This window comes from Coccinella septempunctata, chromosome 1 (assembly GCF_907165205.1).
Source record: "Coccinella septempunctata chromosome 1, icCocSept1.1, whole genome shotgun sequence".
Classification (NCBI taxonomy): Eukaryota; Metazoa; Arthropoda; class Insecta; order Coleoptera; family Coccinellidae; genus Coccinella; species Coccinella septempunctata.
In genome coordinates, this window is record NC_058189.1 from 37,866,080 (window position 1) to 37,974,536 (window position 108,457).

General features: G+C 35.6%; 2 protein-coding genes across 2 annotated transcripts; one reads left to right on the forward strand and one right to left on the reverse strand.

Annotated features, from left to right (window-relative positions):
• Positions 1 to 1,357: 1,357 nt before the first annotated feature.
• LOC123322829 (laminin subunit alpha) lies at positions 1,358 to 107,952 on the reverse strand. The gene is made up of 44 exons (XM_044910858.1): positions 107,575 to 107,952; positions 96,631 to 96,777; positions 81,830 to 82,066; positions 77,553 to 77,723; positions 77,277 to 77,490; positions 74,042 to 74,251; positions 73,402 to 73,674; positions 73,203 to 73,340; positions 71,822 to 72,094; positions 71,558 to 71,692; positions 66,924 to 67,247; positions 65,811 to 66,067; positions 61,952 to 62,227; positions 61,280 to 61,492; positions 60,920 to 61,228; positions 59,436 to 59,757; positions 59,195 to 59,352; positions 58,981 to 59,137; positions 48,074 to 48,470; positions 45,285 to 45,808; positions 40,007 to 40,244; positions 39,702 to 39,948; positions 36,724 to 36,851; positions 36,537 to 36,661; positions 30,714 to 30,887; positions 30,376 to 30,657; positions 28,257 to 28,483; positions 27,973 to 28,140; positions 25,539 to 25,701; positions 25,190 to 25,478; positions 23,021 to 23,762; positions 21,433 to 21,849; positions 20,945 to 21,075; positions 17,924 to 18,208; positions 17,518 to 17,728; positions 13,659 to 13,991; positions 13,231 to 13,544; positions 10,325 to 10,572; positions 9,325 to 9,408; positions 6,538 to 6,882; positions 5,681 to 5,853; positions 5,380 to 5,616; positions 4,875 to 5,256; positions 1,358 to 1,703 (listed from the first exon to the last, which is right to left on the reverse strand). The coding sequence occupies exons 1-44, from the start codon at positions 107,806 to 107,808 to the stop codon at positions 1,429 to 1,431; spliced, it is 11,187 nt and encodes a 3,728-aa protein (XP_044766793.1). The 5' UTR covers positions 107,809 to 107,952; the 3' UTR covers positions 1,358 to 1,428.
• LOC123322830 (growth arrest and DNA damage-inducible proteins-interacting protein 1) lies at positions 70,416 to 71,448 on the forward strand. The gene has a single exon (XM_044910859.1). It carries the CDS (start codon positions 70,501 to 70,503, stop codon positions 71,311 to 71,313), a length of 813 nt encoding a protein of 270 aa, XP_044766794.1. The 5' UTR covers positions 70,416 to 70,500; the 3' UTR covers positions 71,314 to 71,448.
• Positions 107,953 to 108,457: the final 505 nt, after the last annotated feature.

Consider the following 108,457-nt stretch of genomic DNA (forward strand, 5'->3'; position numbering starts at 1 on the left):
TACGAAGTTGAATGCAAATCCAAATCCAAGTTGACTGCATTGAAAATTTTTGCAGCACCGTAAGAGAATGACCTCTGAAACCTGGCCGTCCGATGAGACGGAATCGTCAGCAAGTTCGCGCCACGTATATGACGATCATGAATGGCACATCTCGGTATCAACCTGAGCCTCAGATCGTGCACCGACGGCGCCTTCATCAATGATGAACACGAAGCAACCCAAGTGCAATTTAGCCCGATTATCCATGCGTAGCCAATTCAGCTCATTTATTCTACCAGAAATTCCTCTGTCAAATTTCCTGAGCCCATAAATGAACCTTACGCACCAATTTTGGATACTCTGAATGCGATTCCGGGAAAAATGATTGACACACGAACCATACACAACGTCACAGTAATTGAATCTCGATAGAATCAATGTTTCACACAGCATTTTCTTGATCTCAATCGTCAAATACCTCCGTGCGGAGTAAATCAATTTAAGCTTGAAAAAAGCTGATCTCGTAATCTGGGATACATGGTCCGAAAAATTGAGCTCTCTATCAATCAATAGACCCAGATCTCTAGCACTGTCATACGCCTTCAGCTTTACTCCCTCTACACATATGTTCAAACTGTTCACAATATTCTCATAATCTCTCTTGCCCGTAAAGACCAACATTTTACTTTTATCTGGGTTTATGTTCAGATTATGGTGCAGTGAAATATTCCTTAAAACCTCCAAGTCCGAATTTATTCTGTCGGAAGACAGCAATATGTCCTCCGGCAAGAACCTGAATAACAAGTGCGCATCATCAGCAAATAGTTCGACCATGCAAAATTTCAACCTAGAAAAAACATCGGCTGTGTAGATGATGTACATCAGAGGACCAAGAATAGATCCCTGTGGAACTCCAGCCAAAACATCCCTCCTGCTAGAAAGCCTATCACCAACCCTTATAGTCTGCGTACGGAGTGCCAGAAATGAAGATATCAAAGAAAGCGAAGAGAAAGAGAAACCATAGTATTTCAGCTTCGCACACAACAACTTATGATTGATAGTGTCGAAGGCTTTGCTGAAATCCAGCAGAACGAGTACATCAATGAATCCCCGATCAAGATCACGGAAAATAGCATCAGTCACCGACAGGAGACATGTAGCCGTGCTACATCCCTTCCGAAAGCCAGACTGATAGGAAGGTAACAACTCTTTTGCTTCAAAGTAACAGCTCATCTGCTGGTAAAGTACCCTTTCCAGCACCTTCGATAGAACAGGTAAAATACTAATAATTCGTAAATCCGACAATATTTTTATTCAAGCATACAATATTTTGATTACTATGATAAAGCGAACTTATAGGGTATATAAAATAAACTGATTAATTTCATTCTTTATTTCTCACAAACATAATATCAATCAAGAAAGGGCACTGATTTCATCCGTCAAACATCAATTAGTCCTACAAGAACCAACTATGACATTTCCATGCGCCATGGCTGGTGTTATTGGGACGAAATCGTCATTAAGATGAACGTTCTTTATGCACCCAACATACGCTTGGTTCGACGACAACCCTCTGAGCCTCTTAACATTACTAAGGAATCTGTGACCACCCAAGAATAAGGTCCCTCCAGTGCTTGTCGATATGGCCCTGTGGTCTCCGAGGTGTGGGTCTGTGAATATGTTATCCACAGAGAGGGTGACTACGTTCTTGGATTTCACCGCTGAAAAAGTATATCAGATAAATTAATTCGCCAATCCAGCTGATAATACCCGAAAGCAGCTCGTTGTAAGAAGCATGCGAGCAAAGAAGAGTTCAAGCAAAACGAAGAATCTGACTCATCAAGTGTGATACAAAAAGAGCCGAATAAAGAATATGCTACATCGCCTCAGGGGTTCTCCGACAGGAAACATCTTGTGAGATAAGGTTAAGCAGAAAATAACCAATATAGATTCTCTAAGAAGGAAAAAACACCACTCAGTATCCAGTTAGCGACCAGGTGACCAGTAACATATCTGTTATGTTTTCTTCGGAGATCGGAGGGAACTTTGTTATGCGTTATTTTCCTGTAACCATTACGTATCTTAATACGACATTTGGGATATGCCCGTGCTGTATGCGAATCATATCCATATTTCTTGAATGGCATGTTCCCGCTCCATGATTTCCACGTAACATATTTGTAACTGTTCTATATTTGCCATATGTATCAGTTTAAGATCATGGGAAGAGCATGACACCATTAACCGTCGAGGGCGCTTCAAGGCAAGACGAAAACAAATATGGAGGATTGTGAGAAATGCTATTGACACCGTTGTTTTTATTAGTGGACTTGTATTAATTATCATTTAGTTTTTTGAGTTATATAGACATTTTTTCAGTTGAATAGTTGATTACGAAAAGAGAAGTGCAGATATTGAACGATTAATTAGTTATTCGTGTCACAGGGATGTTTCATTGAAATTGTGAACATTGAAAAGGAAGTGCTATGGATGTATAACTGTAGGTGAATATACCATTTCTTGTGTTTTCATAGTAGTCCTATGAGACATAATAGGCTTTGATTCTATTATATATGCAGCATATAAACATTATATTTCAATATATTATGAGCTGCTTGTTGCAGATAAGATAGCTTATTTCTCCACACGCTTCTTGTAATTTGTAAAAATAAATGAATAAATCATATCATTCGGATTTTCTAATTTTTTTTTAGAGAACATCAGTTATAAACCCATCATAATGTGATATGTATATTCTTTCTAGTGCTATTACTTTGTGCACTAATCTTTGGTCATCAATTTTGTTATCTGAAATTTATGAAAAGGTAGGTAGTTTTTGACATGAGCGTTTACATACTTCACCGAACTAATGTGGAATATTTTGGAATTATCTTTTTAACAATGATTGTTAAAAACACACCAATTGAAAACACAAAAATTTCCGAGAAAATTTCTAGTCCAAAAGCTTATAGCAATATTTTATATTAATTTCCATAATTTGATTTGTTTCTCAAGAACAATTTTTTTCATATCGCATTAATATAGGTATTATATATAAATCTTATTATATATATATATATATATAGTAGTATACAATTAACGGTCGTAGTATTCAGTAAAATAGGTTAAGGGATGTCGACATCCCTTAACCTATTTTACTATATATATATATATATATATATATATATATAGATCTCATTTGGAACAAATATTTGTATGCTCCATATTTGAACTATTCATGCTCTCTTCAGAAAGGAGATGTTTGAGGCGGATATAGGAGCATAGCTGCTATATAACTATTCTATATTCGTGCCTTGAATGCTATATTTAGGTTGCAAAACAAGGAATACTGAATATATTTCTTCTCTGTAAAGTGGTAATCTGGGAGAATACCTCGATTCAAGGGGTCAAAGGTGTGGTCAATAGCAGACCTACTCTGAAATTGCTATGAATGTTCTGGAAATTATCATTACCCCCTTTAGATTTAAGGAAGAAGAGTTAAATGCTTGTTTATATAACTTCCAGTTCGGTACCAAATATTTCAGTTCACCACGCTCCTAAAGATGCTACTGCGTAGCTACAAGTACTTTGGTTTAACAACTCACTCAAATCAAATGATCTGTTTATGGTGAAATTATAAATTTTCTTAAAGCATCGACCGCATCAATTCAATACTGCACTTTATTTTGATCTACGTTGAAATTATTGGCAGTTCTACAGCATTTTTTATTTAGTGTTGTGATATCCAAAAAATACTGTGAATGTTCCATCTTAATGAATAATTTCAATGTATAATAAAGTCAATAAAAGTCGAAAATCATACTATTCGTATAAAAGCCTAGCTGGATTTCATCTCCTTCAAAAGTGCCAAAAAAGCGTTAAAAAGGGTTTTCATTGTTTTCAAGCACAATTAGTTTTGGAAAATTTGTAAAGGGCCCCTCAACAGGTTTCATCAGATGGTCCCGGTCCGGGCCTGATCATGAAACTGGAGGAAGTGAAGGTAATCATTTCTATTTGAGAAAATAAATTTTACTTTACAATTCAGAGCTATTTCGAAATTTATTGCGTGTCGAACGATGGTATGGGCGTATTAGCTTTTGACAGCTTCAACTATTGACAATTACGACATAAGAATATTTATCCTCATTTGTGACGTACAATCACAACGTCATACCTCAGGACAACGTCATATCCTTAGCGTACTGAATTTCAAGCCTGTTGCCGAGTATAATGATTTTCAAACAATCTACTGATTTTTCTAATATCCATCATTTAAGAGAAAAGTTGAGATTTGTTTTTGATGACCTTAATTAACGGCAGGAGCATATATATAAAATAATTTTTGATTTAGGGAAAAAAAGAGTGCTGAGCTCTCTGTTTCCCAGAACCTTTATTGAAAGCTTATCGAAGAAAAGAAAGTGCTGGGCTGATTCTTTTTCCAATTTCGCGATTTCATAAAAAATTTTACATGTAATAATAAAAACAAAATATCTGAAAATGCAATTGTCAGAAACACATTCATGTTTTTCATTCAATTATCATCCTCCCCCCAGAAATTTAGCCTTTTAGTCCCCCCTCTAAAAATTTAGCGTTTTTACCCCCCCCCCTCAAAAATTCAGCGATTTTGACAGCGTAGCCCGAACGCTGTATAATCTTTAGATACCCAACTAACACAATAGCTGATGCTTGAGGGAAAACTAGAGGAAAGAAAAGCTTTTTACAGAGCTGACAGAATAAATAGCTACAACTTTGGGGCGGCTGAGGCAGCTCAAGAAGAAACCGGGCACAGTAGACCATGAAGACACATTATCATCTGCACTATCATTCATCAAATCACGAAGAATTCTATTCACTCATTCATACATCGAACAAAAATAAAAAGTAACGCTCACCTTGAATGTTGTGCCAATTACCATCACAGAAATAGTAAGGTGTTTTGGGCTCGAAAATGGTAGTAATGGGACCGAGACCATTCTCAGCCGTCAGTTTCATGGAACCATTCACCATCTCCAGTATGAAATAGTCCTTTTTACCATGAACCGACATCAAAATACCCGTGTCGAGCCTTGGCTTTATATCAAGCTTAACGTTGAATGTCTGTCCAACGTGGAATTTGTCCTTGAGCTTGACGAAACTTGATTTTGTGCCATAGAAGAACGTTCCGAATTCTACGTTATCAGAACAGGGTACGACGCCATGTTTCTTTGGATTGGTCATGAGTTTTCCATTCATATGGAAATTTCTTATGCAACCTTTGAACTGCGCTGTAGTGTTCTGAAAATGAAACAGTTTGATCATTTGCTTGCAGTATGTTTTCAGAGTTGGGAGATAAATGAATAATTGGTCATAAAACATATAAAAAGAACTGGTAAATAACTGATCGAAAAATTCACTCACCAAATTGCCATACACAACGTTATAATCTGATGGCTCGAGTCCTCCAATGTAAAATGGCAGTGATAATTCAAGTTTTTCTGCCTGGGATTTTCCAGACGTTTTATATTTCCTGTCAACTACTAACTTTCCATTAGAACCTTCTCTGCTGAATTCAACTAAATGCCAATTGTCATCGTTGCATCTTTCAGGAGATCTTATCAGTGCAGGTCCGGAACCATTCGTGTAGGTGAATACCAGCTGAAAATGATCGAATGTAGAGATGCGAGTTAAACGTATCGATGTGTTTATTATTGCAACTTACATAACCGTCCTCTAGGAAAAGAGACATGTAGGAATCGTGAGAAGGAGACCGGTCTGATATGTAGAAAATGATGCCATTACTTTCTCCCGTCTTGAACTCCAAATGGTAGTCGGAAGATTTCTTGAATCTTCCCCTTGGCGTGTTATATTCCAGTCTACCATCTTTTTGTGTTCCTGAAAAGTATTTAATGAGAATCTCAAACCTCTTCATCTTTCTGCCTATCTTCTAAGCCGAAATATGTGTAAGTGACAGAGGCATGGAAATAAACTTAAAAAGAAATGCGACATGTCCAAACATTCTCAAGCTGCGATCACAGTACTGATCCCCATGGTGATCGCTTTTAAGATGGTAGGGGAGTGCCGAAGAAAATTTAACAAAAATGAAACAAGGTCTCTGTTCAATAAATAAAATATGGCTTTTTGAATTCTGAAAACTGATTCAGAATTTTGATATTTGAAAGATATTCCGCTATTCTGAGTACTGTCCTGATAATCTCGATATTGTAGATATAGAAAATTCAGATCTGAAGAAAGCACCTTGCATCTGCGAAACTAATATCGTAATGATTTTAACGCCGGCATCATTTCTGCCGTTATCTGAACGTGTTCCCCGACTTCTCAATTCGTTACACGCATGTTGTTCGCAATAAGCGAATCGGCGTACTCAATTAGAGAAAATATGGGACAGATGCTATTGTCTCCGTCTCAAGTATCAAACTATACAAAGTTCTGATAAAAATGAGTGAAAGTTGAATTTGATATTATTCACAAGCAGAACAAATTCGCCATAGAGCTATAGAAAATTCTCGTCATATTGTATGGAATATATAAAGAAATTCCAGTAGCTTTAAGACATACCAAATCTGAAGGAGTTGGGATCCAAGCTGCTATCTTCAGCCTTTGGGTTCAACTGTAGGGCACATCCTGCTTTCGGTGCTGGTGTGGTCTTTGGTCGCAGGGTACCAACTGGACCACGCGGGTACGAAGTCGCCTCCTTCTCGGGTTCTATGGTTTGAATTGGGGCAGAAGTGGTAGTTGTAGTTGTCGTGGTGGTGGTAGTGGTCGTCGTCGTTGTTGGGGTCGTTGTCGTCGTTGGCAACGTAGTTGTGGTAGTTGTTGGTACTGTCGTAGAAGGCTCGACTTCGTCAGGTTCCACCGCCTCTACAGGTACTTCATATCCTCCATCACCTCTTATTGTGGTACCTGAATCAGGATAACAAATTGTTGATTACCTTATTTTCGAATCGGAATGGAAAATAGGGTAGTTTCGGTACAAAACTAGTAAACATGTTTCAGCTTGTTTCCGAAACCGAAACTTCATTATTTCAAAAAACATGTCTTCAGCCCCCAAAATTTGAAACCCTACTAAGACCCCTTAATCTTAGGGTAAACAAAATTTTACATTTCGGTACAAAACTAGTACAAAACTAGTATAAAAAATTTGCAATTTCAAAAGTGGGGGGTGAGCATGTCTATTGTTACCCCGAACTGAACTCCGTATTTTCTTCATTTTAATTAGGGTACAAAACTTTTTCTCCACGGTACATTTCGGTACAAAACTAGTACAAAACTTTGAGATATAAAAAATTTGCAATTTCAAAAGTGGGGGGTGAGCATGTCTACGGCCTCCCAAACTGAAAACCGTATTTCCATCATTTTAATTAGGGGTACAAAACTTTTTTCCAACGGTACATTTCGGTACAAAACTAATACAAAACTTTAGCATCAAAAAAAGGTGAAAATTCAAATTTGGGGGGGCTGGAGACATGGACCTCGCTCTCACCATCCGTATTAGTTTTAAGGGGATAAAGACTTCAAGAATATGGGATGTTAGGGGAACACTTGATCAATGAGTAGAAGTTACAAATTACCATGGTTCTCACTTTCGTCGAAAAGATGGCAGCACTTTACGAACGTCTTTTTTCAATTTCTGCAGGTTTCGAATTGTAGCCAATGACGAGACTTCTCGAGAAATTTTTTATGTGGAAATTCCTTGAAAAAAGGCATTTCACCTCGGAAAGTGAATGGCATGAACGAACATTTTCCTATTTTTGATATATGATGTTTTTTGTGTCCATTAGTATGGCACCACAAATTCATTTTTGTGCGAATGGTTTAAAGCCGATACCCCAATTGAAAGATTACTTGTTCCTCTACATGAATACCATGGTTTGCAAATTTTTATTGTTTCCTTGTAATAATTAATAGTAGTTGACAATTTGAAAACTTGCCAGGCCAATTATGTCTCGACTAGGATGTTTTCAAAGAAAAAACAGGTCAATTTTTAAAGGGAGGGGGACATATTTTGTGCAAAATTGTAAGCCGAAATCTTCTCAAACCCAGGTGTAGGTTTCCTATCACCCCTAAGTTCTTCATAGGGAATAGAGGGTGAGCTAGACCTCAATTGGAAGACAATATGTCCCTCTACATAATACTATTGTCTTCCAATTGAAGTATAGCTCACCCTCTATTCCCTATTAAGAATTTAGGGGTGACAATCCCTACACCTAAGATTGAGGAGATTATAGCTTACAATTCTGCTAGAAACATGCCCCCCGCCGAATAAAAATTGATCAGTTCCGGCATTTTCTCTGAAAACATCCTTGTCGAGACATAATTGGCCTGGCAAGTATTCCAATTGTCAGCCCCTGTAACCACTTCAAGGACTCAATAAAAATTTGCAAACCATAGTATTCCTATAGAGGGTCAAGTGATCTTTCACTTTCACCCCCTATTCCCTATTGAGAATTTAGGGGTTATAGCTCCTACACCTAGGGTTGAGGAGATCTCGGCTTACAATTCTGCTCAAAATATGTCCCCCTACGAATAGAAATTGACCTGTTCCGGCATTTTCTCTGAAATCATCCTTGTCGTGACATAATTGGACTGGCAAGTTTTCAAATTGTCACCCTGTATAGTCAATTATTCCTCTGCGATTCCATCGGTATTTTCGAAGAGGACTATACGTGTGTGAGGTAGACCTCATCGAAAATACCTGAATGGAATCGACGCAACCAATAATCTTAATTGGCTGTTGCAGTATTAAAACCATTCACACTTTAAATCGCGTCGCATTTTAGCCTTCATCAAGGAAAATTGTAGAACGTACCGCATCTTCTTTTGTTTACATTCTCAACTCCCTGTAAATTACAATTGAATAGACCAAACAAAAAACAGTAAGAGAGTTGTTCAAGTTCGGAATGTCACCTTTCCTACAAGCATAGATATGAAATTGTTCGATAGATACATCACTACAGCTATCTACCAAAAAAAGTGTATTTAAATATTTATTTTTGTAGTATCTACTTTGGAACATCATTGAGACTATGAATTTTTTGGCATATGTTTTGGTCATTACTGAATGCCTGACCGACGCCATTTTTGATGAAGAAGGAAATGAAATTTCGAACCATTCCAGGAAGGTTGAAATTTCAACAATAAATCATTTGGATATCAAAGAATAAAACATGGAATTGGCAGATATTATTTCGGCTGCTAAAAGAAGGCAGACATTGAACACTTGTTAATCTAACAATAAAATTTCATCTGAGATCACGTAATTCAGTATTAGTGAACAATTCTGTGCACACGGCTATTAATAATCAATTACATAATAAATGATAATTGTATTTATTCAGTACTTACTTTGAAGACGATTCGTATCAATAGTTTGTTCTGTTGTGGTTGTTGTTTCTTTATCTAAATCTTCTAGCGGCGGGAGAATTGGCACTGTAAAATAAGATGATTGCATGAAATTCTCTTGCCAAAATTTCTATTCAAAATTCTTCATCTTTGAAATGAAATCCATTGAGTACGCCATCAGATTACATGTATTGAAATAATTTTTTCACGAAATATTGTTCCAAATGATAAACCAATTTATCCCTTCCCAAAATCACTATACTTGTTCAAATGAGCGTTTTTCCATATATAATTTCTTCGAACGCAATTGGGCTCAGTTTGAAACGGCCCTCATACTCTAACATATATCGATTTTCATGGGTATAGCACAAACACCTTCGAAAATATTACATTTTTCTTTTTTAAATTTTCAACCCTCAAATTTACTCAAGACGAGAGCTTGGAAGACTTTTTTCAGACGGCAGTCTACTTTTGTACCATAATATTTCATTCGAATACCTTCAGCAGTTTCTGAGTTAAATAGGCAAGAGGCTTCAAAGTTAAGTCCGAAAGTTTTGCGAGATTTTTTTCCGGGATTTTTTAATTTTCTTTAAAACGACCTCCACAAATTCGATTCATATAGGACAGTGCTGCCAATAACTCCAGAACAATCGAGCAGATTTTTTGTCAATTGAGATATTATGTATACTGAGAAAATCGTCGATCTGTCTTCCGCCATCCAGGATTTTCCTCATAAACTATTGAGGGCTTCAAAAATTAAGTACCTAGACTTCCAACCATGAAGGGTTGCTTCTCATAAAATGCAATAAGAAATTTGTCTGATTCAATGAGACATAACTACTTCCATGACTCACAGATTTCAATTTTGGTCTAGAATGGTTAGATTTGAAATATTCACAGAATATTTTCGTGAAAAAAACGAGGAAATAAATCACCTATCACTCTGGTGCTCGATGAAATTATTCCTGTTCTTACTTATCATTGTCTAAAGCTTAAAACTTACCATTATGAACATCAGGGTTTTCCTCCCAATGAACGATATCTAAAACACATTTTCCAAGTATTTCGTTCTTCTTATCCTTGCTGTTAGCAAAATTGATAACATTTCCATTGACTGTCACATCAGCTATACAACCAACAAAAGGTTCTGTTGATCCTACCATTCCCATTCCCACAGTGTATGACATTGGCAAGCCACCAATGAACAGATCTCCATAAAGGATATGCAGTGGTGTTGGAGGGAAGTCGGGACTGAAAGAAAAGCATTCCAGTGAGGTGGTAGATTCGGTATGTTGGACAACGTAAAATAAATTAAAAGAAAAGTTAGGTGATATTTGAGAAAAATCACCTTCGTTCCTATTTCATCTCGAAAAGTAAAAACTCTAAAGGTAAACCAAGGCCGTGTAAGTAATCGAAATATGGAATTATGAAATACTTTGAATAATTCGGAAAGGTTATCGTTTGTTTCATAAGGAAATATGATACTTTAGAACACACAAGACAGGAAGGTATTCTAACGTTTGAATGATAATAGCTGAAGGAGTAATTCATGTTACTCATTCGCAAAGTTTATTCGGAACAGCAGAGTCTGGTGCTTTGCACCTTATATCGGATAACCATAAATGGATCACGCCTTCACAATAGGGCAGGTGAATAATAAACGAAATTAATCCAGATGCATAACATCCGCCGATAATAAAATCAACAAATGTTAGGATCTGAATCAAACTAACATCACTCAAAGTATTAACAGAAATTCCATTTCGTCTACCATGATTTCGGTCTCATTTGATCGTCAGAGCAACATAACTCCTTCGTCAAACAAAACTGGAATGAATTACCGGCTCCTTTTATTTTATTCGATGTCAGTAGCCGATATGATCCTGTATAAATACACCATAGCCAAATCTGACAGGTACCAACCCAATTCATATGCATAAATTCCCATATTGCAAATATCGTATAATAAGATAATTAATCAAGGGAAAAAGAGCGGAAAGGTTCGAATCATGGCAACCGATCTGCCCCAGACAAAGAAATTATAAATGGATCATATCTTAACCATTAGCGCAATTATTATTGTAATGATATTACAAATTGATGAGAATTTAGGCAGTATCCATCAACTCAAAAAAATAAAATCAATAAAGGCAAGTGCTTGAAGAACAGAAAAAAAAAATCAACCATCACATCCTGTCATCCACGGCGAAGCCAGTAGTCATCGCTATTCTTGAGAGAATATATACCAACACTTACCCCACTATGGCTGAAGGTAGAACGCTTCACGCACCAAACACACGATTGGACAAAAAATGTTGTCTCTGTACTGTTTTAAAGTTTTCTTGTTTGAGCTTGAACGAATGACCACGTAAACCATCGTCCGAATTGATTGTAAACGAGTTGCAGAGAGTAACTCCAAAGAGTATCAACAAGAGGTATCACTTTGCCGATTTACAAGGGAAGATTGAATGAATGGAATTTTAACCTTGAAGTGAGAAGACGCTGCACGCCAGCAATACTGCGCTCAGATTCAATCTTGTCAGGCTTGGCGCAAATAGAAAGGTTGGTGAGGTGACGCATCTAGTATCTGCGTCAAGTCACCATCACGTTTTTTTTGCGAGGGCATTGAAACACAACTGGACAAAATGATACGGTGAATCCTCTTGTCGATACTGTTTGGTAACACGAAAAAGTTAGCAGACCGCGAAAGGTGATGATAAAGTCGCCATAAGTCCTTCGATCCTCAAACGTAGTTAATTATTGAGACTCGTTGTAGGAAGGGCACGAAACAGAAAGGTAGATGAGTTGCGTGACGCTGAAGACCCTCGAGCGGCGACAAATCACGACCTAGAACCGGACTATAAATATATATAATATATAAACCGGCGGAATCAAGGATAAGGCGCATGTTGAAGAGACACACCTGCCAAAGGCTTTCTGAATAAAAAATAATGACCTCTCGGCTTTATTGGAGGATATGATCCGACAAACTCAGGTTGTCCGTAATGATCACCTCTAGATCACAGTGACTGCTTGAAACTGGATCTGGACTTCCGTTAAGGTAGTACGGTCGACACGGATTGTGGGCTCACATAAGAAGAACGACGCACTTATCATTGTTGAGAGATAACTGCCATTGTGTGATAAACTTCAGGTCATCCTGAAGGGTATTGGCACTAGCGGGATGACCGAACATGCGACTGCAAGTCTGAGATACAGCACGGGACCCAGCACTGATCCCTGAGGAACTCCACTAGCAACAGATTTAGGTGCAGACAGAGAACCCACAACACGAACCTGAAAAGTACGGTCCGAAAGAAAAGCCTCAATGCAAGATAGAAGGCTACCACGAATGCCAAGATGCTTTATTAGTTTGTGTATGGGGCGCTTGTGGGGCACACAGTCAAATGCACGATAAAAGTCGAGATAAATAACATCGACTGTTAGGCCCTTGTCAAGGAAGATTGACCGTGAGTTGAGATATTCAAGGAGATTTGTAATGACCGAACGGCCTGGGAGAAAACAATGTTGGCACTGTGGGATTACATCCAGTAAAATCTTTCCACAAATCTTCGCTTCTATCGGCACTATACTGGGCGATAGTTATCAGCGTGCCGCTTATCTCCCTTTTTGAAAATAGGCTTAACACAAGCAGCAGTTCGCCAACAGGAAGGGAGAGAAGAAATTTCAAATGAATTTGAAAAAATCACAGAAAGAGGGACTAACCCAACCTCACCTAGCAGATAAACCGTCCAGCACCAGACGAAGAGCGAGCCATTAGAACGGAAAGATGAGTCTCAACAATGGAAGGACACAAAATTCATCAGTAAAGGATGCAGCAAAAGATTCAGACAAAAAGTTAACAGCTTTGACTTTGAAATTTATCACTTTGTATCATCAGAAACTTACGCAATGAAATCGTAATCGTCGAAAACTATTCTCAATTCCTGGTTGGTGTGCATAATAGAAATAACATGCCAATTACTGTCGTTGAAAAGATCCTTCGATATGTGTTCGGTCTTTTGACTGATCAGAATCAAGTGTCCATCCTTCATCGATAGCGATATTCCGTCAGTTTGATCCCTGTTGGTTCCGTAGAATATCAGCCCATCGCTCTCCGAAGTTTTGAAGTTCAAATTCATTTTGAAGAGGTTCGAAACTGAAAGATCCGTATTTCTTACGTATCCAGGGTTGTTCTTGGAGAAGGAAACCAATCTTGACACCTACAAAAGCGGAAGAAATGCAGTTTAAGTTTCAGAAGAGTATAAAGAAAAACAATAAAGCCATTATTTAATTCGTGTACCCCGAATATTGTTCGGAATCAATTGAATTATCACCTTCTCTGGGCATCCAGTAGTAACGTCGAAAGCCTTAATATTCTGCTTGAAATCAATCGAATTGCCCATTACAACTGCATTGTCGATGCATCCATCGAATTTGACGTTGGTAACATCTGAATGATTGTGTTTACCAGGATAACCACCGAAAGATATTACTTCAACTGGCTGCATAACTTTACCCTCAATGGTTTTGGTACGATCTGGTACATTCTCGCTGTCTACAGTCAATTGTCCCCTTGGGCCCTCTCTTGTTGCGCTTACAGTGTGCCACTGGCCGTCGTTGTAAGTCTTGGAGGAATGCCATAATTTTGTGGTGTGACCTAAGTTATACTGAAAAAATAATATTTCAATTGGACTAGATTTATAAAATTCATATCCTAATCCAAACTGATGGGAACTCAAATTTAATGTAAGAATATAATGAAGAATATACCCATAAGTGATAGTAGGTTGTTTTTTTTATTTTTGCAGTGGCGGGGCTATTCCAAATTTTCACTGCGAACAAAAGTAAAAGCACAAACTACTGTGGAACAAACACATTGAGATTCAGTCGTGCAAGGCTAATGTAATTTTTTGGTCTACTCGAAGAGTACTTGGTAAGGAATGGGGCTTCAAACCACACATTATGCACTGGTTGTACACTGAAGTGATGAGGCATCTCTGGTGTGGTGGGGAAGAACTGTAGACGCAACCATTACGACTAGATGTTAGAGGAACGCATATCTAACAATTACATTCGCTCTGAGATCCACCCCTACGGCAGCCATAGAGTGTCTGTTGGGTTTTCCTCCTTTACACCTTGTAGTTACAGATGTGGCTATGAAGACAGCTCTTAGAATTTGGGAACAGGAACAATGGCGTGATGACTGTTCAGGGGTCACGCGAGGACTCTCAAGATGGATGTCAACGCATCCCTTCTCCATAGAGGGGACCGCGCGAGCACCAGTTTCTACTTCGCAAAACCCTACAGGGTAATTGTTCCTGACAGAGACCTATTGTCTACACCAAACAGGCTTCTTGTGCCTGAAGGTCCCACTTAGTTCACCGATGGCTCTGTGATGCCCATAGGGACTGGAGAGGAAATTGGGACCTCATTTCAGCCTATCCATCCTCCTAGAGAAGGATTGTTCCATAGTGCAGGCTGAACTGTATGCAGTTCTGGCCTGCACTTTGGAAAATATCCGCAGAGGGTACTCCTGTAAACACATCTGAATTTGTTGTGACAGTACCCTGAAATCCCTTTCTGAGGAAAGTGTTACCTTACACTCAGTAGAGAAATGCAGAGAGGCTCTGCGAGAGATGGGATCTGGCAATATTGTGAAAGTTATCTGGTGTCCGGCGCACGCGGGGATTCCGGGAAACGAGAAGACAGACATACTTGCTAAAAGGGGAGACCGCTAAGCTTTTGCTGGTCCTGGACCGGCGCTGTCCATCTGTCGCACATCTGTCAAAAACTTCTTCAATAGATGTCTAAACAGGAAACTTTCCTCTGAATAGAGTACGAAAAGTGGTCGAGGCCTGTCATTGAGAAACCGTTCTCTGTGACTGAGGTCAAAAAACCCCTGGCTCTTGAGAGGAAACAGCTGAGTCTCGTTACTGGAGCAATGACTGGCCATCTGGTTATTACACACTCAAATTGAATGGGACTGACCGGCTGTTCCCCGTGTCGCTGGTGCAATAGCACTGATGAAACGGTTGGACATATTCTGTTCATCTGCAGCAACCTTGAAGAGTTAAGGATGATACACCTAGGAAACCCAACACCCACTATGGTGAGAGGGACTCATCTCTGTCAATTTGTAGCGTTTTTGTAGGCGTGTCTCAGGGTTTGAGCCTATCCAACTACAAGCGGATGAACAATTGATCACTAGGCCTCAGTTCAGCCCAGAGGGGCACCGCACGTAGAAGAAAAATGTAAAACCGGGGAGAAACTTCAGGTGAACGGAACGCAAACGGTGGGGATCATAAAGTAAGTCAAGTGGGTGTGTTCTGTGGTGGGGATAAACTGGACTGGGAACCCCGCGTGGTTACTGTTGACAAAGGGGAACCTTCCGCTTTGATATATTGAGTCGTACTTATCGTGAATGCTGTCTAGTCTGAGAATTAGACGCTACAATTTAGACGAGATGTTCATCTACAATTCGTTATTGGAAGTTCTTGTATCTGTTCGGGACTGAATTAGGAATAAAGTTATGCACTTGTTACTTTTTTACTATCACCACAAATTCCTTGGAAATTCTGTGACGAAAGCCTTCCTCGCCCTGATCACAGATTATTAAGTATTCAGTATTTGACCGGCTTATATCCTCGAGCCTCTTTTTGAATATACAATCAGTTGTCAGGTCCCTCTGACTACCCATGAATATCGACGAGCCACCACGGTCCCAAGTGTCTATCTACCCCGAATATCTTCGTTCAGTATGCTCGGCCAATCAACTCCGCATCTCAAGGTGGGGAATCAAGTTCCAGACAATCAGTTCAACGTTAATTGGTTTCATACAATTTGCAACTTATTCGGTTATATCCCAAGAAGATCCAGGAATTCCTCCACATCGAACATCAAGATCATGTGCGACGAAGGTTGGTGATAGTGAAAAAAATATAGTGCTTAATGATCCTCATCTAAAAAGAGGAATACAAAAAGTATTCAATTAAAAAAATTGAATTGAATGCTTTTTGGGACACGCTTGCACGTTGGGATTGACTCAAATTTTTATTTCAAATCTGCGTTACAGCCGGATGAAACGACGTAGTTGTGGACCGATCTATTCCAACAAGATCGACAACAGGGTGGCGGCGGAAGCGGGTATGTAGTGGAATCAGTGGAATCTTTATCTTGCTGCTGCGCTTCGGTCTGGCAAAAAGGAAGCAGAACGGCGATAGTTATAATGACAGTTTAACATTTTATAGCACAATCCCTCTAAAATCCTTGTCTTCAAGAGACGTTATTTGGAACTCATATCTCAGGAAAGCCGATCACATAATGTCATCCATCCGTCTGTTCCGATATTCCTGAACAGTACTGTCAGTATTTCAGAGACGATGCCTATTGGCCCAGTCGTTCGAGTTCTATTGTTATTCGATTGCGGGCCAGTAAAACCAGCAATATCGGAACAGGCCCCATACCTTATATTTCTTCCAAAAGTTTTTTGTTCATGCACGAACATGGGTGTCACACAATAGGGAAATATTCAAGCTAGGACCTAACCAAGGAAATACAATGATGTTGGTGTGTTCTAATTGAATGTAAATTTCTCGTTTTCAACCCTTCCTAAAAGTTCTTTTTTTGGTTATCATGATGAAGAGATGCATTTTGAGACGTAGGTCCTAAATTTTCACTATGTTGCCGATGTTTACATTTGAGGGGTTCAGAGCTGAAGTGAACCAAGTCCATTCAGCCTAGTTTTGAGATGAATGGCTTAAAAGTTGTTTATCACCCATTAATTCAAAAGTGACTTCTTTAGATTTTAAAAGGTTAGAATGTAAGCATAAGGTACCGAAATACACACGAAAAGTGTGTCCCATTGAGAGGGAAGATGTAGAGCAACCAATCTCTTTCTAATGGTTCGGCAACCAATCCAACAACCGAATCAGAAGTCGTAGCACTTGAACGCCCCGGGTGTTTTGATTACAATGTTATAACCCAATTGACAGAACCCAGAGAGAGATTGACTGCTCTACATCTTCCCTTTCAGTCTTCCTCAGTTTGTCTGCATCTAGATGCCGTTCCAGTTCTTTTAGAGTTCAATGCATTTATCCCATTCATTTTGTTTTTTGCGTTAGAAATTCGAAATTCAGAAGAAAGTAGATGGATTAATTAAGATTTGTAATTTGTGAATTGAAAATTATTCCTTACCTGGTATAATATTTTGCCATTTCTCAACTCGAGTGACAGGAAAGTGTTATCCTTCTCAGCCAAGAACAGCAATCCATCAGGAGCGAATGTTTTGAACTTCAACTGAATATCGGAACGAAGTCTGAGATTGTAAGATCTTGCATTAAATACAGCGTACCCATTACCATTAAATCTAAATCCAGTAGCTGGTTGTAAGTCTAATAATTTATCCCTGCAAATAAAGATTGATTATAACCATAAATATAGATTTCTTCTGAATAAGTGCCAAATGTTGAATGGAAAGCTGACAAGCGAGCATTATTCTACAAAATAGTAAATACCGATGATATGAATTTTGTGCGTAACTTTTTACTCACTCTGTTTTATGTGAAATTAAAATTGTTTTTAAATCCATGAAAGCACTCACCTTCGAACACATCCGTGATTATTTTCATAACCATTATTGAAATTCCACAAAGATATTGGGGTGTCTCCTATAACTAAATCTTCTACTTCTCCATCGAAAGAGTTGACATCGATGGCTTCTTGAATATTGTAATTGACTGGTATGCCTCCAACGAATAACTTCGATTTGTTTCGGTCCAGATTGAAGATCGAGAAGGGACCTTCAAGAATTGCCTCCTTTGTGGTCTCAAGCTCCTGTCCATCGGGTAATTGCTCACGAATGATCAATTTTGCGTTGCTTCCAGTTCTATAGAATGAAATGAATTTGGTTTTATTCGGTCAGAAGTGGAGGAATTCATATCCAAAAAAAATCATGTGGAAGAATAAATAAATGAACGCAGGGGGGGATAATGATAATATTTATTTGTTCCTTATCGACGAATTATCTTTTCTCCGAAGATCTTTTCTACCTGTTCTAATCTTCGAGCATTTCGAAAGAATTCCTGAATATGGTAAAATGTGGGGTCTTTGAACTCGACAACAATCCTTTAAAAAATATCTCCCGCAGGCGTATGAGCTCTGCTCAACGAACGGTAGATCGTTTTGAGACATGATTTCTGTTGAGAGTGATGGAATATTCATCAGTAAATGAGAGTAAAATAAGATATGAAAAAAATTAAGTAAGAAATGTCTGAAAATCGAACTTTTTATTGAAAACTTGATAAGGTGTAGGTACGTATTTTTACATATAATATTATATATGGGGAGCTAAATCGGGATTTACTCGAGATACCCAACGAGATAGAGGAAAATGCATGGCACATTACGGTCGTCTTTTTTCGAGAAACTAATAATGCCATCAACTGCCTTACTCTATCTTTCAACTTTGGTCATTATCTTCGTTTCTGTTTAAGCTAGGATGTTGAAATGAAAATATTATACAGACACTTTTTTTTAAAGCAATCCAGTGCCGTACTATGATTTTTTTCCAACATTTGCTGAGCTATAACATGAAGATGTATTTTTTCTTATGAAAACAGTAGTTTGAAATGGCTTTGAAAGACTGTGGGTGATGTATAATATATTTCTGAAACGGTAAAAAAAATTACCATTCTTTCTATGTCATTTCGAACTAGATACTGTTCTCATAAGAAAACATACAACTTTATGTTATGGCTCAGCAAATAAACCTGTAGGAAAAAATCATAGTACGCCACCAGATTGCTATCAAAAAAGTGTCTGTATCGTGTCTTCATTTCAATATCCTAGCACAAACAGAAACGGAGATAATGACCAAAATTTGAAATCGCTCAAATTTAAATTTTGGCATATAACTCAAAAACAAAAGAAGATAGAGGAATGCAGTTGATGGCAATATTAGATTCTCGAAAAAAGACGACATCTCTATCTCGTTGGGTTAAAAAGTTGTAGTTCAGGTAACACCAATTTTGCCCACCCTTTACATACTCGAGCGTCAGATTAAGATACTGTGACTACGTTCGGCCAGTAAACACCGGTACAGAGCGAGTAGAACTAGAGTTTTATCACAGATAAGCTAGGGCTAATGGAGCCAGTACAAATTTTTGAATGAACGAACAACAAATGTCAACCACAAAAATCATGGAAAAAATTTGAATTTGAATGCAATTTGTTCGAAAATGTATATGAATAGATAATTCTTAGTGTGGATTCAACGGAAATTCTACAGTTTTATGAATAGTTTGTTTAAAAGTTGTTTTTTTATGGTTTGTCTCGTTTCATAACCCTACTTCTACACAAACTCCTTTCGCGCCCTACCTTGGGAGTTGGGGCTCATAGAGTTGATTCGGAAAACTCTACTCCGTCTAGAACGAACGACAACTATTGACACTTTTTGTTCTGAAACTGCGTGCCCGAACGACACGGAACAAAAAGTGCTTATAGAGTCTACTGGCCGAACGCTCCTTGTATATGCCCTACGTGTCTCTGATAATGAATTAATTCATGTTAATATGACAGTTTGTGTGGTAGGGCTGGCCATGCGGAAGAGTTGAAAATGGTAAAAAAAAATTTCGAGCGTGTCAGATTTTTGGAGGATACCTATGTTGATTGGACCCAAAGGAAACTACTTTTCGAGAGACCGACAATTCGGACGTAACGCAAGGTCACAGCCATCTGTATGAAAATCTGACACGCTCGAGTATGTACAAGTAACGACTTTTTTGCATTTTTTCATCATAAGAACAGTTGTCAAGTTCGAAACCTCAGAGCGAAAATTTTGTCTCAAAAAGTAGCATCGAAAATTATTTATTGTGCAAGTCTCCACCCTCAATAACTCAACAACGAATCAGAATTTGTGAAAACACTCAGACAGGTCTATTTTTGATGACAGGGGGATATGATTTCACGGTTTTATCGCTACATGCTGCATGCAATCTAATGGTGAGGAATTTGAGAATTTGTGGTAAATTTTTACTCATACTGTTTGTTAAAAATATTTATCTTTCAATAGAAATTATACGATCAATTAGAACATCTCTGTTTCATTTAGTTTTATCGGAACCATAATTCCATAAACACCCTGTAACTTTGTGAATATTCACACAAACTGCAGGTTCAAACAAATTTGAATCCATGCACACATTTGTGCTACAAAACAACCCACTTTCCCTATCAAATTCCTGATGGGGTTGCAATCCTCAGAGGGTTGCTAGTAGAAACAAGCTTGTATCCCAGATCATGTCCCCCAGTCATCAAAAATCGACCTGTCTGAGTGTTTTCACAAACTCTGATTCGTTGTTGAGTTATTGAGGGTGGACACTTTTGAATGGGACACCCCTTATATTAATGCTTAATGCATGGTTAAATTTGAGTTGACTGTGAAAAAAGAATGCTGGATAACCGCAATGATCTCTTTCTCATATATTGACATACATAATAATACTCATTCCATTCTTTTCAAGAAAATATTATCCCTCGTGGGTTTTTCGGATTTTTCAACTATGAAAATATTTCGATATAGTGAGATCAATTATGTGATATTCGAAAAATATTTATTACTAACCTGATAATCTTGAACTGATACCAGTTATTATCGGCGACAAATCTTGGGTTGATAACTTGTTCGTTGCCATTACCATAATCCAGCTTCAGAACAGGATAACCGTTTTGAACAACCAGTGCCATATAATCATCCTGAAACATAAATAATTTTTTTTGAAATAACTCTTAACATTTTTTTTTTCGAGGTACAGAAACAGAATAATTGCAAACGAAATTGAAATCATACAGTAAAATATTCCATAGTCTTCTGAATTATTTCATCCAGCCTAATAATATTACTACTTAATTTACTTTTGATACCAGGATAATAAAATATACATTCAATAGCTCGTTACAAAATGAAAATGCAAAAAGAAATTATAATTGATATTTCATCTAATATTTCTCTAGCAGAAAAGAAAATTTCCATACCATCAAATTTTTTTCTATTTTTTAGAAATTGATGCTTTTTCATTGACAAATTATAACGAAAAATGAAGGAAATCTTACGGTTGAAGTTCTCCTCAGATTGGTTCCCACCGGATTTCCTAAATAAAAGATCAAACCATCTTTTTTATCCGTTTTGAAATAACCAGACATTTCCATCGAAGTCGATAAGCTCTCTACATTGGGTGGATTCCTCAATTCCAAAGTGGTATTTGGATAGAATGTAACACCAACGTTAATTCTGTTAGCCAAGTCTCTAGCTAAAGCAATCTGTTGATTTAATTTGTCAATATTTTGTTTCAAGTTTTCTGAAAATTCCTGAAGTTTCTTCTGTCTACTGGGAAGATTGGTGATTGTGTCTATTAAAACCGGTAATTTATCGTTGATGGAAGTTAATTGCTTCTCAGTTTGCTGGATATTTCTTCTGGTTTGATCGAGTTCTTTGGGTAGTGCTTGAGCTTGTTTTCTATTCTCCTCCAACTGGAATGAAAAGCTTTCTCATTTTGATCACACGAACAGTGAATAATGAAATAAAGATATGCAAAACAACCTCAAAGAACGTTATTGTTTGTTACTATTCAAACCAACAATTTAGTCTGTTTTGATGTGAATCGAAGATATCAGTATCAATGAAGATATTAAAATAAAATTTTTTAGAGAAATATGTTTTGTTGTGATTAGCTTGAAGAATGTTTATTATATGAAAAGCTTTTTGAATCATATGACGAAAATTTATATCTCCACAATCTTCAGAAGAAAGATATGTTTCCTATTTGAGACGAACATAGGAATATAGCTGCAACTTATATCAATTGAAGGTACCAATCATATAGCTGATCCTTATTTGGGCCCTAAATGTTATATTTAGCTGACAAAACAAGGAACACAAGATACAGTTCTGATTTATAGCTGTTCTGTATAATATGCTCACCTGAGAGCGTTTTCGAGGAAAAAAACTTTTATAGCAATTGAAGGTCTCAAAGAAAGAACTAATATAGAACAAATATCGCAGGCTCCAAGTTTCAACTATTGATGATGTTTTCAGACAGGAGATGTCTTTGTGTTCTTTCTTTGGGGCGGACAAAAGAGACCTGCTATATAACTGCTCTATATTTGTGCTTTTAATAATGTGATATCGATGTGATATTGTGACAAGGACAGAGACATTTCTGTTCTGTTAATATAGTCACTTGAGCCATTTTCATTTTTCCTTGAATAATTGAATTCAGAATCAGTAACTGACATTTCAGTTTTCATTTCTCTAAAATTAATCGAAACATTCTGGTTCGCTCTCAGAACTGCTCAGAATCAGTTCAAAGTAATTGAACAGCAATGGTGTCAGAAGCTACGCGAAAGCACACTGAATAAATGAATGTTTCTGAATTGATCTGTAACAATCGTAAAATCGAACCAAAAAGTATAACTGCTTTTTTTGATATTTTAAGGTTGGCCAGTTGATAATTACAGGTTCGAGGCTGAGGAGGTATGACAAAATTTTCGAGTAATGAACATTTTTGTGAACCTTTAACGTTTTTTGTTGACGTGAAGGCAGAGCTATAGGTTTCACTCCATCAAAATAATAAAAAATCAGTAAGCATTTCCAAATCAGAACTAATAAAAATCATATACTTATTATTTCTGTTTGACTCACCTTCTCGAAATATGTATCAGTATCAAGGTGGCCCTCCTTCAAACGAGCAGAAGCGTATTCAGCATTCTTCGTCGAGTTCTTATAAACATCCTCATATTCATTCCTGGGCAGATTCTGCAACTTCCTATCTAATTCCTCCAACTTGTTTCTGTTATCCTCGTAAAGTTCACGTACAGGTTTGTACTTATCTTGAGCGGCTCTCAAGAGAGGCAATAAGTCCTCATCAGTGGAACTTTTCAGGTCGAAAGCTTTACCTAATGCGCTCGATGAATTTTGTTCAGCATCAAACATCACGTCATCAAGCCCACTGAGGGAATTGACAACAATGACTGCTTCTTTATCGGCTGAATGAGCAGCCTCCCTCGCATTTTTGACATTCTCAAGTATGTCTTTATAAGCGTTGGCCGCCTTGACGGCGTCTTCTGATATATATTGAGTTTCGGTCAGGAAACTTTCCAGTTCTTGCAGTTTGTCGGTAGTTTCGTTAGCGTGTTTCTCAACAACGGGCAAAAGTTCTTCGATGTCAACGATGCCCCTCTCGCTCCTGCTCAATGTTTCATTCACGCTTTCCAAAAGTTCTGTGATCTGTTTTGGAACGAGTCGCATTACGCTTATCGGCTCTGTTGATTGAAGCAATAGATACGACGAGTTTCGATTGAGGACTTCAGCTTCGCCTAAATTTCTGGTCATCGCATCCGTTTGATTCCTTATGTTTTCGAATTTTTTGTTCAAACTCTCGATCCTGAAAATCAGTATAACTTTTTGATCTGTTTCTAGTTTCTTGTTGTTAAAAATAATCATTTGGTTTCGATAGGAGAGCCGAAATCAAAATGTTTGTTCTGAAAATGTTTGAATATGCGAAATGTTTGAATATGTAAGCGAGTCGATGCCAATTTTGTGTTTCGAATGGCATGCGACATGCCCAAAAAAATATTACATTTTTGGATACCGCATCAAATTTTGATGTGATTCCTATCATAACATGAGTGCTTTTCACATTATTGACGTGATTTTCAGGTTTGTTAATTTACTTACTTACTCCACAATCTTCAGAAGGAAGATGTGTTTCTTTGAGACGGATATAGGAGTGTAGCTGCAACTTATATCAATTGGAGGTATTAATCAAATAGCTGATCCTTATATGTGCCCTAAATGTTATATTTATCTGACGAAACAAGGAACACAAGATACAGAGTAGACATTTCTGCTCTGTAATATGGTCATTCGGGATGTTTCCATTCTTTCTCGAAATTGAATTCAGAATCGATAATTGTCATTTCAGTTTTCATTTCTATGAAATTAATCAAAACATTTTGGTTCGCACTCAGAATTGCTCAGAATCGCTTCGAAGTAGTTGAACAGCAATGGTGAAGGAAGCTACGCGCGAGCACACCATAGACCTATAAAACACATGTGTTAAATATGTCTATGGAGCACACTGAATAAATGAATGTGCGACTGTTTTGGACAGATCTGGAAGCGTCGTAAAATCGAACCAAAACAAGCATATTGTCTTGCTTCATTCAAAATTGTTTATTTGTTGTTTTCAGTATTTGGTCTACTCTATCGTGGTGTGACGTTTGATTCACTAGTTTTGGGACACCCTGTATATGTAAAACTCATTCACGTTCGGAATTATAGAATCAATAAGTCAATCATTATTTTATGATAATCAGAAATTACCAAGTACTGTAATCATTGTATAAATAAAACACTCACATAGTTACGCCTGAAGAAAATCATATACAGGGTGAAATTTACGAAAGACTCAATAAATCACAACTTTCAGAGTCGGACATGGATGTCGAAACTTTGGATACCTATGTTGGTTTTTGAATTTTCGCAAAATCGCTTATGGAGAGAAAAAAGCAATGATCATTAAATATTCACTTGAATCGACTCTAGGAATATCTACAATTCCCCATGATTGGCAATGTTTTATGATGGTAATACATAAATAACAAATAAAATGAACTTGGACGTTTTGAATACTTCTACAATCAATGAGTCGAATCTTTCAAACGGTGTAAACTTCAATGGTTGAAGCCTCTTTTCAGAACAATTCATGAGTTCATCTTACTCTCCGAAGTATCAAATACGAAGCTTCCGGAAATATGGTAGTTTCTTGCCTGTTTCATCAATAGGTACCTAGTTTGTTGGATTACTCACCCAGTTTTCCTCAATAAGTTTTCAGCTTCTGTGGCTTTATTCAGCGAGTATTGTGTATTATTGTATAAATCGTCTAGTTTAGCGGTGAAGTTCTTTAGAGTTTCCTCGACCAAATCGACCTTAGTACTGAGAATATCTGCTGGTAATTTGAATTCAGACACGTTTTGGAAGAGTTTATTCGCTTTCTCTAGTTGACCGACAGCATTTTCCTCTCTGGGCGTTATATCATAATCCTTGATTGATTTCAAAATGTCTTCTCCCTGACCAACAACCATCTCAATGTTTCTACCTAATGGCGGAAAGCAAAACATGAACATTTACAATTTGCTTAAAATGGGGATATACTAACCGCTGCCCTCATTTAGCTCTAGAACAATATTATTTATTTTAGAAACTGACGATTGTGCCTGTTTCTCTGTTTCCAGTAGATCCTCTTGTAATTTCTCGGATTTAACTTTGAGTTCATCTGCATCCTTTTTCAGCGAGTCACTGTTATCCAGAGAAAAATTAGCCTGAAAATATAATTGTTGATGAAATATTTTAAACTGACTCATTCATTGCTGTATCCCGTTACCGAGAATAAATTTACAAAAAGACCCAAAAAAAAAGCTATCGGTGCGAACAGACTTATAATTTCTTACGACTAAATGCGACTGTGTGCCCTCCTGCGACTGAAGAGACTCAACCGTGACCTTCAGATCCTTCCACACTCATCAACCAGATCTGGCCGTCGCTGTATCCTTCTTGAGTCTCCATTATAACTGTGGACCAATGACCTCCAGTGTGATCTGTCTAATGAGAGTTGTTCCCAGTTATGATTGGCATTAACTGATTTTAGGAATTGATGCAGTATATAATTAAAACCGCTTATACTGGTTTCCGGGTACCCTCTGTGAATTCGCCATACAGAGCAGCTGTCTTGGTCTTCAGATTGAGGTCATGATTTTGAAACACTCTTTAGCTTCCAGAATGCCCGTGATGCCGTATTGATACGGTTGTGTATTTCCGTGTCTAGGTTAGCCCTAGTATTTATGAAGCTTCCCAAGTATTTGAACTGCTCGACCTGTCCCAGAGTTTCATTCTCCAGGCTGATACCTGTTTGAAGGCTTTCTGGCGGACTTACCAGGATTTTGGTTTTGTCGATATTGAGTCTAGGGCCTAAAGCTTCGTATATATGTTAATAGGTGTCCAACATTATCAGTAGATCCTCTGAGCTGCTAGCCATAAGTGCGCAGTCGTCTGCGTATTGAAGTTCCGTGATAAACTCTGAACGGGTTTTGAGGCGCTTCAGGTTAAACAGGCCTCCATCAATTCTGAATCTTATTCCAACACCTCTTACAGGCATACTCATTACGGCAATTATCGAGACAGCTATGGCGGAAATATTGAACAGTAAAGGCGCTAATACGCAGCCTTGTTTTATTCCAGAGTTTAAGAAATGGTCATTATGTTGTATTCTAGCGGTGTTGTTGGTATGTAGGCTTTCACACCCTGCTAAGAATTTTTCGGGTACTCCAAGGCGTTCCATGATTTCCCTGGCTCATACCCGCGGCGTCGCTTGCGTTCTAAAACGCTAGTAAAGAGAAAATTCGAATAATTCGAGAAAGGCAATGAGCATAAAATCATCAAACCTCACTACGAAAAGTGAAATAGAAAAGTTATAATAATTGTAATCGACAATAAGCATGTAACGAAAGCCCTCAAGATGAAGACCCCTGAAAACAAACTCCAATTATCGAGAGATTCGCGCAACCTTGATGAAAAAAAACGCTACCATTCCCTATTTCCTACCCAGCAGCTATAGGGCTTACGTTATCACGATCCTGACATCCTAGTCCAAATCGAAATGTTCACTTTCTGCTGAGCTGCTCAAACTCTGCGTAATCATTTTTATCTATCTCTTATAGTTCACCTAGCTTCGGCCATAAAAGCCTGAAACCAACGGTTTCATTCACTACTTGCTTATGAAAAAATTGAGATTTTTCGTCATTTCGTCATTCTTAGTCAAGACGCTGGAGGGGTTGGTAGAAAGATACATCAGAGATGGTGCTTTAGAGGCGTGCCCACATGCTTACCACGCTATCTTCTTTTGTTTTCGAGTTATAGGTCAAAATTAAAATTTCAACTTTGGTCATTATCTCCGTTTCTGTTTAAGCTAGGATGTTGAGATTAAAACATTATACAGACACTTTTTGGATAGCAATCCAGTGACGTACTATGATTTTTTCCAACAGGTATATTTGCTGAGCTATAACATAAAGATTTATTTTTAAAGTTTAAAATAAAATGACCTAGAAAGACTAAGGGTGAAGTATAATATATTTCTGAAACGGTAAAAAAATGGCGATTCTTTCTAAATCATTTTAAACTACTGTTTTCATAAGAAAAAACACAACTTTATGTTATAGCTCAGCAAATGAACCTGTAGGAAAAAAATCATAGTACGCCACTGGATTGCTTTCACAAAAGTGTCTCTATAATGTCTTTATTTCAACATCCATAATGACCAAAGTTGAAATCGCACAAATTTAAATTTTGGCCTACAACTCAAGGTTTGTCGGGTTTACCCCTTCACACCTTCAACCTTGTAGTTACAGAGGTGACTATGACGACTGGGAACAGGGACAATGGCGTGATAGTAGACTCTTTAAGTGGCACGCGAGGGCTCTCAAGATGGTGGAGGATATCAACGAATCCCTTCTTCGGGGAAGGGATTCAACCGCGCGGATCTCAGCTTTTACTTCTCCGAATCCAAAAGGGGCTCAAACTAGCAAACATCTTACCTTCCTATTAAGATTTTTCGCCAATGTTTCCAGACTTTCGAGCTCACTAATTGAACTGTTCAGGTTGATTTGTTTCGGATCCACTTCATCGAATCTAGGTTTGAGTTCATTCACTAACTTCCTCATGTTGTCCAATTTTTTCAAAGTGTAGAATCCCTGTTGTGTAGACTGAAAAGATAAAAGTAACATATTGAATAATTATTATCGCTTAAAGTGGGAAGGAAGAAGAACAAAAAACTATTTTTGAGTTGAAAATGAAAACGATAAAATGCTCAGATACTCACATCAAACTCCACAATGACTGGATCGATCAACTGCTTCAATGCGTCCGTCGTATTTAGAAGTGCGTGGGTGCAGGAATCGCATTCATGACATCCATATTCTGGTACAAAAGCCCATCTATATGGACACTGGTCGCACTTCTCGCCCATTACACCAGGCAGACACTCGCATTGTCCAGTCAATGTGTTACATCCAAATCCAACAGAATAATCACTTTTGCATCCACATGCTAAAAAATAATTGAAAAATCTTATTGTATTCCTTTCATTTTCTACATAATATTCATATTTGTCGAAAAACTGGGTAGATCTTTGCCTTAAAGCAAAAACACAACAACAAAAATATTAAATACTCAGTTTCAAGAGACAATATAATAGAATAAGCATTGAAACAGTTTGGCGGCTTAGAGAAAGCTGATATACAACTCCTGCCTAACTTCAAGGATTTCCCAATAAGAAGTTTCATTTGAAAATCCCGCTATTCAGGAACCTGCCAAATTCAGAACTTGACAGGTGACAACTGGACACTAAATTAATTCCATTCGAAAATTGAAAATTATTGCATTATTGAGTTCGAAATATGCACGAAAACGCACCAATATGAAACCCCCTCTTAAGACTCCTTAATCTTAGGGTACAAAACTTTTTCTTTTGGGTACATTTCGGTACAAAACTAGTAAAAAACTGAAATTAAAAAAAATTGCAATATCAAAAGTGGAGGGTGAGCATGTCTACGGTCCCCCAAAATTAAAAAAAAAATCATTTTAATTAGGGGTGCAAATTTTTTTTCAACGGTACATTTCGGTACAAAACTTAAGCGTAAAAAAAAAGTGAAAAATTCAAATTTGGGGGGCTGGAGACATGAACCTAATCAAATGAGTTATTTAAAAGTTCATCTCGCTTTTAATAAGATTCTTATATGTTTATGATGGGCTGTTACATAATACTTGGACAGTACAGTACTTCAGGTCTACATCAGATTATGTGTGCAGATTCATTATGGGCTTCTTTATCCTCACAGACGTTCTCTTCAAGCTGCGTTAAGGTCAATTCTTTGTGGTACATCCTATCTAACTTCAATTATTATTATTCTTTAGGCCTAGAAACCATGAGCAAAGTCAAGAAAATCCAGGATTCTGTCCGAGGTATATTTATAAATTGAGGAAATTCGACAGGATGTCACGAACTGCATGAAAATAAATTTCTCGATAAGGCCAGCAGGTTAAAACTGTCAACATTAGTTATCTTCCATAAGGCCATAATATCCGCAGCTCCTTCGTATCTCCTCATCTATCTCTGATACATACATAACCTCAACATCAGAAATCGTGGTCTTAAATCGCCCCGACTTCGTTGAGTTTCTATTGTGCGTATAAGCTGATATTAATCTTTTTCTTTAAAACCTTTCTTGGCTCAGGATTTGAGTGGAAGAAGAAAGACTATTAATACCCACCTCAACACTACCCTGTAAGTTTTTTGTTTTTTTTTAATTATATCTCCACAATTAACAATCAGAATAATATTCTTTAAATTAATACGTTGACATTATAATGAAATGGCTTGAAGCCGCACTTCAAGTTTCTCTTCAGTGAGAGAAACTCATTATTCCATTAAATCAGCTGGCCAATGTATCTGTAGTCTTCTTGATAAGGAGTTTGTCAGTCGTGGTTGTAGTAAGATATTTGGGTGGTTTTCCATTCTTGCGTGGTGATTTAGTCTCCTACACTTGATGACTTCTTCAACATATGGGATGTTTAGGCCTTTATGTAAAGTTTGGTTGGTCACATACCATGGGGCGTTGGCCATCATTCGCAGAATTTTTGATTGAGTTCTTTGGATCAGAGCTATGTTGGATTTGCTTGCACATCCCCAGATTTCTATCCCGTATGTCCATATTGGGGTAATGATAGTTTTATACAGCAATATTTTGTTCTCGAGAGGTAGCTTGGATACCCTGTGAGTATCGCACAAATATTGTTTTGTATTTTTTTTCGATATCATTCGAAAAAATCTTTAATTTGATACCTCATTACAGTAGCAGGAAAGTACAGCATTCAACAAAATACGAAAAAATTTGTGGTGAAATTAATAATCGATCGGTATGAACATAAAATAAACTTACAGCTACATCCATCTGCGGTATAATTCCAGTGTCCTGGTGCGCATCTGTCACAAGTCCTTCCAGTCACGCCAGTTTTACATTGGCATTGACCGGTAACGTCATCACACTGGCTGCTATTTGATGCTTCTGCACATAAGCACTCCTGACATCCTTTACCAGATTGGAACCCAAAGTGTTCGTATTTACATCTATCGCACTTTTCTCCCTCAACATTAGGTTTACAAACACATTCCCCTGTGTAACTATTACAATGATCTGTCCCAAGTTTATCACATATACAAGCTGAAATTGAAAGATTGTTGAAAATATTGTTCAGGGTAATATCTTTGAATACTCACATTGGCAATCCTTCAATTTGACTGCGTCTCCGAAATATCCAGGGGCGCACAATGAACAAGCCTGCCCGGAGGTGTTATTGAGACATTTCTTACATTCCCCGCTCACAGTATCACAGGACTGAGGATCACTGGGGTTTATATTGCCAGAGCACTGACAGGGTTTACAATAATCACCTGAAAAAGTTTCATTAGTCATCACTGAACATTTGCTCAAAACTACTGATATTGGATTTATCAGAGTCATCTGACAGATATTTCTGTTAATTCTTTTGATAATTTTTTGATTTTTTTGTTGAGGCGCGGGAGTACGAAAAAGAAATTGAAGCTTGTGAGTACAAGGATACAGTTTAGTGATTTGCCTTTTTATTCGACTTCTTCTGAGAAATACAACATCCACCTCGATTGAACTTGCACGCAGCTTCGTCTAACATGCATGTCGACCGCAAAATGCTCTGTTCCCTAAGACATAGCCAACTAGAATTGAACAGGCCGGAAGATTCCAAAATGCGGCGTTGTACATACTACATCAGCGTGTAACAAATATTTCGGCCATTTCGGTTGTCAAGTCAGTAGTTCACATTGGAAAGAGTCAAAAGCCTTCGATTTACTCGTTTTTTTATTAGTGCGCAAATCAAAAATAAGTGTTGAAATTACTAGAACGGTGTTCATTATTGAAGAATTGAATTTGTTGTGACGACATCTAAAAAAATCAACAGGAGCTATATCACACATATGCGCACGTCGGTTTGAGTACTAAAGGTATGGATTCGGCAATGCGTCGGATGCATGCAGTGGCTGCAGAATGTGACTGCTGCGCCTGTGGCATCGACTGCTCATGCGCAACTTCCAAGCAAAAGTTACATTCTGTAGCACTGCAGCATTTCTCCATGTATCCGACGCACTACCGAAACCGAAACCTTAAGTTCGTATTTATGCAGCAGCTGGTTGCAATAGCAATTATAAATCCCCAAATGACAGATTACTTACTTAGATTTCGAAAGAGAAAGAGGACATGGCTAAACCTGATTCATAAAGAGAGGAGTTTTGAAATTAACGAAGACTCTGTAGTATATATCGAACATTTGGTAGATACATGTAATTTGAGAGAGAACTCTTTTCCAACCGTTGTCTTCAATACACCAGGAAAAGTTTCCTTATCAACTGATAATGCATTTCCTCAAAGTTTTCCAAAAGAACAGTCTTCAATTACCCTTGAAATAACAGATCCAGTAGAAGAAAGAACACAATCAGGTTATACGACAATGTTTACAGCGGCTGATAGGACAAACGAGATCGGATTGATTCATTTTTAAGTGAATACTTCTTTGGGCTCGCTCGGACATGGAAGTGAATCAAGATTTATTCAAATCTGCGCTACGGCCGAATGAAATTAAATAATGGAGAGAGTCGACTTAGAAGGTGTAGAAGGGGGTGAGTAGTGGGATCTTGATCTTGCTGGTACGCTACAGCTTCGGACTCTTCGGAGTTTAGTACGGACAAAAGGTAAAGAAAGCAGCGATAGTTATTGGAGGATTGGCCAAGTGTGTATGTAGTTTCAGAATAAAGTAAGATATTCATATGTTAGGAACAAACAAATCTACAAGGACTTGGAATGGGAACCAGTTACAGAATTTATGAAGAGAAAGGCGGAAAGGATATTCGACAAAGCCAAACAACATCCAAATGAGGAACTACGAAGATTAGTCGACTACGATCCAACGGAAGAAGCTAGAAGGTCAAGAACCTACCACCGAAGACCGAGAGATCAGTTAAGGATTTAAATGTAACCAAAGAAGAGCTTAACCTATAAAAGCTATAGGCAGCAAACAACTATCAACACGACTATGATCGTGTGAGAGTCCAGAAACCATAATAGTCAACTGGTTAATAGGCAAAATGCCCGGAACCTATGAAGAAGCAGTTAAGGGTTTTTAGTGGGTCTCGAGCTCAGAGAGTGAGAATCCCCACACTGTTCCCCCTCAGCAGAGGGTGTAATAATAATAATAATAACTGTCATTTATTGACCACAGTCAAAGGCCATCGACCAAAGTCCTTCAGCCTTGTACATTTAGATACATCGATGTAGCAAAAAAAAAAAAAAGGTTAGACTATTATATACTAAATTGGGTTAATTTTTTTTTTATTGATCTACATAGCCATGGACGTGAGACTGTCCATGATTGTTTGGTCTGGAAATTTTCTGAGTGGGTTGCTCGCTGTATCTCTGTGGAACATGCCATATATATCCTCCAGTTCTTTGACCCGGTTGAAAAATCTGCCATTTAAAATTTTCAGTCGTTCTATTATTGGCTGTATTTTGGTCTTTCTGTAGAGTAGTTCATTGGATGGATTGTGTAATTTATTGAGGGGGTGTCTCATTCGTGTTATTGTTCTCAGAGATGTTCTCTCCCCTACCTCTAGATTTTTTAATACCGAATTTGTGGCATTTGCATATAATGTATGCCCGTACTCCAGAATTGGTCTGCAAACTGTTTTGTATATTTTTGTGGCATTTTCAATGCTTAATCCTTCGTTCTTGTAGGTGAGACATTTGAAGTGTTTCGCTCTTGCAATTGTTTTTTTCTTGGAGAGGTTTGATTGAAGCTTCATATTTAGTTTACCGTCGATTTGTATGCCAAGGTACTTTATTGACGGAGACGGAGTTATATTTCTACTGTCTATCTGAACTAGAGGAGAACTTGGTCTGATCTTGTGGTTGAAGATTATGAATTTAGATTTTTCAGGGTTGGGATGTAGCCTCCATTTGTAAAACCAGGTTATCAATCTGTCCATGTAAAGTTGTAATGCCTTTATGCACTTAGCTACGGTTTTTCCATGCGAGATTATAATGGTGTCATCGGCATATTGCAGGAGATACTGATCTTTGCTATTGTTCTCAGGTATGTCATAGCAGAAAATATTAAAGAGCAAAGGGGAAAGGGGTGAACCCTGTGGTGTACCCTGTTCTGGTGAGAATGAGGTGGATGTTGTCTCATTGATTTTTACACAGAGTTTCCTTTCTTCCAGAAAACTTTTCACCATTTTTATTAAATAGTTCGGAGTGTTGAGTTTGTGTAACTTAAAAAGTAGGCCCTTATGCCACACGCTGTCGAAAGCCTTGTTGATGTCCAAACTAACAGCAGCTGTCTGTTTCCGGGTTCTTTGGGCGTTTTGTGTGTTGGATACAAATATAGTAAGAGGATGAATTGTTGACTTTTTTGAGCGGAATCCAAATTGGCTCTTTGGGATAGCGTTCTTAATTTTCTCTTCCAGTCTTCTTTTAATTATTTTTTCAAGAAGTTTTCCCAATACAGGCAGCAGTGTTATGGGTCTATAATTTTGTATTTTATGATGGTCTGTACCGTGTTTGGCAATGGTGATTATGGTGCCCTTTTTCCATATTTCTGGGAATACTCCGGACCTCAAACAGTATTCATACATCTGAATAATTTTGGCATGTATTTCCTTGTCTAATTTCCTTACAATACTCCATGGAACATTGTCTGATCCTGGGGCACTGTTCTTACTTTTGGAAAGGACATCGTAGTATTCCTCTTCCAAAATATTGACATTTTCATTTTGGTGGGTACTGTCAGCATTCCTGAAAAAACCTTCATACCAAGTGTTTACTTTGGTTTCTTGACTGTAGTCATATTTGATATTTCCATCATATTGGAATGCACCTCTGAAGTAGGCAGCAAACTGTTCTACCTTCTCTTTGTTTGACCTATATTCTTTGTTGTTATCTTTGAGCGTAGGGATCTTATGCAATTGTTTGTATTTCGAGAGTTTGTTAACCTCTTGATAAAATGTTTTTCCCTTTGTTTCGTTAATTTTGTTGCATGCGTTTATCCAAGTGTGTTGTCTGTATTGTTGGACCATGATATGAATGCTTTTGTTGATTTCATTGATGTTTCTTTTAAATTCAGGCTGGGGTTGAATCAGGTATTCTCTGTACATTTTTCTTTTCAGTTTTATCAGGTTTATAATATATGGTGGGAGTTCGTGAAGTACCGTATGATAATTGGCTATGGGAGTATTTTTTTTTATGCTATTTGATAGGGTGTTGTTGAAGAGGGTGTGTTCGTCTGTTTTGCAGATTTTCCCCCTGCTACACCAAAAAAAAAAGATATTCACTCGTTGTGTGAGTATGATAATAATAATAATAATAATCTTCATTCATCTCCTAAAACATTCGAAATTTAAGTCCAAAAAATACACAGAAAAAAACCCAAGTGAACAATAAAAATCAATATCAAGTTACAAAGTATCATTCAGGTATTCATTCAGACTATAATAGCCTTTCCCACATAACAGAGATTTACAGCGGGTTTCATAAAACTTTGATTGTCCGATCAACGATTTCACAGTCACTCGATTTCTAAAACTAAATCACTGAAACTTTTTCATTTCTGAATATATAGAAGAAGTAGCAATTAAGAATTATTAAATGGACTTATGAACGTCATTATTTGATACGAGAATGATATTCTGAATAATCATGATTGTATTATCGATTGAAAACAAATTGACGTCTGTTCGTCAATCAAGGGTTGATTCCCCGATCAAGCTTTATGAAACCCGAGGTTAGTTTTCCTCTTGAATGGGACAAAATTATTCATAGCCTTCAAACATTCAGGTAATTTATTGTATAGTCAATACCGAAGATCAAGCGCAAGACCCTCTTTTGAAAAAAAAAACAAAGATTCTGTTGACATCAGTGGAATTATCCACAATAAAATATTGTACGATATATGGCTGTGAACCAACCAGTAGTACAAATTGAGAAAACATTCAGTTGAAAAACAATTTTTATCTCGGTATATTTCATAATGGGATGAATTCAATTTCTTACTCAATATGTCTATGTGATGGCTCCACCTACGATATTCGTCAATGTATATACCTAAGAACTTTATATATTCTTCAGATTTTATTGAAGTATTTGAAAAGGTGATGCTCAAAGTGTCATGCCCAATGTTTTTGTTAGATCCCTTGAGAATTGAGTTTCCTTGAAATCCGGGGTTGTTAATAGTGGAACTAAATACTACAGCTACCTACTCGTGTTGACTTATTTTCGGTGAAATATTATGAAACACAGATAAATATTCGCACTTCGAAGGTAATAACAACAACATCTAATCCTCCGGCCTGTTTAATTCTGGAAGGCTGAAACTAAGAGCATCGAGCACATGGATGCTTGCATCTATCTTTATTCTGGGAGGTAGATGGTGCTGGGGTATTGCAAATACGTGACGGTTTCCATCGGAGTAGGAGTTGTGTCGCTCTGGTGAGGTCAAATAAGACCGAATCAATTGTCAGAATGCACCATTCTTTGATGAAATAGTCGATCACTGAATTAAAGTTTTCCCTCGAGAAATATCGAGTTATAATTACATACCTCCCTATTTATTCGAAAACATATTTCTAGATCAAGACCGAAATAAGGCGTCAAAATAAGTTAGAATGATATCTAGTTCTTTCTATTTAGCTCCTTAAGTATTCCTACAGTTCCTACAGTGCATGAAGGTAGGTAAGGTATATTTTAATCTGCCGTACCTGGCTTTTAATATTGCCGATAAAGAAGCGAGGAAATTATTCTAACCATGACATTTGTTGATGTTTATATCGACCGATTCTATGCTTCTGAATTGAAAATTACGGCCTATACGTTATCAATAACAATAATTAATTGGTTCAATAGTTACGGTCCGTTCAATATAGTGATGATTTAGCTTATGATATAAAAGTATATTCGTAATATTCTGATATTGAAAAGGCAGAACAAAGAATGTATTCTTCTCTTCTCATAAATAACTTTACCCAATATTCCAGGCTTTCCGTAATAACCAGAGGCACAAGCATCACATTTAGCCCCTATGTAGCCCTCAATACATTCGCAGCTTATTTTTTCTCCATCTGAACTGACGTCGCAGGCTGTAGCGAAGCTATAAAACAATTAAGTATAATCATTTTTGGAATAAATGAATACCAATAATAGTGAACTCACTTATTGCTAGCGATAGGTAATGGACATGCACAGATAAGACAATCTGTTGGTGTGCCACCTTTCGCGTTGCCGTGGTACCCTACTTCGCATTTTTCGCAGTGGTCGCCTACTGTGTGATGAGTACAGTTCTGAAATATAAGTTAAATTGGTTAATTTTTGAAAGAACCTGTACTTGTCAAATGGGATATAGAGTATACGACCAGGCATACCTGGCAGATATGTATCGGGTTTTCCAATAAGGACTTGACAACTTTTTTTCAAAATAAAATGCAAACCATTTGAGATATTTCAAAAATTTTTTTATCGGGCTGAAGTGCAATCAAAACATTTATGAATGGAATTTGACTTCGTTCATATGGCTACCGCAGTCACGTTTGGAGCGGTCGATTCGTTGTACCCAATTTTCGATGACTCGGCCACACATTTCGGCCGAAACCGCTGCTATTTCGCGTTCAATGATATTTTTTGTGGATGAAGTGGTGTTTCTTGAAGCCCATGTTGATTTCACCCGACCAATAACGCATATTTTGCTTATTGACGAACCATTGAGCCAAAAATAAGCTTGAAGATGAAGACATCATCTTGGCTCATCTTTTCCAGAGCCCAATCGGAGAACGTACGTCGTTTCAAATGTTCTATCAGCTTCAATTCTTGAGTCAGCTTGATCTTGTATGGATGTAAACCAAGATCCTTACGCAAAATTCGCCATAAAGTGGTCTGGGCGATGCCCAACTCTTAAGAACGCCTTGGAGGTGACTGATTTTTATCATTTGCTAAGGACGTTTCAACAGCAGCGATATTTTCGACTTCAAAGAGAAGAAAATTTTTCTCATAGTCAACATTTTTCATTAATTCGTTTTTATGATTTTCAGATGCATCGAACGTATTCCAACTTCCCATAGGGCACAGTATCAGACTCCAAACGTATTTGCGAAACACTGTAATGAGAAAAACGATATGCATGGATGGGGAAATCTTCTTTCGAGAAGCCACGTGTGAGAAAGCTTACGTCGTTTGAATCCAGGTGTCGCAACGATTTATTACGTACTTCGATGCCACTACTGGCATTCAACAGAAGTTTCATCTACTTCGTTGGTCTGTCGTTGAATAATGCGGTACTGATGAGCTCAACCAAGACCTAAACCGGTATATCGCTACTCTCCTTAGATGGCGACAGGTTTTACCTGATTCACTCTCAATGTAGAGTATAAGTAAATTTCTTCCAGGATAGGCAAAGTAGGCACCGCCTACCCTAACCAAAAAATTATTTATATATTTTACACCAGACTTCTTTTATTCATTTCAATTAATTAAGATATATTATCGATGCTTATTTTATTAAGCACCCACTACCGCTTCACTTCAGCGTAATGAATCAGTGAAAAAATGGTACACTGGACGTACAGAGTGTATTTGAGGGTGAGGCTTCTTCTTCAACAGAAGGTAGAACTCGTCAAAATGAAGCGTTTCAGCAAAAATCAACTATACAAAACTTTCAAAATAACAAAGTTTGAAGTTAACAAACCACCACTGGTTACCAATGATTGTGAAACTGGGCCTTAGTGTTGCTGGGATTTTATTAACTATTGTGGTAAAGCTTTAAACACCAAAATTTTGCCGATTCCTTGTTTGAGGATATGTAAATGAATTTGTCCATTTTCTGCTATAATTACAATGTTCAAAGAAATTTTCACCAATCATAATTGACAAAATTTGGATTGCTACTTCTTCAACTATGCAACACTGGATTTATTTCCATAGCTATTTCATTTTTTTTTTCCATAATATTTCTGTACATATTGCATCATTCTGTTAAATAAATCTTTTATTATATTGAATATCGTCGTTAAAACCCGAAAAATGTGTAACTCCCAATTTAATCAAAAAAGACATTTTGATGCCATCCCTTAGCGGTTTTCAACATCTACATGCTCAGAAATTTTTATTTTTCTCGAGCAAAATAGAATAATGTGTATCTTCGTGCTTGAAATTGTTTAAAAGAAATATGTGTACCTCCCTTACACTAGCACGGCGTCAGTGCATATAACCACATCACATCAGTGGATAACATAAGAAGTAGTGGAAAAATAGTGCTGCTTTGCTGTGAAAACAAAGGTAAATATTAAGGGAGTACGGGTAATGAAAAAAGTTTTTTGCCTCTCCTGTAAAATCATCTAAAATGGAGTAACACATGTCTCGGGTTTTAACGACGATATGCTCTATTTCTTCACCTAAAATACGTTTTGTATGAATTTTCGGGCTATTTCCATCGAAATAGACCAATAAGTTCAATCATCATCGACAATGATTTGAATTCCCGCCAAACTACGATTAGTTCAGCATACAAACACAAGAGGCGCTGGTATAGGCGCGACCAGGCTTTAGTACGTACGTTGGCCATCTAGAGGGATTAGTTTATCTATGGATCGTAGGACTTCACTCGTTCGCCTTCGAAACATTTCGCCGTTTGTCGCGATCGAGCCCTCAGCTCTCGTTTTTGTGAGAAACATCTCATCACAAACTGTAGACCGGTTTCGGGATTATTATTGTCCCTCATGAGTACAATGCAGTGATAAACATTTCAACCGGTGAATGGGGTCTTTGAGCGGAACTAGGGCGTCGCTAGAAGAAATATTTTCAATTCTCATCACGATAAACCACCTGTCCCACCAAGACTTAACCAAGCCCCACTTACTCTATAAAATCCTACACCCATCCATGACTCCCAGACATAACACTACCTGCAGTCAACGAAAGTACAAGTCAGCGGAGTAGTGTGAGCAGTATATATTCATATTTGAATAATTCAGAGTAACTCGTTGGAAAACATTTATTCGGTTTTGAAATATGACCAATATTTCCATTTACACTCTCCATAGAGAACTATGCATTTTGGTAGATTCAGAGGATAATTTATGCCAATATCTCCGTTATCGATTCTCCAGATTGTATGTCTGAATAATTTTGGATCCACTCACCAAGCAGACTCCAGTGTTGACATCGCATTCTTCCGCATGGCCATTGCACTGACAGGGAACGCAATATCCTCCATGGGGTCCTAACGGTATTCTGTAGTAACCTGGGGCACATTCTTCACATGAAAGACCCTGATAATTTGGAGGACACTGACATTCTTCAACGGTGTTTGCATACTGTATGCCTTCCATGCCATTATCATTGAAGAACTGTTGTGAAATTGCCTCTTCTAAAGATATCCTACCAACTCTAAAAAGGATTTCACACCAATGATTTTGATCAGAGTTAACATAAAAGTTTTACTCACCTTGATGTCACGCTAGCAGTCCAGTATTTAGCTCTCAAGTAAATGCCCTTCAAATCGCGCAATACTTCCATTATATGTTCTCGTTTTGCACCTACACCAATAGGTAAGTTGAAATTACTTTCGACAAGTTGAACAGTGAACATGAATTCTTGAGCTTGTGGAGGCTGTTCCAAACTTGTGTAAGTCAAGTACGTGTTATTTCCCTCCAAAATAACGTCCGGTCCACTCACTGCAGATCCTGCAAAACAGATGACCAAAAATTCAGATTTCCACATACCATTGATTTTGATATAAGAATCAATAAATGTAAAAACTGAAACCATAAAAGATCTAAGAATAGTATGTGGTTTCGGTCATATTTGGTGAGAGCAAGAAGACTCAACGAAAAGTGAATATATCAAGTCAATTCCGTGCCTCAAAGAAGGCGAAAATACATATAGTCTTCTTCGTCTTCGATGTCTTCGTGTGTCCCTGAATGATGATATCTAATATACAGTGTGTCCTATTTGAATTCAAATACTTGAGGCTATTTTCGGTGAAACCAGAATGATGGTTTTATTGACCTATACTTCGTTATGTATGTGTCGCTGTTAGGGGGCACAATAGACCTTAAGGTCGCAGTGAACACTAACCCCTTTTCACTATACTATACTATACTATATGTATGTGTCGAATTGGGACAAACTTATACTCGTTGGAAAGATGAATTCATGTACTAGCAAAACACGTTATGACCGAACGATTCAGTTGTCAATTAAAGAGTCAAAGATGGAAGTGAACAAAGAAGAAATTCGTTATGTTTTACGATTTTGCTTTGATAAAGGGGAAAATGCAAGTCAGGCGGCTGCAAATGTAAATAAGGTTTATGGTGCCAATACTGCAACAGCCAATCACGCTGTAATTTTGGTTTCGTCGATTCCGTTCCGGTAATTTTGATGTGAAAGATGCACCACGCATTGGGAGCCCTATAGTCAAGAATGTCGATAAAATCATGAAAATGATAGAAGTAGATCGGATTGAGAGCTGTCGTAGCATCGCTCAGGAACTAAGGATCGACCACAAAACAGTTTTGAACCATCTGCATAAGACTAGATTCGAAAAGAAGCTTGATGTTTGGGTGCCGCACGAGCTGAAAAAACGAACGGAAAAAACCGTGTTTCCATCTGCGATTCCTTAGCCAAACGGAACGTAATCGGGCCTTTTTTGAAGAAACTGGTGACTGGGGATAAGAAACGGATCACATACGATAATGTCATGCGAAAACTTTCATGGTCGAAGAACGGTGAAGTCGTCCAAATGGTGGCCAAACAAGGATTGACGTCCCGGAAAGTTTTGCTGTGCGTTTGGTGGGATTGAAAATAGGGTATCCTCTACCATGAGCTACTGCCTAATGGTCAGACGCTAAATTGAGATCTCTATTGCCAGCAATTAGATCGATTGAAATCAGCAATCGATAAAAAAAGGCCAAAATTTTCCAATAGAAGAGGTGTTGCATTCCAACATGACAACGCCAGGCCACACACGTCTATGATGACCCTCCAGAAGCTCTGGGACCTTGGTTGGGAGGTTCTTATGTATCCACTTTATAGTCCGGATCTGGCCCCAAGCGATTACCATCTATTTCTGTCGATGTCAAATGCTCTTGGTGGTGTGGAGTTGTCCTCAAGAGAGGCTTGGGAAAACTGGCTAACGCAGGATTTTGCCAATAGGAACAAGACGTTATGAGAACGGGGAATTATGAAATTACCCTCTAACTGAGTAACTGAAAAAATGGGCGCATACTTGAGCCAAAACGAATGATTGTAACTATGCTAAATAAAGCTATGAAATGAAAGTAAAAATAATGGATTTCGTTTTCCCCAACCTAATATTATATTCACATAGATAAATATCAGATTTGAGGGCAATTTAAATAAGGGCCATTCTTCGGGTAATAACTGAATGGTTTATGACCATACTTTTTTGAATATTGGCGAAAAAATTTTTAATAATTTTCATTTTTTCCGTTTTGTGGTATTATGAAAGTGTTTACTGTTTGGACCAGAAATGTACTGGCTGTTTATGAAAAAATTATAAAGTTGGACAAATCAAATTCATCAAAACTCAAGATTTCCAAATTACTATTTTTAATTATTTTAGCCCACTCTACGTAAGGAAAAAAGAGGATTACCCAAATCTGTACACGTAAAAATAAACTTCCAGAGAAAAAACTTGAAACAAGGGAAAACAGCAATCCCGTACTGCTTGATTAGTCCCACACATCCGGAAACCACAGAGTCAAACTAAAATTTGATTTTTATGTCTATAAATAATTTTTCATACATCAGGAATTTTTGATAGATTCTCATCAATACCAGCAAACAGAACAGAACATATTCAATTTTCAACAAAATCATGTTCTAAAACACAATACGGCCCTCGTTATTACAATAGCATCTTCTGGTGAGTGAGGGTAATCTTCACATTTTTGTCAAAATCATTTGGGTAATCTGTTTGGATTTTCATCAAGTATAAAATGTCAGCATTATTTATTGAAACATACAATTTAAGTTCTTTTCTTCGGTTTTTGGGAGTCACAGACTAATCAAAAAGTTCTAAATGGCTGTTTTACCTAATTTCCAGTTTTTACCTGATAAATCTTAAATTTTTAGTATCAATTATAGGGTTTAATTAGGTAATAACTTCTCTTTTTTATGTAGAACCGAATGAAACAATAAAAAATATGGGTCGTATTTGGAAATTTCGAGTTCTAATTAATTCGATTGTCCCAATCACTCTGTCCATTTTAGGTCCAAACAGCAAACACTTAAAAAAAATAATATAATATGTAATAAAATAATGATATTTGGAAAAAAATGTCTCAAAAAGAAATACTCAAAAAAATTTGACCTCCCGCTTTCACCATTTTTTTTATTAGAATAAAGCAACTTCCCAACAACTCTTTAACATTTGAGTTTCTTCCTAAAGTATGGTTTTTTATTGAAAATCCGAAGATCCTTTGGTGTAAGAGCCCATGCTGTTAAATTTAAACCTTACATCAACCCAATCCAGTCCTTTCCGAGTTCTCACCCTTTCGGAAGTAGTTTGAATGGCGGTGCGAAAGCCCTTGTAAAAATTGAGTGATGCCCCTTCCCCAGACCTTGCTCTTGTCTACGCTACTGACAAGTTCCTGGCAGCCACGTACTGTACTGTACTCTATGGTGCCTTGGACTACCACTAATTGACCAACGTAGAAGCCCCACTCTGGAGCTGTCAGAAATTTCCGTTTCCGTCGAAGCGGAAATCATATTCTTTTTGTTCACGTTGATGAAATCACTTCTCTCGTATATTATAAAACTTCTCTATTGGTTCACATTTTCAAGTAATTTTCTTCTCTTCTCGCTCAATTTTGGTGCTAACTAGTTCCACGGAAGATTATTAATTACTCCATTTTCATTTCCTTTTCATGATTTCATGATGAAATGTTTCCACGTGTAAATTCATAAAGAATCTACAAATGCTTTGTAATCCTCCCTAGTACTGCTCAATTGATATGTTCACTCGAATGAACTCATTTATGTGCCTCCTCATGAATTTATATTTTTATTATATTTTACAATTTACATAGATGTTCAGACCACTCTAGATTTTCTCACATTGAAATGGGTATGTTGCACCAGAATTGAACTTCATGTCCTTTTCTTTGATAATGAATGCTGGTTTGATGTCTTCTCATGCTCATCTCACTAATTTGAGTCGGTTCATTTCATTCCTGTAGTCAACGCTGTTGTTAACCTCTCACTTACATATGATTTATTCCTGTTATCGAGTTTCAAATTAATGATTCCAGATTTAGTTTTCTTCAGAAGACGAAGTGAACTTCTCTTCAACGGTTTGTAGTAAGCCATGACATTGGTTGATAGTCTCTCGTCCTGGTTCCACCCTGGAAGGTCTGCTCTGGTAATCTTATACTCTCTCAGTTGGAATGATTTCATCATTATATTTCGAAAATATTGAATTGATGTGGCCGAAATCCATAATTGAACGTATTTCGCTATCACAATAGCATCTTCACGTGGGTGAAGGTATACTTCACTACGTCGTTTGAGAACTAATTTTGTGAAAATCGTATAATCTGTTCAAAGTATTATATTTTGTATTCTCAGAGATATATTTTCATATTCATTGATCTTGCTCGATATACAGATTAGATCTTAAGCCTTCTGCTCTTCTCGAAACCAACGATTAGTGGTTTCCCTCATTAGTACTCTCCTTCTATATCTGTCATAATTTATCAATTGTATTATTATAATTATTGCTCCACTCATATTTAATGTATTGATCTCATTGATGACCAGACTTAGATAATTTAGTCTACACCTCTTGATCTTCATAATTATCACAACTAAGCCTTCTCATTGAAATTCATTATTCTAATCTTCTGTTTTTCTGCCGGTAGTGGCGGAATGAAGAAGCTCTCGTAATAAATTTTCATTGATTGCTCTGTCACTGTAAACGTTGTGTTAATATTGAATTTGTTGAACTTTCTCGGTGTTTAAGTCTGAGTTCAAGTGACTTCTCATTTGAACTACTCTAGATTACATCTGAGTTTATAGATGTTGTAAGTATTTTTATTTATTACTGTATATGCTTCATGCGGGTAACTTATTCATTTTATGATCGTGAACGATATACAATAAATGTTCTTAGACTACCATCTCCAACTCAATTATCTGGTAACAGTCCACTACATACCAGCTTATATTTCTTTCATTTGGTGGATTTTATGATTTTGCATTAGTGACATTTGTGGTTCCCAATTCGAGATACTGAATAAATTTTTGAACTCGGATTTCGACCTTCCAGAGTTAGATAGCAGACAACGTTGTCTGGTTTCTTATTCCCTATGAAGAATAGCTGGCCCTGGAGAACGCCAAGGAGAAGACATCACAATATCATAGAAATTGTCATCAAATCAGCTTTCTAACGATGCAAAGATGTACTGTGTGTACTGTTGAAACAAGAAAATAATAGGCGGTATAACCCAAAGTTGCAAAGTTTGAAATTATGTTAGGGATATAGTTCATTATCGTGAACCCAAACATGCAAATTTTCAGCACAAAATTATGATATTAGTTTCCCATAAACGTCTGATAGGCCATTGCAGTGGATCAACCTGTTAACCTGTATATTAATTATATGAATTAATATTATCGTTCGAAAGCAGTAAAAATTCAATGTTTCGGCACTTATAGGCCCCCCAGCCCATTCAAGTCCCTCATTAGAGAATTATACTAACCTTGCTGATCTATTGTGTAAAAGATCGTGTAATTGAGGAACCCTCCATAGGAATGTAACCGTTTCCCAAGATATTCGGATGGTGCTGCAAGATAAATAGACTCGTTTCTGATATCGTTCTGAGTGAAATCGACACCGATGCTTCCTTCCGACATTTGGAGGCTGAAATTGAACTGGGTTTTCTCCAACTTTTCGGTCAGATCTAGATCGAACAAGTTCCAACCGGACATTTCCATCAGCGGCACCATCACCAGACCGGAACTTTCACATCTTGTTGTTTTTCCGAAACAGAAACATTCGGTACAACCTACTTCGTTGCTGGCCTCTAGATTGAAAGTCCCTTCTCGACATAGTTCGCAGTTGGGTCCTATGACGTTCTTTTTGCAAAGACACTCTGCTGTTTCTTGATCGCATATAGATTCTGTTGTTCCTCGGGTGTCGCATTCGCAAGATTGGCAGTAGGGGAACGAATAGTGTCCTGGAACGCAGCTATCGCACCTTCGTCCATCAATGTTCGATTTGCAACTGAAGAACAAAAAATGGAATTTTAAGCCTGAAATTGTTTTTGGCAATTGTGATTACTACAAAATGGTCTAAGATAGTTATAGAGTCCCATGTCGTTTTTATGATTTATGGCAGTGGAAAAACTGCAGTGATAAACTTCGATATCACATTCCATAAACATCAAGAGAACACGCACAAAAATCACAAAATTCATAATTTATCGCCCTCTAGCACCGAATCTAATGATCCTACAACTGATTTGGTCCAAGAGATAAAACCGCCGACGAGGAATGTTCTTTATAGTGCGGAAAATCTGAAAGGACGGTTTTTCGAATGAATTTTGTCATATAATTGGGCATTTGTATGCCCTCCCCTTTAAAAGGTTAGAAAAGCCCATCTTCCCTTCATCGTGTTCATCGATTTGTGAATATACAATTCAATTAATTCTTGATTATTCGATTCGTTCTCGATCGTTTATTTTATCAATGCTAAATAATAGTAGTCTCCCGATTTTTTCTTCATGACCATTTTTACCTGATTACATTGGCATAGAGTTCAATCGTGTTTTTTTTTCAGATTTTTAATCGATTTCTTTACTGTTATCATTCATCAGAGTTAGTTTCCCTTCTACATAGTTGCATTAGTGATATTTTAAGTGCGTTCAAAGAAACAGAAGTCTTGAGATGAAGTAGGTCTCTGAACGAACAGCTAATTCATAGTTATCATCAGCCCTCTAACTCTCGAGGGTTTTGAACCCGTGGTTAGGCGATAGGAATCTCCGACATGTTTCTATTCTCTATTCAGTAATGGCGTGGAAACTCATGAATGAAGCCCGAATGCTCTGCTTTGCCCTCTTTTGTCGTCCATCTCTGGCAGCCCCACTCTCAGTGTTTTTCAGAAGCGAAAAATTACACATTACACTTGCTAGTACTGTTCAATTGAAACATCCACACGGGACTACTCGATTAAATGCATTGTCAGGAATATGTATTCTATTATATTTTATAATTAACATTGATTTTCAGACCTCTCTAGATCTGCTCACATGAAAATGGGTATGTAGCACCAGAATTGTCTTTCTCATTGATAATTAATACTGATTTACTATCCTCTCATGCTAATTTCTTTTGTTTGAATCAGTTTATTCAATTTAATTTCTCAGCCAACTCTTTTACCTGCTCAATTACATATAACTAATTACTGCTGTCGAGTTTCAGATGAATGAATCCTCATGTTTTCCAGGGTGGACCCTGGATTTAGTAGTTTTCCTTTAGAGCACGATGTGAACTTCTCAACTATGGTTCAACGATCAATGGTAAACCATGATACACTCTCGTCCAGGACTCCACAATGGAAGGCCTGCTCTGGTAATCGTGCACACTTAATTGATATGATCTTCCCATTGTAATTTGTACCCTCATTGATACATTCTCATGTTCATCCATCTTGCTCTATATAGATATATGTATGTTAGCTTTCAGCCTTCTGCACCTCTCGACACCAACGAGTATTGGTTTCCCTCATTAGTACTCTAGATTTGTACCTCTTATAATTCATAATTATCAATTGTATCTATTCTTGCTCTTCTCAGATTATGATTGTTCTTTTCATTCAATTAATTATTCTTGATCTTCTCATTCAATTATAATATTCTACCACTTCTCAGATTAATTAATTTTGCTCTCTTCATTTAACTTATAAGATTCATGCTCTGCTCATAGTTACATTATAATTTTTGGTCAGCTCACATTTGATGTATTGATCTGTCATTGATGATCAGACTTAGACAATGTAGTTTCACCTCATGGCCTATTTCACTGTTACAACTCGGTCTTCTCATTAAATAAAATTCTTCAGTTTTTCTGATGGAATATAGAGGCTCTCTTAATCAATTTTCATTGATTGCTGTAAACTGTAAACTAGTTTAGAATTTATTGAACTCCTCAAGTCTAAGTCTGACCTCAAGTGACTTCTCATTTGAACTGCTTTGGATTATCTCTGATTTAAGTTGAATAATGTCTCTCTGAGTCTATAGATGTTGTTAATATTTGTTTTTTATTACTGTATTAGCTTCATGAAGGTGACTTATTCATTTTATGATTGTGAACGATATACAATAAATGTTTTCATACCATCTCCAACTCAATTATCTTATCTTGTCATACAATCCACTCCTTTTTTTTTACAAAACCATACCCCTCCCCCTCGATTTTGAACATTCTTCTTCTTGTAAAATGATTAATCGAATAGTTAATCTATGAGCACAATTATACACTTTTTACTTACGGACAACTTCCATTCATAAGGTCACATTGTAAAGTCCTCTCCACTCCCAGAGGGTTGCAGTTGCATTCTTCACAACCAATTAGGGGATCGTATCCATAGGTGAGGGGCAAACATTGATCACACCTTTCCCCGGTAACTCTCTTAGGGCATATACACCGTCCGTCGCTCGGGTCGCAGTAAGCGGTCGATGGGCAGTTACATGGTTTACAATCGGGAAATCCGTAGTATCCAGTTTTACAGGCCTCGCATTTTCGACCGATCACGTTTTCCTTGCATGGACACTGTCCTCCAAATTTATCGCAGGTGAAACTGGTAGAGCCGTCGAAGTTACATTGACAAGGTCTGGCGCCGCCGTTGTGGGCTGCTGTTATGGAGAATACTGAATCTCTGCAGAATCCTGTAAAAAATATAAAATGAGGTAATTAGTGCCTGAATATTTGACGATAATAATTTTCTCTGAGTAATACACTCAGAGAAAATTATACAATATATATATACAACCTGGAACTGCTGGCGATTTCTCAATAAGTGCACATTTGAGCAGGCAGCAAATTTAAAAGGTCCTTAAAAAACCCTGTGTAAATTTGATGTCATAGATAAATAAATCATAGAACATTAATTCTTTCCCAATGGGGTATTTTCCTAAAACTCAAAAAAAGAATTAAAAATTATTTTTGGAAACCATTTTCCATTGGTTAGTCACCACATAAAAGGTTCCACTCAAAATTCAGTAGGAAAAAAAATATAGCCTTTGAAAAAAAATATGTGAGAGCTTGTGACGTAGAATGCCTTTACTAGAGTCTAGTAATTTTTGTGAATTCGACAACATCGGAACTGGTCAAGAGGACATTATATAGAACTCGGAACATAAATGCATTTATGTATTTATGTTCCAAGATACAGAATTATCTCTTCCTGAAACCGATGACAGTTTCTGACATTGTTTTAAACGTTCTTGTCAGATTGTTATAACTTGTGGAAATGGAGACGAATTTTTTAAAAGCAAGCAGTGAAAATTTTCCACCTGTAAACTTTTTCATATTGATGACTTTAGGAACCTATAAAATATATCAGCAATGCCTTCTTTCATCAACAATAACAGCCCAAGGAAGATCGAATATTAACTGACAATAAACAACCATAGACTCAATAATATATTATCAAGTCTATGGAGATCAGAAAACATTGATGAGAGTCATTGATGGCAATACACAACCATAGACGCAATAATATATGGAGATCAGAAAATTTGATGAGAAACATTGATGAGTGTTCCAACGATGCCGGATTGTAAAAGTGACGTAGAATGTTTCTGGGAGAATGCCTCCGCGATGTGAATTTCCGTAATTAAAAACAGGCTAAATACAACTGTTAAAATAGAAAAAAAATACTTTTCCATATATTTGAGATATGAGGATTTCGTTGATATATATTTTGAAATTTAGGAAAATACCCCATTATTCTAAGAACTGGTGTCACAACGATGTTCCTAATGCAATATCCAACCAAGAAAGCCTTTCTACCACCCCGTTGTCCTGGCCGACTAGATATAAAAATGAATCTTCATGTCAATATTGAATCTAAAGGCCAGTGGGTACTCACTGGCGAACCGCAACTGCAACATGTAGCTACAATGAATTATTTTTCTCGTACTACTAATTTCGTAAGCACCGATTGGGAGGGGAAAATCAGCTGATTTAGAGGTTCGGGAATTCTCTGTTTCATCGAAAACCGCCGCCCTTCCGTGTCCGCGAAAAATGCAGAACGAAAGACGAATAACCGGACCATAGGCGCGTACTACCCTCGACTCGGAAAACAGATAGGAAATACGAGAAAAAAAGGTTCAGAAATTCGAGAGCTTCACCCGGGGCCTGTTGCCGTTTCTTATCACTCGAGTCGATAAGGTCCATTTTCGCACAACATCCAAGGGAGATCAGCACATCAGCTGGCGTTAACGTAACCTATGTACCTAACTTCAGTCATAAGCTGACCCAGATTTTTACTTTCATATTTCAGTTAGACCTAAAACTGCAATAATATAATATCAACTTCGAGTCTTTCTTATTTTCACTGCCCAACAATTTTTCCCCATGCCAGTTATGTACAGTAAGTTCAAAATGAGGATCTTTCAAAATTACTACATTGAGAGGTCATGTTCAGTTTCGTAAACAATTGAATTGACTTAGTTTATGAAGGAAGATATAGAAACACCTTGAGTAAGTAAAGGGTTTATGCACTCTCAGGTGGGACTTTTCATGTATCTTAGAAAAATCTGTTCAAGGAAAATCTATCTAAGGAAAATTATTCAATGTTATGATATATTCTTTATCCTGAAATCTAAAATGCATTGATGTTGAAAATCACAGCTCATTGAATATTTAAACTGTAATGTTCTAACATTACAAATTGATTCATGATTAAGACTATTGTCCTGATGGAACCATATTTGTTTTAAAACATAAAACGCATGATTCTCCTCGAATTAATATTATTCCGTCAAGTCATATAATCGTATTTTTGCTTCCGACCGATCTCTAGTATCAAGGCTGCAGTCGGTTAATTTATTTTCCCTTATTCATAATAGTATGGCGAACCGAATAATCACCTAAGTTTAAGGAAGGAAAAGACTCATATCATAAGGATTATAGAGCATGTTTTATAATCCCTGATTTCATTATTGATTTTCATATTACGATGACGCTCATATTCCTCCTGTTTTTCAAGTTCAGAATGACCGTCCAAGAAAATTGGTGTATAGAGGGATGTATCAGAACGTACTCATAAAAAATTTTGTTTCATTCTGACAGCCCTAGAACGCCACCCCCAACGATCAAATGAACCGATTTTTTTTCTATTCAGAATGTTTCAAGGATTCCTTTTCCAGAAGATAAATTAGATCAAAACATCCGGCCAAAGAAATTGATGGCTAAAGCACATAGAGGGATGAATAAAATATCCTAATATAATTTTTTGTTCATTCTACCGCTCCGAAGGTAAAAATGAACTATTCAGTCTACGATGAAGCGCATATTCCTCATTTTTCAAGTTAAGAATGGCCGGCTAGCAAAATTGGTGGATAGAGGAATGTTTCAGAATGTACTCAGAAAAAAAAAATTTGTTTCATTCTGACAGCCCTAGAACGCCACCTCCAACGATCAATTGAACCGATTTTTTTTCTATTCAGAATGTTTTAAGGATTGCTTCTCCAGAAGATAAATCAGTTCAAAACATCCAAGTCAAGGAAATTGATGGCTTAAGTACATAGAGGGATGACCAACCAAGAAAATTAGTGGATAGAGGAATACTTTAAGGGTTCCTTCTCCACAAGATCAGTCAGTTCAAAATAGCTGGCCAAAGAAATTGATTGCTAAAGTACATTGAGGGATGACTAAAATATCATTAACATAATTTTTTTTCATACTACAGCTCCAAGGATCAAGATGAACTATTCAGTTCATTATGAAGCCTCTATTCCTTATTTTTCAACTTCGGAATGGCTGGCTAAGAAAATTGATTGGTAGAGGAATATATCAAAATGTATTCAGAAAAAAAAAATTGTTTCATTCTGACAGCCCTAGAACGCGAGCTCCAATAATGAATTGAACCGATTTTTTTTCTATTCAGAATGTTTCAAGGATTTCTTCTCCAGAAGATAAATCTGTTCAAAACATCCGGCCAAGGAAATTGATGGCTAAAGTACATAGAGGGATGACTAAAATATCCTAACATAATTTTTTGTTCAAACTACAGTTCCCAGGATCGAAATGAACTATTCAGTCTACGATAGAGCGCATGTTCTTCTTTTTTTCAAAATTCGAAATGGCCATCCAAGAAAATGTATAGAATGGGTGCATGGGGAAATAAATTTCAGTCTGCGATGAAGCTCATATGCCTCATTTTCCAAGTCCAAGTTCAAAATGGCCGGCCAAAAAAATTGGTGGATAACGGAATGTATCAGTATGTACTCAGAAAAACTACCCCCAACGATGAAAATGAACTGAAATTATCTTTTTCGCCGACTTCTTAATAATAGCACTGTTTAACGTACCCGTGGCATTGATTTTCGTAGTACCTAGCGGGTGAATTGAGATGAATGAGAGATTAATTCTGGAGGTTGCAGAAAAATTATGATGGTTAGAGAGTAATCAATATATCTATGTACTACAACTCCAGCTTCCACCAGCTCCACTCAGTATTTAACAGATATATTATTATTTATACAGATATTATATTATAGGGAAAGATATCAATATTATTTACTCAAAATGTCACAATTCGAATATGCCCTCTATGAACTTCTTCGATCGGCCGCATAAATATTAACATTCCGATATGAACATAGAAAATTTATTAGGTGTCAAATTTCTCTATCCAAATCCGAGAGGCCAGCGTAAACAAACTGACTAACGCATGATCTTATTTGAGGTACTCCTCTTATTGGTCAAAGCTTCAGGAACGCCATATGTTTGCAGGCGGGAGTAAGAAGCCCTCCGCAGAACCGCATTACGTTTGATTCATTGATTGTATGCGTATTGTTGTGCAGAACTGCAGAGGTCATTCATTGCTTTTTCTTTCGTAAATTGGTTTATAGTTGGAGCAAGTTATTCAAGTTACAAGCATTTAAGATAATGTCAAGTACTGATACTGATGAGGAATCGCGTGTTGACTTAAGTCCTCCAAAAAAGAGACATCTGAAACGACACTTCAGTGCCGAGATAAAAGAAATGATTTTGAATACTTATAAAATTGATTGGAGCTCGAAGTGTTGGGAGAATTATTTCCGAATACATAAATTCCGGTGTTCTATCACAGCCAGTCCTTATCAGATTTTCGATAAAAATTTAATACAGCGAAAAGTTCACGTGTTTTTCTTCAGAAATGAACACCCGACTATAGAGAAAGTATTAAAAATAGTTAATGAAGACTCGATCTTGCCAAATATTAAGAAGAGTACCTTCTCTATTATATTGAAAAACTTAATTTCAAATATGGAGGTCGCCAACGCAACTGTTTTTTAATGACATTAAATGTTGGAGAAGAAACTATCTCACGAAAATTAGGGCCTTCCGTGATGAAAATAGGAAGATTTACTACTTGGATGAAACTTGGGTAAATGCCGGTCATACTAAATCCAAAGTGTTGACCGATGAAACAGTTACATCTTCTCAGCAAGCGTTACTTGCTGGACTATCTACTGGATTAAAAAATCCGTCTGGTAAGGTCTTGAATTTTGAGTTTAACCCTCGTTTAACCCTCGGTTTCATAAAGCTTGATCAGAGAATCAACAATCGATTGACGGATGAACGTCAATTAGTTTTCAGTCGATAAGTTGGTCATAAGCATTCTGAATATCATTCTTGCACCAAATATATGTATAGATATACACTAAGAAATTACAAGTCTGTTCGAATTTTTTTTTTTTCTTCTTCTTTTTGTAGATTTATTCCCGGTAACGGGATACAGCAATGAATGATTCTCAACTGCTACTCCTCCAATATATTCGGAAATATGAAAGTTTCAATGATTTCCTTCGGGAAATCGAATGCCAAATCATTGATCGAGCAATCAAAGTTTTGTGAAACTTGATGTAAGTACCTTTTTGGTGGAAAACAATTTCAACATTCTTTTTCAAATGAAGTGAATATATTTTTCCAGGCAAAGGGCAAAAAATTATAGTGTGTCATATTGGCAGTGACACTGGTTTTTTAACTGGAGGACTCTGGACTTTCCAATCCAAAAAAACTGGTGACTACCATGAAGAAATGGATGGTCAGTCCTTCGAAAAGTGGTTCGAGGGTATACTTCCTGAATTGGAGGAAAATTCTATAGTAGTTTTAGATAATGCTCCTTACCATTCAAGGAAAATGGAAAAAATTCCTAATTCACAATTCAGAAAGAGTGATATCCAACAATGGTTGAGGGAGAAAAATATTGATTTCACCCCTGACCTCATAAAAGCGCAATTGTTGAAGATAGTCAGGCAGAACAAAGAAAACTTTGAAAAATACATCGTGGATGAAACTGCAAAGGCCCAAAATATTACTGTACTTAGATTACCGCCCTACCACTGCGAACTGAACCCTATTGAATTGATTTGGGCCGATGTCAAGAATTTTGTGGCAGATAAAAACACCACATTTAAAATGGCTGACGTCCAAAATCTTTTTCAAGAGGCTCTCTCACGGGTTACTTCCGAAAGATGGAGAAAGTGCGTGGAACATGTCAAACAAAAAGTTGAGGTGGACATGTGGAAATGTGGAAATGGATAATATCATGGATGATATAACACCAGTCATCGTCAACTTAGAAGAAAGTTCTGCATCTTCTGACGACACTACGGACTAGTCACTTTCACAAAAAATATTGTTACACATTTATTACATAGTATGTATTAAAGTGGGATCTTTAGATTAATTGTTCATTACTGAGACTCGTAGATAAGCATACATATTTTTCACCGGAACTGGAACACTCAAAAAGTTTTAAAATATAGCGCTCTCGGAATAAAATTTATTAGTACACCTCTGCGTTATCACGTTCTTGACGCGTGATCACTGCATGCTGCAATGTTTACGGCTGGCCTCTTGGATTTGGATATACTATAGGTATCGATAGAAAATTTTTGCAATCAAGAATTCACATTCAATTCAAAATGTGGTCGACGGAAAAATCTTGTAATCAACTCGTTTATTAATTGAGCGATTAATGATCTCGAACATTAACGTCCTCTCTTCGCTCGCACGTTAAAATATCTGAATCATTAATCGCTTTCATTAATAACCTAGTTGATTAAATAACTATTACGATGGAGCGCATGTTCCTCTTTTTTTTCAAAATTCAATATGGCCATCCAAGAAAATTTATGGAATGGATGCATGGGGAAATAAATTTCCTTGGCCATTTTAAATTTTTAAAACAAAAGAGAGGAATATATTCTCGATCGTAGTGTGAATGAATGAGTTAGAGCTCTAGAGCTGTCAAAAAGAAATAGAAATTTTTCTGAGTAAATCTGATACATTTCTCTATCAATTTTAATGGTCAGTCGTTTTACCCATTCGGAAAAATATGAGGAACATGCTCTCCATCGTCTACAGAATAGTGGTGGTTAATTTTAATCCTTGTAGTTGAAGCTCTAGAGCTTTCAGTACGAAAAAAAAATTATTTCAAGATATTTTATTCATCCTTCTATTTACTCTATCCATCAATTTCTTTGACCGTCTATTTTGAACTGATATTTCTCCTGGACCTGGAGTAGAAATCCGTAAAATATTCAGAATAGAAAAAAAAACGTATAAATCTATAAATTTTTATAATCCTTGGTAAGAAGTCACTCCATCTTTACTTGCATATAGCTTATTATTAGCTTCGGCATTCTATTCTAAATAAGGGATAAAAATTAACAGACTGCAGAATTGATATCAGAGATATCAGGAATAGTCTTTCTTGAAACTGGATGGCCGGCAGTACCTAAACATCACTACGGTGTATAAAACGGATTGATTTGATTGATTGATTTTATTTTCGCTTATGACTTTTTTTTGGATTTGATGGTAAAAGATGGATGCAGCGATAAAATAGATCGCTGGGCTTACTAGTTTAATACACTCTTTGATTATCATCAGTCTTTTTTTATATTGGTTTCAGAAGTGAACTGTATATTAAAGACCCAGCCTGTACAATAAATGTTACTGTAATTTTGCAATACTGAATATTCTCCCCTTGATTATTTTCAATAATAATAACTAATTCAGCTTGCAACCACCCATGTTAATCAGGTCTGATATACGTTTCCAATATATACAGGGTGGTCCAACGAAAACCTAACACATCGATTTTCCGAATTTGAAATGAAAATATTTAACGTAGATCGTATCGAGTACTATCTGATTCTGAAATTTCGCTTCAAAATATCCATCTATAATGAAATAACAGCGAAAATATTGAAAGAAGCAATATGGAATTTATCTCGAGAATATTATTCGTATCCGACACATTTAGTATTTAGTAGTTATATTATTAATTTTTTGTTCAAAAAAGTTTTAATTTTTTGTCCGAAAGAGTAGACGGACCATTTTTTTGATTTACCTTAGTCCATCGTATATTTTTAAAAACATTATGAGTGTGTAAAAGCGGTTGGAAATTTGTAGTAGAATTAAAATGGTGTATTCCGTAGAAGAAAGAGTGAAATTGATGAAATTATAGAAAAAATGAATTCGCTGCTTACGTTGTGCACCTGGTTGCCAAATTGGACGATACTGGTTCAGTCGGAGACAAAAATAGAGTGCAAAAAAGAGAAGAAGCGAGGGACGTGGCTCCCTTCGGTCATGTAGCAATGGATCCGACCTTTAGTACAAAGAAATTGTCTGGTTTTTCATGCACCATAATCATGAAAATCCGTAAACAACATGAGTTCAATCCTTATTGGGAATTCCAAACAAGCGATACGCGCCCTGGTGTTTATTTTTGTAAATAAAAAGTTAATGCACTTTTGTTTATTTACATCGAGGAACGGAGAATATTTTGGTGTTTCAATAAGAGTTTTCATAAAAAATATATCTCAATCTGTTGGAAATATCTCAATCTATTTTGTGACAATGGGGAAAGCTTAGTAAAGTTGTCATAATTTGCATCCTTTGAGCAAATCTTCGATTAAGACTTTCTTGTGAAGCTGTCAGTTTTTGCTATTTTCCACGATGAAATGAACGTTTAGTCAATGTTTAAGGATATATGTACCTCGTCCTTATAGCACGGTAAAGTTTTTAAACATTTCAAATTGGTTACGAAGAATAGAAAGTGAATTAACTAAACTGGATATATAACCTCTGAATGAAAGGATCTACACAAAAAATTTGTTTCCCCCACAGAGGTTTTTTTCCACCTAGTAAGTTGATATACATATGAATTTCGATAACATTCACGCAAAATTCATATAGAAAATCATTTTTCAACTTGGACAAGTTTTCTTGGCATCAATATTACAATTTTAGCCATTGTATATAATGAAAAGGGTAAGCTATCATAGTTATAGCTCTCCATATAATCAATTTCCTTCTATTATGATCGTGGAAAGAGCCAAGAAGTTCGGATTCAAAAAAATATTGCTGTCTTTTATCAGTTGATTCAGAACATAGTCGGAATTTTTTCATGAATACTAATACTTCATAACAATTATTGACCTAAAATTGATAATAATTAACACACTTGAATCCAGTTTCCACAACCAATCTTCAAAATTGAGAAAAAACAACTATAAACTGAGAAAAATGGATTTATTTGAAGAAAATCTCAGAATCCCCTTCAAAAATGACAATGACTGCATTAACATTTTACTTCGAACTGTCATCACCATGTCGCTGCAATCTACATTTGGATTCCCAATAAGATACGATCTTTTTCAATATAATAAACTAGTGTTAAGGAATGGATGATGATCCCGATCGCCGACTCCAGTTTTGTGAAGTGGTCAGTAAAATGATGAACGGTACATGTTCGATATCTGTTTTTCGGACGAGTGTTCGTTTTACCTTAACGACATTGTAAACCGGCATAACTGTCGGTATTGGTAAGATGAGAATCCAAGATTATTTCGTGAGGTGCATACTCAGCTTCCCCAAAAATTAAATGGCGGGCATTCATGGAAATCACATAAGCGGCCCTTTTTTGATGCCCGGTTAACTCACTGCAAACAAATTTATTTATTTATTTAGATCTATTGGATAACGCTATTTATGCAGCCCTCGCCCAGATAGCACAGAGACATCTTAAAGACGAGTGTTACCGACATTGCGTACGCCTCAAAGACGTCTATCGACGCCTGACATACATCTTAAAGACGTCCAAGTTATATCTTACGTTAAAACTAAAAACGTCTCTAGGACGTCTTGAAAGCCTTTTTAAGTCCGAAGCGACCCGAAATGTAGGTACATTTTCTAGACGTAACTCTTGGACTTTCTGGAGGTCTAAATTGATTTTGCATATTTACATAATCGCTCTAATTTTTCAATGTACAAAATGTGTGCATGTGTAAGCACAAATTTCAAAGGTCAATTACGAAAATGAGAGAAATTAATTTTTTGATTGGCTTAATTCAATATTGATATAGGTAACTCTAAAACTATATATAAATTGGTATTTTTCGACATTTTTTGAACAAAGGAGGAGTTAAAATTTTCACCTTCACGTGCTACTCTTCGGAACTGACCTAAATATGCCATAGCTTAAAAAACCCATTAGAATCGGAGTTCACAGAACGGTTATACGGTCGAGAGTTGAACATCTAGAACGGCTAGATACGACAGCACCTACAGCATCCGGACTTTATAGAAGTATTTGCTATCGGACGCTTTCCCTTCAAGTGCCGTATCAATCTATGAGGATAGTTTTAGTAAAATCATATACGCATTGTAAACTTACAGTAATTATATACATATACATATAAGGTATATAGTCACTGTATGTAAACTAAGATTGCAGCGCTAGGGTGAGCAGTTGTGGAACTTTACTATGGCTGTTGTTGTTATTGTTTGAATAGCCAAAGTCAGTATAAATACATCTTGCTTCCTGAATTTAATTAATTGTGTATTATATTATCATTCGAATCTAGATGCTCTCCAGTGCCCGGTTTCTATGGTTACAGCCATACTCGGGTTATTCTAGCTGCCACCAGAGGGCGTATAGCTTATTTGAATTGAATGGAACAAAAATCACAATGACGAAAAAATATTGTCTCCTATGAATCAGAGCCCGTGACACTAGTCCAAACATCCGCATCTTGTATCACCAGCTGATAGATACTAACCAAAACCTTTTCAGAGTTGTAAAATTTGATCATTAATTTGGAAATGCTGAAGCATCGTGACCAAGATGTCAGCATTCCAACAATACGTTATAGAACATCTGTTGCCTACCTTGTTGTGTAGTTTCGATGTTGAAATTATCCTTGGCACATTCCCGGATGAATTCGTCAGTCTGATCGAAATCTTCCTCCTCCAAATTCTGCGGTGTATGGAAATCAGAAGGCACAACCAGTAGATAGAAGAGGAACACTCCCTTATTACCTGGATCCTAGAATACAAAGGATGATCTCAAAATATTCTGATAATAATACAGGGATTCACGAACCTTGAAAGTAATCATAAAGTTCTCGATCAAATTGAACTTGATATTTCCGTTTACTTCGCTGACTACCGCACGACATCCAGACACAGAGGGACAGTGTTTAAGCGGAACCTCGGCTTCGTAGAACTGACCGTTTTGAATGATCACATTTAGTTTGAATTCTGAAAAAAAAAGTGAAATTAACCAGGCGGGGACAATCGGTGACTAGATCTATAATTTCTGCATGAAGAAAATTTATACTGACCAGGGAAGAAGGGCTGATAATAGTGAAGAATAAATGTATAGTATCCCGGACCTGGAGTCTTTCCTCTCAAATCGACGAACTGATTTTCTTTACTCAGTAATACGTACATTTGGTTGAAATAGGAAGAAGATTGATTTTTAGGACTCTCATTCTCATTATGTTCAAAAGTTATCTTTTTGGTTTCCTGGGGAGTACGGAAGGTGGATGGAACACACTCGCCATCTCTGTTGATGCACTTGGGTTTTGGAGTGATATAATCTAGTGACCATTCCTCTTTTGGAATTGCAGTAATTGAATGAAGTGCCACGTTGGCATTGTGTCCCTGAAAATTCAATCTTATATTTTTATATGTTTGATCGGTTATGACTCACTTCATTGTTTCACAATAAATACAAAACTCGTTCGCAATACTGAAGCCGCCATCCTGAATTTCTCAATTCTGACAGAAGAATCAGAATCTTCAACCCCGAAAAGCGAGAAATTATTTAAAAAAAAGAGCTAAATTGTACATTAATCCTGGAAGAAAAAAGAAACCATAACTCAAAGAAAGAGGAGATTTGGAGAAAATGACAAAAACTCTCAACTGATAAAGTGGTTGAAAGAAAAAATGAAAGGTGACTTTATAAAAGAATATAAAGCCTCACATTCCGAAGAAAATACAGAGATCGATTACATGGAATACTGCTGAGTATCAAGGCTCACAATCAGAAAAAAAGGTAATTCAGTGTTGAAACGAGCCTCGAACTCAAAACAATACAATGCACCACCTCTCCAGAAATTACAGATAGAACAATGTGAACTATTAAAATTAAGGCTAAATACAATAATTTGTATATTAATTCATTTTCACACTTTTGTTGTTTGACAAGGTAACTTCCAACTCCTTTCTCGACATTAAAGGAAATTTTCGTTCAGTTTCACAAGATGAATTTTTAAACTGTACCTATTTCCGAAAATATCGTTGCGGTTTGAAATTCTGAGTGATTTGTAAATCGAAATAAATGTTTATATTTTTTTTAGTAAATTTAGTTTCTTCTTTTTCTTTTTATTCTGAGTTCATATTCTCAATTATTGAGTTTATTTGTTTGTTTGATTTTTCAATTATTTTATTATTTATTCGGAGTTCATTTTGTTTAATGGAATGTATTTTAAGTTTAACTCAGCAGACCGAGTGCAATCTTTTCAAGAGCAAAATCATATGGATGTTGCTCTATTGATATTCATGAATTTACGTATTTTAATCGTATGCTTAATTCAATTTGAATACCCAAGAAAATCGAAAATTCTTGTTATTATTTTGTGGAATCAATACTACAGCCACACCTCATTATGTAAGGTTATGTAAGGACGTAACCTCCTTAAACTTGTAGGAGTAAGGACTCCGCATCAAAATCTGACATATGGTTTGGGAGTTATGTGAGGTTCAACACAAGGGCCAATCAAAGCATATAAATCCTATCCACTATGATAAATCATTAACTTACCTCTATATCGACTGTCAAACGGTCATCATCGGCGTAGAAAATGCCAATCCCTCCCTCTTCATTAATGAATGCTTGTCTGCATAAGAGATTATATGTGCATGAATACAAAATTACATGTCCTCCAGCTGTTGCCACATTGTTAGTAACGTTTATATCCAATTTGTGAGTTTTATCCTCATTCAGCGGTGTCACATAGTTCACAATCAGAATGTAAGGACCAGGCTTCGACACAGTTACATCCAGAGTGATAGCTCTTTGTGCAGAGTTTATTAGGGGTATTTTGCTCTTAACGTGGACCATTGGCAAATGCTAAAAAACTATTAGTTTAGAAAATGAAATTGTTTGAATTTGTCATTTTACTTTCTGATCTTCATAAAACTCCGAAATTGGCCTTTGAGTACTTCCATACACTGCTGTACCAAAACCACAACCGATGGTATCAAAGTTAGTGAGATTGGGATAACTGTATTCTCGACATAGACTGTTGGTATCGTTTATCCTACATGGTTTTTCCACCTTCTGGTGCAAAATTGAAGCAAGATAATAATCCTCAGGTAGAAGGACAAAGTAGTCCTGAAAAGATTTCAAATTAGGAAGGAATGAATCCTCAAACTGAATCAAGTAAACACTGATGTTCAAAATAGATTTTTCATGTTTTTTCTCTCATCAACACATAGTTCCTATAACAGCATCATAATGCTTCATGATGAAATAATCTTTATGCCTACTTATGAAATACAATACTTTGTGTATTTAGGATATAAGTCGAAGAAAATCCATAATTGCACAAGCAATATCACTGGTTTGCTATGATCCCTCATTTTTTTCAGCCCGTTTCAATAAAAAAAAATTATATTTTTAGGATAATCTTTTAGTACTGGAAGGGGTATCTGAAGGGAATCAAAATCTGGTGAGTGAAATTTTCACACCATATGCAGTCCTGCTACCAGTTACCCTTCAAAATTATATGTCAAAAATACCTACAGATAAATCCGCTGATTAAAGAATGAATTTCTATAGTCTTGATCTTACCAAGAACAATCCTTTGGTTACTTTGATGCTGACAGTCCATTTACCAGGATTTATAACGAATGGTGTAGGTGTTGAACCGGAGGAGCCAGAAACTGTGACAAATGTCGGTTCGTTACTCGCTTTAAACTGAACCTGCTGCTTCTGTTCACTCTCGTAGTAACTTTCAGGAATGATTCTAATTGTTCCAATTACGGTTTCCGGATTTCTGTTGACATATCGTAATATCATGAGATACAGTGATGATTTCGATATGTATATATCTTGAAGTATCTCATTCTGAAAAAAAAATTTATATTGAAAAATGGAATCAAAACAAAATTAAAATAATGAATAAAAAATAAATTGAAATATGTAATATTTTTACAAACATTACTATATAAGACTTGAGTCTTTAGCAATGATTAAAAATTGAAACACAAAGAATGTGAAAAGGCAAAACACAGAAACTTCCTTCCTTCCTGCGTGAGGTCTTATATTATACAGGGTGTTTCACGAATAAACGAGCAAACAAAAATGGTCAGAAGAGGACATCGACCTGAATTCAAAAGAACCTCATTTGGTTAGTTGAGGTAGCTCGAATATACAGAGGGTAATTCTTTGACTAGTACAAATATTTTAAAAGTAGATTCTTGAGGTCAAAAGAAACACTTTTTCCTATACCAGTTTTTCCGAATCGCCTCGGTTTAAACGATACAGGCTGTTGAAAAAAACTTTATAAAACACGTTAAATACCTTTAGTTCTGTCTCACCAACGGTTTAATCGAATGAAAGAATTTCGTCTTCCAGTTTTCTCAATATGATCATTAAGTAACATAAAAATGCCAAAAATTTAAAGAACCCAACTCTTGAAACTAATTTGGACGATATCTAATGAATATTTGGACGCTTTATAAATTGAAAGTATTCTTCATATCTTTTGTATAATGCGCCGTTTTTGAGTAATTTGATGTTCAAAAATCTGTGAAATTTGAAGAATTGGGTACTTTACAACTCTGTTCAAAAGATCCCCAGATATGTAGTGGTACAGATTTAGCTAGTTATTCTGAATGTATTTTTGTTTTTTCTTGGGTGGCACAGCTCATTATGAAAACTTAAAATGGCTCTTAGTCTGTCCAACCCATTGTTGAAGCCATTATTGGTGGAGCTATTGACCATGGAACTAGGAAGACTGGGAAGAAGAAGGTGAGGACACTATTTGAAAGGAACTTCCGACAAGGTTTGGTACGGAAATTCTCCTTCTTCAATTTGAAATTGTGACCTCGGAGATTATTAATGTTTTTAGAGAATATGGTTTCCACCTGAGAACAAACGCATACTTTGTATGCAAATAAAAAATCAAGTCGCCTCTAGCTCTTCTATCTGCAAATGTAGTCACGTTATTCAGACGAAAACGGGTCTCATAATCAGTCTCATAAAGGCAGTCCACCAAACTGGATCAGCATATTCTATGATAAGGCGTATGAAAACTCACGAAGCAGTTTACAAACTAATCTTTCAGAACCTCGAAAGGATCTCTGAATCAGGTATGTAAGAGTAAGATGACCTTAGATGTAATAAAAGCAATATGGCCGGACCAGGTCAAATAAAATCAAAATCACATTGACTGGTGACAGAAGAAATGGTCAATTGTATATAAAAGTCGGGAATTTTTCTGCTTATATGTAATGAATAAACGTTACATTTATCCAGATTCAGTGGAAGCAACCATTGCCGACACCAAGCGGCAAGTCTATCAAGATCTTTTTGGAGTGTTGCGGCTTTGAGGAGGGGAAAATTATAGATACCGGTGTTGTTCGCATACATGAATATGTCGACAAAAAACAGTCATGGTGATCAGAGGTATACAGAAGGAACATAATGGGGCCGAGAATTGATCCTTGAAGGACACCAATGCGAACATGACACTCGGAAGAAGAGTAGACATCGCCAACTCTCACTCGAAATGTTCTGTTTCTCAAAAACGCACGAATCTAGTCAAGAAGACCTCCTCTCAAACCCAGATGGTGCAGTTTAGTTAACATGCATACGGTAGGTCATTATATCGATATTGATGCACATTGGTCAAAGTAGAGGCGGTTGCACATTTGCCCGGGAACGACAACGTGAACTTGAACGAAAACTGGAAAGTTGACCCAGTTTCAAATTTCTCGTAGCTTTCTACTTGTTCTCGGTCCCAGGCAATTCTGCAGCCGTCAATGAAGAAGCTATTATATTATTTATACCTTATAGTTCCTTGTTCATAGCTGCAGTTGAAGAGAACACGTTATTAGTCAGTTTTACTATTATATATGACATCAAAATGTGGAAACACATCAATAATTATGAGGCGTTCAGGTCAAAAGTGTTTTATCAAATAATTAATTTTTTTAGTACAAAATTTAAATATATCATATTGCAGAATAGTTAGTAAGTATCACCGCAATTGTAAAATATATTAATTCAAAATAATTTTTATATTTTGAGGCACGTTTGACCCAAACGGCGTGAAATCCAATTATTTTATAATTTGAACTTTTTTATTTCGCCAAGAGATGGCGCAGCCGACGCGAGTTTCAAGGAGATAGAGCATTTGACCCCTTCTTCAGGAACACTGAAGATGCTTTTGTGACAGCGAAACACGTGTCATGGTTTAAAAACTCATTTCACCCTTTATTTTTAACGGTTTTCGATATTTCTATAGTCAGCCTTTAAATAGTTCTAACCCTGTATAATGAACATTTGGAAGTTTTGTAAAATGAAAGTATTCTTCATATTTTTTCATATAATGCGCCTTTTTGGGGTAATTCGATATTCAAAGATGAAAAATATCTGCGGTATTCAGAAAATTGGGTACTTTGGTTGAATGCAACTTTGTGTAAAAGATCCAAAGATGTGTAGTGTCATATACAGGATGATTCATAACTATTGGGACATAGGCTGAGGGCAGATTGTTTCGACCAAAATATGGCGATAGGACCAAATATACAATATAATTGCTGTGGAATAAGATAGAGGGCGTTAAAGTTGAATTTTTTATAAGTGGACAGAATAATATTTTCTTCGAAGTTCGAAAGTCCTTTATTAAGAATTAGAAAAGGCATAGAAGTCGGAGGAGGCCACGTAGAAAAATTTAAGTTTATTCTTTTTATGTTACATTGTTTTTAATTATGCTTTATGGTCGAAATAAATAAATTAAATAAATAAATCGTTACTTCAAATCCCCTTAGGATGCTCTGAACTGTTCAATTGTGTTCTTCTTAAAAACGGATGAAAAAATATACAGTGAAATTATTAGCAAAAAACGAACAAATTTTCTACTTTTACGCCCACTATCTTTTTCGACAGCAATATTTTATTGAGGTATATTTGGCCCTATCGCCATATTTTGGTCCAAACAATCTGCCCTTAGCCAATGTGCCAATATAGTTATGAATCACCCTGTATAGATTTATCTTGTTATTGTGAAGGGAATTTTGTTTTTCCGGTGGTGGCATAGCTCATTATGAAAACTTAAAATGGCTATATCTTTTTATCAGGGCCGAATCGGCTTCTATAATTTTTCAGTACAGGTTGAGTGATCGTATACGGATTCTATGAATAATTAACGGCAGTCAGTCAAATGGGGAAAAGGTAGCTCACAAAAGATTTTCACGATCACGTCAGAGGATGAAGACTACTTGCATCACAACTTTTAGAATACTGTATCGAAAAATTTTTGTTTATTGAAGTTCAATTTAGCTAATCTGCCAGTAATGGTGAATCTACTGATAAAGTAGAGATCTACGGGCAAAAATGATTAGTGGACTAGACGGCTCTACCCGTTATACTAGTACCGAGAAAGAAAAACAAAAGTTCATTACTAGTCAGAAACAAAATTCACCTGTAACGGAGAGAAGATTCCATAACCTTTCCATGAATAACCAGGGAAAACATCCTCATCGTAAGAATATCTAGCAGAGGTATTCGTTGGTGTTTGTCCATCTTCCACTTCATACTGATATTGATAAAGTGTTGGGAAGTAATGATTGGATAGAGGTTCTTCGCAGGTTCTTCCAGTGACTCTAGATTGACAGACACACTGTCCACTTAATTTATCGCAAATGTTATTTATAGAACCTCCAACATCGCAGCCACAATCTGAAAAAAAGAAGAAATGTTTCAAGGTTTGGAAAAGAAAATGCCATTCAATTCATAGATTCAATTTGGAAATAATATCGGTCAGAGAAACGAAAAGTATGCTACTATAACTTCACGTTTCGGCCCTTTATTATGCCTTTTTCAGGCTAAAAAACAAAAATCAGTGAAGTGTGCAAACAAGAATAAGTCGTGAAGAGTTTCAAAACTACATAAATGGCAATGAAACACTCATAATAATTCAAAATTAGAAAAAAAACAATAAATATGCTGTAAAAAACCATCAAAGCTGATTCAGCAAGATACTTTTGCTTAAAGAAAAAGGGAAAAAAAGGAGAGAGATACTTACTGTCAGAATTATAAAAACTTCAATATTTTCATATATAGGAATTCGTCACTAAAAATGAAAATAAACAGGGTAACCGAATTCTACTGGATATATAAGCATCGATCTTTTCCTGTTTCATTTTCGTTTTTAATGAAAATATTGAAGTTTTTATTATTCTGACATTGAGTATCTCTATCCTTGTTTCTTTTTTCTTCCTACCTTTTTCTATATGCTAGTGTCTTGCTGAATCCGCTTTGATGGATTTTCACAGCATTGTATAGTTTTTTTAATCTTTAATTCTTTGGTATCAGTTTTTAATTGCCATTTATATAAATCTGAAATTCTGATACTGATATACCGCTTCTTAATCTTGTTTGCACATGTCACTGATTTTTGTTTCATTTGTTTTTTAGCCTAAAGAACGCCTAATAAGGGTTGAGACGTTGTGAAGGAATAGTAGCGTATTTTTTGGTCCTAGACCGATATTTCCCAATTGTTTTCTCCTTTTTTAAACTTCATCACATCACCTACCTTCACATCCGAACAGGTTATCTTCTCTCAATCGATAGCTTCCATCAGCACATTCATCGCAATTTCTCGAAATAACAGAAGGCTTGCAGACGCATTGTCCATCATCGCTATCGCAGACCTGTATTCCGCCAAGTACGCCGGAAGGATTGCAGTTACACTCTTCACAGCCGGCTGGATTGTTTGGATTGAGATTCCAATATAACGGTTTACATTTGTTACAAATGCGTCCTTCTACTCGATCCTTGCATTGGCAGAGCTCTCCTGCTGGTACAGATCCACAGCCTGCAAAACCTTCCACGACGCCCGCAGGATGGCAGTTACAATCTGAAAAATTTCATGAGTTTTTTCTTAGCCCTTAAACTTAACTACATCTATTCCATAAATTTTTATAGCAATATAAGAAATTGTTAACATCTGTTCTGAGAGAGAAATGATGGTAATGGTAGATATACATAATATAGTCCTCCATACTCCATTGAGTATGGAGATTATTCAATATAACTCTTAGCAATTTTGGGCTAGAAGAATGATTCAATTTTGTCAAAATTGTCGTTGAAAATGGACAAGAGTTAATTTTACATTTCACAAATAAATGTTACAAGACACTGGAAAAAACAATATTTTCGAGCTAAAATAACATCTATACACAGAGAATAATAAAAAATTTGGCCAGATAATCGATTCGACCCTTAGAACATAAAATTCTATATTCTAAGATTCGACCTGACAAAAGAACTTAAATTCTAGTTGTGATGTGCATCGAAAATTGCAAATTCTAGTATGTCAGTGTTTGAGATTGATTTAAAAAAAATAAACATTTTAAATTATTTGTTCCACTGTGTAGACAAAAGTTTTGTGATTCAATAATTATTTCAAATGGGTACTTTATTTTCCTGACTGATCTTTTCATTTCCTTTAAAATTGTTGATCTTTTTTATACTACAATACCTATACTTCATTCAAATTTATTTTAGCAGTCGGTTGGCCATGGAATAATTTTCTCAAGTTTTTGTAACTAAAACGAAGTTAAGTTGGCACTCATGAAAGGTCGTTAATGTCATAACGCCGTTGCCACAACTAATATCAATTATATTACGAAAATGCCGAAAGTGATTGAAAAAAGAGACAGGGTTTCAGGAAGTGCTATTTAGAATTCAGGTCCGCTCATTCAAATAGTTAAACCCTGATATTCTTAAATCCACAATACGTCAGACGGTAGCGAACATATTCAATGTAAGAGAATTTATATAATGTTTCATCTGAATCTAAACGACATATATTTCAGCTGGATATTTCCACAATCACAAAGATTGTGAATGAAGATGATGACAAAGAATTTCCTTTTATTGGGGGACCCAAAAAAGTGGTGGCATTCGAGAATTTTATGTTTGAGTGAATTAATGCGAAAAGTTTACTACAGGATTTTCGATAAATGTCATCGGAGAATAAGTTCCCTAAAATGGATTTTTCTATTTTTCATTCGACTTGTCCTATACAATGTAAATGTCTTAAGGTACTAATAAATACCTATAATTATTATTGTTACATCAATGTGTATTAAGATGAATAGCCACAAATACGCGCAAGTTACCCTGTTACTTGTTTATTCATGTGAAATTTTTGTTCGAAGGTGAAGTTCATCTTAACTTGAAACTTCCTTCAATTCCTTTTACTTATATTGATGCAAGATGATTTTTGTTGGAGAATTTAACATTCTTGTAATTATCTGTTAATTCCTTCGGGAGATACCCATTCCCAACTACTGCATCATATGCATTTCATCTTCGAGTTAATATTTTTGAAATCTACAAATGATGTAAGCCAAAGAAGATAACGAACATCAACTCTCCTCAAGCTAGTGCATATTATGATATTATACTGATCTCTTGTATTTTCCATGCAAATAACTGGATTTGGTATGTCTTCAACCAGTTTGTATAAACTTCAATTATGTTCGTCACATATTTTCCGAAGAGATTCGACATTGTGATTAAATACGTAATAACAGAAACTTTTACGTAGAACGGGCAACATAGCGTTGATTTAAAACCCAAAAATGTTTTGACAAGCTTCATAACCCCACATTTTCGTACTATAGGGAACTCTAACGATTTGTCAAAATCAGCTGAGCGTTCGCTGTCGTGGGGCACACAAGCTTTTCCCTCCATTGATTCGCATGCTATTTTGTTCGAGTATTGTGTTTTGTGCATGTTTTTGGAAAAAATGTTCTTCCCCACGTTAGATTAGAGTGATTAGACTATAACTTTCTAAGAATTGCCTCTTTACACTGATATAAAAAGCTTTGTGTGCCCCACGGTAATGAACGGTCAGCTGATTTTGACAAATCGTTAGAGTACTCTATACAGAGTGAAATGTGTCAAATTTCCATGGCCAACCGACTGCTAAAATAAATATGAATGCAGTATAGTATTTATCTAATTTTGGAGCATAAAGATATATGGACATAAAGATTTAGAAAAGACAACTTTCATAGAAGAAAAATAATTAATTCGCTGACTAAAAAATCAAGAAGGTATATCGAAGGCTTAAAAATGCAACAAAAAGTTAGATATGAACTAACATTGAAATTAACAAAACCTTTCAAAATTATGTTTCTCTTTTTCCAGGAAAAAACAAATATGCCGCCAATAAAATTAACCAACTTAATATAATTCCTATGTCGTGCTTTCTCCTCATATTCTATCAATTTCACAATTTTCTATCCTTGTTCATTACAAAAATTTGACATCTGTTTTTGTTTTTAAAAAAGTTTTTCTGTTTAGGGTATTGATTACTTTCTACTTAAAAGTTCATGAAATTATCTCTTTCCATTCATAAGATAAGGAGGTGAAGAATTTATAGATATTGAATTATTAATTGACGAAGTTCCTGTTAGGTACAATATTTTGTAATCGCAGTTAAAAATGATTTCACCTAGTTAATAAAATTTGCCAGATAATTGATTCATTTTTCATAACTAAGGTCCATATTTTTTCTAAACGCCAAAATAGGTATAGGGTATAGGGTATGTCAAATAAAAAGGATTCAGAATTGAAAAAAAAAACAATTAAAAAATTAAGGTGCATATTTGAAATAAGCCCTACACAGTGACAGCATCTGTCCATAACACAAAATCACGATATGGTACATTTTCCACGATTATTTTCGATTAGCTATATTTGAGTCAAAAATATTTTGAGAGTTCAAAAATCGATAATGGCACAAACAATTTAAATTGAGAATCGTTAACCTAAATGCAATAATTATTACTTATATTTTGCCGACAATGCTCTATCTTTGTTAATTATTATGTTGATCCAAGTATATTTATTTTTCATATTGAATACCTGAATACAGCCCTGTGCGAAATCGAACCGTTTGAACATTTTCTGATGCACCTCGTACATACTCGACCCGATCACAGACGAGTGAATGAATTCGGGTTATCCGAATACTCGTAGCGATACCAATAATCACTCTCATTCGATAACCGAATCGAATAGGAAATAGTTCTGTAGTTCGAATGCCATTTTATTAGTGTTCTATGGCTTAACCTCTAAAAATTATTATTTTCAAAATGTTACGGCAAGAATGTTTTAAAAGATCGTTCGCCGCTGTACGTATATTCAACAAATATTTAAGTTCAAACTCCTCCGTAAACATCGAAAAATTGGAACAAGAAAGTGCGACTGTAGATGTATTCGATGAAGAAGCTCATTTGAAAGAAGAACAAATTCAGGCTAGCAGAAATAAATCCCGACTTTATGAAGCTCACAGGAATATTGTTTTGGATCAAAATCCCTATCCTGAATCTAAACAATGGTTTCATGATACTATAGTGTATAAACGCAAAATATTTGGTAGATATGGTTTTAATAGTGGGGTTGACCCAGCAATTTGTTGGCCTACGGATAAAGAATTGGAGGAGACTTTGGAATACGAAAAAGTGGCATATCCGTTTACTATTCCAGAAATGATACGAACTGCCAAGGAAATAAGGGCAGCTAAAGATGAAGCAACACGAAAACGTCAAGAGGATATGTTAGTTAAATTATCCAAGTTAGAAGGATGGAAGAAAGACTTAGAAATGAGGATAGCAAAGAAAGAGGCTGAAGCAAATGCATCCAGATTGAAAAGAGAAAGGTTGATCGAGGAAGTCAGAAAGCATTTCGGATATAAAGTTGATCCCAAAGATGATAAGTTCAAGGAGTTACTTGAGAAGAAGGAGAAAGAACAGAAAAAATTAGCAAAAGAAGCAAGGAAGAAGGAGAGAGAAGCCAAATTGCTTGAAAAATTGAAAACTAAGAAGAAAGGAGATAAGAATGATGAAGAAGAAAAAGTACCAAATGCTTCTAATGAAAAGAAAACCGACGATGAAGAAAAAATATAAATAAGTGCTTATCAAACGAATGCTATAGTTATTGTCTGATATTAAAATATATCCTTTTGTACCATATGAATTTTTCACTGTAAAAGTAAGGTGAAATGAAAATAATTGATGAAATAAAGTTAAATTATATAGTTATGATTTTATCCATCTTATTATATTTCTGTGAAACGAAATCATTAATTATGAATATGGTGTCAGTTAAGGATTTGAAGCAAATTGTGATTTTTTACATTCGAGCACTTACCTTCACAATCAGGGAAATTGTAGAATCCTTCCTTGCACTTGTCACATCGTTTCCCATCGAAATTATAATGACATTCACACTTTCCTTCATTATCACAAGAGATTCCATTTGAGCCTCTAGAATCACATTCACATGCTGAAAAAATTTGTGATTATCAAAACTTATGTATATTCCGCATTTTCGTAGCAAAAAGATTTATAGCAGCATTTTTAACATAATTTAACTTCGAACAATTGGATTTTAATACTGAATTCTTGTACTCACAGCTACATTGGGAGTAATTGTAGTAACCAGGACTACACTGCTCGCATGTTTTACCAGCGTAATTCGATAAACATGAACATTTTCCTGCCTCACTACAAGTTTTTCCAAGAGATCCTTTCTTGCCACAATTGCAAGGTTCACAGTTCGGATAACCATAATACCCAGATTTACATTTATCGCATCGTTCTCCTGTAAATTCGTCTCTGCACATACATTGACCAGTTGTTTTGTCGCAAATTCCTTCCTCTGTTCCTTTCAAATCGCAATTACAGTCTAAAAAATATATCTTTCAAGAATATATTCTATTTTTTCCAGTTAATTCTGCGTTTATTGATTTTAGTATGTGCATGTAGATACTACTTTGAATAAAGAATTTCATAGGAAGTACGTTGTTACACGGAACTTTTTCCATATTCGACCTAAATAAAGGCCCCAAAAGCTGCTAACTACCCTGCTTTAGCACGCTCACGGCTCACGGTCATTTTTGCTTATACCTCCAAGTTGCATAAGAAAATTTTAAATTTCGTTTCTTCCGAAATTTTAATTATTCTCTTATTTGAAATAGTGGAGTGCCATGGTTCTAGAAAAAATTATTCTGCGTGTAAAGTTTGCAATGTTTCTTCATTATGGTTTTCTCAAATTTTCAAACTTCAACTGTGGAATTTTGCTGGAAGCGTTGAAAAAATTCAGTATCGGTTGCGATAAATTTAATTTCTGATCAAATTGGAACCACGATTTTTGAATTCAAAATTGCAAGTGTTTCCGGCGAAAGTATCGTCATCTTGAAAATATCTTTCATATTCCATTCACCCAAGAAATAACAAAGGAGGTGAAATTCAGTTCAAAACCGAGTGGAAGGGTGATGGCTACGTGATTGGAAGAGTGCGCAAGATACTTTCACGAGTTAGTAGATGATAAGTAAATCATTTAAATTTATTGCACAGGGCGGCACTGTGCAACAACTTTCATATATTTTGAGACAGATAAATAAAAATCGAAATTTATACAGATACATAACATCCATTATTGATATAATCCACTCCGAAAAAATATTAATAAAAATAACACTGTACTTTATTTTACAAAAGGCCATCAACCTTCAGTATATTCAACAATTCCATATAATTCAGCAGCTTATATAAAAAATACGTCCCCAATCCACGGGTGTCACCAGTACTGTGGAGGTACGGCGTTTTCGAATCTGCGGTACCTGGCTTTTACAGGGTATGCCGATATTCAGTTGAAAAAATTTAATGGTATAGCATTCGAGAAATAGGGCGAGTATATATGAACCTAATGGAATGAATTACAACATTGAAAAGTGAAATAAATATCCTGTTATTGATGTCGAAATTGTAAAATAAAGAGAGATTATACTCACAGGTACAGGTGGGGAAATTGTAGTAGCCATCTTGACACTTGTCACAGTTCTCGCCAGCATAATTATTTTTACACGTGCAATTTCCAGAGCCCATGTCACATAAAGACGAGACCGATCCATCGACATTGCATTCGCATGCTGCCATAGAAATAAACACAGTAGAAGAAGGGGCTGAAAACAGTTTCATCGAAATACTTACGCTTGCACTCCGGGAAATTATGATATCCTGGGGCGCACTCCTTGCAATAATCTCCACCGAAATTCGAAAGACAGGTGCATTTTCCATTTTCCGCGGCGCACTGCAGATCGACGGTGCCGTTCAAGAAGCACTCGCACGGCCTGCAGTTCGGATAGCCGAAATAACCGAAACTGCATGAATCGCAGTCCGGTGGGGTGAATTCTTTTCTACATTCGCACTTTCCGGTGCCTTCTGAACAGTTACCGGTGGAGAATTGGGTGTCGCAGTCGCATCCTGAAAGTTAGTGTTTAGTGTTTTGTCACACGTTAAAAAAAAATTTCTACTCCTGTCCGCGTTACCCAGTTTCCGGTATTAGTACAGAAAAGTAATTTTCCCGCACTTGTTCAAGAAAGTAATTTTTTTCTTACCAGTGCGGGAAAACGCTACTTCCGAAACTAAAATTCGTGCGGGAAAATGGGCAAAAATTGCATAGTCGTAAAAAAATAACGTTCCCCACTCATGCGTAAAGTGTCTTTCCCATTTTTGACTGTTTGTCCGGAAAAAGCATCCGCCGTTCTGGTAGACCGGTAGACGGCAGTCACATGCGGTAAAGTAGCACTTTGCGCACTAGTTGAGGCAATAACTATTCTGGGTTTCTTACTATGACAAACGTCAGTTTCGTTCCAGTGTTTGTTGAAGGGCCTGTAATATTTCGGCAAACATTTGTTACAGTTGATGCCCATGGTGTTGTGCTGGCAATTCTGACAGACACCTCCACCCTCGTAGTTGCCGTGTATGTCAAGCGATAAGTGTTTTGCGTCCACTTCTGGGTCGTAGACGCATTGGTTTGAGTGTTGGAAGCAATTGCAGGCTGAAAAAATTGATGAAAATTTTCACTGAATATTTTCTTATTACATGGAACTGGGTACTGTCCTTCATCCAGATATTTTGAAATGATAATAATATTGTTTTCACTACAAAGAGAAAGAGAAAAAAATATGAAAAAACTGATAAATGCGAGCCAGGATAAATGTGTGTGGTTCATCATGAGCTCATTCTCATAAACGAGGAGAAAAAGCCCTTTTGTCCCACAATCTTTATTAGCCAGTATACTAGCAATGTAGCTTTTATCTTTTTATGACTTGAAAATGTGACTTTTTTGAAAAGTCTCGAAACTATTGTCGTCATTAACACCTAATAAAGATTGTAGGACAAAATGACTTTTTCTCCTCGTTCATAAGTATAAGAGTTAAGTGTTGCAGTTTTCGATTTCCGAAAACAAAAATGTTTTGTGCTGCTTTGTGCCATTGAAAATTTTCCTTTATTCCATGGAGCTATCAAGATATTTCACCAGATGTATGAAATGAACCAGGAACCAGCCCAGTACTTTTCGAAAATCTTGGTTTAGATTATGCTATACATGCACTGAATTGTGCGAACCTACCTACCTAGTGATGTTATGATTAAAAAAGAAAGCTTTCAGAAGAACTTCCACAAAATGCTAAGAGGAATGTAAAGGGAAGAACAGGAAATGAGTAGTCTACCCAAAATTTCAAAGTTAATACCATTAAATGGTACACAGATGGTTCAAAAACCACGATGGAGGCTGGCGCTGGAATATATGGGGCAAGCATCAAGTGTACAATATCGTTTGTATCGTTTTTTTTTTCAGGCAGAAATACTGCAATCGATAGATGTGTAGACATAAACCTGGAAAGAAAATATCAAGGATGTGACATAGTGATCCATTCTGATACCAAAGAGGAACTCTCTCTTTGCTGATACGTCAAGCTGCTATCGAAACACCGAACACCCAAGTCATCGACTAAAAGCTGAAGACGGCGCAGTTTTGAAAAGTGCTCTGATGGGGGGCACAATAAACCTTAAGGTCGCAGTGGAATGTAGTCCCTTTTACCAAAGTATAAACTATATAAAGTATACTGAGTTGTGCCGTTCGAATTTTCGCAAAAGTTCCTATAATTTCCAGGAAAATCAAGAATGAAGAAAAAAGGTTTCCCAGAGATTTGTGCTACATGTATGCCTCGCAAGTGCTTTGAATATTTTCATGAAAATTTTTCAGATTTTCCGGGAAATCGCGAAATTGAGAAAAAAGTTGCACAAGAATTGTTTTTCCTCAATGGAAATTGAAAACATATCAAAACATTGTGATGCACGTGTTCTGTTGGAATTTTCACGAAAATGATGCTAATTTTCTGGAAACTCAAGATTCCGGAAAAAAGTTAGCCCAGCACTTTCCATTTTCTTTGTCGAAAATTGTTGTACATTAGTGCTAACTTGTGCTGCTCAAATTTTCAGAAACAACTCTTCATATTGTGGAAATTAAAAAAATTCAAAAATGTTGGAGGGTTAAGATCCTCAACGAATCTCAAGCCAGTTGCAATGTACAATGATTTTTAAACAATCTATATAGATATTATCTGGATAATTAAATGAAATTTGGCACGGCACAACTCAGTTAATGTATAGTTCAATCAATTTCAGGCGTTGCAAATTTTCGAGCGTTCTGGGCTGGCCTATTTTATTGATTATTTTGTGAAATATTTAGAGAACCAAATGAAAAAAAATTCAAAGACACAAAGCAACACAAACCCAGCATTTTTTTCCCTCTTCGAAAAGTACTAGCCAACTTCACATACATTCCTATCTGCGGAATGAAAAACTTTAACTATAGGCAATTCCAGATATCTCTGCTGAAGACAAACTTCACCATCAATTAACTATGCAATATCAGGAAAAAACACATGTCCCGCACACTTAGACCTGGTTGTACAGTTAAGGTTCAAACCGAATTCAACGTTGAACCACAGCCTTCTAAAAGCTGTAGACGCCGACTGTGGTTGAACCCAGCTCAACCTGTCAAAATGTCAAATAACTGAATTCTCAAACTTGAGCTGGGTTCAAAATTGAACCTGAACTGTACAACCAGGCCTAAGACCAATAACGGAGATATAAGTCGTTGATATAGTTCAAAAAGAAAAATATTAGTTACCTACTCAAAATAAACTCGAGCCATATTTCTGAAATTTAGTGGTTTAGTTGGCTCAGTTCATGGGGACAAAAATTTTAACATATCTGGAATTACACTAGGAAATTCAACATATTTTGAAAAACTAATGGTGAGTTTATGTAGAGTTACTATAAGAACTGATACCGTGATACCTAAGAAAGGGTCGAATCTAATTGGCAGATAGCTTGTACGTGTTTGCCATTTACCCCTGAGATTGGGCAGTTTCTGAGGTATTAGTTCTTAGTAAATCTGCCTGTAGGTACTCACCATATTCCTTCTTAATATTTCCTACAGAAAATATTCCCACAGAAATTTCTTAAGATACCAAACATGTTTCAAAACTGTTCAATTTCATATATTGAATTGATGTGGCCGATACTTAATGAAAATCCATCATTGGACTGGAAACTGAATTACATGATTTTCAGTAACATGTTGTGTGTTATTTAATTATGAAACGTGTTTTGCTACCGCAGGAGCATATTATTATTCAGTTCACCTTCACAAACCTGAAGATGCTACTGTAAAAGCGAAACACATGTTGTGGTTAAATAATCCATATTAGTGATCATGTAATTCAATTTTTTGTTTTTCAATTTCACTCATGAAATATATTCCATATCCCAACCTGATTTCAATTTTCTTTTTAAGTTTTTTTATTTTTCATATGATTATATTTGATACATTGCATTTCATTTTCACCTAGTTAGGTAAATTTTTTTCTTCGATGATAAAAAAGCCTCGACTGTAATATAGAAGGAAACTCAATAAATAGTGAAAACAATAGGTAATATCAGACTATCAATTATGACTGACAACACAAAAACGGCAAATTTTCCTTTTCATTCGTATTCGAATCAGTACTTACGTTCACAAATGAATGGTTCATTAACTTTAGACTGCCGCCATGCTTTCTGGACAAAACCTGGACAGCAAGTGTTACATTTTGCACCACACGTGTTGTGTTGGCATCTACATAGCAGGATGGAAGGATTTTCGGGATCTTGTATGTCACAAGTGTCTGCATGTCCATTACACATGCATCTTCCTCCAATACTAATATCTTTTATAGAATAGAAATACTGAAATATACGAAAATTACTTATTTCCATTGAAATTTCCGGAGAAATTCTAAGTTTCTAACCCTTCTTGTGACTGTGGGATCTTGTCTAGCAACAGACATCAAATGTCCGAGGAAATTTTTAGTTCTCAACAGACGAAGGCGTACGTTAGTAGCTCTGGTCCATTCTTGCAAAACGCTGGAGTTGAAGTAATTTTTTGAAGAAGGTCTGTTGATGAGCAACGATATGGGAATCTGTAAGAAAATGTTTGCTGGAATAGAGAAAAACGTATACCAGAGAGTAGAGTAGTTTGTCGCTATTTCTGGTTTGCAGCATTTAGAGTAGAAATTCGGACGAACTCATCTTGAAAATTATAGTTTCCATTCTGAACTGAGCTTTAAGTGCTACATGTTTTGTGAAACGTAATGCTTCCAAATGTCCAACACAAAAACTATGAGGTTGAAACTAAATATCCTGAAACTTTATAGAAATATGATTGCATCATTGCATGCGAAGATCAGCAAAGCTAAAGAACGGTGCATTTTTCTAGAGAGTACTACTTGTTTTTCAACGATTATCAAACCTCAAATTTGAACGAGCATGGTACTCGTTTTTTTCCAGATTCAAATTAGACTTCTTCTCGTTTTTCCAAATCAATATAACCCACGCTTAACGAATGAATAGAATTTCAAGTGAAACTAGTTTTTTGCTTAATTTCTCAAGGATTTTATCAGAAATAATAAAGTGAATACATTCGAAAAATTCACATTATGAGCGAAAACACTCTATTCAGCAATAGTGAATTGCATGAAAAAATCAATAGATCGTTATAGGTTTGTCAAAAATAAAGTAACGAATTTCCTCACCAGTAAGTGTAAGGGATTATTATTTTCACTCTTGCTAATGTATGTGAATCAAGCTGTTTGGCAATTTGGGGTAGTTGCTAAGCAGCGGAGCTTTGTGATAGAAGTCGATTGAATAGTAGATGCAAAGGGAGAACCAGCAGTCAGCAAAGAATTTTCAGTATTTCAGTTTTCAAATCAAAAATCGAGTACCGCATATGGTGGAAGATAATTATTCCTTAAATTCTTTCCATATTTATTCCTGCATGAGGTCATAATCACCGTTATTGAAATTATGTCGAAACTGTGATTTTTGTTGTGATTAAATGTTACCTATCTCGGAAAAGGTCAATTTTACACATATCGTTGATAGGCTATAATTCATTTCATTTTTCAGGAATAAAATAATAGTTCACTGAACAAAATAGTTCCCTTTGAAATGAAGAAGAATGAAAACTGGAATGGAAGTTCTACATGCTTTTGTCAATACTCTGCAGAGTTTTTTGGTCAAAATCAAATTGACAAACCTAGGTATTTACAGTGTGTTCCACGTAAGCGGGTCACTGGATTATGTGACATATTCATGACGCTACATTAACAAGTGAATAATAATCAATATGATAATGTTTCCCACGGGCTATGATGGAAATAAGAATAAATTATCAGATGAACCATCGAACATGCAAAATTAACCAAAAACTGCAAAATTTTTCTTGCACAATATAAAATTCATTTTTTACACACTCAATGAATTCCCACTTCGAATATACCGTATAATCCTCCACCCCTCTAACTTTTTTATTATAGGAGATAGAAAAGCGAAATTGGTGCTTGTATATTACAATTCAATTCACATTTCTTTTGCCATATTTACTTGCTTTGTCGTACTTGATTTCAACTTATGACATTCTAAATACAACAACACCTCACTTGTCAATATTTTACAAATAAAATAATTTTTATTCCTAACAATTATTCAGAAAAATAGTGGAAATATGTTAAACCAAATTATTCGTATAAGAAAATTATCTTTCACAAAAAGCCGAAGAGCCATTCCTTTTTCATTTGAAAAAATCAAATTAACTGAAAAAATTCATATTTACGACTTTTGAATAATTCTTAAAACGACTGTGAAGACGTAAGTCTGAAAGTTATATACTTATTATTTTCATCTCTACAATTCGTTACCACGTCAGAGGCTAGCAATACCAGATTTATCCACATCTTAGAACATAGAATAACAGGAAGGAGCTTTTCCGAATAAATGTGACGGGAATTGTGCGTCGAAAACGGCCATATTGGTCTTCCAAGTTTTCATTTGAAAATTGGCAGACTTGGAAGTCAAATGAACAAAGTGATGTTTCAACTTAATTTTGGTAATTTGGATTCTTAAAATTCGCTGGAAATAAGGATTTTAGATATTTTAGCGTGAATACTTGGTATTTAATCTAGTGTAGTCAGTGTTATAATCCTTTTTAGTATTCCTAAACATCATATTACAAAATCGGAAAACATGGTTAGTTGTGCCGCTTGTGGCTATTGCTTAACATTAAGAAATGAAAATTCCAGTGTTACACTTCATAGGTAGGTTTTTTTTTAAGCTGAATATCAGGTATTAATTATGAGTTTCTGAATTTCATGACATAACAAGGTTATCCCATGACAATAACACTCCATGGGCGTAGGTGATGTTAAGTCATAGGCCTTATAATACCGTTAAGTATATAGCCAAGCAGTATTTGGCGGGGTGAATTTCCGGTTTGATTATCAATTTGAACGAGCGTGAAAAAGCTTCTGACTTTACGTCAGTGCTTTCCTAATTTTTTTGATTAATCAGAATCAACTGACTATTGAAGTTAGTTTTTTGGAAACTTCATTGTCTTACGCCACTGTTGAAACGGTAATATAAGTCGGCCATATTTCTCCTCTATTCCGGTCAAATGGAAATGAGCAATATGCTCCTTCCTGTTATTCTATATTCTAAGATCCACATATAGTGAAGATCTTCTACTTTTTAAAAACTTATAAGTAACTGCACAGTAAAAGACAATAATTTTTTTATCAAAAAGACGTCTTATTGAGAGCACCACCTAAAAATTTTGGAGGGACCGCCCCTGAATAAGTGTAAGGCGATTTTTGGCGCTCACGCTCTACATTTTCTAGGAACCATTTTGTGTGCAATTTGAGCATCTGTTATAAAATTTTGAATACAAATTCTAAGAAATCTTATTCTCAGTATAGAAAGCATACAATTCATCTGATATTTCCATTTATATCTTGTCAGGTAAATGGAACACTTTAGCAGTTGTCTTCGAGTTACGTCTAATCTGCATTTTTTCACGAATGTGAAAAAACCTAAATACACCGCTACAAGGCAGCGTAACGCCATTTCATACAATCCATCTGAGAATACAATGTCTAATGTCTATACGATTTAATACTGAAACCCATCCGAATCTGCAGATTTTTTTTTACGTTTTTTCCGGAATAACTTTCCATGCCTTCGTTCGATAGTTGATAGCATATTCATATAGGCCGTGAAAAATAGTATTATAATGGTGGTTCACTTTTCGATTTAGATCGATGTGTATTCACAAATTCCAATGAAACGCTTACGTAATATACTGTACAACATAGTTTCAGTAATAATATTTATGAATATCTTTCAAGTAATTCCGAATAGAGAAGCTTCAATAACTCAGCAAAGTTTCGGGATATCAATGAATTTATATCATCGAAGTTATATTAAGTGGAAGGCGATTTTGGCTCTACATTTGCCAGGAACCAGTTGGTGTGCAAGTTGAGCATCTAATATAAAATTTCGAATACAGAATTCAAAATTCGAAGAAATTCTCAGTATTGAAATTGAAACCATACAATTTTCCTGATATATTCCATATATATCTCGTCAGGTAAATGCACACTTTAGCAGTCGTCTTCGAGTTACGTCTAATCTGCATTTTTTCACGAACGTGTATATTACTATAAACCTAATATGTACACCGCTACAAGGCAGCGTAACGCCATGTAATACAATCCATCTAAGGTTCAGATTATGCTTTATCAAACTTTATGGTCGCGTTAACATAACTTTCCACATTATTGCTTTTCTAACTATTCCTGATTTTTCTCCGTTATAACCTTATGCTTCGTATGAGAAAGGTTAAAAAAAATTGAACAAAAGTGGCCCCGCCGTTTTGCCCGTTTTCACGTGATGCAATCACTACGCTCCATTTTTATTTATGAAAAAGATTCATCAAAAATGTTCACAAATCGAAATCGACAGTACTATCTTCCTGAAAAACTTGAGTTGGAAATACACCAGGTGGACTGCTTGTAGAGGATCATTTTCATGAATGGGAAATTAATGTGAGTTATTCGAACACAATAACAAAAATGAAGGTTTTGACACTAAAGCTATCATCACAATAACAAAAATTTTTCGCATATATATCAATTTAAATACAAATCTGTTTCAATTTTCAATACTAGATGTGTGAGATGAATTAGGTACTCACTTCCCCGCCCTCTAGCGGGAGGATGTTAGAGTATTCAGTGGTACAAACGACAGAATCGTCCCGAGTAATTGGATCCAAGCTTTGAGCCCCAAAATGGGTCTCACAATCTGCCAGTGAGTCGGAGAAATACTGCCATGGTGTGTATGTTTTTCCATAATCCGCTGATTTCTCGAGAACCCACAAACCAGGTCTTGGTGAATTTCCCATACGGATGTAGACGTAAGCTACATGGAACTCCTGAAAAGAAGAAAGAGTACTTTTTATTATAAACTTATGTTGTTATTTAGCCCAAATAAATCTTCTCCATTCTCTTTTATTCGATAGGACAAGTAGTGTCTAACTAACCTTTCCATTTGTCATTAATGGTAGTTAGGTTAGGTGAGGTTAGGTTGGATTAGGTAAGGTATTCATTTCATTCGATAAAACCGTTTGTGAGATAGAACTAAAAATAGCTAAATAGCTTGTTTATGGTTTTTCAACAGCCTGCATCTTTTAAACCGAGTAAATTCGGAAAAATGGTAAAGGAAAAATTACTTCTTTTGAACTCAAGAATCTACTATTAAAATATTTGTACGAGTCATAGACCCACCCTGTATAATACAGGGTGTTTCATAAATACTAACCACAAGGTGAGTCTTCGACTTGTACCTACATATACGGGTGTGTTTCATAAGCATTGCGAGCAAATTCGGGATATGATTATCTGAGCTATTTGGAGTCTGGGTCCGGGAGGTCCTTTCCCTTCAGGTCGAGAATGCTTGGTTTTCAAGATAAATAAATAAATAAGAAATTCCTGGATATTTTCGACACGGCTCAAGATATTTGAACTAGATTTGGTAAATATGGATACCTCATTAGGGCGATTATCTCCTGTTGAATACCTCTTCTTCAGCAACTACAGTGGCGTGAGTACTGGCATGAGTACTCCAGTGGCTTTTCCAAAATTAAAATCATTTCCACAATTCTTAATCAATTTTGAATAAAAGCCTCTGCATTTTTTCTTCAGGTTGTATTGCTTTTCAGTAAAAATTTAAAACCTTGTTTCATTCAAAAAGATACTAATATATAGAGCAATTTTATCATGAATTTTATTTCATAACATAAGCTTTTCAAAGTACAAAAATAGTTGAAAATGGCCGACACCAACTGGAATACTAGAGTCCAGCATTCTCCTCATGGATTACCGAACTCTGTCAAAAACATCAGGGGTGTTATTCATTAGAAAAACATGTAACTACCTGATCTTCAAACCGAATCATTTCCGGACACCTTTCCACTCAGAGATTAATGTTCCGAATTTTTTTGCCATGATTATAAATTCCTTGTATACTTATGTATATTTATATTATTGAGATCCGAATTCGAAGGTAATAATCGATTTGTGATCCTAAAAATTATCATCAACTTATATTTTGTCAAGTGAAGTATCCTCTATAACCCTCGACATTTCTCTCTATTTTCTTGTTGAGAAATATTGAAAAATGATCTGAAGATATTTCTAATACAGTCCATTCACTTTTACAACTCGCTGACCAAATTATTAAGTGTATCAATAAATTGAAGCCGACAATATATCATCACTGTGGGAGTCTGTTTCCTCCATAGATTAATGAATCTATGGTTTCCTCAATATCAATCCGAGTCCTATCAGAGGAAGCATATTGTAACCATTGGACGAACTCAATATCATCACGATAATTTGAGAAATTAAGATAAGGATGAATCCTCAGTATTCCTCGCTGAACACAAAATTAGAGTTACTTCCATCGTGTACGTTTTCTTTTATTAGTCAAAATTTCAAAAAGGAGAGAAGTAGAGGTAGCCGATATTCCAGTAATGGAATCACAATAATTCTGTTCTCTTATTTCAAACCCGATTGATTGAATTTTTTTAGATCACTTTTCGAGTGTTTATTATTGGTTCTGTATATACCTACTTACGGAATTATTTCTGATATCGATTTAAATTCAATCTGGGAGGACTCTGATTCTTCTGAAACTCTTTAGGGTTTTCACTTCCAGTCTCTGAAGAAAAAATCAATAAAAAAATTGAAATAATTGATTTGCTCCTGCCTAAATTATTGCACTCATTTGAATTTGTCAGGAGCGAATCAGATAGAAAAAACAGTTGCCTGGCAATGAACGAAAAATGTAACTTCTAAATGATAACTTCATAACGTTTCGGAGACTATATCAGACTCATTCATCAGACAAATTCTTAAAAAATCTTCTGAATTGTAGTTTCTCAATTAACAATTCAAAATAATCTCCGTGTAGGCATAGATAAATTGATGTTAATTGAGAAACCACAATTCAGAAGATTTTTTTAAGAATTCGTCTGATATAGACAACGAAACTTTAAGTTATCATTTTCAAGTTCCATTTTTCGTTCATTGTCAGGCAACAATTTTTCTATCTGATTTTCTCCTGACAAATTAGTGCAAGAATTCACGAAGGAGCAATCAATTATTTCAATGTTTCAATTAATTTTGTTTCAGAGACTGGGAGTGAAAACCCTAAAGAGTTTCAGAAGATATTTCATATTTGACCAAAATATTCTAAACATTAGGTAATCAATTGTTCAAAATGTCGATAAAAGCATCCAAAAATTAAGGAACTTAACTACAGTGACTCGAACCTGCACTAGCCAAATCACCCTGCCAAAACCGGAAAATTACTACAATTTGTTACATTTTAATTAAAATTTATTACACCAGGAGTGGAGCCACGATCGATCGACAATCTATCGACAACCTATCGATGCCTGATTCGATAAGGCGTTGTCGGAAATCTAATTACACCCGACAGTTTTCGTGTTAACAAGATGTTCATACAGAGGAGAGGATACTGGTCATCTTTGGTACAAATTTTCAACTATTCGACTTGAAGATAAGGCAGGAAAAAAGGGGAAAAAATGGGATTACTGTCGAGTCGTGCGCTTGTCGTTAGCTTAGGCGTACTCTGGTCCGAATTGCAACTAGCACTTGCAAATACTACTGTCTTCTAAATCTAAACTGTACCAGATAGAAATCCCGTTCATTGAAAAAAAGTTCTGCCTTTGTGATTCCTCCAAAATGACGTCCCTCAAATGTTAATATCTTCTTTTGTACTAGATTTATAATGAAATATCGGGAATATATAATATCCGAAAATGTCTCATATCCTCTTTTCTAACGATCACCGTGAAATTTCATCCTCCAAAGTTATCGTCATATTATATACCATTTTTATTCAAATCGGTGTCCTAGATTTCAAGATACCACCTTCAACATTTTTTCTTATGGCAGTCCATTGAAAAATGAATCATCATATTTGTACTCAACATGAGACTTAGTTTGTTCGAATTCAAATTGAGAAGGAAATTTTGACGATATTTTTAAAAATATCTGCACTCATACTAGGAAGCATTTTTACTCTGCAATAAAAAGAAGTTTGTATTGCTCAGAGAATATGGATTTTTTGAACTTGAAATACCTACTCGAAAAAACTCTGATCATTCAAATATGATTTTTAATTTTTAGGCACACTTGGTGTGTATGGATGATTAAGAATGATAAATAATTGAAAAGAGAGCTTTCATTATTCAAAATCTCCGCAAAAGGCATTGAAACTTATAACTAAATAATTGAAAACAGAACGGTATTCCGAAAAATGAACATTTAATATGATTTATTAGTTCGTTATTTTCTTTTTAGAACAAGTGTGCAATGCGAAGTGAAAATTGAATTTGATTGAAAAAAAAAATTTTTTTCAATTCTGAAAACAAAAATTCTTCAACTGATCCAGAAAATATAGGTTCTGATATTTGAAAAAGAAATCTCAATATTTTGATAATCTGTAAACTGCCTGTGCCATCTCGAAGGGCTATTGGAAGTAAACGGGAGAGAAGAGATAATTGCACCTCGGAAAGTTAATAACATGAATGAATATTTGTTCTTCAATGAAAAAATTTTTTAATTTTTTTTCCGTTTGACGAACAAAAAAATTTCTAACTTTCCGAGGTGACGAACTAATTGAATTGAATTACATATACAAGGTGTACCAAGTTCGAGGGCCTTTTAGACGTTTCTGGAGAACTGGACTTCTTGAAATCTGAAAATATGGATCATGATATTCATCATATCAGAAACGAAAAAATAGAAAAAAAAATTTTTTGAAAAATTTATTTCCAATCCCTGTATAATTGAAATTGCTCACGGTTCAAGAATATTTGAGCTCAGTAGATAATGTCGAACAATATCATAATCCCAATTTTCAGATTTCAAATAGATCCAATATATTAGTGGTTTCTGACATAAGATATTCATTTTCTTATTTTGAACTGAGCACTGAAACGGTGTAGACCACTCTTAAGTGCATAAAATAATGGATAAGCCACGAGAATAAAGTTCTTTCAATTTCCCTCCGGTCGGGCTGCAAATTTTTCGCCTCAGGATTTGAAGTGCCACTTTAGTCCCTAGGTTTTAGGTTTATAACATACTATTATTCGTAGACTGAAAAAAATTGTGGTAATATGCTAGATTATTTTTAACGAATATTTCTGGTAACATGCTTTTCTTATGTTTTTTAATTAGAGATTTCTTCCAAATATAGCAATTTTTCTTCCTTTGGATACCTACCTTACATTCCCAAAATTTCACTAGAATACATTTTCCAAAATAGGAATGAATTCTAATTATTTTTCTAGTACCTATGTAGGTAATTCCTAGATAATGAATGGCAAAATAAAATGATACAAGTCAATGGGCGGTGTTATTCATCATGTGGGTGTTCATTTCCTCGGGACGAACGCGTTTTTATCACAGGAAGTTCTTGGTACTTATCACTATCAGCATGTCAGAGGTCTTCAAACTCGTTAAATTCAACTGTTCAGCCTGCGAGATTACCAATCGATGAAGACGAAAGATATAAACTCTTATTCAAGTTCATTTGATTCATGAGCTCTACAGTATTTCCCGAAATTAATGCTACAAAATTTGGTCACAGATTCTCGAGACAAAATTAAGAGGTTAAATAATTCAATTTTGATTTCTTTGGCAATATCTTTTACACGTCGAACCCAGTATATAAAGTGTGTAAGAATTTTTAGGAGAGGAGAGTTCGTTATGAATATGGAAATTTTACTTATATCATGGTCTGGTGAAGAAGGTTATTCCTCTAGATAAATCAAACTAAGAACAGTTCCTATGATTTTTGTGAAAATCATATTTTAATCTGTTTTTAGTTAAATTATGGATTTTCATCAAGTATAGGCTACATCAATTCAAGAATTGATTCGGACGCATAGGTGGTATACAAAACAAGTAAAACAACTTTTCTAATTCTAAAATTAATAGAATCAAACCTCCTATAAAATTGCAACCTCGTATTTCAAGTAATTTTTTTCAAACGTGAATTTGGATGAATCCAAAAATATAATTTGTTATTATTTTTCAAGACTATGCTCAATGGCGAACTTATATTCATCAGAATGAGAAACCGTTCCACGAGTGGAGTCACTGTCATAAATAGTTCAACAGACAATATGCAGAGATACAACAAAAACATCTTCCTAGGGAACTCTGTATGGGATTCAATAGGAATCTCAAGAGACTCCAGCATGCATATGGGTTCCAGATGTTGACTATTTGAAGTCGAAAATGCCTTCCAATAAACTACAAACGTCGAGTTTGGACCGGAAATTGATACACAACGTAGTCAACATTATATTATGAAACCTGAAGAAAGTCTCGAAGTGAACATGCTGCATTTATTATTCAACACTGAGGTTCATTGTTTTGTTTCCGAAAACTTCTATTTGAACTTAGTATTACCATCCATTTTTCACGAAATGAATCTTAGCAATGAGCAATGAGGTATAAAAAAAAATATAACCCTCCAGAAATTTTCAAATTTAAGTATTGAAGAATAGTCAATCTTGTTTTTTGCCACCAACAGCAACGGCACTGATCATCAGTTTTTTGCGAGATGGCTGTCGTTTCTCTTAAAAAATGCGATAGTTCTATATGTAGTAATTTTATGAAGTTACTTCTCATTACTGTCAAGTCCGATATTTTTGGGAATGTGTATACCCTATTCACTTTTATTTTAGCACTCGGTTGACCATGGAAATTTGACACATTTCACTCTGTATAGTACGAAAATGTGGGGGTTATGAAGCTTGTCAAAACATTTTTGGGTTTTGAATCAACGCTATGTTGCCCGTTCTACGTAAAAGTTTCAGTTATTACGTATTTCATCACAATGTCGAATCTCCTCGGAAAATATGTGACGAACATAATTGAAGGCATACCAAATCCAGTTATTTGCATGGAAAATGCAAGAGATCAGTATAATATCATAATATGCACTAGCTTGAGGAGAGTTAATGTTCGTTATTTCCTTCGGCTAAAGTTTGAATACGTTACATTAGTTGTAGATTTCACAAATATTAACCCTAAGATAAAATCATATGTTGCAGTGGTTGGGAATGGGTATCTCCCGAAGGAATTAACAGATAATTACAAGAATGTTAAATTCTTCAACAAAAATCATCTTGCATCAATATAAGTAAAAGGAATTAAAGGAAGTTTCAAGTCAAGATGAACTTCACCTTTGAACAAAAATTTCACATGAATAAATAATTAACAGGACAACTGGCGCGTATTTGTGGCTGCATCGTATTACATTGATATAATAATATAATAATTAGGTATTTATTGGTACCTTAAGACATTTACAATGTATAGGACAAGTCAAATGAAAAATCGATTTTCGGGAACTTATTCTATGATGACATTCATGGAAAATCCTGTAGTAAACTTTTCGCATTAATTAACTCAAACTTAAAATTCTCAAATGCCACCACTTTTTTGGGTCTCCCGATAGAAGGAAATTCTTTGTCATCCTCTTCATTCACAATCTTTCTGATTGTGGAAATATTCAGCTGAAATATAAGTCGTTTAGATCCAGATGAAACATTATATTATAAATTCTCTTACATTGAATATGTTCGCTACCGTCTGACGTATTGTTGATTTTAGAATATCAGGGTATAACTATTTGAATGAGCGGACCTGAATTCTAAATAGCATTTTCTGAAACCCTGTCTCTTTTTTCAATCACTTTGGGCATTTTCGTAATATTAATAGGGAACTCTAACGATTTGTCAAAATCAGCTAAGCGATCGTTGCCGTGGGGCACACAAGCTTTTCCCTCCATTGATTCGCATGCTGTTTTGGTCGAGTATTGTATGTTGTGCCTGTTCTTTGAAAAAATGTTCTTCCCGGCGTTTGATTAGAGTGATTGAACTATAAATTTCTCAGATATGCCTCTTTGCAGTGATAATAAAAAGCTTTTTGTGCCCCACGACAACGAACGCTCAGCTGAGTTTGACAAATCGTTAGAGTTCCCTATTGATATAAGTTGTGGCAACGGCGTTATGACATTAACGACATTTCATGAGTGCCAACCTCACTCCGTTCTAGTTACAAAAACTTGAGAAAATTATTTCATGGCCAACCGACTGCTAAAATAAATATGAATGCAGTATAGTCATTATATGTAATTTAAGAATGCAGCGCTAGGGTGAGCAGTTGTGGAACTATACTATGTCTGTTGTTGTTATTGTTTTTACAACCTTTGAAGCTAATCATTTTTTGAGTGTTGAGTATGGATGCTTGCTTTGTTGTTTGAGTATCCTAAAAGTCAATATAAATACATCTTGCTTTGTGAATTACATAATTAATAAGTCGTTTAGATTAAGATGAAACATTATATAAATTCTCTTACATTGAATATGTTCGCTACCGTCTGACATATTGTGGATTTGTAAATATCTGTTAATTCCTTCGGGAGATACCCATTCCCAACCACTGCATCATATGCATTTCATCTTCGGGTTAATATATTTGAAATCTACAAATGATGTAACGTATTCAAACTCTAGCCAAAAAAGTTAACGAACATTAACTCTCCTCAAGCTAGTGCATATTATGATATTATACTGATCTCTTGTATTTTCCATGCAAATAACTGGATTTGGTATGCCTTCAATCAGTTTGTATAAACTTCAATTATGTTCGCCACATATTTTCCGAGGAGATTCGATATTGTTATAAAATACGTAATGGCAGAAACTTTTACGTAGAACGAGCAACATAGCGTTGATTTAAAACCCAAAAATGTTTTGACAAGCTTCATAACTCCACATTTTCGAACTATACAGAGTGAAATGTGTCAAATTTCCATGACCAACCGAGTGCTAAAATAAAAGTGAATGGAGTATAGTATCATACATCTAAACAGGGTGAGTCTTTGACTCGTGCAAATATTTTAACAGTAGATTCTTGAAATCAATAGAAACACTTTTTCCTTCACCATTTTTTTAGAATCGGCTCGGTTTAAAATATACACACTGCTGAAAAACCATAAAAAATGTTATTTTTAGTTCTCACCAATGATTTTATGGAAAGAAATGAATTTCGGAATATATGGAATGAAATGAATTTCGGAGTTTCCTCCTTATCACTATTACGTACCATAAAAATACCAAAAATTCAAAGAACCCAACTCTTGAAGCTAACTTGGACGCTATCTAATGAATATTTGAACGTTTTGTAAAATAAAAGTATTCTTCATATTTTCTCGTATAACGCGCCGTTTTCGAGTAATTTGATTTCCAAAAATTAAAAAGTATGTGTGACATTTGAAAATTTGCATACTTTGGCTGAATGCAACTCTGTTTAAGATTCACAGAGTGTAGTCACAGCCTTCTAAAGGCTATAGATGGCTGTGGTGTAGTGTCATAGATTCAGCTAGTTATTCTGAAGGGAATTTTGTTTCTCCAGGGAAGGCATAGAGCTCATTGTGAAAACTTAAAATGGCTATATCTTTTTATCAGGGCCGAATCGTGTTGCGATAACTAATTTTGAAGATCGTATCGAGTACTATCTGACCCAAAAATTTAGCTTCCAAATATCCATCGATAATGAAATATAAGGAAAAATAGTAAAAGAGGCAATGTGGAATTTATCTCGATAATATTATTCGTATCTGACATACTCGTATTTCAAAGGTATTTGGTAGGTGGTTATGTTGTTAATTTTTATCCAAAAATGTAGACGCACCATGTTTTTGATGTACCTAAGTCTATCGCGAAATTTCAAAGCGTTTGTTTTGTAGTAGAATTAAAATGGTGGAAATTATTAAATTATTTTATAGAAATAACGACCCTTCAGGAACAACAGCGGCTTTATTTGAACGACATCCTGGAACAATGTATCCGCTGCTTACATTGTGCAACCATTGAACTATAAAAGAAGTTTTTTTAGAGTTCACATTGTGCAACAGGTGAATATTTTGAAACAGGGAATACTCCTTCTGACGAAAAGGATGTATTTTTTATGAAATATCTTTGAAACGTCACATTCTGAAATAACCATTTCAACCTTTTCCAAAAAAAAAATGATGTACCCATGTAAAATGGGTATCTAAAATTTAAAGCGTTTCATTGCAGAAGTTGGCAACATCGACTGAAATATGCCTTGATAATAAAGGACAACAAATACATCATCTTGCGACGAACGAGGGAGGTCGTAAAATTTTATGGGATTTTTATGGGCGATTGCAGTTGAGGCTCGCCAGTAAGTACGCGCCTGTAAATCAACAGCTGTTATTTGATGAACAAGCTGCTCGGACATTGTTCTTTTCATTTTCTAGTAGGCGCTATTGCCAAATCGTAAACTTGAAACCAAACCTTTTAAATTTTAAAACCCTATATTTGAAGAATTATTTTGAATAGTTTCCGCGGTTTATTTGAAAAAATCATGAATGAAACTCACAATTATTCAGTTTAAAATTGCATATGCAGTGATAACCCAAATTGGAGAGAATTCCCCAATGGGGATAAGATAGTAGTCGATAATCTTCAACATGAGGTATCGCAACACCCCTCATCCCTTTTCAAAATCACCTCACCTCACCTCCGTTAGAGGTTCGAAGTTTCGAGGACGAAAAAAGCGGAAAAGTTTTTCAGAAATTGACGGGTCCAAGCGATTTTCCTTATGTTCCTTTTAATTCGGAAAATCGAGGTGTTAAGTTTCCGTTGGAACACACTGTATATTCATAACCATTCATAGTTTTTTTAGTTACTGAAGAGATACGGAGGAGTGTATGTTTCTGAACCATCAGGGCCGGTGTTTTTGACCTAGTGGTTCAATAATAGGTGATAGGTACGTGAATAAACCCGCACTAAGTCTGAGAAACGATAATTTTTTGCACGTGGCGATTCATTCATGTTTCATAAATCAATAATCAATGACAAATTCTTAAACTGAATAATTTTTCATCACATCAACAATGAAATGTCAGTGAACTCAAAACTTCAGACCAGCCATAAATTTGGTAGATATCGTAGTTCAAACTTCAGGAGATAAAAGATAGGGAATGTTAGGGAAGTGGATTGATTGTAACTCTTCTCTCTATGTGGAATGATAATATTTGGAGAATGAAGATAAATGATAAAATTATAATTTTAACGATCATTAACGAATAAAACTAAGAAATACATGACATATTTTTCAACACGAGCGTTTATCAAAATTTAAATAATCATCCCATATATTTCAGTAATCATTAATTCCCAAATTTGAGTTTTGTAGGTATTTTAAACTAGCACTGGCTCATTGTAACAGCTACATTCAAATTGAATTCTCTGGGTAAAATTACATTCGGCAGAGATTATTTTGTATGCAACTGAACAGAGAATTCTACCGAAAGTGCGTATGTAACGGTAAATAATTCACGGCGCATGAATTTTCGAGTAAATTATCTAGAGAATTCTCGGCTGTTGCAAACGGGCTTTATTTTGGCTTACTCAGGAAAAAAGAGCTAAAGAATATGTCATCCGTTTTCTTCAGTTGATATAAACGTGAATTAGATTCATGACATATTTTTGAATTTATTCATTATCCGCAGCAAATTCACATTAAGAGAATTACGTAGGTAATTACTAATAATAAGACCTACGAGTAGGAGGGACAACGTAGCGCTGTTTTTGACAAGGGTCATAACTAGTGGAGGCTTCAGGGACGGCAGATTCTGCAGCGCCTACCCAAAAATTCTCAGCCAGCAAAGATGTAAATTCTCACTTGCCTCAAATTACCAATATCGCATGTATAGAAATTCTAAACATAACATAGCTCTTAATAAATTTCACGAAAATCTAAAAAATCGAGTATGTGTTATTTATTTATCAAATTCTCTGGATTATGCATCATCAACTACTCAGTGCGTAGACAAAATACGACCATCTCAAAAACGAAATCGCCGATTATAGAATCTTTCCTAGCGACCGCTCACCGCTCATTCAGGTACCATCTGCTGGCCCCTGGTTGTTCGTGAAGTTAGCACCCACTTTTCCGAAAATGAAAAAAAAATTTTTTGCATTCGATAGTAACTATTTGTAACACCAAAATTTTCGTTTGTACCTCGAAGGTACTAGTAGAAAAACACCGCATTCCGCTGGTTGCTAACTTCACGGCCACCCACTGTTAGATTTTTCGCGAAAAAGAAAGTACAGTTGGAAAGTTCATCGTTAGTAACTATTTGTAGCACAAAAATTTTCGTTTGTAACCTAACCTATAACGGGAAAATGACACCCTCACAATGCGAAGTTAGCACCCACTTTTTCGAAAATGAAGATAATTTTTTTTTGCATTCGTTCGTAGCTGGTTAGTAACTATTTGTAACACTAAAATTTTCGTTTGTAACCTTACCTATGATGGGAAAATGTCACCCCCAAAATGCGAAGTTAGCACCCACATAATTTTTTTTGCATTCGTTCGTAACTCGTTAGTAACTATTTGTAACACTAAAATTTTCGTTTGTAACGTTATCTATGATGGGAAAATGTCACCCCCAAAATGCAAAGTTAACACCCACTTTTTCGAAAATGAAGATAATTTTTTTTGCTTTCGTTCATAATTCGTTAGTAACTATTTGTAACGCAAAAATTTTCATTTGTACTTCAAAGATAGTGCTAGAAAAACACCGCATTCCGCTGGGTGTTAACTTCACGGGTACCCACTGTTCGATTTTTCTCGAATAAATAGTACAGTTGGAAAGTCCAAGGTTAGTAACTATTTGTAACACAATTTTTTTTTTGTAAACTAACCTATAATGGGAAAATGACACCCACACAATGAGAAGTCAGCACACTTTCGAAAATTCTAAATTTTTTAGCTTTGCGAAGTGAGCACCGACTTTTTCGAAAATGAAGATATTAATTTTTTTTTCCTTCCGTTAGTTACTCGTTAGTAACTTTTTGTGAAACTAAAATTTTCGTTTGTATTCTAAAAATAATGAAAGAAAATTACAGTATTACGCTGGGTGCTAACTGACACCAAAAATAAATAAAATTCAGTTGTAGGGTCCATCGTTGGTAACTATTTGAACCACAAAAATTGTTGCTCATAGCCTAACATATAATGGGATAATGCCATCCCGAAAATGCGGAGATAACACACTCATTTTCAAAAAATTCCATTTTCCTTTTTTGTTCCCTATAGAACTTCGTTAATAACTATTTGCGGGACAAAATTTTTTTCTACCCAATCACTAATGGAAAAATTGTACCCTGAAATAGTGAAGACTGTGAGTAAGAACCAATATGTTGGAAAATTCTAGATTTCGCTTTTGCTTTCGATAGTACCCTGTTACTTAATGTTCGACACACAAAATTTTTCGTCAGTAACTTATTCTGCAATTGACAAAATAGCACCACATAAAGTGCAAAATTAGCATATATGTATAAACATTTTGGAAAATTCTGGATCAGTTTAAATTCTGGATCAGTTTATTGCTTCCGTAAAATAAGAACTCCATCTGTAACTACATATTTGTGACACGAATTTCTGTTTCGTTTCACGTTTTTTTTTCATGGACATTTTCGTCTGGTACCCGATATTTGTGCTCGGAGTATCTTCGTATTTGTATCGATACATATTCCACATCCAATTTACTAAAGTACATCGTTCAATATGGAAAATCCAGTATTTCCGAGATGAATTATATTTTATATTCGATTGATCTTTGATTTTGAGCTAGCACCCAGCGAAATGCTAACTGCTAACAAATAGTTACTAACGTAGTGCTATTGGAAGCAAAAAATAAATGGAGATTTTCCAAAAATGTGATTGCTGACTTCGCATTTTGAGGGTATCATTTTCCCATTATAGATTAGGTTACAAGAAAAAATTTTGTGTTACAAATAGTTACTAACCTTGGACTCTCCAACTGTACTCTTTTTTCGCGAAAAATCGAACAGTGGGTGCCCGTGAAGTTAGCACCCAGCGGAATGCGGTGTTTTTCTAGCACTTTCTTTGTGGAACAAACGAAAATTTTTGTGTTATAAACAGTTACTAACGACTTACGAACGAATGCAAAAAAAATTTTCTTCATTTTCGAAAAAGTGGGTGCTAACTTCGCATTTTGGGGGTGTCATTTTCCCATCATAGGTAAGGTTAGAAACGAAAATTTTTGTGTTACAAATAGTTATTAACAAGTTACGAACGAATGCAAAAAAAATTATCTTCATTTTCGAATGTGGGTGCTAACTTCGCATTTTGAGGGAGTCATTTTTCCATGATAGGTTAGGTTACAAACAAAAATTTTTGTGTTACAAATAGTTACTAACGATGATCTTTCCAACTGTACTTTCTTTTTCGCGAAAAATCTAACAGTGGGTGGCCGTGAAGTTAGCAACCAGCGGAATGCGGTGTTTTTCTACTAATACCTTTGAGATACAAACGAAAATTTTAGTGTTACAAATAGTTACTAACGAGTTACTAACGAATGCAAACAAAATTTTTTTCATTTTCGAAAAAGTGGGTGCTAACTTCACGGACACGGCCCCTGGCCCTGCCCGGCCTAACCTCAGAAATCAGAAATACGTCCATGGTGCATAAACACCAATGAGACTTATTTGTTTGAACTTGACTAATTTCTGTTGGAATTTTATTCAGATAACGATAAAATATGATTCTCCTCTTAATTAATGTTTTTTTTCTTAAATCCGAAAATTTCAGTTTCACAATTTCAAATACGCCCATCTCGAAAACGAAATCTTCAAAGAAAATAAATGCTAAGCCAGCAAAACTGAAGTAAATACAGTTAGCTTAAAGGCGAGGGCAGAGGCCCGGCGGACAGCTATCTACCTACACTACTATGCCTCAATTCAGCATATCTCGATTCGCTTTCTATATCGTTTGATGATCATCTATAGACTCGTCTATATAGATGAGGTTCGTTTCTCTGCCAGCAGTGCCAGCATCTTTTCAGTTTAATTTGAGTATTCAAACTCAATGGTTTGAGTCCTCTGTGTTGTTATTTGTAGATGGAACGTTGATTTCGTTCTTTGGCGCGTAAAGCCGTTTGGTCGTTTCCTCTAGAGATCTTTTTTTTTAGTAGGCAAACTGGCCAGAAAAAATTTTGGTCCAATGAGTGGAAATGTGTGCCAACCGACAGCTTTTATTGAAGTGAATGGACTATATTTACTACTTTGTAGAATATTGTGGAAGAGCTGAATTTTTATTTTAAATTAAGTACGCGACTGTCAAGGATGGTGGATAGTTGAGTGTTTTTGAAGGACCCTAACATTTGTACCAGAAATGGGTTTTGTTGCTGTTCTTTCAAGTTTCATCGATAATTACTACCCTACGAAAAACGCATGTTCTCGATATCCCTTCAAAATACCAATACCAGGACTATAACGCAATAGCTTTGATACCTATGGAATTAGTCAAAATGTAACAGTGCACTTACCTGTCCTAAATCTATGGTCAAGTTAACCCTATTGTACTTCATCCCTCTCGACAAGGGTGGACTCTGCCACCAAGTTTCCATACCATCGACGGCATACTCGGCTGGGTGTCTCTTGTCTGGTTTAGTGGGATCACAAACATCACAAAACTGAAAAAAAATTGTATCTTTAGACGTTCGCCAAAAAATATTTCAACATTTTGTACATTTCGCATTCTTTGAACAACAACGAGAATATATTCACACAACTTCGTTATTTTAAATACGAAGGCATTCTTCTTTTGATATCATACCATACAAAAAAAATCAGCTTTTCAAACATATATACAGGGTGAGTCTTTGACTTTCAAAAATATTTCAACAGTATATTCATGAGGTCAAAAGATACTCTTTTTTCCTACACCATTTTTTCCGATTCGACCCTGATATAAAGAAATTGCTATTCTAAGTTTTCATAATGAGATGTGCCATCCCTGGAAAAACAAAGGTAATGGTTGTATTCTGCTTTTCATCAGTGTTAGTGTCCGATTGACAGATTCGTAAATAATGCAATTCTGAAAATATTCCTGTAACTATCTTCTTTACAGTACTACTTATCGTAAATAGTTACGGATTCCTGTAAGCTACAGATCACTAAAAACGTCAAGAATTGCCTGAAAGCTTATGAAAAGAAACAGATTGGCTTGCAGATTAAAGCAGAATACCACCACATATCTGTGATCTTAAACAGAGTTGTATTTAGCCAAGCCAACGTAGGATACTTTTTAGTTTTTGAACATCAAATTACTCGAAAACAGCGCATTATATAAGAAAACATGAAGAATAATTTTATTTTACAAAACGTTCAAATATTCATTGAATAGCGTCCAACTTAGTTTCAAGAGTTGGGTTCCTTGAATTTTTGGTATTTTTATGATACGTAATGGCCATAATGAGAAAACATGGGTGATATCATGTATTCAAAAGAGATTCGTCAAATAAATGAAAAACTATATTCCGAAACGAAATTCATTTCTTTCCATAAAATCATTTGTGAGAACTAAAAATAACATTTTTGATGGTTTCAGGAGCCTGTATCTCTTAAACCGAGCCGATTTGGAAAAAATGTTAAAGGTAGAAAGTGTTTTTTTTTTGACGTCGAGAATCTACACTTAAAATATTTTGACGAGTATTTCGAGTATTGGGCATGTAGGGGGGGCTGATATTAAAGGCAGCCAGTCGTGACAAAGAATTACCTGATATAAGTAGAAGTAACTGAAAGTTCTTATACCGAGTGTGTAATAATTAACGCAATTTACTATTTTGTAAAAAGGGGCCTACATGTCATTAATTTCATCATTTTAAACTACGCAACTTTTCATGTATAATTATTGAAGAGTTTGTAATGCTCTCTCTAGGAGTTCTTTAAATGGCAACCTTATCTTTTTCTGCCGGAACCTTTTGTTGCTGAGGTTGATTTGGTCATCGATGGTTTTTTTTATCAAGTTTCTTTTTTTATTATAGGGATGTAATGGTTAACTTTTTGAATTCGAATTTCTACTTTCTTATGTGCTTCTTGTCAATGATATAAACTTCAGAAGAGGTAGATATTTTGGAAGTGTTACCGAAATCATGCATTTTCGTATAGTTTTATTCATGAATTATATGGAATAAAAATCACACTCAACAGAATCAATATCACACGAATAAAAAAAATTTAATTGATACATTCTTTATTCGACTTTAATTTCAAAGAATGATACTGCCAAGGGAAAATAACACTCACACCTAATACCTCACAATAAGTGAAAATTCGAATTCACTGAGTTCAACCATTTCATCCTTATGATGAGAAAAAGGTTGAGAAAAAAAACTTATCAATAACCAAATAATAACAAAATATTTATACATGGAATACGATTCAAAATAACAATTGACCTTTAAACTAAAAATTGAAACAAAGATATGAATTTTGTGCACCACTTTTTAATCCCTCTCTACAGGGTCTTTCACGAGGAACCTCACCCATATTTATACGGGAAACTACTGAACGTATTTTCATGAAATTCAGCACTTATAAGTATTTCACGATGCTGATGAAATCTAAAATATTTTCAAGGCATGAGCACCTTCGGTTTTTCCGGAAATGACGTCAACTTCCGTTTTTCAAATTAGAACACCATTTTTTTATTGCAGAAATAGATTCCTTAGAAAATTTCAAGTTATTTTGATGTCACATTTTTCAGTTTTGGTTGGAAAATTCTCTCTGAGCGGGAAAATTCGAAAAAAAAAATCGAAAAAAGAGCTCCGCTGAAACAAGAATAACTTCGAGGTTTTCGGATGGAAAATTTTCATTTTTGGGATTTTTCAAGGTGTAAGATTGATGTATCCACTTTAAAAATCGAAATCGCGATTCATGATACAGGGGGTGAAAAAATCGCTTTCAAAGTTAGGGATGACAAAATCGTGAAAAATCAATTTTTTCAAATTAGAACCCCATTTTTTTATGGCAGATATTGAATCTACGTTAAAAAATAATGTGAGTGTATGCATCACACCCTTGCCCTAAAATGGATATTTTCTGAGTTATTCACAAAAACCTGTTTTTCGTCTTGAATTTTCAGCTATTTCTTTTCCCTTCACGCCAAAAAGATGGAATTTCCAGGAATTGTTACTTAAACCATGTTTTAGATTTTACTACCCTAATATGCAAGAGAAAAAAGTTACAGGTTGTTCCTAAATAGATTGCGAATTTTGATTCGAATTTGTATCAGAAACCTCTTTATTTCAACTAATCGGCCATCGGTTTTCTCTCCAGTGATAAATAAAAACATTCTTTTTTTTTAATGATAGATATCATTAATTACATCTGCCAAATTCCTCTTTATTCAGTAGCATTTTGTGTTTACTATTAATTTGGTGATAATTCGTATTAAGTAATAAAATCGATCACTATGCCTAATTTTACCAATGAAGATTATTTAAATCTCATTCTACTTCATGGAGAATGTAATAAAGTTGTAGATAGAACGATTCGACTGTTCATTGAGAGGTTTCCCGACCGACCCAGACCAACGAGAGATACCATTAACAGAACCATGACAAACTTGAGAAATGTCGGATCTTTCGTTAAGAAAACTATACACAGAGAAAAAAGTGTAGTAGAAGATGAGAACAACGAAATTACAGTTCTTGCATATTTTCGTGTGAATCCTCAAAATTCTCTCAAAGATGCCGAGATTGATCTGGGGTTATCTCAATCGAGTGTTTGGAGCATATTAAAAAAACATAAAATGCACCCATATGAATTCAATAGGGTACAGCATTCGAAGGAAACTGATTTCGTCAGGAGAACAGAGTTTTGCGAAGCTATGATGATTCGATTTCAAGAGAATGAAAACTTTTTGGACTGTATAATTTGGACAGATGAATCTAAATTCACAAAGAATGGTTCTTTCAATAGGCATAACAGTCATTATTGGGATGAAGAGAACAACCACCACTTCAGACAATGGAACTTTCAAGAGACCTGGAGTTTCAATGTTTTTTGCGCCATCAAAAATAATGCAATTCTCGATGTTCACATTTATGATGGGACTTTAACTGGTAAGATAGAACACTACACATGTTTGCATTATTTAAAGAATGTTCTCCCTTAGGAGATAGATATTCTGACATATTGACTCAAATAATTGAGCCGCTAGTACAGAACCATAATGACTTATGGTATCAACAAGATGGCGCGCCTCCACACAATTCACTCAATGTGTCAAATATCCTCTACAGGCTATTTGAAGATCGATGGTTGGCGAACAATGGTCCACATCTTTGGCCACCACGTTCTCCCGATTTAACTCCTTTAGACTATTATGTTTGGGGTAGGATAAAAAATATTGTCTACTCAACTCCCCTGACTGATAAAGAGGACTGCATAGAACGAGTCAGAAATGCGTTCAGGTTTGTTTAGATTTTTAGATTCATGGTTTTGAAACTCAATTTGGTTTTTAAACACTTTTGCAGATCTCTTTCTCCCGATGAAATAAGAAGAGCAACGCACGAAGCATTCCTGAGACGTATAAATAAATGTCTAGAAATTAACGGTCAAAACTTTGAGCATCTTCTCTAGTTATAACTGCGAGAGTGGTTCTCCTATATAGTTCTCCTAATAGTAACTTGAAGTCGGTTTCAAGAAGGGGTGAAAAATCTACAGCATGGTTCAAATAACAGTTCCTGAAAATTCAAGACGAAAAACAGTTTTTTGTGAATAACTCAAAAAATATCCACTTTAGGGCAAGGGTGTCATGCATACACTCACATTATTTTTTAACGTAGATTCAATATCTGCCATAAAAAAATGGGGTTCTAATTTGAAAAAATTGATTTTTCACGATTTTGTCATCCCTAACTTTGAAAGCGATTTTTTCACTCCCTGTATCATGAATCGCGATTTCGATTTTTAAAGTGGATACATCAATCTTACATCTTGAAAAATTCCAAAAATGAAAATTTTCCACCCAAAAACCTCGAAGTTATTCTTGTTTCAGCGGAGCTCTATTTTCGATTTTTTTTTCGAATTTTCCCGCTCAGAGAGAATTTTCCAACCAAAACTGAAAAATGTGACATCAAAATAACTTGAAATTTTCTAAGGAATCTATTTCTGCAATAAAAAAATGGTGTTCTAATTTGAAAAACGGAAGTTGACGTCATTTCCGGAAAAACCGGAGGTGCTCATGCCTTGAAAATATTTTAGATTTCATCAGCATCGTGAAATACTTATAAGTGCTGAATTTCATGAAAATACGTTCAGTAGTTTCCCGTATAAATATGGGTGAGGTTCCTCGTGAAAGACCCTGTATAACTGTACCTATAACAATTATGTTCCTAAATTGACCCTAAGTCGGCCAAGACAGCAAATCCGCCCCTGTAGTTACGATAATAATAATTCACATTATTTCCCAATTCATCACAAATGTTTAAATGAACCGAATTCAAACAGATATATTGCAAGTGGTACTCTTTTCAACCCAAAACCAAATCATCGTATATGAAATTATTCGAGATGTCCAGGTATACTACAGGAAAATAATATAAAAATAGTTTATTGACTTGCTCACGAAATGAAATATAGAAGCTCTTATAGAAACATAATATTTCCTGTTCGATTCCAATAATAGAAATAACTCCGAGTCCTATGACTCATTACAAATATTGACAGGAGTAAAGAGATGATTTCAGACGATTGGAAGAAATAAGTCATTATAAAATGCTGATAGGGATTTCTAAAGCTCTGGAATTAATTGTAAGAATTGTAAGAATACTAACTTTTCCTATCAGTATCTCGGTATTTCGCCCAATTTCAAACAAATAAAGTTAAGAGTTCACTACTAAATAAATTTCCCCTCATAAATATTTATTTCAGCAAATAATTAATAGATCGAAAAAGTAAGCAAATTTTTGTCAAGAACTGATTTTGAAATTAGGTGTAGGCCAGTCATATTAAAGCCAAAAAGTCGCTGAATAAGGATTTTATTGTTTTAAAAGGTTCCATTGTTGTTATCGCTTCATGAGTGACCCAAGAAGAGAATCCTAGGTTTTCTCCCTGGAGGGAGGTGAGCTCAACTTTTGATGGCCAAAGGATAATCTCAAAGGGTTTGTTGCTATCGACCTTATATATACAAGTGTTCCTAAATTGAAGAGAGGAGATTCCTTAAGTAATTTTAAGAAATAAAAGTCCCACAAACATGGGATCGTTAACATGGGGTGTTAAAGTTTGAATTTTTTGATTGGTATCAAAACAATTCATTATTAGAAATACCAAATTTAATTTAATGTATCGAAACTGATGAGGAATTCATTCCCCACCAACTGAATTTTTATGACGATTTGGATTTTTTCGAGGATTTCGAGAGAAATTTTTTTCTCTAAATCGGTAGCAGACAAAACTACAAGAGACCATAAAGTTAAGTTCAACAACAAAGCTTCTTTTTACATTTTTTCAGATTATCCACTGATAATCTCATCAAAATAAAGTTCTGGAGGAAAACAGGGGACAGTGTTCCAAAAAAACATATCACCCTGTAGATTTGCCATCGAAATTGGCATGTCACATGATGTGAACTATCAATTATAATGAAGTTCAGATACGATGAAAGTGAAACTCGAAACAATTTTCAACTTTAACACCCTGTATCTCGAAAACGAATCGTTTGCGGTGGTGCGGGATGATTTTTTGGTGAAATTTATTTTAAGGATTTTTAACGCATGAAATGGATCATTTGCGAAGGGAACCGGAAAAATTTAGTATGTGGCTGTCAAGTCACTTTAATATATCTATTATAGCCTTCTTATTGGTAGAATATGCCCACCAAATGCCATTTCTGCAGCACTTCATAAGTGTTTCTCTTATTTTTAGCAGCGTGTAACTTTCGAATAAAGGCCTTAGAGCTTTAGTTCCATTCACAGAAGATCCGTTCATCATACACAATGTTCATATTTTATTGTTTTAGTAAGAAACTATTTATTTTTCGGACAAGATTCGAAAAAGATTTTAACACATATCTTTAAATTGGGGGATTCAATTCAATATAGAAATTCTAGTTAGAAATGGATTAGGGGATTAATGTTTCACAGTTTCACCCCATTGAAAGATCACAACAAAATTGAAAATATATATTCATAGGTTGCCTTCTTATTGGTAGAACGTGCCACAGAATGCCATTTTTCAACTATTCAGCATTCCAATAAAAAAATTAAAATATTTTTTCTCGATTTTTTATTCATTTTTGAAATCGTGTAACTTCATTTAATTTTCGACAAGAATCACCCCCTAAAAACTTTCGCACTTATTTGGTAACACCGTGTATAATTTTAAGAGAGAGAAATTTTTAAAATCTTGAATTGGTTTATTTATTTGATTTGTCCAAGCTTTGAGTGTCTCTAGTACGGTTCCCCGGTAGACCGAAAATACTCAGCTGTTTCTGTTACAGAGATGAAATGAAAACTTTAAACAATTTTTTTTATAACTATCCAAACTTAGTGGGTGTTCAAAATTGAAAAAAAAAGGTTTGATGATGAAGACGAATTCGGACTTTTTTTGAATGGTTCACCCTATATTTTTCAACTCATTTGGTAGCAAATTTCATAAACTTTGATATCAAATAAAAAATAAAATATAAGCCGAACCAGTCAAACACATTTGAAAGTGTTTTCAATGAGTTGTTCCATTTTGAAGACCCAATATAGAATACCGTGGAATTCCCTGTATATTTTTTTAATAATCATTTATGTTGGTGAGAAATTTTCCAATTTTCCTGAGTTTGAATTGAACCAGGCTGGAATTCTTGTCTAATTAAAGATCACCTAGTATCAATTTTCAATGATGAGCTGTCTCCAATAACAAGGAAATAACTATACAGGGTTGGGCATGAGTTTGGAATGCAATTAATATTCCAGAATCAGAATAACATAAAAAGAAAATGCTCAATTCTCAATTACCCTTATTTTCCGGCAATAAAATTGATTGTTTTTCCTCAACCCCCTTAGCCGCCAACCCCATCCAACTTTCAAATTAAAACATAAACCATGTGAAGAGTCGTTGTGTTTATTAGAAGAAATACAAAAGTCTCTAAAATTAATTATTTTCAAACGGAAACATATTCCAAGTGTCGACGCGTTGGAAATCTCACGGAAAATGGAATCACAACAGAACCTTTTTTTTGATTTTGTGATTATCAGAAAAAACACAAAATTCTCTTGAAATTTTTTTTATTAATAATTGATTACAAAAAAACAAGAATTATGGTGGAATTCCATTTTTTCGAGCCTCCAAACGTATGGGTCGAGATAAAAGACGGAATGAATTTTTTCCAAAAAATGCTCCGACACGTCAATTTTTGATTGATGGTAGTGAATTTAATCTCAAAAGCTGTCCCTCTTGAGATTAAATTCACTACCATATTGCTTCAACCCTTAGTGTAACAATCCCATATGTATTTTGAATCGAATGATGGGGTAAGTAATACCTCATTTGAAAGACCTTTCTACTTTGAGAACAGCATATTTGATTTTTTTTCCACCACATTTTTTACGTACCATAAAAATACAAAAATTCAAACAACCCAACTCTTGAAACTAAGTTAGTAGCCATCTAATGAATATTAGAGCATTTTGACAAATGAAAGAATTCTAAATATTTTCTAGTAGCAGTAATAGGTAATGCGCCGTTTTCGAGTAATTTGAAGTTCAAAAATTAAATAGTAGGTGAAATTTTAAAAACTTGGTACTTTGGCTGAATACGACTCTGTTTTGAAGATCCACAGATGTGTATTGTTACAGATTTTGCTAGTGTTTCTGAAGGTAATTTCTTTTTCCAGTGATGGCATAGCTCATTATGCAACTTAAAATGGCTATATCTTTTTATCAGAGCCGAATCGGAAAAAGTGTGTAGAAAAAAACTGTTCCTTTTGAGCTCAAAAATCTACTGTTAAAATATTTGTTAAGAGTCAAAGAATCACCCCGTATATATTTCAATATATTACTTACATATACTGTTGAGTCTCTCTATGAATGAAGTGGACATAGAATACTTCAATACATTATAATAGTAAAGGCGAATCAGATCAATAATTTGATCTAGATCTATTCAAACGAAGAAGCATTGTAAGAGATATAGACAACTTTCATATCAGAACAATACATAACTTTTCAAATTGGATAGTTTATTCGGGAATCAGTGGATGGCAGCGCATGGTCCTATTGCCTGGCCTTCAAGATCACCAGATCTCAATCCTTTGGCTTTTTCATATGGGGATATGTTAAAAATAACATTCTCAAGACTCCAGTCATAATAAGGCTGATTAAGAGCAGAGAGTCTGGAAAGCCATCAGAGACATTTCCTGCGTAGAGCTCAATACTGTGAATTCTGTTAGAAAAAGATGTCGAATTTGTTTACAGAATAATGGTGCTCAATTTGAGTACTTTCTATGAGTTATATAAAAATTGATTATAGAAATTCTGCTCGATATTTATTCAAATTGAGTGTAACATTTGCAGGATTGTATTGAAGGTATAGATGTTTCAGCTAACAAATGAAATTCTATGAACGGAAACTTTTAATTCATATCATAAAAATGGAGATTCATTAGGATTGGACATTTTTGTGGTCAATGTTTTCATATAATTCAGTCAAATATGGGAATTTCACTTAAATGGTGATTTTACCTTGGTAAGGAAATAATATATCGACATAGAATGAGTCTTTGACTCGTACAAATAGAATCTTAATTTCAAATGAAACACTTTTATCTGACCATTTTTTCTGAATCGGTTGGTTTTAACAGATACGGGCTGTTGAAAAACCATAAAAATTTTTATATATTTTCAGTTCTCTCTCACAAACGGTTTTATCGAATGAAATGAATTTCGGAATATAGTTTTTCATTTTTTCGATTAATCTTTTTCGAACAGTTTTCTAATTATGATGATTACGTACCATAAAAATACCAAAAATTCAAAGAACCCAACTGAGTATTGAACGTTTTGGAAAAATAAACCTTCATATTTTCTCGTATAATGCGCCATTTTCGTTGATGTTCGAAGTATGTGTAAAATTCGAAAAATTTGGTATTTTGGTCCAATACAACTCTGATTCGAAAATATACCTACAGAATTATATATATTTTTGAACAGCTATTTTTTTTTGTATAACATTAGATCAAAAAAGATTCCATCCCTATTTAAAATAAAGAAGTTATATTTTTTTCACCCTTAGTACAAGACATAAAAAAAGTTGAATATACAGTCTCTGACCATATTATTAGACGCATTGATTCGATGCAAAATCTCAATTAAACACGCTTTGAAATTTGTTATTAGGTTATTGGTTTTTGAATATTGAATTATTAAATTGAATGTACATGTTATATATACTTCATCTATAAATGGTTTTCACATATAATATATCATATTCAATAAAAAATATTGATTTATTGATGATTAAACATTAAATTCTAATATTTTGCTGAGCCACCCTGTGTAGCTAAGAGAGCTTCATACTATCAATGCAGAATTGTTCGTTTTGCTGCATTCGTGGATGATGATTTCATATGTGGATTATCGAAATAACGTCCGAACCTGCAGAATGCAAGACGTCCACTGGAAGACATAGTACTGATTCATACTCTAGTACTAATACTACAACATCAAAAGTAAATGCCAAATAGAACAATTTAATGAGAGTCGTAGATAAAACTGACATTCTGTGGAAATGAAATTCAAATATTCTGCTTTTTCCTCGGGCAATACCAGTAAATATAAAAAAATCCTCAGTGCGTCTAATAAACTGGCCAGGGACTGTAGTGTCGTATTCCCAGTGAAAAATGCCTGTAAAAAGTTTCGATCATTTTTAGATATTTTCGAAAATAAAGAATTTAAAATCAAAGTTAAGTTATATCTTCAAGACAAATGAAGATATCGTGAAATGGTTTCCACTAATGAACTTTTCAAGAAAATCGAACCCAGGACTCCTTTCAACGTTTTTATCTAGAAGTACCAGAAACAACCAAAATCAAGCAATTTGGGATACCCCACACAGGGTTTTAGAAATTCAATGGTACGTGGTAATGGATTGGATGTCTATTGAGGATGAGTGCCGCATGTGACAGTAAAAACTAAACGTTTTTATTATTAACTGATTTAGCATGTGAAAATGACTAAAGACAAAATGAGTACCTATATTTACCATTTGATCTTCAAACGTTAAAAACTTTCGTTGTCCTACAAAAGTTTTATAATTCAATATGAATTTTCGAAAAAAAAAACCTTTTTTTATTTAGGAATTTTTCATCTATGAAATGAATCAATCAACGATTTATGTCTTGATAAATTCCGAAACTCTCGAACTCGCCGGTATCCGACAAAGCAGATTCTCTATCTTAGCGGCAGTTTGAACAAGATTTTTTTATCAATTACCTGTCCTTGAATAACGTTCACATCGATGTCGCTGTCCGACTTGGTGCCCACAAGCTTGCAGTAAAGCTCCGGCCCCTCCGTGTCCTCCCCGCAGGTAGCGGTGGCGGTTATCTTCCTACCTTCCGCCAAATTAAAATAGGGCGGCGTTAATATCTCACTTCGCACTGTAACGTATCTGTCCGCGAAAAGCGCGACCAGGACCGCGAACCACGGCACCAGACGAGGTGGCTGCATTATTTTTTTTCGGGGTACCTCGGTCTATCGGAACATTCGAACGTCTCGGCGTGAATCTGGGACTAGCACTAATTACGTTTTACAAGAGGAGACGAAGACGATCGGAAGCAAAGTCTGGATAATGGGACAGCCGAAACAATAATGACGGGCTCAGCGGCTATCGCCTGCGAATTAGACTCTAAGGTCCCGTCCACACTTCCAGGCCATGACTCGTTATCGGGTCCTCCGGGCGGGGTGAATTTGGACCGTGTTGGAGTTTTCCGAATCTTTTCGAAGTTGTCATTATTTTCTTAATTAACAAGTGCGACTTTCCGCCTTAGAACATAGATACATGAAATGGAAAATAAATATTCCAAAGACTGGAGTGAGATAGTTTCAAAGGGTTTCAAAAGTGTAACACTTCTCTACACTCGATTTTAGTATTCGCTTGCTGATTCAATTTACACCAGTGTAGAGAAGGTGTAGTTTATCTACATCTCCTTTTGACTATGTTTAGTTTAGATAAACTACACTACTACACTTCCTCTACACTGGTGTAAATCAAATCGAGTGTAGAAAAGTGCTACACTTTTTATGCAAACGAAAGGACCTTTAGTGTCGCCAATCACAATTGAAACAGTTGACTCTGACAACATTGTCACATCAATTT

Coding starts and splice junctions, on each gene's coding strand:
- LOC123322830 (XM_044910859.1), top strand. CDS start 70,501: ATGTTACGGCAAGAATGTTTTAAAAGATCGTTCGCCGCTGTACGTATA.
- LOC123322829 (XM_044910858.1), bottom strand. CDS start 107,808: ATGCAGCCACCTCGTCTGGTGCCGTGGTTCGCGGTCCTGGTCGCGCTT. Junction 71,693..71,821: donor CAATTACTCCCAATGTAGCT/GTGAGTACAAGA, acceptor AAATTTTTTCAG/CATGTGAATGTGATTCTAGA. Junction 1,704..4,874: donor TAATTGGCACAACATTCAAG/GTGAGCGTTACT, acceptor ATACTTTTTCAG/CGGTGAAATCCAAGAACGTA.